Consider the following 144,179-nt stretch of genomic DNA (forward strand, 5'->3'; position numbering starts at 1 on the left):
GACTGGATTAAGAATGGAGAACATTTGCAACTAGAAGCACTCGGAGAGCACAGACCTCCGCCAAGGCTGATCAGTGCCCCCCCCCCGTGGGCCCCCCCACCCCCGATCACCACCAAAATGTAATCATTTCTTCCTTATCCCATTTCCAACAAACCCTGAAAATTTCATCCAAATCTGTCCATAACTTTTCCAAACTGAAATATGTTCTTCCTTATCCCATTTCCAACAAACCCTGAAAATTTCATCCAAATCTGTCCATAACTTTTTGAGTTATGTTGCACACTAACGGACAGACAAACAAACAAACAAACCCTGGCAAAAACATAACCTCCTTGGCGGAGGTAATGAGGGAAGCAGAAGGTAAAAGTCTAAAGGCTGGTTGAATGTCTAACAAGTAGACCTGCAGGCGATAATCTGACCGGAGTGATCAACACGAAGGAGGAAAACAATCTGGCAGCAGGTTAAAGGAAAGCGGAGGGTATGCAGGGAGTGATGAAGCGATTAGAGCAGGTGTATCTGGCAGGTGACTGTGAATACTGAGGGGAAGACTGCAGGTAGGAGGGAGTGGCAGAGGAGGGAGAGGGAGGCCACAGGGGATGGAGTGTGGACGGGAGGGGCAGGAGCAGGAGGAGAACCATGACAGATAACAAGGTCAGAGCACAGGAGGGCAAAGACAAGCACACTGTGGAGAAAACTTCCCAAACCTGCGTCCTGGGCTTCAACCTGAGCATTTTTTTTTTTTTTGTGTGTGTTTTTTTAGTCAAATATTGATTATGATAGTAAACCTTAACCCATACAGACCCAGTGCTATTTCTGTTGCAGTTCTCAAATTCATTTTTCTCTCTATTTAACCTCACTAAAGTCATTTATCACCATTTATCATAATATTATGCTCTCTATTTTGTATTTTTTCAGTGAAAGTCAGGTATTTTCCTTTATTTAACCCTTTCATGCACGAATTATGACAACCATAGTCAAGATTTTTTTTCTTCCTTCTTGTTTTTATCCCCCCTTAGTTATGAAAAAAAAGCAATTGAGTTTTTTTTTTTTTTTTAATGAAGTTACAAAAATGTCCGTGCGTTTAATTTTTGAAGTAAAGAAACGTGTTTAAAACCCAATATCAGAAAGTGAGATAAAAACAAATGATAAGATTTTAGTCCTACCAATCTGATGTTTTCTCACATTTTAACATATTCTACTGCTAGTTATTACTCACTTCATGGAGGTAATATGCAAAAAAAACCAAAAAAAAACAAACAACTTTTTGTCTAACAAATAACAATTGATTTACACTAAAACATGTCACTGCAGATCAGGTTTATCAAGAAAAGCAAAGTTACAGTAATGGGATGAATTGCAGTTTATGGGATGATGTATAAGTGTCCACTGTGTTGGCTGATATGAACTAAAACAACAAAACCCATGAATATACAATAGAACAGCTGTAGAACAGCTGTCCACTGTAGTGACCACTATGCATGAAAGGGTTAATTTACTGATCATGTACTTTAACTCTTTCATGCATAGTGGTCACTATAGTGGAAAGTTACTCTACAACTTTAATCTTGTATATTTATGGGTTTTGTTGTTTTAGTTCCATATCAACCAACACAGTGGACACTTATGCATCATCTCATAAACTGCAATTCATACCATTACTGTAACTTTGCTGTTCTTGGTTGGTTCTTGAGCGGAAATCAATTGTTAATATTTATTTTTTGCATATTATCTCCATGGAGTGAGTAATAACTCGTATTAGAATATGTTAAAATGTGAGAAAACATCAGATTAGCTGCATTAAACATGGTTTCATTTCACTGTTTTCATATCACTTTATGATATTGGGTTTTAAATACATGTTTCTTTGCTTCAAGAATAAAATTCACGGTTTAGCTGAGTGGACATTTTTGTAACTCCATGAAAAACAGGTTGATTTAAAAAAAAATTCAATCACATTGTTTTTTTTTTTTTTTTTTTCATGCCTAAAGAGGAATAAAAACACTCAGGAAAAAAAATCTTGATTAAGGTTCTAATAATTCGTGCACACGTCACTTTTTAAAGCAACAATTTTCTAATAATAAGCATTTTTATAAAGAAATAACAATTCTATATTGTTATTTACTCTTTAGTATGATGATAAACTATACAATAAATAATTCTGATCCTAGTTTTTGCACAGGGATCATTTGTGGAAACGGTGACATGGCTGCCGAGCATCAGTATGATGGGATCTGTAACAACCATGTCACATCCGTCCACTGACACATTTTGTGTTTTTGTGTCAGCTGTTATTGTTTTAGATCCACAATACTAACATTTATGAATAAGAGGAGAATTAGCAATAGTAAGTCTATAAGTTTATTCCTAATAAAGTACTGGTACTGACCAGATCATCATGGGTAATGTCACGTCTGTCCACCAGCAAAAGTTTTCACATACACGTGCTATTCAAAATCCAATATTTCTGAAAATATAGCTTCCACTGTCAAATAATATCAGTAGTCTGTGCACAAATGTATTAGCATTATTTCAACACAGTTCTATGCATTTCTTACAACTTTTTTTTTTTTTTTTTGACAAAAATGGTCACTCATTTGACCCCCTAAGTACATTTTAGCTGAAGTACAGGGTGGGGAAGCAAAATTTACAATGAACGTTTAGTTGTTTTTTCTCAGCAGGCACTACGTCAGTTGTTTTGAAACCAAACATATATTGATGTCATAATCATACCTAACACTATTATCCATACCTTTTCAGAAACTTTTGCCCATATGAGTAATCAGGAAAGCAAACGTCAAAGAGTGTGTGATTTGCTGAATGCACTCATCACACCAAAGGAGATTTCAAAAATAGTTGGAGTGTCCATAAAGACTGTTTAGAATGGAAAGAAGAGAATGACTATGAGCAAAACTATTACGAGAAAGTCTGGAAGTGGAGGAAGCAACAAAAAACGTACCAAAGCTTTTATTAAAGCTCTCAAATCCAAAATCCTAAAGGATCCAACCAAATCCATGAGAAAAATGGCAGTTGAACTTGAGGTAGACAACAAGACCGTTAGAAATGCAGTAAAATATGGAAAATAATCATTAGATATTTCAGATATTTCATGCTGGAGGAACTGCGGAGCCCATAGAGCTAATTACACTCATATATTTTGGGTTTGTCCTAAGTTAAGTGTGTTTTGGAGGGAGGTGTTCAATGCTGTGAAGGAGGTTTTTAAAATGAACATCCCACAAAGCTTCACTGTGGCAGTTTTGGGAGTAATACCTGAAGGTCTGGATAGAAAAGCAGATAAATACCTTTTGAATATATTATTCACCGCTGCCTTAAAGTCTATAACCATCAGCTGGATGAAACCAGAACCTCCCTCATATAATACATGGATTCAAAAAGTTTGGGATATTTACCAGATGGAGCAGATCACACACTTGCTCAGGCTTCAGAAAACCATATTTACTAAAAGATGGGAACCTATGTTACCTTTACTACTGCAATAATATTTACTGGTGATGCAAGAATACTCCATGTTATCAAAGTGCTGTCGATCTACCTCTGACGAAGATTTATATCTACAGCCTTTTTTAATTTTTTTTATTTTTTGAAGTGAACATTGTTTGCTATAATTGTTACTGCTTTCTTAAATTTCATTATATGTGTCTGTGGAGGTGTATGAGAATATACTTGCAGCTGTGTAGGGGGAAAAGAAATTAATTGAACTGTATAATTGAATGTATAATTGTACTGTACTGAAAAAAAAGAGAAAATTTAATAAAAATTAAGTAAAAAAAAAAAAAAAAAGAAATGCAGTAAAATATGATTTGAAGTTAAAATCTTACACAAGAACACCAAAACACTTGTTGACAACAGCAACAAATCCAACTTTAGCAATTTTTGGGAATCATGTTTATGGCCGCCTTCTAGCCCAGATCTAAACCCTCTGGATTCTGCTATTTGAGGCGTTTTAGAACATGCTACCGATAGAATATCACACAGCAATGTCGACGTTCTCAAAGATACTATTAAAGAAGAATGGGAGAAGTTGTCACCTGAATATTTGAGGAACACTTGCGCAAGTTTCAGGAAGCGTGTGAAGGCAGTTATTGAGAAAGAAGGAGGACACATAGAATAAAAACATTTTCTATTATGTCAATTTTCTTGTGGCAAATAAATTCTCATGACTTTCAATAAACTAATTGGTTATACACTGTCTTTCAATCCCTGCCTCAAAATATTGTAAATTTTGCTTCCCCACCCTGTACATACTACAATAGTTGATAGTATGACGCCCACTGTTCGTCTGCACTGCGACTCCACTTCCTGGTTCTTGACCCTCTGCCAACACGACACAGCCTCCAATCTGTTCCTCTCCTAGTGCGTAATCTCCACTGCCCGATTTACCTGTTCACTGACCCCTCGTCTGTCGGTCGTACCTTACCTGGACTCTTTGCCTATCCTTTCAGCTTATTTCCCAGTCATCGCCGATCCATTCTGCTTTGTGTGAGCTCTCTTCCACTTCCAGACGCTCCACAGAGACTGACCCTGGGTTTGATAACCTCTCTACTCTCCAGTTCTTCACCTCTTCCATTGAGACCCCTCCAGGTTCACCCGGTCTCTCTATCTCTCTCTACCACAAGTCACTCTAAAACCATCCTCTGTTTTCCACACTCTCTATTTGAGTCCATAGCGATACCCATTACTTATCATTTCACAAGTGGCAGTGTTTTGTCTATCTGTATGTACACTGATAATGTAGAGTGGATTTGACACACACGAGATTAAAATAATGTGTCATGGAGAAAAAAATTATGGGGTTGTGTGACTGTGTGCGAAAAGAAGTAGAGAATAGTCTAATTTGCCAGAAAATCTGCCTTTGCTTATGCTTACTTGCACACAATATTCCATTATTCTAAATATGACAATACTCTGAATTTGATACGGGTCATGTAAACAGCATATTTCATTTGGGGTTTTATAAATTGGCCTCCTTTCTGAATTGAGCATTTTCCAATTAGTAAAACCTGTGGGATATGATGCTTCTTTTCCACTTCGAGTTGCATTCTTTGGACATGTATAAAGCACTTTGTGAATATGAGTTTCATTTGGGAGTTCTACTACAGATTGCAACACATGGCCCCCTGTTTATGGTCAGCTGAAATAAATAGAGACAAAATCCCCCCTCTGGTAAATATGGATCCCCAAAAGACAGGCCTGCATTTATTGTCAGAAGGAAAAACAGACCTACACTGCAAAAAATGGTGTCTAAAAACAAGATAAAAACATTAAATCTGAGGGTAAAGGTACTCAAAACCCCTTGTAGCAAGATCATTTCACTTCACAAGATTTCTTGAATTAAGATTGTTATAGCTAGACATAAGCATGTCTACAGATGTATGAACACTTAAAATAAGAAATTAACTCTTAAAACAAGATAAATTATCTAACAATTCTAAATGGGTGCTTCTATGAAACTGGGTTCATTTTGGTACCTGGCACTTCACCAGCTTTTTAGGCCAATAATAAAAGAGAAATGTAGACGTATTTCCCCCCAGGATGTACCTAATGATGACCTTAGATAAACGCAAAAAATGTATCTTCTTGCTCTGAGCCATCCCAAAATTAATGCATTTTTATTGAAATATCGGGGCCAAAAATAGGACCAAAATTGGAACATGAAAAGCTACCTGCACTGCAAAAATCAAAATCTAACCAAGTATATATTTTTTTTCATTTTTACTCAAAATATCTCATCACACTGAAAGTAACACATAATCACCTATAGAGTGACTTTTCAGTGAGATATAAAAATGTATTTTTACACAGTAGATCTTGAAAATCTTATTTCAAGAAATCTTACCAAGATAATTTTCACTTGTACCACTGGCAGAAGTTTTGCTTGAATTAAGAAAAAAAAAATAAAAAAATGCTGAATAAAGAAAAATAAATAAATAAAATCTGCCAATGAGTAATGTTTTTTTTTTGTTTGTTTGTTTGTTTGTTTTTTTTTTGCTTAATTCAAGCACACACCCAAAAAATAAATAAATAAATAAAGATAAAAAAAAAAAAAAAAAAAAAAAATTTGCCAATGGAAAAAGTGAAAATGATCTTGGTAAGATTTCTTGAAATAAGATTTGCAAGATCTATTGTCTAAAAATAAGTTCTTACAGCTCACTGAAAAGTTACTCTTTAGGCGATTTTGTCTTATTTTAAATGTGATGAGATATTTTGACTAGAAATGAGAAAAATATACTTGGTAAGATTTTGATTTTTTTCCAAAGTAGGTGTCAGTGCATTTTATCTTGAACACATGGCTGTAAATGGTCTTATATACCACTACAAATAAAGACACTGTGTTAAATTTCATGATCCTAGTGGTTTCTCTAATCCAGACATTCAAGTTTTTCATGAATCTCAGTCTCATTCCATGTTTCGTTGGTAACCCACTGAGTCCACTTGTGTTACATGCGGAACCTGCCCATTTAAACACTTATAAATCGCGAATGATTTTGCAACAGCGGTCATTTTTGTCAAACACTCTGCCTTGCATAATTAGTTCAATTTCTAAAATGCACCTGTGAGAGACTAAAGAGATATTTGACAGAAAATTCATTCATTCTTTTTTTTTTTTTTTCTGAACCCTCTGTATCGTCACTAGGGTCAGGGGGGGTCGCTGGAGCCTATCCCTGCTACTTATGGGTGAAAAAATAGTAGCACGTAATTTTCACATCCTTTTTACTGTGTTACACGCGGATTTTTGTTGAAAAATAACATAAAAATGTGTTTTATCTGAAAAATTGTTTCTCTTTTATCTGTCTAAAATAGATCTAAAGTGCTTCCAAACTTGCTTCATAACATTAGTCTACATCTGGTTCCAATTTTTAGCCCCCATGTTCCTGTTTTTAGGGACCAGTGTCATAGAGACACCCAAATCTAAATGTTTTTTTGTTTTTTTTCAAATTGTGGTAAGAACCAAATTGTTTGCTGTGTACTTTTTAACACTACAATATTATCAGAAAGAAAGAGGGTGAATATCTGCCACTCAAGTTGTATAGTTGGATGCATTTAGTAGCTATTACTATTTTATTTTCAGTATAAGGGCAAAAACAGCACTTTTGTACACGTAAACATAGTCAATAGAGTACCACAGCGATTTAGAAATGTTATAGCCACCTGTGTCTCTTGTGTATATTCAGTTTAAAGGCCAGAAGGATTGGCATGTTGCAAGATGGCGGTAAAACAGAGGCATTTAGAAAGTCACGGCTAAAAAGGACACAAGGGATACAGCCCAGAAAGATTGATTGGTCGTGCTGTGGCACTGCTTGCGATGCTTGCGCTCACTGCAGGTGTATGTCTTTGAATACGGGATAAATCTTACCAACAAATACATGAAAAACACGTTAGAGCTTGTGCAAGTTAAAAGGCAATTTTCACACAGCTGAAATCGTACATCTGCTTTTATGTTTATGACTTTGCTACCATTGAAAACAAGTGAATACATTTGGAATACACTGACAAATATAAAAAAAAATAAACAATAAATAAAAGAACAGAAATTCTGTATAGCAGGGATTTCCAAAGTGGGGTTCATGTACTCCCAGGGGTACTTGGAAGAAGCCTAGGGGGTACATGACATTTTTTGGGAAAAACACTTTAAATAAGTCATCATGTACTGAATACAAAATAAATAATGAGAATTAATGCTGAAATATAAAACACATCAAAAAACACATCATATAATAAAATTGACACTCCTGACTTCATTTCATTTCAATTTTTTTTTTAGATATTATTATTATTATTATTATTATTATTATTATTATTATTATTATTATTATTATTATTATTATTATTTATTTATTTATTTTTTTGGTCTGTTATTGTGTTTAAGCTTTGGTAATGTTTTAAGACGATTTCTATTTTATATTATTCAAGATGAGTTTATTTGAGTAACAAAGTTGATGAAAGGTTCATTTTTTCATTCATGACTATTTAATTTATTTTTCTTATCAATGAAAGAGGACGATTTTCACTTTATATTTTGCACAAAATTTGCATATTAAGATTTTTGTTTTGTTTTGTTTTGAAACTAGTTTTGTTGATCATCAAGGTCAAACACTGATCACATACAATCATGAACACTCCTTGACAACAAAGCTCATTTAATAATGTTAGTTACTTTACCAGTTAGTTTCCAAATAGGAAAGGAAGAAAATGAATTGCACAAGTCAAAGCTAAAGAGGGGAAGAAAAACACAAAACTAAACTAAACAAAACAAAAAAAAACAAAAACAAAACTAGAAAAGCACTCAGAGAGAGCAGACCTCTGACCAGTGAACACCCCCGCCCCCTCCCCCCCCCCCCCCCCGATCACCACCAAAATTTAATAATTTGTTTTTTGTGCCAGTATCAACATTTCTTGAAATTTTCATCCAAATCTGTCCTTAACTTTTTCAGTTATCTTGCACACGGACAGACAGACAAACCAACGCTGGCAAAAGCATAACCTCCTTGGCAGAGGAAACAAAACCAAAATTACAGGACCCCCCCCCGCCCAAAAAAAAAAAAAAAAAAATTGTATCTAGACATTCCTCTGTTTCATCGCGATGCAGATGTCCACCTATGCACAAAAATATCCTTTCTCAGTTGCAATTGTGACATCATTTCTTCTATTATGTACATCTTATTTACATTTAGTCTTTAAGATTTGTTATTTTTAATATATTACAGTTAAATATATCAGGGTTTTTTGTGGTTTTTTTTGTTTTGTTTTTTTTTTACAAATTTCTAAAAATAAAACAGACACCTTTGGCACAGGAACAAACTTGGCCTCATTTTTCAATCAAAATCGCTGGAGTGAGAATTGGGGGTACTTGGTTAAAAATATAAATTTCAGGGAGTACTCCACTGTAAAAAAAAAAAAAATTGAGAACCACTGCTGTATAGTATTGAACATTACATTGAACATCCCAGCAACATTTGTATAATTGTAGCCTCGACATCTACTTAACACAGGGGTCTCAAACTCATTTTCTTTCAGGGGTCTCCAGTGGGCCGGACCAGTAAAATAATAACATAATAACCTATAAATAATGACAACTCCAAATTTTTGTGTTTGTTTTAGTGCTGAAAAAAAAACCAAAACATTAAATTATGAAAATACTTACTTTTTATAAACTATCCAAACAAAAACGATGCGAATACCCTGAAAAAAACTGAAATTTCTTAAGGAAAATAAGTGCAATTTTAACAGTATTCTGCCTCAAATTGTCATTTCTACATGTGCATTATGGATCAGATCTTCAAAGACACTAAACACTTAGTAACAGGCAGAAAAAAAGAAAAAAAAATTGTGCTTAATTTTCTTTAGACATTTCAGGTTGTTCATTTTAGTTCATTTTATTGTTACAGGATAGTTTGTAAATGTTAATATTTTCATAATTTAATGTTATTTTTCACACTAAAACAAAGAAAAATTTGAAGTTGTCATTATTTATAAGCATAGTGTAATAGGATTTTTTTCACATCAAACCAACAAGAAAATATGGAGTCATTATTTTTTTGTAGGTTTCTATGCTGTTGTTATTTGACTGTAGATCATATTGGCCTGTATGTGGAACCTGAACTAAAATGAGTTCCGCAGCCTAGACTCTGGAATTTTTGCACTTTGCAAATTCATCCCACATTGGAACATTTGGCAGGCCGAATTTGGCCCCCGGGCCGCATGTTTGAGACCCCTGACTTAACAACTAAAGACATTTTTAATAAACTGAAACAACCAAATAGGACACATTCACCATTAATACTCATCCACCTGCAAACATCTGTAGACTTTCCTCCTCTTCGACTTGCCCTGACAGGATGAATCCCTGCTGTTAAATGCACTAAATAGAACAAGGAGACAAATAATTTAGCTCCACTGAATCTGGGCCTCTCCTGTAAAAAAAAAAAAACAAAAAACAAACAAACATGAAATTCCTATTGCTGTGTATCTCAGTAGTCTGGTGCTGTCCATGGTGCTGAACAACATAGCCATTATGTGCATGTGCTTTGACTCTGAATGGCCGGCGCTGTCCATGGTGCTGGAATAAAAGAATAAGAGAGCACACATAAGACGCCTGCGATACTGCAACCATGTCTACAATCTGTGCATCCTCACATCACACCGTCTGCTGGTGAAGTCAAACACGCTCAGCTGAAAAGAACACTGGCTCAAGCTGCTGTTTTTTTATATGTCGCTGAAAGAGAACACGATGTACAGCAGACCATGCCATATTTTCTGTTATGGAAGATGTAATTTTTTTTATTTCTTAGGATGTCCAGAATCTATGCAGCAGATTATTACATTTTCCTGTTTTGGTCTGAGAAGTTTGGCTCATTTCCTGTCTTATCAAGAGCAATCAAAATCCTGTGCTGAGGACAGAAAATGGCATAGGGTAGTGGCTGGGCTGCTGTCAAACCAAGGGGCAAATTACTATATGTAGACCTTAAAAATTGAATCTGACATTTTCCAAAGCTTCTCTGATAAGAAACCAGACTCAAAGAGGGGGAGAGAACTCAGAAACCAGTCTGAATATTTGGCTCATATATCAACCTGTATATCAGCTCTCCTTTATGGTCTGTCTGGTCCTCACGTATTTATGAAACCAAAAAATGATCAACTACTGTAGAACATCTAATTCTTGCAGTACTTGGACTACAATACTGGGATGTACTGTCTGATGTAAATAAATAAATAAATAAATAAATATGTCAGTATAACCTAACAGCTAGCATGTTTTCTGGTCCTACTCCTCTATCCAGACTTACTAGAAGGAAGTATGTAAAATCATTTCTAAAGTTTTGGGTTTTAACCCTTTCATGCATAGTGGTCACTACAGTGGACAGTTACTCTACACCTTTAATCTTGTATATTCATGGGTTTTGTTGTTTTAGTTCCATATCAACCAACACAGTGGACACTTATGCATCATCTCATAAACTACAATTCATACCATTATTGTAACTTTGCTGTTCTTGATTGGTTCTTGAGTGGAAATCAATTGTTAATATTTATTTTTTGCATATTATCTCCATAAAGTGAGTAATAACTCATATTAGAATATGTTAAAATGTGAGAAAACATCAGATTAGCTGCATTAAACATGGTTTCATTTCACTGTTTTCATATCACTTTATGATATTGGGTTTTAAATACATGTTTCTTTGCTTCAAGAATAAAATTCATGGTGTAGCTGAGTGGACATTTTTCTAACTCCATGAAAAACAGGTTCATTTAAAAAAAAAAAAAAAAAAAAAAAATCAATCACATTATTTTTTTTCATGCCTAAAGAGGAATAAAAACACTCAGGAAAAAAAATATTGATTAATGTTCTCATAATTCATGCATGAAAGGGTTAAAATCAACACATCATTCACTTCCCTCTGTCTTGGCCATGAACCTGATGGTCTTAGTAAGAATGACTCTTACCTCCTCAAGGGTAAAAAGACGAGTTAAAAGACCATTACAAAATACTGGCTTAAAAGAAAATGTCCACCGATGACTGTCTTTACCGGTATTGTAAAACATGTCCACGCTGTAAGACCGGATAAGGTGAGTTTACTTAAAAAGGTAATTCGTTACCTTAAAAAATTTAAGTAATGAGTAATGAAAACTTGACTGTATTAAACTTAAATGCTTGATTTGAATGGAATTGCTATTTTAAGTACAACACACCAAATGCCAAATTAATTTAACTTACAGTTAGTTGCGATGTCAATTGCTTTGTATAATCATTAGACTTAATATCATCAGTCAAGCCCGGATTAACCATATGGGCAACTGGGCAATTGCCCAGGGGCCCACGACCTCTGAAGGGCCCTGGGTAGCTCGGGCATAACGAAAATATCTGGTTATCTTTTGCTTATAAATGAAACTGTCCGCAAAAAGTGTTCTTAAATAAATACTGGGGACTTTGGAAATGGTTTCTTATTTATTTTTTTGTGAAAATGGAGGACACTTCCCTCTCTTTCTAATGTAGTGGATCAATTTTAGATTATACTGATGCTAATGTGTTTTGTTTTCATATCATCATATGCAAGTGAGTGGCCTTGACAAGAGGCTATAGTGGTGCACTTGTAGTTCTACGAGCATTTACACATTTGTACATCAAAATGCATTTGATGATAGTTAGATATTGAAGTATGGGGTATATTTACATATATTCCTGGAACTTATTCTGTATTTTGCCAGATTATAGGGATCCTGAGATTGTGATGATGGGGCCCTTGAATGTTGTTGCCCAGGGTACAATGAACTGATGATCAGTTCATTGTACTCAATTCCAAGTTGACTTAAATTAAAATCTTTAGCCATATAAATGGCTTTGTATAATTATTCAGTTTAATATATTGTAGAGTAGATGTAAATCCAACAGGAAATTAGCTCAAAGTAATGTGCCAGCACAGGAAGTGCTTAGAATTTGGCACAGTATGGAATTTTCCAGTATACAAAACTGTGTTTGGATGAACAGTAAAGCCATTGTTCTTCCTATGGCTCTAACTCATGGTGCAGCTTTACAAAAATACAAAAACAAACACAAAAAGGCCAATAAACACTGCCATACACACATTAAGTCAAAATTAACACTAACACCACAACCCCGCTGAACCCCTGCACAGAAAAAGAACACATTTTCAACAACATGCCCAATACCCATGATGCAATGAGGAGATAAAAAAGTGTGGTCATGACTAAAACTTGGTGATTTAAATCCATTCAACTTAAACTTTTTCATACTTTCAACTATGTCTACAAATTAGTAAAATATACTGAACATTTTATAGTAATGTCATAAAACTTAAATCATTTAAGTACATTGTAATTAAAGCATTTTAGTAAATACAAATTCTGGGCTTACAGTGCATTTACTAGAACAGATGACCTACACTATACGACTGCAGAAAGAACTGGGTGAAGAACGTTGGGGAAAATGGCACGTTTACAAAAAACCTGTGACACAAATTTGTAAAGCATTAAGTGTAAAAAACAAAAATGTACTGTTTGTCTTTGCAATGCGATCTTTGTTACCCCTTGACCTCATGACCTGTTTGTTCTGTTTTTAGTTTTTGAATCATAAATAAAGATTCAAAATATATACAGGGTGTCCCAAAAAATGTATAAACACACTTTAAATAATGGTAAAGTATTTGTTTATTAAAAATCATTTAATTTTCAAAATTTAATAGAATTTACAATTAACATTTTATTGTCTTGTCACCGCATTTTCTCAAACTGACATCTGTTCCGGTCCAGACGCTGCTGACGATGCAAAGCAATGGAATCGCACACATCACAAAACAATTCCCTCAGTATTTGAGTGCATTCACGTTCAATGGCTGCTTTCAATTCAGTTCACCTTTCCTCAAATAATATAACTTTGCAGCTTCAAGTCAAATCCATAGCTATTTGGTCACATTTCATTGCAGAAGATTTCTCAGTTTTTCACTTTTTATTTAAAATAGGGCAGGGGTGTCAAACTCCTTTTAGTTCAGGGGCCACATTCAGCCTAATATGATCTAAAGTGGGTCGAACCAGTAAAATAATACAAATAATGGGACAAGAACTTATAAATAATGTCAACACAAAAGTTTTCTCATTTTTTGAGTGAAAAAAGTAAAATTCCATAATGAAAATGTTTACATCTATGAACTGTACTTGAACATAACATGAACAAATATGAACAACCTGAAAATTCTTAAGAAAAATAAGTGTAATTTTAACAATATTACACCTAAGTTTATCATTTATTCATGTGCATCACAACATACAGATCACAGTGGATTTGCAAATACACAAAATATTTGTTAACAGGCAGAATATTGTTAAAATTCTACATACTTCTCCTGAAGACATTTCATATTGTTCATATTTTTTCAGGTTATTCACATTTTTTGTAAAAGGAAAGTCTGTAAATATAAACATTTTTTGTGTAATTTTACTTTTTTTACACTAAAACAAAGACAAAAATTAGCGTTTTTCAGTATTTACATGTTTTTATGATAGTATTTTACTGGTCTGACCCACTTCAGATTGAATTGACCTAAAATGATTTTCACATCATTGATTTTTCATATCTTCATTATAATATTTGCATTTCACAAATTCATCCCAGGAGCCAGATTGGACCCTTTGGCGAGCCGATTTTGGCCCCCGGGCCACATGTTTGACACCTGTGAAATAGGGAAAGAAAACCATTCTGACACCCCAGAATTTAATCTGGCAAAGCAAGGAAATTTATTAAGGTGGAATATCTTCTCTCATGCAGACACACTTTATATTTCGGACTGAAAAATGTGTTTCTCACTATGCAAAACTTACTATAGTTATATTATAATCCTGTTGCGACTTATATGTTTCAATATGAATAGGATCGATGCACAGGAAATGACGATACTTATCAATACACTTGCGAGAACGACAGATTTGCAGGTTAGTATGCGACATCACCTCACCTCCTGAAGTAAAGAGGAAATGATTAATCACAACAAGCAAATGACTATTTTATCATCTCATCACGGAACCATTTATCTTTTAGAGTCGAGACTGCCCATGTGACAGACACCCCTCACACCCTGTATAACAAAAGATTAAGGACAAGCGTGCGTGCCAGCGGGGGAAGAACACAGCAGAGCAAATGAATTATTGATGGGGTACTTTCAAAGGCTGTGCCGTCATAGGTATCCATTGTTACCTCTGTTGTTGTTTGCAGCTCTTAGACGGTGAGAGAGGATGGAGACGAGGCAGGCGCAGAGACCATGAACTTAGCTTCTCTGATCCCTCCCATGAAGAGGATCCTGTCACCGCTAATTCTCTGTTTTTTAATCTCATTCTCTTTGGGTCTCAATTATTCAGCAACTTTCTAGACACTTTTGACCGGTATTACTAATTTGAAGCTCATGGTTATTTTCGACTAATAATGCATTACAGAATACGGTGAATCACTGCCTTTAACCCTTTAATGCCAAATGTATCATATTTGATACATGAGTTTTGAAGCCCTCTATATGATCAGTGTGATTTTTTTTTTTTTTTTTTTAAATTGAAAAACCTGATGTATACAATTAGATACATGCAATACATGGATAATCCACCAGGGGGGAGGCATTCATTCACCAGAGGCCTTTCCGGTGACACTACAAGACTGCCATTAATGAGGAAGGAGGCAGAACTTTGCCAATTTTGAAAAGGAATTACCATTTTGTTAGACATGTTTGTGTTTGTTCAAAAATAATATTTGAGCATTGAGACCCGATGTATCAAATATGATACAAAACTGAAACTCATACATGGAAATTGATATTAAAAAAAAAAAAAAAAAAAAAAAAATGGGGGTTGTTCAGAAGGACCAATAAAGGCTCCAGTTTCAAAGAACTGGATTTTGAAGCTCATGGTTATTTTCTACTAATAATGCATTACATAACATGGTGAATCATTGCCTTTAACCCTTTAACGCCAAACGTATCATATTTGATACATGAGTTTTGAAACCCTCTACATGATCGGTGTGATTTTTTTATATTGAAAAACCTGATCTTTACAATTAGATACATGCAATACACAGATAATCCACCAGGGGGGAGGAGTTTGTTTGCCAAAGGCCTTTCCAGTGACACTACAAGACTGTCGTTAATGAGGAAGGAGGCAGAACTTTGCCAATTTTGAAAAGGAATTAGCAAGTTGTTAGACATGTTTGTGTTATATTATGTTTTTGTTTGTTCAAAAAGAATTTTATTTGAGCATTGAGACCCAATGTATCAAATATGATACAAAACTGAAACTCCTACATGGAAATTGATATAAAAAAAAAAAAATTGGGTGTTGTTCAGAAGGACCAATAAAGGCTCCAGTTTCAAAGAACTGGATTTTGAAGCTCATGGTTATTTTCTACTAATAATGCATTACAGAACACGGTGAATCACTGCCTTTAACCTTATAATGCCAAATGTATCATATCTGATGCATGAGTTTTGAAGCCCTCTAGATGATCAGTGTGACTTTTTTTTAAATTGAAAAACCTGATGTACACAATGAGATACATGCAATACACAGATAGTCCACCAGGGGGGAGGAGTTCATTTGCCAGAAGCGTTTCCAGTGGCACTACAAGATTAAATTAATGAGGAAGGAGGCAGAAGTTTGACAATTTTGAAAAGGAATTACCAATTTGTTAGACATGTTTGTGTTATATTATGTTTTTGTTTGTTCAAAAATATTAAGATTTGAGCATTGAGACCTGATGTATCAAATATGATACAAAATCGAAACTCATACATGGAAATTGATATTTAAAAAAAAATGGGGGTTGTTCAGAAGGACCAATAAAGGCTCCAGTTTCAAAGAACTGGATTTTGGAGCTCATGGTTATTTTCTACTAATAATGCATTACAGAACACGGTGAATCACTGCCTTTAACCCTATAATGCCAAATGTTTCATATTTGATACATGAGTTTTGAAGCCCTCTACATGATCAGTGTGATATTTATTTTTTTTAAATTGAAAAACCTGATGTATACAATTAGATACATGCAATACACAGATAATCCACTAGGGAGAAGGAATTCTTTCTCCAGAGGTCTTTCCAGTGACACTACAAGACTGTCTTAAATGAGGAAGGAGGAAGAAGTTTGCCAATTTTGAAAAGGAATTACCAATTTGTTAGACATGTTTGTGTTATATTATGTTTTTGTTTGTTCAAAAATAATTGTATTTGAGCATTGAGACCCAATGTATCAAATATGATACAAAATTGAAACTAATACATGGAAACTGATATTTGAAAAAAAAAAAAAAAAAAAGGGGTGGGGTGGTGTTGTTGTTCAGAAGGACCAATAAAGGCTCAAAGAACTGGATTTTTCTGTTAATGATTTAATGGTTCAGGCTTTACAGGGTTAAAGTTGATGTTTAAGAAAAAAAAAAAAAATCCAAGCATCCATTACCAAACTAATTGCCTGCTGTAATATCTATAGGGGAAGTATTATGTCAACTGTTTTTAAAGCCAGTGGTTCTCAAACTTTTTACAGTGGAGTACCCCCTGAAATATACTTTTTAGTCAAGTACCCCCGACTCTTGCTTCACCATTTCTGATTGAAAATTGGCAAAATTTGCTCCTGTGCCAAAGGTGTCTGTTTATATTTTCAAAACTTTGTAAACAAACAAAACATATTTAACTGTAATATATGAAAAATAACAAATTTGAGCATTGAGACCCGATGTATCAAATATGATACAAAATTGAAACTCATACATGGAAATTGATATATGGAAAAAAAAAAAAATGTCCAGAAGGACCAATAAAGGCTCCAGTTTCAAAGAACTGAAGAAGAACTTTGTAAATAAACAACATATATTAAACTGTAATATATAAAACATAACACATTTTTTAAAGTAAATTTTGTGTGCAAAATATAAGCTAAAAAGTAACCTCTATTATTGATAAGAAAAATAAATAAATTGATCATTAATTAATAAATTAACCTATTTGTCAACAAAAAATTACTTAGCAACTCAAATAAACTCATTTTGAATAATATAAAATACAAATGTTCTTAAAATCTTAATTAAAGCTTAAACAAGATGATTGACAATAAAACTATTATATTGTGTTTTTTTTGTTTTTTTATTTCAGCATTAATTCTCATTGTTTATTTTGTACTCAGTACATGATGACTTCTTTAATGTATTTTTCCAAATAAATTCAAGTACCCCCTGGGCCTCTTCCAAGTACCTCTATACTTTGGGAACCCCTGCTTTAAGCCAAAGTGTCTGTTGAAGTACATCTGCAGAGCCTAACTCTGGTCCAGTGTATGTACTGATCTGGAAAGACGAAGCCCACGTCCCCCCTAAAGGAATGGTGTCACAGTTAAAACGAAGGGGGAAAAAATATCCTGTACCCACACGAGGGTGCCTTGGCCATGCGTGAACTGATGCTGATGACATTCACATGTAGCTGTGATGCCTGAGTGGCTTAAGTTGCTTGGAGGGTCTGTGCAGAGAGGCTTGAGGATGCAAGAACACAGACACATTTTAGCGCTGACAGACAAATGCTTTGGTGACATATTCTCTGTTGTAAGCTATAAGTGAAAGCTAAACTAAAATACACACATGATGAGACGCTATAGAGTAGACTTTAAGTTTTAATACCTGCTACTTGTCTAACCCACCATTTACTTTCAGCTTTCAGACAAAAACAGATGTCAAATTGTAAAAAAATAAAAAAAATAAATAAATAAATAAATAACTTTCTGTGCTTATCTGTTTTATATCAATTTGTGTATTTAGTATATTGTACATCGGGGTTGTCAAACTCATTTTAGTTCAGGGGCCACATTTCAGCCCAATTTGATCTCAAGTGGGCCGAACTAGTAAAATGATAACAGTGAAAAAAGTAAAATTATATTATGATCAGGTTTACATCTACAAAGTTTCCTTAAAAATGTGAATAACATGAACAACTTGAATTGTCTTAAGAAAAACAAGTGTAATTTTAACAATATTCTGCCTCATTTTATCAGTTTATCATTTACACATGTGCATTACAATCGCACAAAACATTTAGTAACAGGCAGAATATTGGTAAAATTGCATTTACTTTTCTTAAGACATTTCCATTTTTTCATATTTGTTCAGGTTATTCACATTTTTTGTATAAATATAGTTTGGTAATGTAAACATTTTCATGTAATTTTACTTTTTTACACCAAAAAAATAAAGAGAAAATTTGGGGTTGTCATTATTTATAGATTATTATTTTATCACGAGATAACAACAGTCAAATAATATGTAAATTCACGTCCGTTCTCAGCTTCTGTACATATGTAATAACACACAATCATAGAAAACATGAGCTAACCAGCTCTTCTGTAATTAGTTGTCTAATTCATCTTATTAAAGTAAGTCAGATTTAGCACATTTAATGTCTGAAGCAGATATTTTCTAAGAAATTGTAGAGCAGTATAATTAAACCCTAAATTGGACTGAAATTCACATATTTAGGATAAACAGAAAGTTCTATGGGTAAATCGTACCTTTATTTAGAGCAATAGAAAGTATATTGTGTAATGACATGTAGCAATTACCGACAAGTGAACTGAAATTTAAACTATTATGTATTTACCGCAACATAAATGAAATGAAATGCATTTGCTGCAAAGCGCGCTGTTGGAGTTCCTGCTTAATTATACCATTTGGCCCAGTGCAGTGCAGAGGTTATTACAGTAGTCTCTAACTAACAGTCCTGAACATTTATTATAATTATACCAAAAAAAAAAAAAAAAAAACATCCACCAATTTAATGATGGATTTGTGATGTTCAAATGCTACCACACCTCATCAATACTGGAGCAATATTTTATGCAAAAAAGAAAACAAAAACTGCCTGGAACTCTCTTCTTGCTTCTTTCTAAACAGCTTCCGTTCATATAAAACACTCTGCAGTTTAATTTGTATTTTTTTTGTAGTAGATGAGGGATAATCCTCCATCTTAACCCCCTACAACTCAGCAGCAGACTAATGATGAAGAACCGAGGATTCTCATGGTTGAGCAAACGCCGGAGTTAAAAAACATCGAAGGGATCCATGTGATTTGTTGCTCTCCCACAAACCTTAGCCAATCAATGGACACCGTGGGCAGTGATTACACATTAGCCCCGGTCATTCAGCGACTAAAATAGACTCTCATATCAAACTAACTTCCCTGAGCAGGAACCGATACCCGGAAAGAATATTTCCATTCTACACTGTAAAAAAAAATCCTGTTGTTTTTACGGGAAAAAAAAAAACTGGCAGCTGTGGTTTCCAAAACAATACTGTCAAAAACACATCCAACTGTAAACATATTTATGGAGTAACATGTAGATTTAACATTTTAAACATGTAGATTTAGCATTTTAAACATGTAGATTTAACATTTTAAACATGTAGATTTAACATTTTAAACATGTAGATTTAGCATTTTAAACATGTAGATTTAACATTTTAAACATGTAGATTTAACATTTTAAACATGTAGATTTAGCATTTTAAACATGTAGATTTAACATTTTAAACATGTAGATTTAGCATTTTAAACATGTAAATCATTTTAAACATGTAGATTAAACATTTTAAACATGTAAATCATTTTAAACATGTAGATTTAACATTTTAAACATGTAAATCATTTTAAACATGTAGATTTAACATTTTAAACATGTAGCTTTAACATTTTAAACATGTAAATCATTTTAAACATGTAGATTTAACATTTTAAACATGTAGATTTAGCATTTTAAACATGTAAATCATTTTAAACATGTAGATTAAACATTTTAAACATGTAAATCATTTTAAACATGTAGATTTAACATTTTAAACATGTAGATTTAGCATTTTAAACATGTAGATTTAACATTTTAAACATGTAGATTTAACATTTTAAACATGTAGATTTAGCATTTTAAACATGTAGATTTAACATTTTAAACATGTAAATCATTTTAAACATGTAGATTAAACATTTTAAACATGTAAATCATTTTAAACATGTAGATTTAACATTTTAAACATGTAAATAATTTTAAACATGTAGATTTAGCATTTTAATCATGTAGATTTAACATTTTAAACATGTAGATTTAACATTTTAAACATGTAGATTTAGCATTTTAAACATGTAGATTTAACATTTTAAACATGTAAATGATTTTAAACATGTAGATTGAACATTTTAAACATGTAAATCATTTTAAACATGTAGATTTAGCATTTTAATCATGTAGATTTAACATTTTAAACATGTAGATTTAACATTTTAAACATGTAGATTTAGCATTTTAAACATGTAGATTTAACATTTTAAACATGTAAATCCTTTTAAACATGTAGATTTAACATTTTAAACATGTAGATTTAGCATTTTAAACGTAGATTTAACATTTTAAACATGTAGATTTAACATTTTAAACATGTAGATTTAGCATTTTAAACATGTAAATCATTTTAAACATGTAGATTTAACATTTTAAACATGTAAATCATTTTACACATGTAGATTTAACATTTTAAACATGTAGCTTTAACATTTTAAACATGTAAATCATTTTAAACATGTAGATTTAGCATTTTAAACATGTAGATTTAACATTTTAAACATGTAGATTTAGCATTTTAAACATGTAGATTTAACATTTTAAACATGTAGATTTAACATTTTAAACATGTAAATCATTTTAAACATGTAGATTTAACATTTTAAACATGTAGATTTAGCATTTTAAACATGTAGATTTAACATTTTAAACATGTAGATTTAACATTTTAAACATGTAAATCATTTTAAACATGTAGATTTAGCATTTTAAACATGCAGATTTAACATTTTAAACATGTAGATTTAGCATTTTAAACATGTAGATTTAACATTTTAAACATGTAGATTTAACATTTTAAACATGTAGATTTAGTATTTTAAACATGTAAATCATTTTAAACATGTAGATTTAGCATTTTAAACATGTAGATTTAACATTTTAAACATGTAGATTTACCATTTTAAACATGTAGATTTAACATTTTAAACATGTAGATTTAGCATTTTAAACATGTAGATTTAACATTTTAAACATGTAGATTTAGCATTTTAAACATGTAAATCATTTTAAACATGCAGATTTAACATTTTAAACATGTAAATCATTTTTTAAACATGTAAATTTAACATTTTAAACATGTAGATTTAACATTTTAAACATGTAGATTTAACATTTTAAACATGTAGATTTAACATTTTAAACATGTAAATCATTTTAAACATGTAGATTTAACATTTTAAACATGTAGATTTAGCATTTTAAACATGTAGATTTAACATTTTAAACATGTAGATTTAACATTTTAAACATGTAAATCATTTTAAACATGTAGATTTAGCATTTTAAACATGCAGATTTAACATTTTAAACATGTAGATTTAACATTTTAAACATGTAGATTTAACATTTTAAACATGTAGATTTAGCATTTTAAACATGTAGATTTAACATTTTAAACATGTAAATCATTTTAAACATGTAGATTTAACATTTTAAACATGTAAATCATTTTACACATGTAGATTTAACATTTTAAACATGTAGCTTTAACATTTTAAACATGTAAATCATTTTAAACATGTAGATTTAACATTTTAAACATGTAAATAATTTTAAACATGTAGATTTAACATTTTAAACATGTAGATTTAGCATTTTAAACGTAGATTTAACATTTTAAACATGTAGATTTAACATTTTAAACATGTAGATTTAGCATTTTAAACATGTAAATCATTTTAAACATGTAGATTTAACATTTTAAACATGTAAATCATTTTACACATGTAGATTTAACATTTTAAACATGTAGCTTTAACATTTTAAACATGTAGATTTAACATTTTAAACATGTAGATTTAGCATTTTAAACATGTAGATTTAACATTTTAAACATGTAAATCCTTTTAAACATGTAGATTTAACATTTTAAACATGTAAATCAGTTTTTAAACATGTAGATTTAACATTTTAAACATGTAGATTTAGCATTTTAAACGTAGATTTAACATTTTAAACATGTAGATTTAACATTTTAAACATGTAGATTTAGCATTTTAAACATGTAAATCATTTTAAACATGTAGATTTAACATTTTAAACATGTAAATCATTTTACACATGTAGATTTAACATTTTAAACATGTAGCTTTAACATTTTAAACATGTAGATTTAACATTTTAAACATGTAAATCATTTTAAACATGTAGATTTAACATTTTAAACATGTAAATCATTTTTTAAACATGTAAATTTAACATTTTAAACATGTAGATTTAACATTTTAAACATGTAGATTTAACATTTTAAACATGTAGATTTAGCATTTTAAACATGTAGATTTAACATTTTAAACATGTAAATGATTTTAAACATGTAGATTGAACATTTTAAACATGTAAATCATTTTAAACATGTAGATTTAGCATTTTAATCATGTAGATTTAACATTTTAAACATGTAGATTTAACATTTTAAACATGTAGATTTAGCATTTTAAACATGTAGATTTAATATTTTAAACATGTAAATCCTTTTAAACATGTAGATTTAACATTTTAAACATGTAAATCAGTTTTTAAACATGTAGATTTAACATTTTAAACATGTAGATTTAGCATTTTAAACGTAGATTTAACATTTTAAACATGTAGATTTAACATTTTAAACATGTAGATTTAGCATTTTAAACATGTAAATCATTTTAAACATGTAGATTTAACATTTTAAACATGTAAATCATTTTACACATGTAGATTTAACATTTTAAACATGTAGCTTTAACATTTTAAACATGTAAATCATTTTAAACATGTAGATTTAACATTTTAAACATGTAGATTTAACATTTTAAACATGTAGATTTAACATTTTAAACATGTAGATTTAGCATTTTAAACATGTAGATTTAACATTTTAAACATGTAAATCATTTTAAACATGTAGATTAAACATTTTAAACATGTAAATCATTTTAAACATGTAGATTTAACATTTTAAACATGTAAATAATTTTAAACATGTAGATTTAGCATTTTAATCATGTAGATTTAACATTTTAAACATGTAGATTTAACATTTTAAACATGTAGATTTAGCATTTTAAACATGTAGATTTAACATTTTAAACATGTAAATGATTTTAAACATGTAGATTGAACATTTTAAACATGTAAATCATTTTAAACATGTAGATTTAGCATTTTAATCATGTAGATTTAACATTTTAAACATGTAGATTTAACATTTTAAACATGTAGATTTAGCATTTTAAACATGTAGATTTAACATTTTAAACATGTAAATCCTTTTAAACATGTAGATTTAACATTTTAAACATGTAAATCAGTTTTTAAACATGTAGATTTAACATTTTAAACATGTAGATTTAGCATTTTAAACGTAGATTTAACATTTTAAACATGTAGATTTAACATTTTAAACATGTAGATTTAGCATTTTAAACATGTAAATCATTTTAAACATGTAGATTTAACATTTTAAACATGTAAATCATTTTACACATGTAGATTTAACATTTTAAACATGTAGCTTTAACATTTTAAACATGTAAATCATTTTAAACATGTAGATTTAACATTTTAAACATGTAGATTTAGCATTTTAAACATGTAGATTTAACATTTTAAACATGTAGATTTAGCATTTTAAACATGTAGATTTAACATTTTAAACATGTAGATTTAACATTTTAAACATGTAAATCATTTTAAACATGTAGATTTAACATTTTAAACATGTAGATTTAGCATTTTAAACATGTAGATTTAACATTTTAAACATGTAGATTTAACATTTTAAACATGTAAATCATTTTAAACATGTAGATTTAGCATTTTAAACATGCAGATTTAACATTTTAAACATGTAGATTTAACATTTTAAACATGTAGATTTAACATTTTAAACATGTAGATTTAACATTTTAAACATGTAGATTTAGTATTTTAAACATGTAAATCATTTTAAACATGTAGATTTAGCATTTTAAACATGTAGATTTAACATTTTAAACATGTAGATTTACCATTTTAAACATGTAGATTTAACATTTTAAACATGTAGATTTAACATTTTAAACATGTAGATTTAGCATTTTAAACATGTAGATTTAACATTTTAAACATGTAGATTTAGCATTTTAAACATGTAAATCATTTTAAACATGCAGATTTAACATTTTAAACATGTAAATCATTTTTTAAACATGTAAATTTAACATTTTAAACATGTAGATTTAACATTTTAAACATGTAGATTTAACATTTTAAACATGTAGATTTAACATTTTAAACATGTAAATCATTTTAAACATGTAGATTTAACATTTTAAACATGTAGATTTAGCATTTTAAACATGTAGATTTAACATTTTAAACATGTAGATTTAACATTTTAAACATGTAAATCATTTTAAACATGTAGATTTAGCATTTTAAACATGCAGATTTAACATTTTAAACATGTAGATTTAGCATTTTAAACATGTAGATTTAACATTTTAAACATGTAGATTTAACATTTTAAACATGTAGATTTAGTATTTTAAACATGTAAATCATTTTAAACATGTAGATTTAGCATTTTAAACATGTAGATTTAACATTTTAAACATGTAGATTTACCATTTTAAACATGTAGATTTAACATTTTAAACATGTAGATTTAACATTTTAAACATGTAGATTTAGCATTTTAAACATGTAGATTTAACATTTTAAACATGTAGATTTAGCATTTTAAACATGTAAATCATTTTAAACATGCAGATTTAACATTTTAAACATGTAAATCATTTTTTAAACATGTAAATTTAACATTTTAAACATGTAGATTTAACATTTTAAACATGTAGATTTAGCATTTACACATGTAAATCATTTTAAACATGTAGATTTAACATTTTAAACATGTAAATCATTTTAAACATGTAGATTTAACATGTTAAACATGTAAATCATTTTAAACATGTAGATTTAACATTTTAAACATGTAAATCATTTTAAACATGTAGATTTAACATGTTAAACATGCAGATTTAGTATTTTAAACATGTAGATTTAACATTTTAAACATGTAGATTTAACATGTTAAACATGTAGATTTAACATTTTAAACATGTAGATTTAACATTTTAAACATGTAGATTTAACATTTTAAACATGTAAATCATTTTTTAAACATGTAAATTTAACATTTTAAACATGTAGATTTAACATTTTAAACATTTAAGTCATTTTAAACATGTAGGTTTAACATTTTAAACATGTAAATCATTTTAAACATGTAGATTTAACATTTTAAACATGTAAATCATTTTTTAAATATGTAGATTTAACATTTTAAACATGTAGCTTTAACATTTTAAACATGTAAATCATTTTAAACATGTAGATTGAACATTTTAAACATGTAGATTTAACACTGGATTTAAATGGTCTGCACTTATTTGGCACATTTTCTTCACCTTCATGGTGTCCAAAGCTCTTTCCAAATCCACCAGGTCCAACTGGGAACAATTGGGTTCAGTGTCTTCCATGGACATATGGACAGTCGGAGCCAGGATTCGAACCACCAACCCTTTGGTTATTGGACAAGCTGCTCTACCAACTCTACCAACCCATTCATTTCCAAATTTAACCCTTTCATACATGAATTATAAGCACTTTAATTAAAATTTTCTTCCTTAGTATTTTATTCTCCTTTAGACATGAAAAACAACAATGCTATTTATTTATTTATGTATTTACGTATTTATTTATTTATTTTTATGAACCTATTTTTCTTGGAGTTACAAAACTGTCCGCTCAGCTGAACATCATACGTTTAATTTTAGAAGCAAAGAAACATATATTTACTGATATACTGTGTGAAAACTATGAAATAAAGACATTTTTAATGCCGCTAAGCTGATGTTTTCTCACATTTTAACATACTCAAATATTAGTTATTACTCACTTCAAGGACATAATATGCAAAAAAAAAAAAAAAAAAAATGTTCAAAAAAACAAAAAAACTGTTAATTAAAGTCTAATAACAATTAACTTTTTTTTACACTCAGATCAGGTTTATCAAGAACAGCAAAGTTACATTAATGGTATGAATTGCAGTGTTTGGGATGATGCATAAGTCCCCACTCTGTTGGTGATATGCAACGAAAACAACAAAATCCGTGAATTTACAAGAGAACAGCTGTCCACTGGAGTGACCACTATGCATGAAAGGATTAAAATGTTACACTGTAAATTTTTACTTTTTTATAACTTATAATTTTTTTATAACTAATACGCCATTATTTCAACATTATGGTCTTGCAGTTTAAACAGCATCACATTGTTTTTCAATTTACAGTTTTATTTTCTAAAAACAATAGAAATACATCATTTCTACATACACATCTGGATTTCTTAACATACTCTTCCTGTAAAAACTAAAGCTATATTTGATTTAATCGCTAACACAAAAAATCTTTTCAAATAAACAACTTTGCATTGTATTGTCACTTACAGTTTTTTTATGTTGCAATTTTACAAACTTTTTGGTGTTAATTCTACAGTCATTTTTTACAGTGTAGTGTTAAAATCCCCTTGTTATAATTCATCGAAGAGCTCAAGTTTGAGCCTTTGACCCCTTTCCTACTTTAGCGACACGTTAAAGAGACTACAGGATTGATGTTTACGAAGCGGGTTGATGCTTATCGGCGCGGCGCACACCTGCAAGAGTGACAGGCTTTTAGGATAGTATGCAAAACAAGTGCATAAACTGAAATGAGAACAGTGGTTTTGACAAGATAAGAGTTTGCAACCTATGAAATATTTATCCTGGCTGCTCTTAAAGGCCTTTGCAATCGGAGTGATTTTTTTCTTTTTTTTTTTTTTTATGCTGAGACCCCTTTTAACCCTTTCATGCATAGTGGTCACTCCAGTGGACAGTTATTCTCCTGCTGTTCTCTTGTATATTCATGGATTTTGTTGTTTTAGTTCCATATCAGCCGACACATTGGATGCTTAAGCATAATCCCATACACTGCAATTGATAACATTACTGTAACTTTATTTGCTGTTCTTGATAAACCTGATCTAACATGTTTGAGCATAAATCAAGTCCTTGTTATGGTTATTAGACTGTAAATAACCAAAATGTGTTTTTTTTTTTTTTTTTTTTTTTTTGCATGTTATCTCTATGAAATGAGTAATGACTGGAATTAGAGTATGTTAAAATGTGAGAAAACATCAGATTAACAGTTTTAAAATGTTTTTGTTTCATAGTTTTCACACAGTATATCTGTAAATACATGTTTCTTTGCCTCAAATATTAAATGCATGGTGTCCAGCCTTTTTTTTTTTTGTTTTTTTCTTTTTTCATTTTTGCTTTTTACCTCCGCCAAGGAGGTTATGTTTTTGCCAGGGTTTGTTTGTCTGTCTGTCTGTTTGTCTGTCCGTTAGTGTGCAACATAACTCAAAAAGTTATGGACAGATTTTGATGAAATTTTCAGGGTTTGTTGGAAATGGGATAAGGAAGAAATGATTAACTTTTGGGGGTGATCCGGAAGAAATCCTGGATTCTGGATCACTTTGAAATTTTCGTTAACATTGTGGTAAATGGGGCCAAAATTTTCGTTTCCCAATATCTCGCTTAATTATTGACCAAAACTCATGAAATTTAACTCAGGAATTGACAATGGGGTCCTCTATCACATTTCAAAGGCTGATCCAGATCTGATCCAGAAGGCGGATTTTATTTTTAAAAATAAATGTAGGATCTGTATCACCGATTATGTGGGGAATTTTTGCGCTTGGCGGAGGTCTGCGCTCTCCGAGTGCTTTTCTAGTTTCCATTTTTGCCAATCCATGAAAAATATCTTAATAAAAAAATCAATCCCATTGTTTTTTTAAATGCCTAAAGAGGAATAAAATCTTGATTAACCCTTTCATGCATGAATTATGAATGAACCTTAGTCAAGATGTTTTTCCGAAGTGTTTTTATTCCTCTGTTGATATAAAAACAAATATGCGATTGATTTTTTTTTTTTTTTTTTTTTTACAAATATTTACAAAAATGTCCACTCAGCTGGACACCACGCATTTAATTTTTGAAGCAAAGAAACATGTTTAAAACCTAATATCAGAAAATGATATGGAAAACTATGCAATAAAAACATTTTTAATGCTGCTAATCAGATGTTTTCACACATTCGAACATACTCTAATATTAGTTATTATTCACTTCAGGGAGATAATATGCAAAAACAAAACCAAACAAAAAAAACAACTGTTAATTACAGCCTCATAACAATTAGCAACTGATTTACACTAAAACATGTCACTGCAGATCATGAACAGCAAAGTTACAGTAATGGTATGAATTGCATTGTATGAGATGATGCCTAAGTGTTCACTGTGTTGGCTGATATGGAACTAAAACAACAAAACCCATGAATATACAAGAGAACAGTAGGGCGTCTCAAAAATCACTTTTCTCTTCAGATCATGGTGTTATTTAAACCAGTTAATCTCCAACATGATAATAGCCCCCCCAAAAAATTTCAGCAAAATCTGTCAACGTTTGACCCCACCCCCTCCACCGCAAAGTATGAAGGGCCTGTCAAAAAATGTCAAAAAACACCAAAAAGTGCTGTTTTTAAATGCATTGCCATACTTAATGGATACTAAAGTGCCTAAAGTAAAGACCCTAGTGAGGATAAAGCGGGTTCAGAAAATGAATGAATGAATGTCTCGGAGATATCTGTTGTTAACGATGCTGCAGAAAGAGGTGTTAAGGACATCCAAGATGATGCCTTTGAGGATTGAAGTATGGCTGGAAAATGGTTGTTTGCCATGAAAACTGAGTGAACACAATTTCCTCAGGTACTCCAGGTGTCCTAACACGTTTCTTCACCATTCTACCTTTAATGAAAAAGGACAGATGTGTTCATTTTAGTTGTTAACCTTAAATACATGTGGATTGGAAAACACCAGCGAAGGATGGTTTTTACTGTTGCATTTTGTGACATCAGTATAAAATACATGTAATCACTGACTAAAACGTTCTTAGTTTGTTCATAACTTTTTAAAAACAACTCTGGTGGACATAGAACTTCCTGGTTTGGATCATAAGTGACACCTGTAAAGGCACCAGCTCCTCTGTTGGACATAGAACATGTTGACCAGGGCCAACTTCCAGACCTTGGAATCAGAAAGTTCTATGTCCATTTTTGACTTCTTCTATCTCTAAGCCTATGGAGATTTAGAACATGTTAATAATATGTTTAGGGTTCCTTCCACAGTCAACACTACTCCACACAAAAGATGATGGATAACTCTCCAAATACCAGAGATCAGACAGGTGAAATTTTCAAACTCTGCACAGCAAAAATTGGAGAGTTGAAATTTCAGGGTTAAACATTTGAGAGTCAATTTTCACTCTCACAGTGTAGTTTTAACTCACTGTGAGTTAAATGTCACTCAGAGTTGGGGTTAATGAAAAGAGTTAGTCAAGCCTGTGGAAACTAACTCAGGAGAAGTGTTGTTTTGCGTCTCTCCATAGTTAATTTGCCTGGCCCCTGCATTTCAAACCAGGTGAACCTGTGCAATTTCTATCAGACTGTCACTGTCAGAGAGAAAAAAGAGGAAAAATACATTTTCTAAAAAAAAAAATGCATCAGCTTTCTTTGAATCATCCTGTTCAATTTTAAGTCATTTTTAATGGATTCACTTTTTTTTATGATTAAAATTAACACTACTTTCAGAGTGAAAATTAAGTAAAGTGAGTGTTATTTTTGTTACTTTCATGGTCTTAATTTAACTCTGTTTGAGTTAAAGGAGAAACTCTGACAGTGTAAATAATAAATCCATATGGGTTAATTTAACCCAGGTCGGTGAGATTATGAAGGGCGGCTGTGACTCAGTTGGTAGAGCGGGTCGTACAATGACCAAAGGGTCAGCGGTTCAAATCCTGGCTCCGACTATCCATGTGTTGAAGTGTCCTTGGGCAAGACACTGATGTCACTGTATGAGTGTGTGTGAATGTGAGGAATTGTGAAGCACTTTAGGCACCATGAAGATGTAGAAAATGCACTATATAAGTTCAGTCCATTTACCATTTATGAACTCTTGTGAGTGTTGGTAGTTAACTCAGTCAGTGTTAAGTTAAAAAGGCAACTCTGGCATAGTGTTAAATAATTAACTCCAATGAAAATGTTAATTTAACTCTGTAAAGTGTGGACCAGTGGCGGCTGCTCGTCTTTCAGACAGGGGAAGCTCATTGTCGGCTTACATCAAAAAAAAAAAAAAGTCAAGTTCTTTAAACATACATTCGGCCCTCTGTTCCTTTTTAAGAAAATGCTCAGTGACCTTATCGTACCAAGTTGGCGTCTTTTCCAGGGACTGGACCAGTGTCCTCTGAATGTCCAGCAGAGCTGGGCTGCTTAGATTGCGTTGGCCCATTGTGTTGTGGGTGTAAGACTTCAGCCTTTTTAAACAACAGATGCTCCTTTCACTCCGACCTAGCCGACAGTTTGATTGATTTAACTATCTACAAAACGATATTAAACTCAAACAGGAAATGATTAAATTATGGAACTGAAACCAGAAAACGCTGAAATTATGTTAAATTGAAACAAGGAAGTACAATGAGTGTGTTTTATTTACGGTGCAAGAAATGAACGAGTAATTTCGTCGTGGTTTCTCTCTTGATTTCACAGCAGAATGTGCGACGGTATTAAACTGAACTGTGTCAGTGAAGAAGTAGATCTGAAAACAGCTGTCAATCAAACGGGATTCAGCCTTTTGACTGATCCTCCAATCAGCACGTGGGATTCTGGCGTCCAGCCCGGCCGAGCTCCGCCCACAGCTCCATTCACCCCCAGAGATGCCTGGCGTCTGGGGGCGGGACAACATCGTGGCATTTATCCAATTACCGTCCAGCTTTGAGGCAATGAAAAAAACTGTTCCACTCAGTCCCATTGAAGCCCAGAGACACCTGCAGTCTATGGACAAATGCACTGAGCAGAGATAGAATGAGAAAACAGCGCAACGGGAATGTATGAGAAGTGAACAACATCGAGTCTGTTGGTTTGTGATAAAGCTGATTCTGAATGAACTCGTCTGTGAGATGAACGTGTTCTAACACATTTGTAGTCAATGAAATGTCAACACAACTGAACATATTTAACCATTTAATTTTTATAATTTTAGGGGACGCCAGGCCTCCCTTGCAGTCTGTGAGAAATCGCCACTGGTGTGGACCTATATAAACTCTGAAAAAGAGTTAAAATCAACTCTGCGGGAGTTGATTCAACACTCTAATTTTTGCTGTGTGTTTTCTCAAAATGAGGAAAAGTGGACATAGAACCAGTTGATTCTCAAGGGATGACATGTCACTGCAGATCATCAACAGCAAAGTTACAGTAATGGTATGAATTGCATTGTATGAGATGATGCCTAAGTGTTCACTGTGTCGGCTGATATGGAACTAAAACAACAAAACCCATGAATATACAGAGTGGGGAAGCAAAATTTACAATGAACATTTAGTTGTTTTTTCTCAGCAGGCACTACGTCAATTGTTTTAAAACCAAACATATATTGATGTCATAATCATACCTAACACTATTATCCATACCTTTTCAGAAACTTTTGCACATATGAGTAATCAGGAAAGCAAACGTCAAAGAGTGTGTGATTTGCTGAATGCACTCGTCACACCAAAGGAGATTTCAAAAATAGTTGGAGTGTCCATAAAGACTGTTTATAATGGAAAGAAGAGAATGACTATGAGCAAAACTATTACGAGAAAGTCTGGAAGATACTATTAAAGAAGAATGGGAGAAGTTGTCAGCCGAATATTTGAGGAACACTTGTGCAAGTTTCAGGAAGTGTGTGAAGGCAGTTATTGAGAAAGAAGGAGGACACAGAATAAAAACATTTTCTATTATGTCAATTTTCTTGTGGCAAATAAATTCTCATGACTTTCAATAAACGAATTGGTCATACACTGTCTTTCAATCCCTACCTCAAAATATTGTAAATTTTGCTTCCCCACCCTGTATAAGAGAACAGCTGTGGAATAGCTGCAAACTGTAGTGACCAGTATGCATGAGAAGGTTAAAGTTCTCATAATTCATGCATGAAAGGGTTAAAATCACAGGAGATAAGACAATGGATCGGATATGTATTAGAGAATAATATACTCCAGGGCTCACCTTCTGGAAGAGGCTTGTATGAGTGTGTATGAGTCTGCAGTATATGAAGCCCACAGTGCCATCAGGCCTTCAAAAGAGGAACTGCTGCTACTTTCTCACCCCCTCCCTCCATCCCTCCCTCCTTCCCTCCTTCATTCCCACCCCTCCCTTCCTCTGTCTCCACTCCAGTCTAGGAGACTTACATCTGATTTTCTTTCTTTATTCTGCCACTAGATTGTCAGAAATATGTTTGCATGGAGCGAAAGTAATGGGAGTTACATTTATTGTGCGCAAATGTGCATGCGCAACCGGGGTGGAGTGTGCGTGTAAGAGAACGAGAGAGTGTGTGAGTGTGTGTGTGTGTATCCTGGACATACAGATCTGGACAGATAGTGATGCTTGACGAAACGAGCCGGATAAATAAAGCAGACAGTGAAGAAACACACACTGTCTGAGTGCGCACTGGGATTAAATACATATACAGTAGACAAGACGCGCGCGCATAGACGCTCATGGACTTTTTTTTTTTTTTTTTTTAACCACACGTACACATTTACACGTACGCGCACGTGAGTAGGACACCGGGCAGGGTGCGTTCCGCCGATCATCTCTCCCTGTTCCCTCCCTCCCTCCTCTGCAAAAAGCGGATTGCCTTTGCCACTGACGACAGCCCGTCGCGCAGAACTGCGAGTGTGTGAGGTTGTGAAGAGACTGCATCAAGGAAAGGAGCGAGAACAGCGCGTTTGCATCGGGAACGTGCGTGGGAGTCTTTCTCTCTTCTATACCTGCCATTTGCATTCCTTCTTTTTATTTCTATAACACTCATTTTTTCGAAGCGCACAGGGAGTCCCATCTCCGACGGTGTGCGTAAATTGGAGGGATTTTTTATTATTATTATCATTATTAACATTATTGGGCTTTTTTTTGCGCGCTGGTGTCGTCCCAGCAACTGCGGTGCGACCGTTTGGGAAGAAAACTAACTGGGGATTTGGAAGAAACGACCGATTGTGTGTGTCTTTTTTTTTTTTTTTTTCCTTTTCTCTTACCCGGTTTTGTTCAAGGAGAGTGACTTGAGATAGTGCGTCTCCATTGAAGTGTTGGTGACTGGGAGTTGCCGTCGCGGAGAAATGCGAAAGGATGCTTGGAAGCAGTGAGGGCTACAGCAGGTGAGTATCCGATCAAGAAGAAACAAGAAGAAAAAATCGCCTACTTTCAAAAAAATACACTCTTTTTTTTTGTTGTTGTTTTTTTAAGGTCTTTTGCTGTGTATACTGTGCGTAAATGGATGCAGTTAGGCTGTGGTTCAAATATCCAGGAGGTTGGAATGCAGCTGTACACCTTGGGTTACTTTGGAGAAAACCTCTAGATATGTACATTAGACTGTGTTCCGGTGTCAAAAAAAGAAAAAAAAAAATCAATTTAGGTGATTCTTTCCTGAAAGTCATTGGAGCTTATTGTGATCTGAAATCAGCTTAAAAAAAAAAAAAAATCTTCCTGTAAGTCTGCGGTGAATATGGTAGATTGGGTTTACAGGACAGAAAAGCAAAGCAAACGGGGACTTGTGTGTGTGTGTGTGTGTGTGTGTGTGTGTGTGTGGTTAGGCGCGTCCTCTGCAGGTAAAATGCATTTAATCCAAACAGATTCGAAATTAATTTACAGATTTGTTATCAATGCACATTTTTTAAGAGTGTAATCGCCTTTTCCTGGCCATTTCTCTCTCTCTCTCTCTATGTGTGTGTGTGTGTGTGTGTGTGTGTGTGAGAGAGAGGACTAGGGTTTAAGCCATTAATCAAATTTAATTGTCCCGCGAATGTGAGTGTGTTTGGACTGAGTGGAGTGTATGTGTGTGTTTGTGCTTGTGTGTGTGTGTGTGTGTGTGTGTGTGTGTGTGTCAGGGGGTGGTGGTGGTGGTGGTGGGGGGGGGGGGGGGGGTGAATTGCTAAATGTTATCTTAATCTAGCCCTTATTTTGCCACATATAGGCAGTGCTGTGATAACATTTCTTATTGTGCAGGAGCAGTCGTGATCCTCCCCATATGCCATTTTATTCATCTGCAAAGATGGCTATCTGTTAAATGGGCAACACAACCCGGGCTTTCTGCTGCAACGGACTATAGTTATAGTGCATTTTTATTGATAATGACTTCAAATATTTGAAGGTTTTAAGGACAACAGTCATGGGGTTTTACATACAGGAACAGCACTGCCTGGGACTGTACAAGGGGGAACTTATTTGTTTATGGTGCCACATGTCGCCTATTGTTTGTTATTCAAGGCAGCATTTGCAGAAGATATAGCCTACGTATAGTGATTTTTTTTTTTTTTTCCCCCCCTTTTTATTGCTCAGCACTGCTTCTTATAATAGCACACACCAAAACAGTTGCGGCAGAGTATCAGAAGACTGTGTGATGCTGTGCCTGCGGATATTCATTAAGTGCTGTAGCTCTATTGGTTATAAATAGCCAGGGGGGGGGGGAGAAGAAGCGGACAGCCAGATAGAACAGAACAGGAGCAACCTCCCGTAGCTGAAACAGCAGAAGAAGATGAAGAAGAAGGAGGAGAAGAAGAAGCACTGTAGTTCTCTTTATCTGGGTTTTGCGACCTAAGATGATAGATAGCTGATACACCTTGAGATAACGCACAGATACATGGTCTAGGGTGTGGCACAAGGGCCCACATAGGTGCATCATGGGATGTTAGGACTTCTTTTGTGACTGTATAGGAATACAGTCGTAGAAAAAAAAAATTATTAGACCATCAAAAGTCATCAAAAGTAACGGTTATGCAATGAAGTATTAACTCCTTTGTGTGTCACGTGATTAAAACCGACAGAAAAAAGAACACGGAATGTCTAAAAGCATTGTTTTTGACAGTACAATGCCATAGAAGGACTTAAAAATTTTGGTTATAATCAAGAAAACATGGAAAACAACTAGATATCAGCTCTGAAATTAAACTCTTATGAGCTATTTGTTATTTGTTGTTATTATATTTGTCTTTAGTTGTACCAGGTATTAAAATGATCAAGAAATTGAAGAAAACAAAGAAAGGGGGTGGTCTAATAATTTTTTCCACGACTGCACATCAGCTGATCGTCTTCTCCTTGATCTCCAAGTGTGTTTGTAACATGATTCAAGAATGGCTTCAAGACACTGGATAGATGATTCCATCTGTTCTCTTACAAATGGATTCTGATTGATGAGTTTATTATTATTATTATTATTATTATTATTATTATTATTATTATTATTATTATTATTATTATTATTATTTAATACCAGCATGCAGTCCTGTTTTCGGCACATTTTCGGCAATTATTAGACCATCAAAAGTAACGGTTATGCAATGAAGTATTAACTCCTGTGTGTGTCATGTGACTAAAACAGACAGAAAAAAGAACATGGAATGTCTAAAAGTATTGTTTTTGTCAGTACAATGTCATAGAAGGAGTTAAAAATTTTGGTTATAATCAAGAAAACATGGAAAACGACAAAATATCAGCTTTGAAATTAAACTCTTATGAGCTATTTTTGCTGTTATTATATGTCTTTAGTTGTACCAGGTATTAATATGAACAAGAAACTGAAGAAAACAAAGAAAGGGGGTGGTCTAATAATTTTTTCCACGACTGCACATCAGCTGATCGTCTTCTCCTTGATCTCCAAGTGTGTTTGTAACATGACTCAAGAATGGCTTCAAGACACTGGATAGATGATTCCATCTGTTCTCTTACAAATGGATTCTGATTGATGAGTTTCATATTGTTATTATTACTTTTTTTTTTTTTTTTTAATACCAGCATGCAGTCCTGTTTTCGGCACATTTTCGGCAATTATTAGACCATCAAAAGTCATCAAAAGTAACGGTTATGCAATGAAGTATTAACTCCTGTGTGTGTCATGTGATTAAAACCGACAGAAAATAGAACACACAATGTCTAAAAGCACTGTTTTTGTCAGTACAATGTCATAGAAGGAGTTAAAAATTTTGATTATAATCAAGAAAACGACTAGATATCAGCTCTGAAATGAAACTCTTATGAGCTATTTTTGTTGTTATTATATGTCTTTAGTTGTACCAGGTATTAAAATGATCAAGAAATTGAAGAAAACAAAGAAAGGGGGTGGTCTAATAATTTTTTCCACGACTGCACATCAGCTGATCGTCTTCTCCTTGATCTCCAAGTGTGTTTGTAACATGATTCAAGAATGGCTTCAAGACACTGGATAGATGATTCCATCTGTTCTCTTAGAAATGGATTCTGATTGATGAGTTTATTATTATTATTATTATTATTATTATTATTATTATTATTATTATTATTATTTAATACCAGCATGCAGTCCTGTTTTCGGCACATTTTCGGCAGTTATTAGACCATCAAAAGTCATCAAAAGTAACGGTTATGCAATGAAGTATTAACTCCTGTGTGTGTCATGTGACTAAAACCGACAGAAAAAAAGAACACGGAATGTCTAAAAGCACTGTTTTTGACAGGACAATGCCATAGAAGGACTTAAAAATTTTGGTTATAATCAAGAAAACATGGAAAACAACTAAATATCAGCTTTGAAATTAAACTCTTATGAGCTATCTTTGCTGTTATTATATGTCTTTAGTTGTACTAGGTATTAAAATGAACAAGAAATTGAAGAAAACAAAGAAAGGGGGTGGTCTAATAAGGGCTGTTTCGTGCTTTCGGCAAATTAGGTGAATGCTTAGGGCCCCCAAGCTACTAGGGGGTCCCAAACCTGCATGTTCAGCCTCATCTGAAGGGAATTAAAATGTCCCGTCTTTATTTGTAGCTATGTCATGTGTTTATTACACCTCTTTTATACTTAAAAATAAAATAAACATAGGATATAAATTAAATAAACTGAAATGATAAGCTGTGGCTGATGGTTTTGTGGCATTATCAGGTCATATTCACTGTCACACAGTTAGTGACGTAGCGGGCCGCCGACAGGTATGATGGGAATGATTGACAGCTACCCACCTACCATTCCTGTTAGCGAGAGTATTAAACAAAACAAACACTGTAATGGCGTCAAAAAGAAGTTATCTCAGTGGTTGTATTTTCTTATGTGAAGTAAACATTTTTTTATAAACACTCAAAATCTGTTTTATTTATTGCTATATATATATATATATATATATATACATATATATATATATATATATAGGGAGAGAGAGAGAGAGAGAGAGAGAGAGAGAGAGAGAGAAAGTTGTTGTTTTCTACATGTTGTATGATAGTTTTCTTATCGGTTTAACTTGCCTGAGATGTTTAATTTCAACTGTAGCCTGTTTTGCTCATGAAGTGTATTAGATTATGGCATCTTAGTAGACCATCTAAAGCAGGGGTGTCAAACTCATTTTGGTTCAGGGGCCATATTTAGCCCAATTTGATCTCAAGTGGGCCAGACCAGTAAAATAATGACTTAATAACCTATAAATAATGACAACTCCAAGTTTTTCTTTTTGTTTTAGTACAAAAAAAACAATTAAATTATGAAAATATTTACGTTTTACAAAAAAGATGTGAATAACCTGAAAAAACTGAAATTTAATTTGAAAAATTAGTGCCGTTTTAACAATATTATGCCTCCACTTATTATTTATACATGTGAATTTACACACAAGGTTACATAAACATTTGGTAACAGGCAGAATATTGTTAAAATTTAGTTTGGAAGTAAAATTTGAACAATTTCTATAATATTCCATCTCTTATTATTAACACAAGTACAGATCATAGTGGATCCATAAATGCACAAAATATTTAGTAACAGGCAGAATATTGTCCAAATTGCACATTTCAGGTTGTTCATCTTTGATTTAATTTATGTATTTATTTTGATTTTATTGTAAAAAAAAAAAAAATAGTTTTGTAAATGTAAATATTTTCACAGTGTAATCTTATTTTTTTCACTTAAGTTTTTTCCACGCAATTTTTCACAAAGTAAATTTGAAGTTGTCATTATTTATGGGTTATTGTTGTTATTTTTACTGTAGATCACATTGGTCTGTATGTGGAACCTGAACCAAAATGATTTGGACAACTTGGACTGTTCAGGTTCATTTTTGCACTTTCATCCTGCGGGCCGGAATGGACCCTTTGGCGGGCCAGATTTGGCCTCTGGGCCGCATGTTTGACACCTGTGATCTAAAGGGTTAGAGATCTCTTCATCATAGTTTGACAAACTAGGAGCCCCCAAACAGCATGTTGCTAAGGGCCCCCATAAAGCTAGAAACAGCCCTGGGTCTATAATAATTTTTTTTCCACGACTATATCAGCTGATCGTCTTCTCCTTGATCTCCAAGTGTGTTTGTAACATGATTCAAGAATGGCCTCAAGACACTGGGTAGATCTGGATCGTCCGTCTGTTCTCTTACAAATGGATTCTGATTGATGAGTTTATTATTATTATTTATTTATTTATTTTTTTTAATACCAGAGTGTGGTCCTGTTTTCGGCACATTTTCCAGTTGACTGGGATCGCTGCTGATGTAATCATGGTTGCCTTGCAGCAGAGGCAGCTGGAACATATGATCCGCTTTGTCCAGACACCCAGTCTTCATTAAACAAATGTGTGGCCACTGACCTTGGCTATCTTCACGTTGTCGATACTAGTTTACCTCTCTGCCCTCTAGAAGGCTGTAGAACAGATTAACTAAAGACAGTCGTGGAAACAATTATTAGACCACCTTTGTTTTTTTTTTTTCAATTTTTGTTCATTTTAACCCTTTCATGCATAGTGGTCACTACAGTGGACAGTTCTTCTCCTTCTGTTCTCTTGTATATTCATGGATTTTGTTGTTTTAGTTCCATATCAGCCAACACAGTGGACACTTATGCATCATCTCATATACTGCAATTCATACCATTACTGTTACTTTGCTGTTCTTGATAAACCTGATCTGCGCTAACATGTTTGAGAGTAAATCAAGTGCTTGTTCTTGTTATTAGACTGTAATTAACAGTTTTTTGTTTTGTTTTTTTTTAAACAAAATGGTTTCTTTTTTGCATATTATCTGCATGAAGTGAATAATGACCTGTATTAGTGTATGTTAAAATGTAAGAAAACATCAAATTAGCTGCATTAAAAATGTTTTTATTTCAACACTGCAATTTATACCATTACTGTAACTTTCCTGTTCTTTGATCTAAATCAATTGCTAATTGTTATTAGACTGTAATTAACAGAGTTTTTTTTTTTTTTGCATATTATCTGAGTGAGTACTAACTAGTATTATAGTATGTTAAAATATGAGGAAACATCAGATTAGCAGCATTAACCTCCTGAGACCCAGGAAAGAGAAAATTTTAGCTTTTGTCTTGATTGGAAACCGCATTTTTTTGTTTCTTTTTCAGATACATTTTTTAAAATTATTTTTATTTATTTATTTATTTTTATGGAATGTCCTTTGCAATGGACAGCATTTTTTTAAGTGAAACTGTCACACTTTTGTCCCCTGCACAGGACAAAAATGTATTGCTGGGTCTCAGGAGGATAAAAATGTTTTTATTTCATAGTTCTTACACAGTATGTCAGTGAATGCATGTTTCTTTACTTTAAAAATTAAATGCATGGTGTTTAGTTCAGTGGACATTTTTGTAGTGCCATGAAAAATAGGTTCATATAAAAAATAATAATAAAAAAAAATAAATAAATCAATCACACTGTTTTTTTAAGCCTAAAGAAACAAAAACACTCAGAAAAAAAATCTTGATTAAGGTTTTCATAATTCATGCATGAAAGGGTTAATAATTATGATAAAATGACAACAACCCAAAAGGCTCATAACATTTTCCATGTTTTCTTGCTAATAACCAAAATCTCTTCAGTTCTTACATTAATATCTATGGCCTTGTACTGCCAAAAACACTGCTTTTAGGCATTCCATGTTTTCTTTTCTCTGTTTTAGTCACATGATACACACAGGAGTTAATAGCTGATTACATAACTATTGTTTTTGATGACTTTTGATGCTCTAATATTTTTTTTCCGTGACTATACGTACACTGCTTTTTTTTTTTTTGCTACTTCTGACATTCTATATTGAATTACATCACCGTTGATCAATGTTTGCAATAAGCATACATAGTGGAAGATATATTACAGTGTTATCAGATGTCACAGGAAATCATGCTCCTCATAACAGCATTATATTTCAGTGAAGTATGGTTACGTCTCAGTACGTTTGAAATTTAATCACTTGTCGAGATAAAGCCGGGTAACCAGTGTGTGTAGCGTTTGAATAATTTGTTAAAGAAAGCTGCTTTTACAAGAGCTCTGTCAGTAGATCTGTGCACAGAGGCTGTAGAGCAGGGGTGTCGAACTCATTTTAGTTCAGGGGCCACATTCAGCCCAATATGATCTCAAGCAGGCCAGACCAGTAAAATAATGACTTAATAACCTATAAATAATGACAACTCCAAGTTTTTCTTTTTGTTTTAGTACAAAAAAAACCCCAAATAAATTATGAAAATATTTACATTTTACAAAAAAGGTGTGAAAAACCTGAAAAAACTGACATTTCATTTGAAAAATTAGTGCAATTTTAATAATATTATGCTTTGACTTATTTATACATGTACATTACACACAATGCTACATAAACATTTGGTAACAGGCAGAATATTGTTAAAATTTTGGAGTTTGGAACTAAAATTTGAACAATTTCTACAATATTACATCTGTTATGATTACACTGGGTTACAAAAAAATGTTTTTTGCAAATTGTCTATGTTTTTTCAAATGAATTAGGACCATTTTGCACCACTAAATCCAAAAATGACATCTGTTTTTCTCAATCAGGTCAGGTTTTTTTGCTAATTTGATTTTGAAAAATTTGATCTTCTCACAAAATTGATTCCATTTTTGTGACTTTATCAGTTGATTTTTTAAATATAGTTCTCACCCAAAATAGGTTTTAAGAGAAAAAAAATCATTTGATCACTTGATTCCTGTTAGGTACAATGGTGTATTCACCGCAGATGTAGCAGAATACGTCAGGCTTATTTTTGCAAGATCTTCTAGTCGAAGCCATTTCATTCACCTGTAATATAAAAAAAAAAACATTAATCATAAATTGGCAAAAGTAAAATCTTCAGAACTTGTTTATTGCAAGAAATATGAAAGAATTTTGCAACATATGATGTGAAAATGCCCATAAATGTAAGCAAAAATGTTAAAAAGCCAATATGTAGCATAGTTCAGAAAGTTGACCTGATTGAGCAAAATTAATGTGATTTTGGGATTCAGCACACCAAAATTATCCTAAATCAGCTCCAAAAACTTAATAAATTTGTTGTTGACCAGTGTTATTATTAACACAACTCCAGATCACAGTGGATCCATAAATGCACCAAACATTTAGTAACAGGCAGAATATTGTTAAAAGTGCACATTTCGGGTTCATCTTTGTTTTTATTTACGCATTTATTCATATTTTATTGTGAAAGAATAGTTTTGTAAATGTTAATATTTTCACAGTGCAATGTTATTTTTTCCCTGAATTTTTTTCCACATAATTTTTCACAAAGAAAATTTGGAGTTGTCATTATTTATGGGTTATTGTTGTTATTTTTGCTGTAGATCACGTTGGTCTGTATGTGGAACCTGAACTAAAATGATTTGGACAACCTGGACTGTTCAGGTTCATTTTTGCGCTTTCATCCTGCAGGGCCGGAATGAAAGATTTGGCGGGCCAGATTTGGCCCCCGGGCCACATGTTTGACACCTGCGCTGTAGAGATTTGAGTGGGTGATAATGTTACGAACTGTGATGTTAGTGCATGGTGACTGATCACTAGCGTGCCTTCTCACAACACATGAAATGACCAATACTGTTAGTGACCGGGCTAATGTTGGGCTTTTGACGCGTTAGCATATCTCCTGGAGACACTCATCCTGGGTGTAAAGCTGACACCTACTGCACTGACAAGGTGTTTATTAGCTCCCAGTTGTAAGGCCATGATGCCTGCATAATTCTACGGTGACACAGCGCTGAGAGTTTTCATCAGGGACAGCAATTATGTTGTTTTTATAAGACCCAGCTGCCATTGTACTTGATGCCACTACCTTGATATGTTGCTGCCCGAGGCTGGATAGGCATGTTTATTAAAAAAAAAAAAAAAAAAAAAAAAAAAAGGCCTTCGGTGGGATCATAGTAGCTGTTTGATATGAGGGGGGAGGGAGGTTCTTGTTCACAAGTCGCTGTTGTCCTTGGTAGGTACGTCGATCAGAAGAAGGAGCAGATGCAAGAGCTGTTGAAATATCATCAGCATTTGTTGGTATTTCTTTTTAAAGTTTCAGCAGTGCAATCCCTTGGAGTGTATAATCTCACTTGTGAATTTTTTCCCTAAAAATATCACCTCATTATAATTTTATAGACCGTGGCCTCCTTTTGACCACTATTCTGAATGTCAGTTTAGGAAATACAGTATAACAGGCCACCAGTTGGTTTACAAGTTTACTCATCAGTACAATATATACGATACAATGGGTCACATTTTGCATATATCGGTGCATTATACCTTATTTATTTATTTATTTATTTATTTAAACTCTTTCATGCATAGTGGTCACTCCAGTGGACAGCTATTCTACAATGTAATTTAACCTCAACTTCTATGAGACTACCTGCATAATATCTGCATGAGAGAATATACAGGCTAGGACATCAAATATTATTAATATTTAACCCATAAAGACCCAGCGCTTCTTTGATGGCAGTTCCCGAATGATTTTTTTTCTCTCTATTTACCCTTTTTTTAAGTATTTATCACCACTTATTATTATATTATCCTCCTCATTTAGCTTTTTTTTTTTTTTTTGTGTACAGGGTGGGGAAGCAAAATTTACAATGAACATTTAGTTGTTTTTTTCTCAACAGGCACTATGTCAATTGTTTTGAAACCAAACATATATTGATGTCATAATCATACCTAACACTATTATCCATACCTTTTCAGAAACTTTTGCCCATATGAGTAATCAGGAAAGCAAACGTCAAAGAGTGTGTGATTTGCTGAATGCACTCGTCACACCAAAGGAGATTTCAAAAATAGTTGGAGTGTCCATAAAGACTGTTTATAATGGAAAGAAGAGAATGACTATGAGCAAAACTATTACGAGAAAGTCTGGAAGATACTATTAAAGAAGAATGGGAGAAGTTGTCACCCCAATATTTGAGGAACACTTGCACAAGTTTCAGGAAGCATGTGAAGGCAGTTATTGAGAAAGAAGGAGGACACATAGAATAAAAACATTTTCTATGATGTAAATTTTCTTGTGGCAAATAAATTCTCATGACTTTCAATAAACTAATTGGTCATACACTGTCTTTCAATCCCTGCCTCAAAATATTGTAAATTTTGCTTCCCCACCCTGTAGAGTAGGTATTTTCCTATATTTAGCCCTTTCACACATACTGGTCACTACAGTGGACAGCTATTCTACAGCTGTTCTCTTGTATATTCATGGGTTTTGTTGTTTTAGTTCCATATCAGCCAACACAGTGGACGCTTATACATCATCCTATACACTGCAATTCATCCCATTACTGTAACTTTGCTGTTCTTGATAAACCTGATCTGCAGTGACATGTTTTAGTGTAAATCACTTATTATTTGTTAGACAAAAAGTTTGTCTGTTTGGTTTTTTTTTTGCATATTACCTCCATGAAGTGAGTAATAACTAGCAGTAGAATATGTTAAAATGTGAGAAAACATCAGATTAGTAGGACTAAAATCTTTTCATTTATTTTTATCTCACTTTCTGATATTGGGTTTTAAACACGTTTCTTTACTTCAAAAATTAAATGCATTGGACATTTTTGTAACTTCATTAAAAAAAAAAAAAAAATCAGTTGCTTTTTTTTCATGCCTAAAGGGGGATAAAAACAAGAAGAAAGAAAAAAATCTTGACTATGGTTGTCATAATTCGTGTATGAAAGGGTTAATCTGTCGATCATGTTGATGTTCATTGAAGCTCAGAGTAAATTCTAAGGTTATTAAATCACAAACAGCAAAAACAGGAAAAAAAAAGAGTGACTTTTTCAGCAAATTTATCAGTAATTAAGTGTGTCCATCCACTGTCATTGATCCAACTCCATGGGTTTTACTGGTGAATCAATGTTGTAGAAGATGGCGGTGTTTCCATGGTAACTACGGAGCCTCTGAACGTCCAAATATGGTCATATCTGATGACCATGAAAAGATGAAAAACTGTATTTTACACCAATTATTGACATTTCCATGCAGTTAAAAAACTGTCCAGCTGAGTGGACATTTTTTAACTACATGAAAAATAGGTTCATCAAAAAATTTCAATCGCATCGAGAAAAAAAAAAAAAAAAAGACTAACGTTCTCATAATTCATGCATGAAAGGGTTAAACAATGTAAATTCTATCTCCGACACCTAGTTAAGGATCTTAGATGTTCAGTACTAGGGTTGTGTATCGGCAAGAATCTACTGATATGATACAAATCACAATACTATGATCACGATACAATATATCATGTAACTGTTAAAAAGGCAATTTTTTCGCTTGTTGCTTTTTTTTTTTTTTTTTTTTTTTTTTTGGTTATTTCTTGAAGAATTGAATTACACCAGAAATCTGCACAAATACTAAACACATTTTTATTCGATCACAACAGGATCTATATCACAAAATGTTCCTGTGTTCAAACTGAAATGATGTTTTACAGACATTACAGTTTAAGATCCTGTTCAAATGTTCATATTCTGTTAGTTCACAACTAACATCAGAACATTATTTTTAGTTCAATCCCAAAAAAGGAACTAACGTTATTTGATAAAAGAGTGTTAAATAATAAGAAATAAAAAAACAAAAACAAAAAAAAAAAAAACAAAAATGAACCTCCACAATATCTGCATTTGAATAAATACCTAAAAATATCGATACAGTACTTTTTAATATCGACACAGTATTGTCAAATGTTCATATTCTATTAGTTCAGAACTAACATCAGAACATTATTTTTAGTTCAATCCCAACAAAGGAACTAACGTTATTTGATAAAAGAATGTTAAATAATAAGAAATAAAAAAAGAAAAACAAAAAAACATAAATGAACCTCCACAATATCTGCATTTGAATAAATACCTAAAAATATCGATACAGTACTTTTTAATATCGATACAGTATTGTGAAATGAAATATTGCGATATATTGCAGAACTGATATTTTCTTACACCCCTACTCAGTGCATGTGTGTTCACTAGGGGTGTTAGAAAAATATCGGTTCTGCAATATATCGCGATATTAAAAATTACTGTGTCAATATTTTTAGGTATTTATTCAAATACAGATATGACGGAGGTTCATTTTTGTTTTTTTTGTTTTTCTTTATTGTTTATATCTTATTTATTATTACTTAACACTCTTTTATTAAATAATGTTAGTTCCTTTGTTGGGATTGCACAAAAATAATGTCATGAACTAATAGAATATGAACATTTGAACAGGATCTTAAACCGTAATGTCTGTAAAACATAATTTAAGTTTTAACACAGGAAAATTTTGTGATATAGCCTTAGATATTGTTCTGATCAAATAAAAATGTGTTTAGTATTTGTGCAGATTTCTGATGTAATTCAATTCTTCCAGGAAATAATCATTAAAAAAAAAAAAGAAACAAACAAAAAATTGCCTTTTTAACAGTATCATGATATATCGTATCGTGATCCAAGTATTGTGATTTGTATTGTATCGCCACATTCTTGCCAATACACACCTCAGTTATTCACATATAGATTCCTGAGAAAATATGACGTGAAAATATCTTTTGTTGTGTGAGTCTAAGTGCTCAGTTTTAACCATTCTTGCATGTCATGTATGTAATGTAATGCCCTCCACTTTACTTTCAACAAGGCGATAGTGGCTATTCATTGAAACAAATTACAAAATTAATGACATTAGCCTTCATCTCATAATGTTATATGCATTAACATAATTATTACATACACTAATCCAGAATTTACACAAAAAAATGCAACGTGGTATTTATTATCAGTGATACTGTTTCTAGAGCAACAAATATCACATTATTATTATGCAAAAACAGTCACATAATACGCAGTCTGGCGAGGGCTCATTCTAATCAGAAAGAGCTATACGAGAGGGCTAATTACTGTTATATCTATGTTAGTCGTTGAATTACTGCTCTATGTGAAATGTCATTGCACAGTAGAGCCTTGTCAGAGCCATGTCAGAAGCATGTCTAAATGCCATGTATCCACATTAGCCTGTAGGGTCTATTCACCTTTAAAGGATTAATATTAGAAAAAAAGCACATGAATTCTAATTGCAATGTCATGAAAAAAATGTCTTGAGGGAAGCTCTGCAAAGGTGCGGGGTGAGAATGACGTTATTGTCTCTGCATGGAAATAGGAAAGTGACAGCAAAGGCAAAGAAAAGAAGTTCTTTTAACCCTTTTATGCATAGTGGTCACTGCGGTGGACAGTTCTTCTCCAGCTGTTCTCTTGTATTTTCATGGATTTTTGTTGTTTTAGTTCCATATCAGCCAACACAGTGGACACTTATCCATCATCCCATAATACACTGCAATTCATACCATTACTATAACTTTGCTGTTCTAGATAAACATGATCTGCACTAACATGTTTGAGTGTAAAAAAAAAAAAAAAAAATTGGTCATTGTGATTAGAGCAGGGGTGTCAAACTCATTTTCTTCCAGGGGTCACATTCAGTCCAATTTAATCTGAAGTGGGCCAAACCAGTAAAGTAATAGCATGACAACCAGTAAATAATGACAACTCCAAATTGTTTTAGTGCAAAAAATTACATTCAATTATGTCAATATTTACATTTACAAACTATCCAAACAAAAAAGAATGTGAATAACCTGAAAAAAATGAAATTTGTTAAGAAAGATAAGTACAATTTTATCAATTTTCTGCCTCGATTTAATCATTTATACATATGCATTACAGATCAGATCTACAAAGGAACAAAACATTCAGTAACAGGCAGAATATTGTTAAAATTGCACTTAATTTTCTTCAAATATTTTCAGTTATTCACATTTTATTATTAAAGGATAGTTTGTTAATGTAAACATTTTCATAATTTCATGTTTTTTGCACTAAATCAAAGAGAAAAAAATGGTGTTGTCATGTATTTATGTGTTATTATGATATTATTTTTTAGTTTGATGCCCTAACTTGCACTTTGCAAATTCATCCCGTGGACCGGATTGGACCCTTTGGTGGAATAAAAGGCAGAATATTGTTAAAATTACACATTTTTTCAGATTTTTCATATTTTTTTTGGAAATTTACATTTTCTGTGAAATGATAGTTTGTTTTATACAGGAAAATTACATGAAAATATTTACATTTACAAAGAGAAACATTTGGAGTTGTATGTATTTATAGGTTATTATGATAATATTTTTCCTGGTCTGTATGTGGAACCTGAACCAAAATTTTTGTGAATATTTTCAGCGTAATTTTTGCATTTCATAAATTCATCCTGCGGGCCAGATTAGAACCTTTGGTGGGCCACATTTGGCCCCCGGGCCGCATGTTTGACACCTGTGCACTAAACATTTAATAAAAGTCAGAATATTGTTAAAATTACACATTTTTTCAGGTTTTTCTTTTTTTTTTTTTTGGATATTTACATTTTCTGTGAAATGACAGTTTGTTTTAGTGTAAATACAGGAAAATTACATGAAAAAGATTTACATTTACAAAGAGAAACATTTGGAGTTGTATGTATTTATAGGTTATTATGATAATATTTTTCCTGGTCTGTATGTGGAACCTGAACCAAAATTTTTGTGAATATCTTCAGTGTAATTTTTGCATTTCAAAAATTCATCCCACGGACCGGATTGGAACCTTTGGCGGGCCGGTTTTGGCCCCCGGGCCACATGGTTGACACCTGTGCACTAAACATTTAATAACAGGCAGAATATTGTTTAAATTACACATTTTTTTTAGGTTTTTCATATTTTTTCAGGATATTTACATTTTCTCTGAAATGGTACTTTGTTTTAGTGTAAATACAGGAAAATTACATGAAAAAGATTAACATTTACAAAGAGAAACATTTGGAGTTGTATGTATTTATAGGTTATTATGATAATATTTTTCCTGGTCTGTATGTGGAACCTGAACCAAAATTTTTGTGAATATCTTCAGTGTAATTTTTGCATTTCATAAATTCATCCCACGGACCGGATTGGAACCTTTGGCGGGCCACATTTGGCCCCCGGGCCGCATGTTTGACACCCCTGAATTAGACTGTAATTAATAGGGTGTTTTATTTATTTTTTTATTTTTTTTTAAAGTTTTTGGGTTTTTTTTCATATCATCTCCATGAAGTGAGTAATACCTAGTATTAGAGTATGTTAAAATGTGCGAAAACATCAGATTAGCTGCATTAAAAATGTTTTTATTTCATAGTTCTCACACAGTTTATCAGTAAATACATGTTTCTTTGCTTCAAAAATTAAAAGCATGGTGTCCAGCTCAGTGGACATATTTGTCACTCCATGAAAAATAAGTTTATAAAAAATGCAATCACTTTTATTTTTTCATCCCCAAAGAGGAATAAAAACACTCAGGACAAAAAAAAAATCTTGATTGTGATTCTCATAACTCATGCACGAAAGGGTTAAAATGCAAAGTGTTAAAAAAGGAGCTGCTTATTGTTTGCAGTGTTTTTTAAGTAACTATAGACTCTGGAAGCCCTGACCCTACATGTCAATATCATCCACAGTACTCAGAATTCCATTTAAAGTATGTTACAATATACACACTCACATTGTAATAACTTCACCTAGAGCTACTTGGAGGACACACCATTAAAAAAAAAAGGCATTGATGATTGTAAGGTTATGAGGTCAAGGGTTGGGGAGGTATTATTGTGCTTACTAAAGCTCCTCTCCAACCCCCCTGGAGATGACATTTGTATTCATCGCATAGGGACTAATCAATGCCGCCTCTGTTGCCAGGCAGGATTAAACTTAGACACCCGTCTTTCAGATGATCATATGAAATCATCTGTCTCTGCTGAGCTGCTCATGAGCCATAAATTGTAGGCGCTCTGACTTTCAGCTCAGGATTGAAGCTAGAGATAAAACAACCAAACTGACGTTATTGAATTAATGCCAGAGTCTGTCAGGCCACAAACACTACAAGTTTTATTCGTTTATTTCCTGTTACAGCTAGGGATGTAATGATTACCGGTATAACGATAAACTGTGGTAAAATTGCAAACTGTTAGTATAACTGTTTAAATTCTAATTATCATGATTACTGTGTTTGATTACCGCACTTTTAAGGAAAAAAATAAAAAAAACCTATGTAAAGATCTGCTTTTATGTCAAATATTTGAGTATAGTTTTAATTTATTACAATTTTAATTTTCTATACCTAATATTTGGAACCAATATTCACTTTTAAAGTCTTTGAAAAGGTTTGTTAAGCATCTTTGTGTTATTTATGCAATAAAGTATATACATTTTTCAACTCGGATTTTATATATTTTGTGTGTTTTCTGGCCTTTTACGTTTATATAGTAGGTTAAAGTGGAAAAAATAATAGGCAGATGATATAAATGAAGTTGTGCTGAAATAAAAGATCCCAAACATGGGTATAGTAAACATTTGTTTATATAGTATATTAGGGATGTAACGATTACCAGTATAACAATAAACCGCGGTAAAAATGCAGACGGTAAGTATTACTGTTTAAATTCTAATTATCATGATAACCGTGTTTGATTACCGCACTTTTAGGGAACAAAACCCTATGTAAAGATCTGCTTTTATGTCAAATATTTGAGTATATTTTTAATTTATTACAATTTTAATTTTTTATACCTACTATTTGGAACCAATATTCATTTTTAAAGTCTTTGAAAAGGTTTGTTAAGCATCTTTGTGTTATTTATACAATAAAGTATATACATTTTTCAAATCGGAATTTTTTTTTTGTGCGTGTATTTTCTGGGCTTTTATGTTTATATAGTAGGTTAAAGTGGAAAAAAATAATAGGCAGATGATATAAATGAAGTTGTGCTGGAGAAAAAAAGATACCAAGCATGGGTATAGTAAACATTTGTTTATATAGTATATTAGGGATGTAACGATTACCAGTATAACAATAAACCGCAGTAAAATTGCAGATGGTTAGTATTACTGTTTAAATTCTAATTATCATGATAACCATGTTTGATTACCGCACTTTTAGGGAAAAAAAACAAACTATGTAAAGCTATGCTTTTATGTCAAATATTTGAGAATAGTTTTAATTTATTACAATTTTAATTGTCTATACCTACTATTTGGAACCAATATTCATTTTTAAAGTCTCTGAAAAGGTTCGTTAAGCATCTTTGTGTTATTTATACAATAAATTATATAAATTTTTCAAATCTGATTTTTTTTTTTTTGTGTGTGTGTGTGTATTTTCTGGGCTTTTATGTTTATATAGTAGGTTAAAGTGAAAAAAAAAATAAAAAAAAAAATAGGCAGATGATATAAATGAAGTTGTGCTGAAAAAAACAGATACCAAACATGGGTATAGTAAACATTTGTTTATATAGTATATAAAGGCAAAATCAAAAGTACTGAAAAACAGACAAAATAGGCTCAGACCACTAAAGGTTAAAACATTTGAATCTTTCTGCCAACAGAAGGTACATTGTGCCAATTATTATTATTATTATTATTATTATTATTATTATTATTATTATTATTGTATTTATTTTTATACAACTTGGTTTAATTATTTCAGTGTGTATATAAATACTTTTTGAACATTTTGAGCACAATTTCAATAATAAGGCGATAATAATGATAACTGTGATCATTTTGGTCATAATCACCATGATGTGAAATTTTCATATCGTTACATCCCTAATTACTGCATATACTGTAATTAATTTCAGGGTGCGCATGGTTATTTTGGTGATATTTCAGTAAAAATGCACCTGCAAACTGACATAAATTTTATATCCGTTCTTATTTATAATGCTTTCCCTTTCCATCTGGAGACAATGCGTATTATTTTCTCATTTGATACCCCTACATGCATTCATAACAAGACTCTGAATGAATTGTTTTGCAGTGTTGATGATTAGTATTGTGGTATTGTGTGGCAAAATTATATGTTGCATCTTTTTTAGAGAAAGCTTTCATTCAGTTCTGTGCCGCTGAGGAAACACAATAGTGGAATAACAATAAACCAGTAGCTCCACTTACACAGCCGCACTTGAATGAAAACTATGATATGTTCCATAAGTGGGAACAAGATTTGTTTTTGTGCCTCACCTCCCTGATATAATGGCTGTTACATGGTGTTTAGTCCAGTACTAGTGCTCTCCACTCTCTTTTTCCGCTGTCTAGTAGGTTGACCGAGCAAATACTTAAGATCTGAAGTTGTCATTATGGAAGTATTTCAGACGTTACAACAGACAGTACACAGGCGTCATTCAATTTTTTGCATCTTTAACCCTGTAAAGCCTGAACCATTAAATCACTGACGGAAAATTCCAGTTCTTTGAAACTGGAGCCTTTTTTTTATTGGTCCTACTGAACAACAAATACATTTTTTTTTTTCAAATATCAGTTTCCATGTATGAGTTTCAATTTTGTATCATATTTGATACGTTGGGTCTCAATGGTCAAATTTGTTATTTTTCATATATTACAGTTTAATATGTGTTGTTTGCTTACGAAGTTTGAAAATATAAACAGACACCTTTGGCACAGCAGCAAATTTTGCCCAATTCTTTTCAATCAAAAATGCTGAAGTGAGGGTGGGGGGTACATTTCAGGGGGTACTCCACTGTAAAAAGTTTGAGAACCACTGGCTTAAAGACAGCTGGAATTATATTTCCCCTATAAATATTACAGCAGGCAATTGCTTTGTTAATCTATGCTTGTCTTTTTTTTTTTTTTTTTTAACATGAACTTTAACCCTGTAAAGCCTGAACCATTAAATCACTGACAGAACATTCCAGTTCTTTGAAATTGGAGCCTTTTTTATTGGTCCTTCTAAACATCAATTTTTTTTTTTTTTTTTTTTTTTCAAATATCAATTTCCATGTATGAGTTGCACTTTTGTATCATATTTGAGACATTGGGTCTCAATGCTCAAATTTGTTATTTTTCATATATTACAGTTAAATATGTGTTGTTTGTTTACGAAGTTTTGAAAATATAAACAGACACCTTTGGCACAGGAGCAAATTTTGCCAAATTTTCAATCAAAAATGCTGAAGTGAGGGTGGGGGGTACTCAGTTAAAAAAGTGTATTTCAGGGGGTGCTCCACTGTAAAAAGTTAGAGAACCACTGGCTTAAAAGACAGCTGGCATTATATTTCTCCTATAAATATTACAGCAGGCAATTGCTTTGTAAATCCATGCTTGTAATTTTTCTTTTTTTTTTTTTTTTAACGTGAACTTTAACCCTGTAAAGCCTGAACCATTAAATCATTGACAGAAAATTCCAGTTCTTTGAAACTGGAGCCTTTTTTATTGGTCCTACTGAACAGCACATACTTTTTTTTTTCAAATATTGATTGCCATGTATGAGTTTCAATTTTGTATCATATTTGATACATCGGGTTTCAATGCTCAAATTTGTTATTTTTCATATATTAAAGTTAAATATGTGTTGTTTGTTTACAAAGTTTTGAAAATATAAACAGACACCTTTGGCACAGGAGCAAATTTTGTCTAAATATCAATTTCCATGTAAGAGTTTCAGTATTGTATCATATTTGATACATTGCATCTCAGTGCTCAAATTTTTTTTTTTTTTTACAAACAAAAACATAATGTTAACACAAATATGTCTAATAAATTGGTAATTCCTTTTCAAAATTGGCAAAGTTCTTCCTCCTTCCTCATTAATGACAGTCTTGTAGTGTCACTGGAAAGACCTCTGGTGAACGGATTCCTCCCCCCTGGTGGATTATTTGTGTATTGCATGTATCTAATTGTATACATTAGGTTTTTCAAGAAAAAAAATACCACACTGATCATGTAGAGGGCTTCAAAACTCATGTACCAAATATGATACGTTTGGCATTATAGGGTTAACCCTTTTTAAGGCACTCCTTGAATTAAAAAAATTAACCTTAGTATGTCATGGGACATTGTTGTCTACCTCATCTTGCCATAAAATGTCCAAGCACCACTTGCGAAAAACTAAACACATGCAATAAAGCAACTGTTATACGGTCGTAAACTGGCAAAAATCACTCATATTCACTATTTACAGCTAAAAATTTTCTATAAAATCTCTCTGAATCACTGTATAATGTTCTACATACCCTATATGGTTCTATATTTAAAGTTTGTGGAAATTACCAAAAATAGTCACTTGCCCAATAAAGGAGTAAGTAGCATTTCTGAGATGCACATGCTCAGGGTCCAACCCATCAGCATCTTGAAAATTATTGTGAAACCCAGAATGTGTCACTAAAACCCACAAATCCTTTTAGATTTAATGGAAAACACAGATAATTGTGTTTAGGTTTGGAAAGGCCGCTCCATGATATTTGGATTGACATAATAACTCACATATTCTAATGTTTTTTAGATCCATTACCCTCCTCTGTTGGCGGACCGTCGACAGCCTGATTCAAGACAACAGGGTCCATGCGTTTTGATATAAAGGGCAGATGCTTTTAGTTCCCTAAAAGCTCACTTTCACTATCTCTTCGGAGCTCTTTTTTTGCTTAACTCCCCTAAAAGCTCTCTCTAGTCTTCTGTCTCTCTGTCCTCCTCCACCTTCCCTCACTGTCAGAGTATAGAGGAAGAAAGACGGGAATGACTGAGCATTGTAAAAAGAACTGCTAATACTGTTGATGGAGGAGAGCAAAAGTGCATGGAGGAAACAAGAGGTCAGATTTCAGGTTATCGACCAGACGGAGTGCCATGAAGAGATGTTAGTTTGCTTGACATGAACAAGCAACAGCAATACTAGCAACAGCCAGACCAAAAAAAAAGCAAAGAAAAAGAATCTCATGTGTTGGAGAAATTCTGTGACTGCATTATCATTATACCAGTATACACCATAACACTGAAATAATATACACATCATTATAAGTGCTGTTGCAAAATGACAAGTAGAATTAAATATAGTCATCAGTGCAGGGCCTGTTTCCATGACAGCACATCTATAATGTTCGCTGCAAATTATTTGGTTCTTACCAAGATAAAAAAAACAAACAAACTTAGACATAGAAGTGTTAGATCATTTATTTTGTTTTAACCCTTTATAGGACACTCATTGAAATACTCTGAAATTCAAAATTTTAGCCTTAGTGTGTTCTTGGACATCATCATCTACCTCCTTTTGTCATAAAACACCCAAGCATCACTGACTACAAACAAAACACATGCAATAAAACAACTATTATAAGGTCATAAACCGGCAAAAATCACTCATATTCACTATTTACAGCTTAAAAATTTCTATAAAATATCTCTGAATCACTGTATAATGTTTTAAAAACCAACATCCTTGAATTAGGGCTGAACGATATGGACAAAATTTCATATCTCGATATTCATGCCAGATATCTCGATACGATATGACAACGGCTTCGGTGGAAAACCAAGCGTTTTTCAGAAAAATACAAACATCATTTTACAAAAGAATGTGGAAAGTGCAGTTTTATTTATAAGAACTCACTGCCAGTCATCAACATTAACATAAAGTACGAATAAATAAATTACAAATCAAACATTTTACATACACATTTTACACTGTACATGCAGGGCGAGCACGCGGGAAATCTATATTGTTTATATTGTTGCTTTTTCTATATTAATATCTTGAATGTTCATATCTAGATATAGATACGATAACGATATATCTTTCATCCCTAGCTTGAATAAATGATAAAATTCCAGTTCTTTGAAACTGGAGCCTTTATCGGTCCTTCTGAACAAACAAAAAATGTTTTTTATCAAAATATCAATTTCCATGTCTGAGTTTCAATTTTGTATCATATTTGATACATCGGGTCTCAATGCTCAAATATTATTATTTTTGAACAAACAAAAACATAATATAACACAAATGTCTAACAAATTGGTAATTCCTTTTCAAAACTGACAAACTTCTTCCTACTTCCTCATTAATTTAATCTTGTAATGTCACTGGAAAGACCTTTGGTGAACAAATTCCTCCCCCCTGGTGGATTATCTGTGTATTGCATGTATCTAATTGTATACATCAGGTTTTTCAAGAAAAAAAATATCGTACTGATCATGTAGAGGACTTCAAATCTCAAGTATCAAATATGATACATTTGGTGTTAGAGAGTTAAGAAGGAGAAGTATAAAAAACATTACTGTGGCCATCACTATCTTCTTACAATAGGCAAAAACAGTGCTAATAGTACTGCAAAAGTAATTGGAATCCAAAATAACAATTGAAAACTACTGGACTTCTGCTCTGACAATGTTCCCAAACTCTGAGGACTGGTTTTTCTATCTATACATCAGGTTTTTCAAGAAAAAATACCACACTGATCATGTAGAGGGCTTCAAAACTCATGTATCAAATATGATATGTTTGGTATTAGAGGGTTAACCCTTTATAGGGCACTCATTGAAATACTCTGAAATTCCACATTTTGCCTTAGTGTGGTATTGGACATCATCATCTACCTCTTGCCATAAAACATCCAAGCACCACTTGCTAAAAATTAAACATATGCAATAAAACAACTGGTATAAGGTCATAAACCGGCAAAAATCACTCACATTCACTATTTAGAGCGAAAAAATGTCTGTAAATTCTCCCTGAATCACTGTATAATGTTATAAAAACCAACATGCTTCTTGACCTCACTGAGGCACGGGACTGGCCCTATATTTAATGTTTGAGGAAATTACCAAAAATATTCATTTGCCCAATAAAGGGGTAAGTAGCATTTCTGAGACGCACATGATCAGGGTCCAACCAATCAACATCTTGAAAATTATCATGAAACCCAAAATGCGTCACTAAAACCCACAAACCCTATTAGAGTCAATGGAAAACATGGATAATTGTGTTTATCATGATATTTGGATTGACATAATAAGTCACATTCATATTGGCCCCGTATTTAATGTTTGTGGAAATTACCGAAAATAGTCACTCGCCCAGTAAAGGGTTAAGAGTTAATTTCTTATTTTAAGTGTTCATACATCTGCTTATTTCTTGATTTGATAATCTTAATTCAAGAAATCTTGTCAAGTGAAATGATCTTGCTGCATGAACAGATATTTCACTTGTTTTGAGTACATTTTTCCTCAGATTTAGTGTTTTTTATCTTGTTTTTAGACAGCCCTTTTTTCAGCGTTGAGCTACATTATGATGAATATGAATGCAACAAATAAATATTTAATTCAATTCAGTTTTATTCATAGAGCCCAATATCACAACAAAGTCGCCTCACAACGCTTTACAGAAATTGTTGAATTAATAAAAAAAATAAGTGTTTAAGTGGTGCTTTTGACCAAAACTACTAATTTAGAAGAAGAAGAAGAAGCAAAAGCAGCAGTTTCGTCTTTTTAATGCCTATATGTAGAAAATAGGACTGGATGAGTTTTTCCACTTTTGTTAAAATACAGAGTTGTTGTGACTTTAATAGTAAACCTAAGAGGACTGCTAGTGATTTGGATTACACTGGTCAACAACAAATTTATTAAGTTTTTTGAGCTGGTTTAGGATAATTTTGGTGTGCTGAATCCCAAAATCACATTAGTTTTGCTCAATCAGGTCAACTTTCTGAACTATGCTACATATTGGCTTTTTAACATTTTTGCTTACATTTATGGGCATTTTCACATCATATGATACAAAATTCTTTCATATTTCTTGCAATAAACGAGTTCTGAAGATTTTACTTTTGCCAATTTATGATTAATGTTTTTTTTTTTTAATATTACAGGTGAATGAAATGGCTTCGACTAGAAGATCTTGCAAAAATAAGCCTGACATATTCTGCTACATCTGCGGTGAATACACTATTGTACCTAACAGGAATCAAGTCACAAGTTTCATAAAGTGTGCTTACCAATCTTATTTTGGTATTAATTATTATATTTTGTGAGAAGATCAAATTTTTCAAAATCAAATTAGCAAAAAAAAAACCTGACCTGATTGAGAAAAACAGATGTCATTTTTTGGAATTAGCGGTGCAAAATGGTCCTAATTCAGTTGAAAAAACCTAGACAACTTGCAAAAAAACATTTTTTTGTAACCCAGTGTTAGCGTTGTTGGGTTGAACTTTGCTAATTTAGCATAAAATATAACCTCAGCCCTGAGCTGAGCTGCAGAGTAAGGTTAAATTAAGCAAAGAAAAATGGAGGTTGTCATTTAATCATTTTAACTTTCATTTCAGGAATGAAGAATGTAGACAATTTAATTTAGGGGAAATAGAACCAGAATTACTTTTTTAAGTCTTGAGGATTATGTATGCAAAACCTAAACGTGTCTGGAAGTAGTCGTGGATAATTTCTTCTAGCCTGTTCTCTGACTTTACAAGTTTGACAAGTTCAAGTTGATCGATTGCCTATGTATCACCTCTGGACAGACATGTTTTAAATTCAGCTTCTGCCATTCCTATTCTCTAAACCTATGGGGATGAGTGAGGGCAGATTAACCGGCAAAATGGTGGTGGGAGCGCGTGGGTGGAAAAGGGGGCAGAGTGAGACTGATGAAACAGCCAGGCGGCGATCAAAGGCGAGAAAATGAAATGGCATTTGACCTTGTTGGATGCTGGCGAGTGACGTGCCGCCACAGAAGTGCAAAGTAGCTGGGAACCTGTGGGAATCGTGAGGAGAGAGGGATCAGGTCTGCAGAGCGCTGATGTGGGGTGAGGGGACGGTCCGAGCAATTTAACCCTTCCTTTTTTTTTTATAACGGATTCAGCATGGGACTCTCTTCAAACATATGAGATTGGGGTATAGTTATCGCAGTCCCGGAATAAATCATTTTCAGGTGGAATCAAATATTTTGCATCTTGTGAACCTTGAAATACGATAAAAGTCTTACTATATATTAAATTTATGCTTATGATGAGATTTAATAGGCTCTGTAATTTGGTCAAACGTGGCTCGCATACCCTAAAAAGAAACCTCAGAAGAAATCTCCCTCTATAATACAATCTTGCTTGAACCTGTGGTAGATATGCAAATTTAAGATAAATAATTCAGCTCTTTTGCATTTCTTTGCACTTGCTCCTGCCATGTTGGCTATAATGACTAAAAGAGCTTTAACGAAAATATGTATTGTCTCCTCCATTTGCATAGGCGTCTCACAGATACACAGTGGTTTGGACAGATATTGGCCCAAGCAGTTGTGTCATGTTCAATTTAATATCACCACTGGAAGCACTGAATAGCTCTCTATCCGTCTTAAATGTCTCAAAAGTCGCCAAAAATAATGTGCCTGGGGCTGAAACGTACTATTTTTTATTTTATTTTTTTTATAATGCTGCTTTTGAATACATGACTGGGGAATCTGTCAAATACATCTCTGGAAAAAATTAAGAGACCACTGCAGTTTCCTCTGAAATCAGCATGTGTGTTGAATTCCAACACAAACACACTTTATTCTACTCAATAAACACTAGGGCTGTGTATTGGCAAGAATCGGGCGATACGATACAAATCACAATGCTAGGATCACGATACGATATATCACGATATATCATGATACTGTTAAAAAGGCAATTTTTGTTTGTTTCTTTTTCGTAAAATGATTATTTCCTTGAAGAACTGAATTATACCAGAAATATGCACAAATACTAAACAGATTTTTATTGGATCAGAACAGGATCTAAGGCTAAAACTAAGCGTTAAAACTAAAATTATATTTTACAGATTTAAGCATAAGTTTAAGCAGTGGAAGATCCTGTTCAAATGTTCATATTCTATTTGTTCATAACTAACACCCTAACATTATTTTAGTTCAGTCCCAACAAAGGAACTAACATTGTTTAATAACAGAGTGTTAAATAATAATGGATAAAATATCAACAAAAAATAATAACAAAAAACAAAAATGAACCTCCACAAAATCTGAATTTGAATAAATACTTAAAAATATCGATACAGTATTGTGAAAGGAAATATCGCAATATATTGCAGAACCGATATTTTCTTACAGCCCTAATAAACACCTGATCCGTGTCTGATTTAACCCTGTAAAGCCTGAACCATTAAATCACTGACAGAAAATTCCAGTTCTTTGAAACTGGAGCCTTTATTGGTCCTTGTGAACAACCCAATTTTTTTTTTTCCAAATATAAATTTCTGTGTATGAGTTTCATTTGGTATCATATTTGGCACATCGGGTCTCAATGTTCAAATATTATTTTTGAACAAACAAAAACATAATATATATGCTAAAAAAATCTATGAAATATCTCTGAATCACTGTATACTGTTATAAAAACCAACATGCTTGAATAAATAATAAAATTCTAGTTCTTTGAAACTGGAGCCTTTATTGGTCCTTCTGAACATCCCAATTTTTTCTTTATTTTTTTCAAATATAAATTTCTGTGTATGACTTTCAATTTGGTATCAAATTTGACACATCGGGTCTCAATGTTCAAATATTATTTTTTTTGAACAAACAAAAACATAATATGACACAAATATCTGTTACGTGCCAGGAGGTCTAGGGTGCTGACACATAACAAAAACTAAAAGAAGGAAAAAGATGGTCCGGGAGACAGTAAAGGAAAACGTGGAGAGCAGGTCGCTTGTAGCAAAATAACTGAAAATTTATAATAAAAAAAATAAATTGTACATAGCCAAAATTACTTATAAATAACAAAAGTTACGACAAACAAAAAGTGAACTGCAGCGATGGACCCAGTCTCGTCTTCATGGTCGGAGCTCCAGGCTTTTATAGGCAGGTGGCGAATTGAATTCAGGTGTTCCCAGTTGGCCCCGGATTGAAGGCGGGGACAAGGAAAAAAACAAAAAAAACAGAACAACCAATGGCCCCAGCCGTAACACATGTCTAACAAATTGGTAATTCCTTCACAAAACTGGCAAAGTTCTTCCTCCTTCCTCCTTAATGACAGTCTTGTGGTGTCACTGGAAAGGCCTCTGGTGTACGAATTCCTCCCCCCTGGTGGATTATCTGTGTATTGCATGTATCTAATTGTATACATCAGGTTTTTCAAGAAAAAAAAAAATCACTCAGATCATGTAAAGGGCTTTAAAACTGTGGGTGGTTATGTATGTTAAAACCTTCCCGTTACATTCTCCCCGTGAAGCCTTTACAAATACAGCAGATGAAAAAGACAGCAAAAAGAAAAAAAAAAAAAAAAAAAAAGGTTTTATAACTGAGATGAATCAGGAAATATATTCCAGTAGAGTTACTGTGCTTCAACACTGCCAGCTTATGTCTACTCAGTAAATGTCATGCAAGTTACATCACAAGGTTAACATGACAAGACTACAAAAGACAAAATTCAGAAAAAAAATAAAATAAAATGTGTCCACGGGCATATCATGTGCCTGTCAGCATCCTTCCTACAAAAGGCCCTGCTCTTTACATGGAAACAAAGGCAAAAAAAAAAAAAAAAAAAAAAAACAGACTACTTCTCATTAATTAAAGCATGAGTGGCAGAATGGATCACACTTCTTCCTCTGCAGATTCAGGTTGGATGTCTTTGATATGAGGTGCGCTCGGAATCTAATTACGTTTTCTTAGTGTTAAAAGATAATCCGAGCGTAATGCAGTGTACCGAGGATGTCCTATTTTAAATCTGTTTTAACAGAATTACAGATCCACTTTTTTTTTTTTGTAACTTCTTTTAAGGGGTGCACGAGTGTTGACATGGGATTTGCTGTGTCTCTGTAAAGCCATCTGGTATTACAATACAGGGTCACCTTGTCATTGATCCATGTGTAACATGTGAAATACCTAGATTGTCTTTCTAAAAGTGAGATTTTTCTCCCTCTGGTACCCGTAGGATTAGGCAGGCTAGTGAGATGTGATTTTTTTTTTTTTTTTTCACTATCTTTATGACCTCTTCTCATACTACAGGGAACCAAAGATAGGCAAAGGGAGGATACAAGGACAGCTTAGACAAGTAATTTTGCCTTTAATTGCTCTCACCTCCCATGAGTGCTATTGCTTAAGTACTCCAAAAACTGTTGTTGTTTTCCTCCACATAATCTTTGATTATATGAAGGTCAGCATTTTTTCCTCTAAGCTTCTTATAAGAGAATTTGGGGCAGGTGGATTGCTCAGAGATGAGACAATGCTCCCCTGGTTTGAGCCCAGAACGAAAGTGAACGTCCTTTTTTTTTTTTTTTTCTTTCGTCCACTTCTGTTACTTTACAGTCTCCCGAACCCATCCCCATCTCAGACATCTTCTACGCAGCCGCCTTTTGTTTTTTTTTGTTCTATTCATTCCTCATTTCCCAGTCTATATCAATAGTGTTATTATGTGGGGTTTTATCTGGCTAATTAAGGCTTCATCTTTCTGGGCGATCTCTCAAAGGACATGGATTAAGCTCCCCTATCTCTGCACTGGTGCCACGGTGGGGTCGGCCAGCCCCGCTCCTCTCTCTGATGATCGTAGAGGCGAAATGCATTGACATGTTAGGATTGACTTAGCGAAATGATACTTAGAAAAGCAGGGAAATGTAAATATTAGATGCTGAATGCGGGAAACAAAGTAATGAGCTGTGGTAGGGATGTAACGATAAACCGCGGCAAAATTGCAGACGGTGAGTATTACCGTTTAAATTCGAATTATCATGATAACCGTGTTTGATTACCGCACTTTTAGGGGAAAAAAACCTACGTAAAGATCTGCTTTAATGACAAATATTTGAGTATAGTTTTAATTTACAGTGATCCCTTGCCAATTCGCGCTTTAAGTTCCGCGGTTTTAGTTATTCGCGGATTTTTCAGAAATATTCATCAAAAAATAAAAAATCAAGAAAAAAATCGCGGAAATTCCGCGAAAATCCACCCCACAGCAGACGAGAGGCCGCAGCTGCCAGCGAAACGTCAAACGATGACTCACAGCCTCCTGTAAGCAACACGAGAAACGCAGACGGCCCAGCAACCGCTTACCCCGAGCGAGAGAGAGAGAGAGAAAATGTAGAAATGTCAGTTCATGCATGCCCATGTACGTGTGTTTGTGTGTGTTGATGCTCGAGACCAAAGAGAGAGAGAGAGAGAGAGAGAACTGATTTGTTTCTTGTGCGTATGAGAGGAAAAGAGAGCTGGGAGTAGATGTGCGTGTGTTGGTGTGTACGTACACGATGGATAAGCGTTACGAATGAAGAGAGGAGAGAGTACGTATCAGCTGTTAGTACGTATGCACGTGTGTGTGTTTTGTTTACTTTCTACATTCTTTTCTTTCAGATGTTTTCCAGTACGTACATGTACATGTATCCGATCTATATATATGCATGTATACATGTACTAATCATTGTTTTCTTTTATATATATCTCATTTATTTCATAATTATTACATTTGCAGTACTTATATACTATTTATAGATACATACATACATGTACCTAGGTCTAGGATAGGCTCGGGGGACTCCGGCTCCAGTTCGCGGATTTTCGATTTTCGCGGGGGGCGCCGGTCCCCATTAACCGCGAAAAATAAGGGATCACTGTATTACAATTTAGATTTTTTATAGCTAATATTTGGAACCAATATTCACTGTTAGGGTTTATTCACACCTACCACGTTTGGTCCGTTTAAAACAGACCAGAGTTCATTTCCCCAGAAAGTCTGGACTTTTTTTTAGGTGTGAATACAAACATGCGAACTCTGATTCGAATCAAACAAGCTTCCAAACGGACTCTGGGCCGGTTCACTTCTGGTGTGAATAGAACCGACCTCGAACCGAACCAAACCAAGGAATCTTGAGCTTTTTTGTGCTTGACGAGCCACCGTAGCCGCTGGAAGTAGCCGAGGTTTACGGGTGGTCAGAGCTAACAGCAGCAACCGTGAGCTGTGGACAGATGTGGAGAAATGAGGAAATTGAATGTGCCCGTATTATGAAACTGGCTCTGACTGAGCTTTTCTTGAGTGTTAACATTATTTTCGTAAATTTGTGTCTGTAAAAATACAATTTATATTCCAAAAATGATAACTGTATGTAGGAGCACCACGTCTATTGTCATCAACACCGTCCGTCTCTGGTTCACCCCGCCCCCGACTTTTCTGTCCAATGCTAGCGCAGTGCGTCACATGCGTGCTTCTGTTCACGCATTTTGGTCCTCTAGCAAAAAGTGCAATGTGAATGCGATCCGACCCAAATGAAAAAAATAAAGTCCGCATTTGATCCGAATCAAATAAGCGGACCAAAGGACTTTTCAGGTGTGAATACACCCTTGAAAAGGTTTGTTAAGCATCTGTGTGTTATTTATGCAACATTTTTCAAATCGGATTTTTTTTTTGTTTTTGTTTTTTGTTTTTTGTCCTTTTGTGTTGCTATAGTAGGTTGAAGTGAAAAAAATAATAGACAGATGAGATAGATGAAGCTGTGCTGAAAAAAAAAAAAAAAAAGATACTAAATGTGGGTATAGTAAACATTTCTGTATATAATATATAATGGCAAAATCAAAAGGACTGAAAAACGGCCAAAATAGGCTCAGACCACTAAGGGTTAATATTTGAATGTTTCTGCCAACAGAAGGTACATTATGCCTGTTATTTTATTTTATTTATTTATTTTTTTAAATACAACTTGGTTAACCCTTTCAAGCATAGTGGTCACTACAGTGGACAGTTATTCTCCAGCTGTTCTCTTGTATATTCATGGATTTTGTTGTTTTAGTTCCATATCAGCCAACACAGTGGACACTTATGCATCATCTCATACACTGCAATTCATACCATTACTGTTACTTTGCTGTTCTTGATAAACCTGATCCGCACTAACATGTTTGAGAGTAAATCAAGTGCTTGTTCTTGTTATTAGACTGTAATTAACAGTTTTTTGTTTTGTTTTTTTTTAAACAAAATGGTTTCTTTTTTGCATATTATCTGCATGAAGTGAATAATGACCTGTATTAGTGTATGTTAAAATGTAAGAAAACATCAAATTAGCTGCATTAAAAATGTTTTTATTTCATAGTTTTCAACAGTTTAACAGTAAATATGTTTCTTCGCTTCAAAAATTAAATGCATGGTGTCCAGCTGAATGGATATTTTTGCAACTCCATGAAAAATAGGTTCATAAAAAATGTCAATCGCATTGTTTTTTTTTAAATGCCTAGAGCAGGGGTGTCAAAGTCATTTTAGTTCAGGGGCCACATTCAGCCCAATTCGATCTCAAGTGGGCCACACCATTAAAATAATAGCATAAAAACCTATAAATAATGACAACTCCAAGTTTTTCTCTTCATTTTTTGTGCAATAAAAAAAAAAACATGAGATTGTGAAAATATGTACATTTACAAACTATCTTAAAAAAAAAAAAAAAAAAAAAGATGTGAATAATCAGAACAAAATTTAATTTCTTAAGAAAAATAAGCCAAATTTTAACAGTAATATGCTTCAACTAATCACTTGTACATGTGCATTACACACAATGTTGCACAAACATAATATTGTTGAAATTTTGAAGTTTGGAATGTGTAACTAAAATAAGAATGTCTACAATATTATGTATCAGCTAATTAACACAACTTACAAATTGGATCTGCAAATCCACAAAACATTTAGTAACAGACAGAATATTGTTAAAATTGTACTTAATTGTCAGGTTGGTCACGTTTTATTGTAATGGTTATCAGACTATTATTTTACTTTAGATCACATTGGGCTAAAACCAGTTCAACACCTTTGACTGTTAATATCTTCAGTGTAATTTTTGCACTCCATAAAATCATGCCGCAGGCCAGATTGGACCCTTTGGTGGGCCGGTTTTGGCCCCCGGGCCGCATGTTTGACACCTATGGCCTAGAGGAAGAAAAACACTAAACACTTAAACACACACTAAAACACTAAAAACTTAACCCAAAAAGACCCAGTGCTACATATGCGGTAGTCCCCAGTTTAATTTTTCTCTGCATTTAACCTTTCTTAACTGATTTATCACCATTTATCATAACATTATCCTCTGTATTTTGCTTTTTTTTTTCAGTGAAAATCAGTTATTTTACAATATTCAATTTACTGATCATGTACTTAAATCATCATAGTGTGATTACATATTAGGGTTATCATACCAAAAACAGAGAAAAGTGAAGAAAAACTGGCTTTTTCAGTAAAGTATATCATTAACTGAACATAAACTTAGTGTGTCCATTCACTGCCATTTATCAAACTCCATGGGTTTTATTGGTGAATCAATGTTGTAGAAGAAGACGGTGTTTCCACGGTAACTACAGAGCCTCTGAACATTCAAATGGGTCATCTCTGATGACCATGAAAAGATGACAAACTGTATTTTACACTAAATATTTACATGTATTGATAGGATTAGTGGATCGGAAGTAATTAAATATTTTAGATCGGTAGATAACTTTGGTTGCCAACGGCTGTTTGGGTCTTTATGGGTTAATTAAGGCTCTCATAATTCATGCATGAAAGGGTTAAATTATTTCAATGTGTGTATAAGTACTTTTTGAACATTTTGAGCACAATTTCAATAATACCGTGATAATAATGATAACCATGATAATTTTGGTCACAATATGAAATTTTCATATTGTTACATCCAAGGTTATAATAGTTTTGGATTTTTAATTATAGTTTAGTTTTAATTAGTTTTGACTTTTTTTTTCTCTTATTCAGTTAGTTTTAATTAGTTTTTAGAGCAGGTTTGTTAGTTTTTATTAGTTATCGTTTTTTTCTGAATGCTTAGTTTTAGTTTAGTTTAGTTTAGTTTTAGTATTAGTTTTAGTTATTTCATATATTTTATCTTCCTCATCATCCTATTCAAAGAAATTAGTGAGGCGTGGATATGGGTTACCCTGGACACTTTATTTGGGGGTCGGGTTAGGGCGGCTCATGGCCTGAGCAGAGACACAATGTACCGTACAATGTATAAATTCCCTATAACAGGTTGAGGTGGGGTGCAATCCATACACAACGTCACTTACGTGAAACAATGCGAAGATGTGCAAAGCATGAGAGGAGATGCACAAAGCAGCCAGCAGTTAAAGCAGATACAAACATATATAAACCAGCTAACCAGCAGTTAAAGCAGATAGGAACCTATTATAAACCAGCTAACCAGCAGTTAAACCAGATAGGAACCTATATAAACCACTTATAAACAAATATAACCCAGTTCCTCAGCAGTAAACCACACCTTAGCAGATCTCTCATCTCTTAATCATCTCCAGTTCCATTATTAGCCAACTTTGCTTCAGTTCAGTTCAGCTAGCTGTAGCTAGTAACATCAAACGTTTTTGAACATTCTAACAGGTTCCATACCTCTGTAATTGGATTAGTTTTCATCCTCCTCTTTTCTCCTCTTCTAAACTGTGCAGTTCAGGGCTTGGAAGGTCTTTTCATGGTGATAAACTCTCCAGTTTTAACCTGGATGCTAGTTCAACACTGACTCTGTCCTTTAGCTCAGCTCTGTCTCTGTCACTCACGCGCACACACACGGTACGCCAAAAAAAAAAAAAAAAAAAAACCCGACCCATGTATCACTACAGTAAACCCCAGACAGGACTGTGCTGCTGTGTCCCAGCTTTAGTCTGTATGTTCCAGGTAGAGTGGGGACCAGAAGACGACTGGAAACCACAAATGACCAGACATGACAGACTGTGAAGTGTCGTATGGTGTCACCAGCTCAAACTGCTGAAGTGAAATAAATTAATTTCATATCAATCCGACATTGACAAAGACGAAAACGAAGGGAATTGTATCCATAATTTTTATATGTTTTAGTTAGTTTTGTAAGCTCACAATACAGTTTCAGTTAGTTATCGTTTTTTTCTTTTAATTAGAGTTTTTATTTATTTCAGTTAACGAAAATGTTTTTTCAATTTTAGTTTTCGTCATTTTGTTCGTTTTCGTTAACGATAATAACCTTGGTTACATCCCTAAGCTGTGGTATAGATTTTTTATTTTTTTTCTTTGTGGGGGGGGTCTATAGTACACTCAGTTTAGTCAAACGTCTCTGAGCTGTTTCACATTTCAGGTTTTGATATAATACATACGTTGTAGGTGTATAGCCAATAAGAAATCCCACTCTAACCTAAATACTGTGAATTATGTCCACCATTGGCATTTTTTCATCCAAGTCCAGCCTATTTTATCAGAAGAAAACCCATTGGAATCGATAACCCAGCAGACCGTAGCCTTTGGTCAATTCAATCACTTTGCATGCCTCAATAGGCGCCATTTCGTTTGCATATGCAATCAGGTGATTCATTTTAGAGGAAGGGAGGGATCTTAAGTCACTGTTTGCCAGTCCAAGAGCAGCACTGTATGAATATCAAATACCTTGTTGTTCTGGGTCTACTCTCATTATATTTTAGAGCTGAAAGTCAAAAGATGAAAGTCTGGGTCAACACTCATTAAAATAACAGCCAGTATACCCTCGCCGTATAAAGGGAAGGTGAACTGGAAGACCTCGGTGATACTCAAGAGACCTGTCACTAATTGTGTGGGAGGTTAAATCTACCTTTTGACTTTTCTCACATTGCAACAGAAGGGGGAAAAAAAAAAAAAAAACAACACTTTTTTGTTTTGTTACGCCACAGGAGCACAATCTGCCTCACAGCTTTGGCTGCCTCATGTACAGTTTGAACAATGCACCTCCGGTTTTTGATAAAGCACTTAGGAGATGATGTTTTTTGTCAGAGCCTACTCTATTGGAGGAGATAAAACCTAAATGAATAACCTGAGAAAACTCAGGCGGCCTTATACAAAAGTCTCTACGTTTCATAGCCATAAATCAAGGACTGTGCGTCAGTAAATCAAAAGCCTTTATTTAATATATTATTTAAATAGTGTGTTGAATCTTACCGTGTCACCTTGCTGAAGAGGTAGTTACACTGCCACTCATTTTAAATCCATGAAATACTGTCCTCTGCACTTCTGAATGAGGTTCACCTTCATAGCTACGCTGCAAAAACAAAAGAAAAGACGACGCCATTCAAAAAAAAAAATAGGAGAAACATGACCTGAGGTTGTGGCTAGGAGGTTGTTCTCTTGCTTATTTCCTTTTCTGTGATTCATGGTGTGAATGCGTTAGTGGCAAGATGTGAAATGGTACATATAGACGTGGGAGGAAGGCCTTGAGAAGCAGAAAGTGGTATTGTTGGTCTAATCCATTCAGAAGAACTATTGTGGTTCAGGACTACATCACATGTCCTTGTGAGTGATATTGAACTCTTGCTCTCACAGGATGTTAAATTAAAAAGAAGAAAATCAGCTAAAATAAATTCTGGTTGCTTGCAGCCTTTTAAATATAATGATTAATAGCAGTTTTTTTAGGGGTTTTCACAGTTTGAACCATTGAAAAATGCAATATTTATAGACTGATTCATGGCCCTGAAATCAACAAATGATGTTATAAGTTTGATACCGTGGACAAATACAGCAGGATGAATTAGTGAAATGCAAAAATTACACTGAAGATATTAACAATCAAGGATGTTAGAATAATTTCAGGTCAATTCCATCTAAAGTGAATCAGACCAGTAAAATACTATCATAATAACCTATAAATAATGAAAACTACATTTTTTTCTTTTTGTTTTAGTGTAAAAAAAAAAAAAAGTAAAATTACACAAAAATATTCACTTTTACAGACTAGCCTTTTATAAAAAATGTAAAAAAAAACCTAAACAAATATGAACCTGAAATGTCTAAATTGAATTAAGAGTAATTGTACCAATATTCTGTCTGTTATTAAATGTTTTGTGTATTTGTAGATCCACTGTGATCTGTACGTTGTAATGAACGTGTAGAAATGAGAAGCTGAGGCCAAATAATGGCATAAATTGTTAAAAATTGCACTTTTTTTCTTAATAAATTTCATTTTGGTCATGGTTGTTTATGTTTTTCCACATTTTTTAAAGGATAGTTTGTAGGTGTAAAAATTTTGATAGTATACAGTAATTTTACTTTTTTCACTCTAAAACATAGAAATTAGACATACAAATTTTGGAATTGATATTATTTCTGTATTATTATGTTATTATTTCAATCATCCGGCCCACTGCAGGTCATATTGGGCTGTATGTGGCCCCTGAACTAACATGAGTTTGACACCCCTGGTCTAATCCATTCAGAAGAACTATTGTGGTTCAGGACTACATCACATGTCCTTGTGAGTGATATTGAACTCTTGCTTTCACAGGATGTTAAATTAAAAAGAAGAAAATCAGCTAAAATAAATTCTGGGTGCTTACAGCCTTTTAAATATAATGATTAATAGCAGTTTTTTAAGGGGTTTTCACAGTTTGAACCATTGAAAAATGCAATATTTATAGACTGATTCATGGCCCTGAAATCAACAAATGATGTTATAAGTTTGATACCGTGGACAAATACAGCGGGATGAATTAGTGAAATGCAAAAATTACACTGAAGATATTAACAATCAAGGATGTTAGAATAATTTCAGGTCAATTCCATCTAAAGTGAATCAGACCAGTAAAATACTATCATAATAACCCAGGGGTGTCAAACTCATTTTAGCTCAGGGGCCACATTCAGCCCAAATTGATCTCAAGTGGGCTGGACCAGTAAAACAATAGCATAATAACTTGTAAACAATGACGACTCCAAATTTTTCTCTTTGTTTTAGTGCAATCAAAATTAAATTATGAAAATGTGTACATTTACAAACTATCCAAACAAAAATGATGTGAATAACCTGAAAAAAAACTGAGATTTCTTGAGAAAAATAAGTGCAATTTTAATAATATTACACCTCAACTTACCATTTATACATGCATATTATGGATTGGATCTACAAAAGGCACAAAATATTTAATAACAGGAAGTATATTGTTAAAATTTTACTTACAAAATTTCAGGTTTTTCACATTTTATTGTTAAAGGATAGTTTGTAAATGTTAATATTTTCATCATTTAATGTAAGTTTTTACACTGAAACAAAGAGAAAAATATGGAGTTGTCATTATTTATAGGTGTAATGTAATATTATGTTTTTCGCAATAAACTAAGAAAATTTGGAGTCATTATTTATAGGTTATTATGCTATTATTTTAGTTGAGATCACATTGTCCTGTATGTGGAACCTGAACTAAAACGAGTTCGACATTCTTGATTGTTAATATCTGAAGTGTAATTTTTACAAATTCATCCCGCGGGCCGGATTGGAACCTGTGGCGGGCCGGTTTTGGCCCCCGGACCGCATGTTTGACACCCCTGTAATAACCTATAAATAATGAAAACTACAAATTTTTCTTTTTGTTTTAGTGTAAAAAACAAAAGTAAAATTACACAAAAATGTTAACATTTACAGACTAGCCTTTTACAAAAAATGTGAAAAACCTCAACAAATATGAACAACCTGAAATGTCTAAATACAATTAAGAGTAATTGTACCAATATTCTGTCTGTTATTAAATTTTTTTGTGTATTTGTAGATCCACTGTGATCTGTAAGTTGTAATGAACGTGTAAAAATGAGAAGCTGAGGACAAATAACGGTATAAATTGTTAAAATTGCACTTTTTTTTTATTAATAAGTTTCATTTTGGTCATGGTTGTTCATGTTTTTCCACATTTTTTTCAAGGATGTAAAAACTTTGATACTATAATTTTACTTTTTTCATTCCAAAACATAGAAATTAGACATACAAATTTTGGAATTGATATTATTTATGTATTATTGTGTTATTATTTTAATCACTGCAGGTCATATTGGGCTGTATGTGGCCCCTGAACTAACATGAGTTTGACACCCCTGGTCTAAATATTATAATAATGACAAGGTTGATTATGTTACCATAACTGTTTGTCTGATATAAAATTGTGTCTTTTAGCAAGCAGTTCACTGGAAATGAAGGCAAATAAAATCGATTATGCACCTCAAGGTAGCAGAACATAAATCAATACATTTCAGAGGAAATCCTGACAATTAGCAGGTTTTTAAGACTGATGTCAATATGACATTTGAGAATTTAAAAATACATACATATATTGTATATCAGTTAGTAATATTATCTGACATAAATCCCTTTGAGGTGGATTTTCAGCTGATATGGAAAAAGTGATGAAGAAATGACAGGAAAGATACCCTCAGAATTATATTGGAAGGGGAGCTCGAACATAAACATTTTTCATAAGAGCTGTCGTTAAGGCGTGTTTGAAAATGTGAAGTTGTCAGTGCTTTTTTTCCTCAAATACAGGGGTTGGACAAAATAATGGAAACACCTTTAAAAAATCAACAAAATATAATTTAATATGGTGTAGGTCCGCCTTTTGCGGCAATTACAGCCTCAATTCTCCGAGGTATTGATTCATACAACTTGTGAATTGTTTCCAAAGTAATTTTAAGCCATTCTTCAGTTAGAATACCCTCCAACTCTTTTAGAGACGATGGCGGTGGAAATCGACGTCTTACTTGAATCTCTAAAACTGACCATAAATGCTCAATAATGTTGAGGTCTGGGGACTGTGCCGGCCATACGAGATGCTCAACTTCATTAGAATGTTCCTCATGCCATTCTTTAACAATTCTAGCTGTATGGATTGGGGCATTATCATCTTGAGGTGAAGGTGTTTCCATTATTTTGTCCAACCCCTGTACATCATCAACAATTACTGTCATGTCTTTTTTTGCCAAACCAAGGGGCAGTGGCTCCAAAATGAAGCCAATGTAGGAGCATTTTTTTTTTTTTTTTTTTTATAAGAATATATTTATTAAATTTTCATTTTTCAAAATAACACAAAACAAAACAGCTCAGCGCTACAGTCAAAACAAAAATAGAGATTCACAGTCAGCATAGACACAGATTGTTATCACATTCATATCTATACAATACAACAAAAAGTCCATTCAAGAGCAGATGAAAGCTCGAGATAGAATTGAGGACACATTTCCTTCAGTATAGTCCAGGAAGGGTTTCCAAATGTGATTGAATATGTCAATCCTAGAATGAATGAATGAATGAATGAATGAATGAAATCTTTATTTCAATCATGTAGGCAGTGAAATAAAAACAAAAATCAACCAGCAAAATATAAGTACTGGTACATAAATGATTGATAAGCAAACAAACCACAAAAAAAATACATAAATAATAATAGTAATAGTAAATAATTAATAATAACAATAATTCATTCATTCATTCTTTTTCTGAACCCGCTTTATCCTCACTAGGGTCACGGGGGTCATTTGGAGCCTATCCCAGCTACATAGGGGCGAAGGCGGGGTATACCTGGACATTTTGCCAGTTCATCACAGGGCATAATAATAATAATAATAATAATAATAATAATCATCATCATCATAATCATAATCATAATCATATTATTTTTCACAATTTAAATAAGGTTAGAATTCAAAAGTTGTTCATTTTTGCATGATCTTTAAAATTGTGACCACCAACTAAATTGTGCACATTGTAAACAGAAGAAAATTATAAGACTAGCATCTGTCTCCCAGGTGTGCCTAAAATGCACTATTTCTTCCATTTGATATGTATGATTAGAGCTGACCTTGATTTACAAAAATAAAATCAAATTAGAGCAGAAAAATAAATCAATATATAACACTGGGTAACAAAAAAATGTTTTTTGCAAGTTGTCTAGGTTTTTTCAACTGAATTCGGACCATTTTGTGCCGCTAAATCCATAAATGACATCTGTTTTTCTCAATCAGGTCAGGTTTTTTTGCTAATTTGATTTTGAAAAATTGGATCTTCTCACAAAATATAATAATTAATACCAAAATAAGATTGGTAAGCACACTTTATGAAACTTGTGACTTGATTCCTGTTAGGTACAATGGTGTATTCACCGCAGATGTAGCAGAATACGTCAGGCTTATTTTTGCAAGATCTTCTAGTCGAAGCCATTTCATTCACCTGTAATATTAAAAAAAAAACATTAATCATAAATTGGCAAAAGTAAAATCTTCAGAACTCGTTTATTGCAAGAAATATGAAAGAATTTTGTATCATATGATGTGAAAATGCCCATAAATGTAAGCAAAAATGTTAAAAAGCCAATATGTAGCATAGTTCAGAAAGTTGACCTGATTGAGCAAAATTAACATGATTTTGGGATTCAGCACACCAAAATTATCCTAAATCAGCTCAAAAAAGTTAAACAGTAAATTTGTTGTTGACCAGTGTTATAATAATAATAATAACAATAATAATAATAATAATAATATAAAGAAAAACAAATGAAATGGAATTATACATGCTCAAAAAGGAGTAGGAAGAAGTAAAAACTTACATACTCCTACCCCCAAAATGCGCCAAACATGTCAAAAAGTCAAGTGGAATGAGCTCCAGTATTAGCTTCCTCCATCCAGAAATAGTAGGAGCATCTTAAAGTTGTAATACCACTAATGGCCACTAGGGTTGGCTCCTAACTCCTACTTTGAGTTTTTATTTAAACATATTAAGACATTTTTTCTTCCATGAGTCATAACGGTGTCATTCATTTTTAGTGGATGTTTAATTTTTCATTTGATTAATTAGCTCTGAGGTTAAATAAACCTGTTTATTTGTCAGGTTTTGATTGACAGGTGCTTTCAGAATTTCTGTTTCTGTATTTTTAAAGAAAATGCATTTTTCGTGATTTACTGTTGTTGTAGTTATTTTGCCTCACACCTTTGATGATGCTGACAGTTTTACAAGAGTCAGTAAAGTAGCATTTAGCATTAATTCACTTATGACCTCTTGTGCTTCGGTAGCTCTGCCCATTTTGTCCAAATATGGTCATTTCTGGCTGAATTTAACCGACATGGCGATGGTATCAAAACAGTGCTTCGGAAACAAACGGGTGACGCCCTGCTTCTTCTGACAGCTAATTACAGACGGTGTATGGTGCTAACTCATGCAGTGATAATTGTTTAGTTGAGTCAATCTGTTTGTTAAGCCGTGACGTCATTTACGGTTTTTCTTTTCCACTTATGTTCGCTGGTCTTTAGTCAGTCTTCTGCAGTTCATAAAACACATCCGCATCCCTTTACTTGTAATAATGAGTGGATGGAATGCATAAAGCTAATAAGCAAAGTTAAAATTCTTGAACAAACAATAATAATGAGAAAAGTTTGGTGGTAGCTAATGATAATTCCCACCACTTGATTTTTCATGGATTTATTTATGGGTTTCCATGACATAGAGCACAGGTGTCAAACATGAGGCCCGGGGGCCAAATCCGGCCCACCAAAGGGTCCAGTCCGGCCCTTGGGATGAATTTGTAAAATGCAAAAATTATATTAAGATATTAATAATCCTTTTAGTTCAGGTTCCACATTCAGACTAATTCGATCACATAACCTATAAATACTGAAAACTCCAATTTTTTCTTTTTGTAAATGTAAATATTTTCACGTATTTAGACTAAAACAAAGTATAATTTAGCAAAAAATTTGAATAACCTGAATAAATAAGAACGACCTGAAACGTCTTAAAAGAAGTGCAATTTTAATAATATTCCACCTGTTACTAAATATTTTGTGTATGTGTAGATCACAGGGGTCAAACATGTGGCCCGGGGGCCAAATCCGGCCCACCTAAGGGTCCAGTCCGGCCCTTGGGATGAATTTGTAAAATGCAAAAATTATATTAAGATATTAATAATCCTTTTAGTTCAGGTTCCACATTCAGACTAATTCGATCACATAACCTATAAATACTGAAAACTCCAAATTTTTCTTTTTGTAAATGTAAATATTTTCACGTATTTAGACTAAAACAAAGCATAATTTCGCAAAAAATTTGAATAACCTGAATAAATATGAATGACCTGAAACGTATTAAAAGAAGTGCAGTTTTAATAATATTCCACCTGTTACTAAATATTTTGTGTATCTGTAGATCACAGGGGTCAAACATGCGGCCCGGGGGCCAAATCCGGCCCGCCAAAGGTTCTGTTCCGGCCCTGCAGGATGAAAGAACAAAAATGAACCTGAACACCCCTGTTGTCCAAATCGTTTTGGTTCAGGTTCCACATACAGACCAATGTGATCTACAGTAAAAATAACAACACAATAACCCATAAATAATGACAACGACAAATTTACTTTGTGAAAAATTATGTGGAAAAAATTTAAGTGAAAAAAATATTACACTGTGAAAATATTTACATCCACAAAACTATTCTTTAACAACAAAATGCAAATAAATACATAAATAAAAACAAAGATGAACAACCCGAAATGTGCAATTTGAACAATATTCTGTCTGTTACTAAATATTTGATGCATTTATGGATCCACTGTGATCTGTAGTTGTGTTAATAATAACAGATGTAATATTGTAAAAATTGTTCAAGTTTTAATTCTAAACTCCAAAATTTTAACAATATTCTGCCTGTTACCAAATGTTTATGTAACATTGTGTGTAATGTATATGTATAAATAATAAGTCCAGGCATAATATTGTTAAAATTGCACAAATTTGTCAAATGAAATTTCTGTTTTTTCAGGTTATTTGCATCTTATTTATTAAGTATAAATATTTTCATAATTTAATTGGGGTTTTTTTGTATTAAAACAAAAAGAAAAACTGGAGTTGTCATTATTTATAGGTTATTAAGTCATTATTTTATTGGTCTGGCCCGCTTGAGATCAAATTGGGCTAAATATGGCCCCTGAACCAAAATGAGTTTGACACCCCTGATGTAGATCCACTGTGATCTGTAAGTTATAATGTACATACGGACATGATAAACTAAAGCATAATATTGTTAAAATTACATTAAAATATGTTATTCACATTGTTTGAAAGGATAGTTTGTAGATGTAAACATTTTCATAATATAATTTTACTTTTTTTTTTTAACTGTAAAACATAGAGAAAAGTTTGGAGTTGACATTATTTCTATATTATTATGTTATTATTTTACTGGTCCGGCTCACTTCAGATCAAATTTAGCTGAATGTGGCCCCTGAACTAAAATGAGTTTGACACCCCTGACGTAAAATAAGACTTTTATGATGTGTTTCACAACGTCACGTTTCATATTTGGTTTGTCAGTCTCTATGTAACAGGAAAATAAATGAACCATTCACACAGATAAGCATGCAGTGAACTGATAATCCTGAATTTAAGACACTTAAAATGATGATGTACTGCAGATAAAACACTGCCCATGGAAAACTGCATTAATGTCAATAATGAATTTAACCCTTTCATGCATACTGGTCACTACAGTGGACAGTTATTCTACAGCTGTTCTATTGTTTATTCACGTGTTTTGTTGTTTTAATTCCATATCAGCCAACACAGTGGACACTTATGCATTATCCCATACACTGTAATTCACACCATTACTGTAAATGTGCTGTTCTAGATAAACCTGATCTGCAGAAACATGTTTGAGAGTAAAAAAAATTTAATTGTTATTAGACTGTATTTAACTTTTTTTTTTTTTTTTTTTTTAACAAAAAGGTTGTTTTTTTTTTTTTTTTTGGCAAATTATCTCCATGCAGGTATGTTAAAATGTGAGAAAACATCAGATTAGCACTATTAATGTTTTTATTTCATAGTTTTTATGCAGTATATCAGTAAATACATGTTTCTTTACTTCTAAAATTAAACGCATGGTGTCCAGCTGAGTGGATATTTTTGTAACGCCATGAAAAATAGGTTCATGAAAAAATTCAGTCACATTCTTTGTTTGTTTTTTCATGCCTAAAGAGGAATTAAAAACACTAAGGAAAAAAAAAATCTTGATTAAGCTTCTCATAATTAATGCATGAAAGGGTTAAGTTAAATAAATGAATTTAGCCCTTTGTGACCCCTTACAGACAGAGGTTGAAGTAAATAACCATGCAGACTCCACTGCTGTTGACTGGATCCACAGAACAAATACTTTTTATTGGATGAACCCGAATAATGTTGGATTTGGAAACGACAATATGATTGAACAGTGCTTCATTTGTGAAGTGGGAGATGCCGGAGCGCAGGGGGAGGGTGGATCTGGTGACTCAAAACGGGGGGTGGAGGTAATGGGGACAGCCTAAAATACTTAATGTAAAAAAGCTTAACGTAGCTTAATGTCTGAAAACTGCGATCAGTCATCAAATTTATTTAATAAATTGTCTCTCTCCCTCTCTCTCTCTCTCTCTCATATGCAAATTGTCAAGATGGAGTGAATGACTGGACTCAAACATGCGGTGCTGAATTTTTCATACAGTTTGTTTTTTATTCTTTTACACTTTTTTCTATTTCATCAACTTGAGCCGTAAATAAAAATACCAAATATTCAATAATTGTCACATTTTTTAACCCTTTAAACGCCGTGTGTGTAATGTAAACAAACCATTTTTTTGGATGCAAAAAAACACACAAAAATATTTTTTTTCAATATACTACATAAAAAGTGGATCGCATATTATTTGATTTTTTCATCCTGCCATATGTCAATGATTAACCCCAACATCGGTTAATTTGCATTATTATTTTTGGCGTTAGGTCAAATGTTCAAAAATACTAGCATCTGTCACCAAGTGTGCCAAAAAAGCACACCTTTAAATCAAACTATTAAATATTATGTATTGATTTATTTTTCCGTTGTAATTTGATTTTATTTTTGTAAATCCAGGTCAGCCCTAATCATACATATCAAATGGAAGAAATAGTGCGTTTTAGGCACACTTAGGAGACAGATGCTAGTCTTGTAATTTTCTTTTGTTTACAATGTGCACATTTCAGTTGGTGGCCAGAATTTTAAAGATCATGCAAAAATGAACAACTTTTGAATTCTAACCTTATTTAAATTGTGAAAAATAATATGAAGTTTTTTAACACGAAGTGCAAAGTGTTCCTTAATAGGCGGACCTGGATACTGGGGGGTTAAGTGCAATGTTAACAGTATTACACCTTAGTTTATCATTTATACATGTGAATCACAACTTAGAGATCACAGTGGATCTACAAATACACAAAACATTAAATAACAGAGAGAATTTTATTAAAATTCCACAAACTTCTCTTATGACATTTCAGATATTCACATTTTTTTGTTAAAGGCTAGTCTGTAAATGTAAACATTTTTGTGTAATTTTACTTTTTTTACACTAAAACTAAGAGACAAATATGCAGTTTTCATAATTTATAGGTTATTATGATAGTATTTTACTGGTCTCATCATTTTTAGATTGAAATGACCTAAAATGATTTGAACACACTTGATCGGAGAAGCACACCTATAAATCAAACTATTAAATATTATACATGGATTTATTTTTCTGCTGTAATTTGATTTTATTTTTGTAAATCCAGGTCAGCCCTAATCATACATATCAAATGGAAGAAATAGTGCGTTTTAGGCACACTTAGGAGACAGATGCTAGTCTTGTAATTTTCTTTTGTTTACAATGTGCACATTTCAGTTGGCGGCCAGAATTTTAAAGATCATGCAAAAATGAACAACTTTTGAATTCTAACCTTATTTAAATTGTGAAAAATAATATGAAGTTTTTTAAAACGAAGTGCAAAGTGTTCCTTAATAGGCGGACGTGGATACTGGGGGGTTAAGTGCAATGTTAACAGTATTACACCTTAGTTTATCATTTATACATGTGAATCACAACTTAGAGATCACAGTGGATCTACAAATACACAAAACATTAAAAAACAGAGAGAATATTATTAAAATTCCACAAACTTCTCTTAAGACATTTCAGATATTCACATTTTTTTGTTAAAGGCTAGTCTGTAAATGTAAACATTTTCGTGTAATTTTACTTTTTTCACGCTAAAACTAAGAGACAAATTTGCAGTTTTCATAATTTATAGGTTATTATGACAGTAACCTTATTTAAATTGTGAAAAAGAATATGAAGTTTTTTAAAACAAAGTGCAAAGTGTGTCTAAAAGGTGCACCCGGATACCAGAGGGTTGAAAAAAACAAAACAAAACAAAAAAAAAAAAACACTCCTGCATTGTTACAGCCCATGTAGACAGTGTTTTCTCCATAATGTATTAGCTTCTCCGCTGCGACGTGCAACAGCTGTATCCTCCGGTGTCTTATCCTAGTGTATTAGTGTGGCGTTTTCTGCATCGGGGTCACCTCTCTATCAACTAATTACAGCTCATTTCCCTTTAGAAGCCTCGCTGTGAGCTGCTGCAGGGCCAGCTAAGCAGTAGGAACATTTCCTTTACTGGGAGAAAAGCCTTGATGCCAGTCACAATTAAAGTCAGTATGGCCCACAGCTGCTCCTTTCTGTAAGATATTATTCATTATGAAATAAAGGGATATTTCTTATGTTGACTTCCTCGATTGGGGGAGTCGTAGCTATTAAAACTATATCCTACAGATGTCGGAGCTGATATAATGGCTGGGCTATATAAGCTAATACAAGAGTCTGCCTAAATACAAACACCCCCAAACCCCCCCCCTCCACCACAGTCACTCAAGGCAACTGCCAAATCCACTCACTTCATCTAAGGGAAAAATTTATTCACTCACAAATTGAGTTGAGAAGAGTAATATGTTGTGCGGCCCCCTCGCAAAACGTTCATTTATCCTCTTTCCACCCCTGAATTAATTTGCGGAGATATTCAGTAGAGTTCTTATGTTGAATTTTTTTTTACAAATTTAACGTCTTCACCTTACCAAAATGATTGGTCCCCCCCACAGCACTACTTGAGGACTGTTTTGATTTGCATAAGTACTGTCATTCTTAAATTAAATCTGACACTATGTCTCGCAAATGCTCATGTGGAATACAAGAGGTACGGCCTTGATTTAGCTGCATAAAATTAACTCCTCACTCATGAATGATTAATTCTAAGCAAAAAAAAAAAATAAAAAATGGGGATTATTTAAATAACTTTGGGTGTTCTGGTGAAATATGTGTGAGCGAGTTGACAGGGACTTTGTTTGTTTTGAATGTTTCGTGTTTTTTACAGTTAAGAGGCGTGAACTTAAATTCTGGATTTTTTTTATTTATTTTTTTTTTTCCCCCATGATTAGATCGTACTTTTCAGATAAAAACCTTTAGTATGTGCATTGTAAATCAGCGGGGGAAAAAAATGCGTCAGTAAAGAATAGATTGATGATTGCATAAATGGGGGTTTTCACGGCTGCTCATAAAAGTGACAGCGGAAGAACCTGTTTATTTGCCTAAGCTCGTTTGCATTTTGCACAATAGACTGAATTCATTACAGTGATAATAGTGAGATGTAAATGTGTTTTTTTTTTTTTTTTCATTATCAGGAGTGCAGGAGTGCTGTGCTATAAAAAGAAATATGTTTCTGTTCGGTTTTTGAAGTAAGTCATTTTTGAGCAATTAATTTATCTGGTAATAAACATGTGCCTCCTCTAAAGTTTCTTAAACCTTTATTCTAAATAGAACGTGTGAATTAGGACTAACACATTTTTTCTTCTATTTATGAAAGATATTCTCTTTGTCACAACTGTTGCAAAAGCTAAATATGCAGAATATGAAAGAACTCCCATAATAAGGGTCAGGCATTGTGAACATTATAAATTACCTATAGTGTAAAAATGATTGTTAATTCACCTGTCATACAACCCCCATTTTCAGAAAAGTACAAAAGCTTTGTCTAACAACTAAAATCTGTAATGGGCTAATTTACATTTACGTTTATTTGCAAAAATACAAAAGAATAGATTTCCGGTGTTTTCACTGAATCATATTTTGTTAATATAGACACATTTTTAGATTTTAGTCACCTGCAACACACTCAGATTGAGACAGAAGTTGTTGTTTTTTGTTTTTTTTTAACATATTTATCGTAGAAATAAACAAACACAAATAAATAAATAAATAAATAAATAAATAAATAAATAAATAAAATAATGATAATATATATAAGGCAAAATAAAAAAATTCAATGAAAATAAATAAGATTAACCTCAAAAAGATGTCACAGTTATTGTGCTGAGAGTATTGAACAGAAACAACAAATTAAATTACGTAAGAAATAAAACTTTGGGACGACAGAGGCATATTTAGTACCATTATTACTTGTGTAATAATATTAGCGGTGTGTATTGGCAAGAATCTGGTGATACGATACAAATGCCAATACTAAGATCACATTACGATATATCATGATATAACATGATACTGTTAAAAGGGCAATTTTTTGTTTGTTTCTTTTTTTTTTTTAAAGATTATTTCCTTAAAGAATTGAATTACACCAGAAATCTGCACAAATACTAAAGACATTTTTATTTGATCACAACAGGATCTAATGCTATATCACAAAATTTTCCAGTGTTAAAACTTAAATTATATTTTACAGACATTACAGTTTAAGATTCTGTTCCAATGTTCATATTCTATTAGTTCAGAACTAACATCATAACATTATTTTTTGTGCAATCCCAACAAAGGAACTAACAATATTTAACCCTTTCATGCACAGTGGTCACTCCAGTGGACAGCTCTTCTACAGCTGTTCTCTAGTATATTCATGGATTTTGTTGTTCTTTTCGTTGTTTTTTTTTTTTTTTTTTTTTTTTACACATATCTTTATTAAAGTTTTAAGACACTACATATCTTTTCTGACATGACTAGGTAACATTATGTAGATCTCTCCTGAGCATAAACCACCAGAATCACAAGCCCTCTCCATAGTTTTCACACAATTTATCAGTAAATAGATGTTTCTGTGCATCAAAAATTAAACGTGTGGTGTCCAGCTGAGTGGACATTTTTGCAACTTCATGAAAAATAGGTTCATAAGATTTTTTTTTTTCATTATTATTTTTTTTTATGTATTTTTATTTATTTATTTTTAATTATTATTGTTATTTTTTTTAATTATTATTTATTTTTCAGAAGAAAATTTTTAATCGCATTGTGTTTTTTCATGCCTAAAGAGGAATAAAAACACTCAGGAAAAAATTTTGATTAAGGTTCTCATAATTCGTGCATGAAAGGGTTCATAAAAGAGTGTTAAATAATAATAAAAAACAAAACAAAAAAAAAGAACCTCTGTCATATCTGCATTTGAAAAAATACCTAAAAATATCGATATAGTACTTTTTAATATCAATACAGTATTGTGAAATGAAGTATCACGATATACTGCAGAACCGATATTTTCTCACACCCCTATTTAGCGCACCTTTTAATTATTTGGAAACTACAAATATATTTATTACAGATTTCTAGCTAGAATTTTTCGATTCAGATTTTCTCACATATCGCCATCTTGCCAAAAACACCCCCTGCACATTGTTCCTGAAAAACAATGAATAATGTGTCTACCTGGGTATTAGTGTGTCATCGTAAAAGGGTGAAAACTAGTGAATACCGATACTGATCAGAGCTGGATCTGATAAATACCCTTGACCACTATAGAGTCATTTGACCTTAGAAGGATAGTTGCCGATTGTAGCCTTTAACACTAAAAAAGCTGATGCTAGTGGGATTTTATCCAGTGTGAAAAGGGCATTAGTGATGGTTTCACTAAGTAGAAAAAAAAAAAATAGGTCAGGTCAGGTTGAGCACAATAGTCATCAGTATCCGAGTATGAAAACATAAAGCTCTGTGATCCTCAGTCGTTAATGTTTCTCCTCCATTTACTGCTATGGCTGCACTGGTTTCAATTTTTGCAACCGTAGAGGCAAGTGGTGCTTCAGAGCACTAAAGGTTGGCATCTCCTGCTGTGCTCAGAGAGGAGTCCGCGTGTAACCGTGTGTCCTCATGACATAATCGCCTCAAGTCTTGAAGGCTTTGTCAGCAACTTGTCCCCACAACTCCAAAGATCAGGCCTCGGAGTGGGGGGCATAGCATTATAGCACAAAGCAATACACAGCACAGACAACCAGGCAACTTTAAAGCATCACTGTATGTGTATGTGTGTGTATGTGTGTGTGTATGTGTGTGTTAGAAGTAACCCTACTGCCTGTGAAACATTTTCTCTCAGCCTTAGGGAAAAAAAACAACCAAAAACCACCCCGATATGGCTATTACGACATCTCGCTCCTCTGCTTCCCGTCGAACTAAATGCACTACAGCGGTTACATTACATTTTTTACCCATATTCCCACTATGGTTCGACTAATGCGGGGGTGTCAAACTCATTTTAGTTCAGGGGCCACATTCAGCCTAATATGATCTAAAGTGGGCCGGACCAGTAAAATAATATAAACTAGAAAAGCACTCTGAGAGCGCAGACCTCCGCCAAGGCAGATCAGTGCCTCCCCCCCCACCCCCACCCCCACCCCGATCACCACCAAAATTTAATCATTTGTTCCTTGTGCCAGTATCAATATTTCCTGAAATTTTCATCCAAATCTGTCCATAACTTTTTGAAAGATCCAGATCAGTCTTTGCCATTTGATAGAACACCCCATTGTAAATCCCTGAGTCAAACTGCATGAGGTTTGCACAATTCCCCCATATTGTGATTTCCACCATAAATATTAGTCCCATATTTATTTTACCTAGATTTTAAGATTCCTTGACCATGAAAACATACCATTAGCAACTGGATTCATAATTATATCCTTATTAGTTCAGTAGTTATTCACGAAAATCACATTTCTTGTAATGGCGGTTTTCTTCTGGATCTAGCTCCTTAAGTATTAAAGCTACATGAAATCCGGTGGCATACTCCCGATGCGGAACTGACTGAGCTACACGATGGCGCTTGTCAGAAATTTCTACCTTTAATATTAAAGGCACAGTAGGCCAAAAAGTAAGGGCACCCCCATTTTTTATATAAATTGAGATAAAATCCGCCTTCTGGATCAGAGCCGGATCAGCCTTTGAATTGTGATAGAGGACCCCATTGTCAATTCCTGAGTTAAATTTCATTTTTTTGCAGTTTTCATAATTTATAGATTATTAGGATAGTATTTTACTGGTCTCATCATTTTTAGATTGAAATGACCTAAAATGATTTGAACACACTTGATTGTTAATATCTTAAGTGTAATTTTTGCTTTTCACAAATTGATCCTAGGGGCCAGACTGAACTCTTTGGCGGGCTGGATTTGGCCCCCGGGCCGCATGTTTGACACCTGTGAACTAATGCATTAAAAGGAACAAGCAGAGTCTCGTGACGATGATGGTAAATACAGAAAATACAGTGTAAAATCAGTTTGGGGTTATTTTGCAGTAAACCTGCTCTGCTTTATAAATCATCATTTAACTGATGAATACAGTAGTTAATCTACTTGCAAGGTGGGCGCTGAAGCAAGTATTTTTAATAAGCTTATGCTTCTACCTAGGGATGTAACGATTACCGGTATAACGATAAACTGTGGTAAAATTGCAGACGGTTAGTATTACAGTTTAAATTCTAATTATCATGATAACCGTGTTTGATTACCGCACTTTTCTGGAGAAAACGCCTATGTAAAGATCGCTTTTATGTCAAATATTTGAGTATAGTTTAATTTATTACAATTTTGATTATCTATACATAATATTTGGAACCAATATTCACTTTTAAAGTCTTTGAAAAGGTTTATTAAGTATCTTTGTGTTATTTATGCAATAAATTATATACATTTTTCAAATTGAATTTTATATATCTTTTGTGTGTTTTTTGTCCTTTTGTGTTGATATAGTAGGTTAAAGTGAAAAAATAATAGATGATACAGATTAAGTTGGGCTGATAAAAAAAAAAGATACCAAACATGAGTAAAGTAAACATTTGTTTATATAGTATATAAAGGCAAAATTAAAAGTACTGAAAAATGGACAAAATAGACTCAGACCACTAAGGGTTAATATTTGAATGTTTCTACCAAGAGAAAGTACATTGTGCCAATTATTTTATTTGGTTTTTTTTGTTGTTTTTTCAAAATATAACTTGGTTAAATTATTTCAGTGTGTATATAAGTGCTTTCTGAACATTTTGAGCACAATTTCAATAATACCGCGATAACAATGATAACCGTGATAATTTTAGTCACAATAACTGTGATATGAAATTTTCATATCGTTACATCCCTAGCTGTTACATTACATTTTTTTTCCCATATTTCCACTATGGTTTAACTAATGCATTAAATGAACAAACAGAGTCTCGTGATGATAATGGTAAATACAGAAAATACAGTGTAAAATCAGTTTGGGGCTAGGTTAATCTAATAAACCTGCTCTGCTTTATAAATCATCATTTAACTGATGAATACAGTAGTTAATCTACTTGCAAGGTGGGCGCTGAAGCAAGTATTTTTAATAAGTTTAGGCTTCTACCTTAAACTCTTTGAAATTGTAATGGCCTTGTTTCATAATTAATTGTTTGGCATATTAATGATAAACCATGCAGAGTGACTCAGAAGAAAAAAAAAAAGCTGGTAGATTGTAATTTAATGAAGATTTGTTTGATTTTTTTTTTTCTTTTTCTTTTTCTGAATGGAATTGCTTTTGTTGAATTACACTGGGTTACAAAAAAATGTTTTTTTGCAAGTTGTCTAGGTTTTTTTCAACTGAATTAGGACCATTTTGCATCGCTAAATCCAAAAATGACATCTGTTTTTCTCAATCAGGTCAGGTTTTTTTGCCAATTTGATTTAGAAAAAATTGATCTTCTCACAAAATATAATAATTTATACCAAAATAAGATTGGTAAGCACACTTTATGAAACTTGTGACTTGATTCCTGTAAGGCAGGGGTGTCAAACTCATTTTAGTTCAGGGGCCACATTCAGCTAAATTTGTTCTGAAGTGGGCCGGACCATTGAAATAACATAACATAATAATATATAAATAATGACAACTCCAAACTTTTCTCTGTTTTAGAGCGAAAAAAGTAAATTTACATTATGAACAGGTTTACATCTACAAAGTATCCTTTTAAAAGATGTGAATAACATGAACAAACTGAAAAATAAGTGTAATTTTAACAATATTCTGCCTCAGTTTATCATTTACACATGTACATTATAACTTACAGATCACAGTGAATCTACAAACACACAAAACATTTAAAATAACAGACAGAATATTGTTAAAATTGTACTTACTTCTCTTAAGACATTTCAGGTTGTTCATGTTTGTTCAGGTTATTCACATTTTTTGCGAAATTGTACTTTGTTTTAGTGTAAATACATGAAAATATTTACATTTACAAAGAGAAAAATTTGGAGTTGTCATTATTTATATGTTATTATGATAGTATTTTACTGGTCCTGCCCATTTGAGATTGAATTGGTCTGAATGTGGAACCTGAACTAAAAGGATTGTTCATATCTTCAGTGTAATTTTTGCATTTCACAAATTCATCCCAAGGGCCAGACTGGACCCTTTGGCGGGCCGGATTTGGCCCCTGGGCCGCATGTTTGACACCTGTGCTGTAAGGTATAATGGTGTATTCACCGCAGATGTAGCAGAATACGTCAGGCTTATTTTTGCAAGATCTCCTAGTCGAAGCCATTTCATTCACCTGTAATATTAAAAAAAAAAAATTAATCATAAATTGGCTAAAGCAAAATCTTCAGAACTTGTTTATTGCAAGAAATATGAAAGAATTTTGTATCATATGATGTGAAAATGCCCATAAATGTAAGCAAAAATGTTAAAAGCCAATATGTAGTTCAGAAAGTTGACCTGATTGAGCAAAATTAATGTGATTTTTGGATTCAGCACACCAAAATTATCCTAAATCACCTCAAAAAACTTAAACAATAAATTTGTTGTTGACCAGTGTTATAAATACATTGACCGGTCTGTAAATGTGCAGCTCACATATTGTTTTGTCTTGGCCACACATTGCAGTTGCAGTTAAGCTGAATTACAATGAGCTATCCTTACTGATTATGACTGAGGTTCACAAAAGTCTAATGGGTTTTCTCAGAAACCATTACTGCCCACTCCGTTTTTAAGTGTGTACTTCATGTATATACAACAAAAGGGCTATAAAACAGGTTAATTAAATGTGGATTATCTTTATTTGAAGTCAGGAGACTCATAAAATAGTCTGAACCTTAATGTCAATCTAACCTGCCGCTGATTAAAAAAAAAAAAAAAAAACACGGTCGGATCTAAACAGAAATTGGCAGACCCTTTTTATTTTATTTATTTATTTATTTTTTTGTGGTTCCTCATTAGTGAGCGGCGATCCAAGAATTTGCTAAATCCTGGACGCATTTAGTTCAAGTCAGCCCTGCTGCAGCATGTCTCTCTTTGAAAACACAGCTCTTTAAGAAACAAACGTTAATGGTGATTCTATAGCGAACCGGGCAGACGAGGCTAATGAGCTTAATAATGATGGAACATCACACATCCCTCTTTCGCACTTAAGAGTCAACCACATCTGTAAAGAACCGGCCCAATTAGAAGTCTGGGTTAACTTTGGTTGGAATGAAACATGACTCTCAGACTTGAAAAATTTCTTATCATTAAACTATTGATCTCTGCTCACAATGTCACCATTATAAAACTGTTTTTTTTTTTTTTTCCATTAGTATCCCTTCACGACACGTGTCATCTAACATGCATCTAATTAAATATTCTTCATCAGCTTAAATGTCTAATCTGTTTAATATTGCATTTTGGAATGTGAAATTAATTTAAAAAACATCCCAGTAAACGATTTCATGGTGATCACTGTCACAATAACTTATTACTTTTATTGACTATCGCCCATGTCTATCAATAAGGTCAAATCCAAAGGTCAACAGCCAATTGAAATTCACGATTCAAGCCAAAAGGTTGAAATGAATAAGAGCCGGTGTTTTCTACAAACGCTTTACTATGACTAAGAAATGTAGAGATCGCAACTATTCAATAAATATTTAAGCTTGCTACATATTCATTCGATCACAGGTGTCAAACATGCGGCCCGGGGACCAAATCCGGCCCGTCAAAGGGTCCAATCTGGCCCTCGGGATGAATTTGTGAAATGCAAAAATAGATATTAAGAAATTACCTGGGTCACATGATTACAGATCAGCTGTCAGATGACGAGGACATGTATCGTCAGTGTCGGATGTTATATGCATATAAGCTAAAGTACTGTCGCGGAAATTCTCGTCGTGTTCTGTACAGGTGAAACTGACTCTGTTTAGAGGGTACTGCACCCCTCTGTACACAGCACATCTGTGGGTGAGCTATAAAAAGGCCAGCTTCCACAGACTGACAGTGGCATACAATGATGCTCTAAGACAGGGGTGTCAAACATGCGGCCCGGGGGCCAAATGCGGCCCGCCAAAGGGTCCAGTTTGACCCCTGGGATGTTTTTGCCCAGTGCAAAAATTCCACAGGCTTGAATTGAATTAAGCAAAAAAAAAAAAAAAATTAGCTTGAATTAAGGAAAAAATCTTGAATTAAGCCAAAAAAAAAAAATCTTGAATTAAGTAAAAAAAAAATCTTGAATTAAGTCAAAAAAACATATCTTCAGTTAAGTTAAAAAAAATCTTCATTTAAGTAAAAAAAAATCTTCAACTAGAAGCACTCGGAGAGCGCAGACCTCCGCCAAGGCTGATCAGTGCCCCCCCCCCCCCCCCAAGTTAATCATTTCTTCCTTATCCCATTTCTAACAAACCCTGAAAATTTCATCAAAATCTGTCCATAACTTTTTGAGTTATGTTTCACACTAACGGACAGACAAACAAACAGACAGACAGACAAACAAACCCTGGCAAAAACATAACCTCCTTGGCGGAGGTAATTAAACCAAAAAAATCTCAAATTTAGCAAAAAATCTTGAAATAAGCCAAAAAAATTCTTGAAGTAAGCCAAAAAAAAAATCGTCAGTTAAGTAAAAAAAAACTTCACTTAAGTAAAAAAAAAAAATCTTCAATTAAGCCAAAAAAATTTCAAATTTAGCAAAAAATCTTGAAGTAAGCCAAAAAAAAATCTTCAATTAAGTTAAAAAAAAATCTTGAAGTATTCATATCACTTTATGATATTGGGTTTTAAATACATTGGGTTTTAAACTAACTAACTGTATTGTGTGCTTACAAAACTAACTAAAACGTAGAAAAATTATGGATAAAATTCCCTTCGTTTTCGTCTTTGTCAATATCGGATTGATATGAAATTGATTTATTTCACTCCATCAATTTTAGCTAGGGGCACCATACGACACTTCACGGTCCGTCACTTGGTTTAGAGTCGGAAACATGGAGACTTAGGGTGAAAAGTCCTTTGGTCCACTTATTTGATTTGGATCAAATGCAGACTTTATTTTTTTCATTTGGGTCGGATCGCATTCACATTGCACTTTTTGCTAAAATGCGTGAACACAAGCATGCATGTGACGAACTGCGCTAGCATTGGACAGAAAAGTCAGGGGTGGGGTGAATCAGAGACGGCCAGTGTTGATGAAAATAATCGTGGTGGTCCGACATACAGTTATCATTTTCGGAATATAAATTGTATTTTTACAGACGCAAATTTACGAAAATAATGTTAACATTCAAGAAAAGCTCAGTCGGAGCCAGTTTCATAATACGGGCACATTCAATTTCCTCATTGCTCCACGTCTGTCCACAGCTCATGGTTGCTGCTGTTAGCTCTGACCACCCGTAAACCTCGGCTACTTCCAGCGGCTACGGTGGCTCGTAAAGCACAAAAAGGTGCAAGATTCCTTGGTTTGGTTCGGTTCGAGGTCGGTTCTATTCACACCAGAAGTGAACCGGCCCAGAGTCCGTTTGGAAGCGGACCGAGACCACATCTTCTAGGTGGTCTCGGTCCGCTTGTTTGGTTCGAATCAGAGTTCGCATGTTTGTATTCACACCTAAAAAAAAGTCCGGACTTTCTGGGGAAACGAACTCTGGTCTGTTTTAAACGGACCAAACGTGGTAGGTGTGTGTTACCCATCATTCCCCACACACAAAAGACAAAACTGCCAAGAAGAAAAGAGACGACGAAAACTACTTATCAAAAATCTGAAAATGGAAAAAACAAACGGACGAGCCCCCAATTCATGTTACGCTCAGTCTAGGGGTTGCCGAGACGCAACATGACATGAGACTCCCCTCCCTCCGTGTCCCTTAACAAACAGGAGCAAATTAACAAAACGACCAGCAACCACGGAACTGCGGTATGAGATATTTATTTACAAAAAAAAGAAAAATTAAATCAGGTAAGGGAATCATAATGTTCTACAAAAACAAACGAAGGAAACCAAAATACATCCATCTTGCCAAACAAAACTTAAAGAAAAAGATTCTCTCCTTGTATCACTGGTTTTTACAGAGTTCTAACAAAAAATTACAAAAGGCTGGTCTGCACAGAGGGGGAGATGAAATGAGAGGAGTCTCTGGAGGAATGAAGATCTGGCCTTTAAATTCCCCAGTTCTTCTGTGAGGCACCAATCAGAAGCAGCCAGCACACCAATACCACTCCTGCAGCTCATCCTCAATCAGCTGCTATCTGTTGGAGGGAAAAAAAACAGAACACACCCACACACAAGGAAGAGAACACAAAAATACAACAATTACAAATGGCACAGCACATTACAGAATCAACAAAAAATACTAACCCTTAACAGTGTGAAGATACCCTAAAGCAGTAGAGTCCTGTCTGGGATTTATGTGAGTACAATGGTGAAGAAGAGAAAAGGTATGAAAAAAACTAAAATTAATACTAAAACTAAACTAAAACATTGCAAACTCACTGATAAATTATGTACAAATTAGAATACTGAGGTCATCAAACACAGGGTTACTAGCGACTCCCAGGAATATTACAAAGAAAATGGGGGACGCAGCCTTTACTAACTATGCACCAAAGTTATGGAATACAGTTCCAAAAGACATTAGAGAAGCCAGTTCACTGAATATATTTAAAACCAAATGAAAAACATTTTTATTCTCATCAGCCTTTGAAAGGAGATAAAAATGGGGTCACAATTCAGGAACCAGGAATGTGCGGTTTTTATTTTTATTTTATTTTATTGTATTTCTGTTTTTATTTTTTATTTTATTGTATTCCAAATTTCATCTTATTTCTTGCACTTCAAATCAAACATTTTAATGTGCGCTGCTTTTATTTTTATTTTATTGTATTTCTCTCAAATTTCATCTTATTTCTTGCACTTCAAAAATTCTATGCCTAATCAAATATTTTAATGTGCGCTGTTTTTATATTTATTTTTATTTTATTGTATTTCTAATCAAATCTTAATGTATTTTAATATTGTATTTTTTCAATCAATGTGAAGCATTTTGGGTTACAATTTCTGTATGAAAGGTGCTATACAAATAAAGTTTATTATTATTATTATTATTATTATTATTATTATTATTATTATTATTATTATTATTATTATTATTATTATTATTATTGTTATTATTATTATTATTAAAACTAAGCATTTAGAAAAACAAAAACTAGTAAACCTGCTCTAAAAATGAATTAAAACTAACTGAATGAGAGAAAAAAAAGAAGTCAAAACAAAATAAAACTAAACTATAATGAAAAATCCAAAACTATTAGAACCTTGGATGAATAGACCACCTGCAGAGAGAACAATAAGTGACCCCTTTCAGAGGTGAAGTTCAGAAGGGACGTGTCAACAGGTTTCATGGCAGAGTTTGGTCAAGACAGCAGCTGGTCACTGTTGGAATTCTGCACCTTGTTGCAGAGACCGTCTTCTTCTCCTGGATTAGGGCTCTGCTGTCCATCTGTTGGGCGTCGGCTTACGTTTAAGCCCTGCCATTTCACAGGCCCGGCTCCATCCAGCAATCCCACCAGGCAGCTTAGCTTCTCAATGACAGAAGGGTAACCTTTCTCTTGAAATTCAGCTTGGCAACATTATAGCAGTGTGAAAGTGATCTTACTCAGAGAGGTAAAGGTCAGACACTCACGGTTTAGATGGATTTATCCGAAGCATTTCTTTCAGTGTGTGTCTGGAGAAGTGAAGTAATAAGCATATTAAGAATTCATTTAGCTGATATTTAGCTCATCTTTGCAACAGGTAGTGTGGATCAACTGTAAATGGATTAATTCAGATGGAAAATTGAATATCACTGGCTGAAAAACATTGTATTATTATGATAATACTGGGTTACAAAAAAATGTTTTTTCAAGTTGTCTCGGTTTTTTCAACTGAATCAGGACCATTTTGCACCGCTAAATCCAAAAATGACATCTGTTTTTCTCAATCAGGTCAGTTTTTTTTTTTTTTTTTTGCTAATTTGATTTGGAAAAATTTGATCTTCTCACAAAATATAATAATTAATACCAAAATAAGATTGGTAAGCACACTTTATGAAACTTGTGACTTGATTCCTGTTAGGTACAATGGTGTATTCACCGCAGATGTAGCAGAATAGGTCAGGTTTATTTTTGCAAGATCTTCTAATCGAAGCCATTTCATTCACCTGTAATATTAAAAAAAAAACATTAATCATAAATTGGCAAAAGTAAAATCTTCAGAACTCGTTTATTGCAAGAAATATGAAAGAATTTTGTATCATATGATGTGAAAATGCCCATAAATGTAATCAAAAATGTTAAAAAGCCAATATGTAGCATAGTTCAGAAAGTTGACCTGATTGAGCAAAATTAATGTGATTTTTGGATTCAGCACACCAAAATTATCCTAAATCAGCTCAAAAAACTTAAACAGTAAATTTGTTGTTTACCAGTGTAACAACAACAACAATAATAATAATAATAATAATAATAATAATAATAATAATAATAATAATAATAATAATATAAAGAAAACAAATGAAATGGAATTATAAAAGGAGTAGGAAGAAGTAAAAACGTATATACTCCTACCCCCAGAATGTGCCAAACATGTCAAAAAGTCAAGTGGAATGAGCTCCAGTATTAACTTCCTCCATCCAGAAATAGTAGGAGCATCTTAAAGTTGTAATACCACTAATGGCCACTAGGGTTGGCTCCCACTTTGAGCTTTTATTTAAACTTATTAAGACCATTTTTTCTTCCGTGAGTCATAACAGTGTCATTCATTTTTAGTGGATATTTAAATACATCAGGCTTATTTTTCAAGATCTTCTAGTCGAAGCCATTTCATTCACCTGTAATATTAAAAAAAAAACATTAATCATAAATTGGCAAAAGTAAAATCTTCAGAACTCGTTTATTGCAAGAAATATGAAAGAATTTTTGTTATCATATGATGTGAAAATGCCCATAAATGTAAGCAAAAATGTTAAAAAGCCAATATGTAGCATAGTTCAGAAAGTTGTGATTTGACGCTATATAAATAAAAATTGATTGACTGAGTGATTTGATTGGTTTTCCCCTGTAAGTCACTTTGGAAAAAAGCGTTTGTCAAATGCATAAATATAAATATAAATATAAATATAATATGGTTTGTCTTCTTTTTGTTTTTTGTTTTTTTTGTTTTTTACTTTTTATAACCTTTATTGAAGCAACACCAAGTGACAAAGAGATTTATGTACAATATTATACAATATTTACATTACCTCATCATAGTGTGAGTGTGTGTGTGTGTGTGTGTGTGGGGGGGGGGGGGTTAAGATATATGGCATGCAATATACAAAAGAAACACATATCAGTCAGTAATAAAACTTAATGTCCTGTCCTGGTTGTGCAAATGTTCTGTATGTGGTGTGAGTAGTCGCTTTTCCATTGGACATCTGCGCAAAACTTTACCGATATTTACTAAATGTCGAAAAAAACAGAAGTGCGTAATGTCAGTTTTTCCATTAAATCACAAATGCGATCATTTGTTTATTTATCATCGTGAGATGACACGAGAAGTCATTCCATAAACATGGCGACGAACGTAAATATGGTGTTGATTTACAGATATATTCATTATTATTATATATTACAACTCTATCTCGTACTAAATTAAATAATGATTGGGTTTCCTGGTGTGTCCACACATACCGTGACATGTTTCTTCTTTTTCTTCTTTGCTTGTTGTAACTTACGTCAACATCCGCTTTTTTAATTCACCTGACTAGTTGCGAAAAAAGGTCTTTCCATTGTAGTTTTGCGTGATATACCATTTGCGCTACACCTGAAAAACCACCTCTTGCCAGCACGAAAAAAGAGACTTTTGGTGGAATTGTCGTTTTTCCATTAGGTAAATTTTTACGCGCAGGTTATATTTACACAGTTTGTGGGTCAATAGAAAAGCAACTGGTCACTGGACTCTTTCAACCTTTATTTATTTGGAGTTCTGCAGAAAATGGGCAATAAAAACTTCATATCACATGTGTCAAATCAGTTGAAAATGAATTGTTGCGCAATTTCCTTTTTTTTTTTTTTTTTTTTTTACATGTACACAAAAAGAAAACAAACAAACCCAAGAACAACTACCCCAACCTTCTCCATTACCAAAAAAAAAAAAAAAAAAGGCTTGAAAGGTTCACATTTAGAATATTGATGTGTTATGTGTTACATGAGGTAAATTACTGGACAGAAAAACAAAGAAGAGGACCAGGCGGAAAAATTATCATAAAGGTTAAATCTGGAACAAAAGGGGAAATTAAAAAAAAAAAGTCACTGGACTCTTTCAAAAAGGGACTGAAGACATTCCTGTTTAGACCATGATGCTTTGTTTTACTTGTTTAGTCTTTTATTCCTGATATAGTATTTTATTTTTTATTGGACTGTCTTGAGATTGAATGAAAAATGCTTTACAAATGCAATTTATTATTATTATTATTATTATTATTGTTGTTGTTGTTGTTGTTGTTGTTGTTGTTGTTGTTGTTGTTGCTGGTGGTGGTGGTGGTGGTGGTATTATTATTATTATTATTATTATTATTATTATTATTATTATTATTATTATTATTATTATTGAGATTGAATGAAAAATGCTTTATAAATCCAAATTATTATTATTATTATTATTATTATTATTATTATTATTATTATTATTATTATTACTGCTATTATTATTATTGTTGCTGTTGTTGTTGTTGTTGTTGGTATTATTATTATTATTATTATTATTATTATTATTATTATTATTATTATTATTGTTGTTGTTGTTGTTGTTGTTATTATTATTGAGATTGAATGAAAAATGCTTTATAAATCCAATTTATTATTATTATTATTATCATTATTATTGTTGTTGTTGTTATTATTATTATTATTATTATTATTATTATTATTATTATTATTATTATTATTATTATTATTATTATTATTATGACTTTACAACAAGAACTACTATGTATGCTGCTGCTCCTCCAACTACTGCTACTGCTACTTATAATAACAGTGATATAATAGCCAAACATCATGTATATATATTTGTTTTCCGTACTTTAGGGGGTGTATGAGGATAGGACGTCCCTCATAATGTGAAAGTCATGTAAATAAAATCAGCAGCTGGTTCTGTCCATTCAGGATTAGTCATCCAGCTGACTAAGGACTTTGTAGGGGAATGGGCTTTACCGGCTTTTAACACTTTGTATCACAGATAATGTCAGCATCATCTCAGGGATTTTCCAGAAGCTTACAGGTATTTAACCGTGGTATTTAACAAGGAGCTCAGAGTAATGTCTTGTGACAGGTAAACTAAAGCTTCGGGCGATTGTTAGGCGTTAACAATGCCTCTCTTCAATTACACGTGATTGTTCTTATTGTGGAGAACGTAATGATGACTGACAGCCTCATTTAGATGGATTTCAGGGCACCATGTTGTGTGTGTACAAGCCACAAGTTGCAGAAAACCTTAAGAAAAAAAACAAAAAAACACTGAATTAATATCAAGTTAGTGTAAATAAAAAAAATAAAAAAAGTTGAAAAGTTCATAAAGGAATCTGATCCGACTCAAAGAAACTAGATACTGAAAGTTGTGGCTTTGGAAAAGGATTGTGTGTCGAACAAATGAACTGTTGTCGGAACTGTCAGGATCAAACAGTGATCAGATGTAAAAATCCCTCCATCGCTAAAGACTTTTTAGACCTATTATAGTTTCAGCCTTGAAATGTGAAGAGTTGCAGTTTATTCTTTGTGAATAATTTATTTAAAAATAATCTGTTGTAGTCGGTTTAACCTAAATGTGTGACTCATACGCCTATTATGTTCCACAAATACAGAATACTATTGATTTATACAAAGGGAAATTTGAATTTATTTTCACTTTTCATTTGATCATGGTCATAAATTATAGTTTCAACCTTGAAATTTGAGGAGTTGCGGTTTATTCTTTTGGATAATTTCTTTAAAGAGAATCTGTTCAACAGTTGGAAATAGTTGGTTTAACCTAAATGTGTGACACATACACCTACACTACAAACAAAAAGTTAAGCATATTGTTAATTTTTGAGTTTTTTTTTTTTTGTTTTGTTTTTTTCAGTTGGGATTCTTGCACAGCGCTTTTTACTTTTTTGTGTGTGAATTGAATTGAAACACATTTTTTTAATGACCAGACAGTTTTATTTACAAATGTTAAAAAAGACAAAAAAAAAAATCCTTAATTTTTTTGTTTGTAGTGTATTAGCTCTCCACAAATACACAAAATACAAAATACTATTAATTTATACAAAGGTAAAATAGATTTTTTTTTTCACTTTTCATTTGATCATGGTCATAAATCCCCTGAGATTAGGAACTGTCAGGATCAAATGATCAGATGCAAAAATTCCTAAATCGCTGAAGATTTTTCGAACTATTATAGTTTCAATCTTGAAATTTGAAGAGTTGCAGTTTATTCTTTTGAATAATTTCTTTAAAGAGAATCTGTTCAACAGTTGGAAATAGTTGGTTTAACCTAAATGTGTAACATATACACCTACAGTGCAAACAAAAAGTTAAGGATATTGTTAATTTTTTGAGCTTTTTTTTTTTTTTAGTAGAGATTCTTGCACAGCACTTTTTACATTTTTTGTGTGTGAATTGAATTGAAACACATTTTTTTAATGACCAGACAAAGTTTTATTTACAAATGTTAAAAATGACAAAAAAAGACAAAAAAAAGACAAAAAAAAAGACCAAAAAAAAAAAAAATTAATTAAAAAAAAAAAAAAATAAAAAAAAAAAATATATATATATATATATATATATATATATATATATATATATACTTAACTTTTTGCTTGTAGTGTATTAGCTCTCTGTAGTGTAAAGTTAAGGATATTATTAATTTCTTTGAGTTTTTTTGTTTGTTTGTTTTTTCAGTTGGGATTCTTACTTTTTACTTTTTTTGTGTGTGAATTGAATTGAAACACATTTTTTAATGACCAGACATAGTGTTATTTACAAATGTTAAAAATGACAAAAAAAGACAAAAAAAGACCAAAAAAAAAAAAAAAAAAAATTATATATATATATATATATATATATATATATATATATATATATATATATATATATAATCTATCTATCTATCTATCTATCTATCTAGATAGATAGATAGATAGATAGATACTTAACTTTTTGTTTGTAGTGCATTAGCTCTTGTAGTGTAAAGTTAAGGATATTATTAATTTCTTTGAGTTTTTTTTTTTTTTTTTTTTTTCAGTTGGGATTCTTTCACAGCACTTACTACTTTTTTGGTGTGAATTGAATTGAAACACTTTTTTTAATGACCAGACATAGTTTTATTTACAAAAGGCAAAAATGACAACAAAAAAAAGACCAAAAAAAAAGAATCCTTCACTTTTTGTTTGTAGTGTATTACCCCTCCACAAATACACAGAATACAGAATACCATTAATTTATACAAAGGGAAAATTGAATTTATTTTCGCTTTTCATTTGATCATGATCATAAATCCACTGAGATTACATTTTTCCACTAATTGAGAACACAAAACACCATCCTTTTCTAATATAAAGCCTCAACAGCAGCATCCCTGTGGACGCTCTCACAGAGACATTCATCTCACCATTCATTGATCTATGTATCACTGGACTTGGACCAGTGGGTCATCATTTATTGAGTACTGTTGTTTTACCTTCCCTCAACCACATTTATTCCTTTAAGAAGCACGCCCCCTCTCACTTCACCTCAATTAATGTAATTCTCTGGAAGCTCACTGGAGTGCTGATTGGAATGAAGAACTGCATTCAAGCTATACGCCTGCAAGGGAATGATAACGGCAGATGATTAACAAAACCGAGCGGCAAATGTTTATCCGTGGATGGCATTCTTCATGTTAATGTGTCCCTGTCTTTACTTGCGTCCCTGTATATTCAGTGCTCAAGTCATGTGCAATAAATGTTGAAGGAGATCTTTGATGAAAATTGATCCACAACGGCATGAATTAAAAAGAAACAACTGTGCTGGCTTTAGGAACAAGCATGTTATCTATATTATAAAAGCCACGTGGCCTCTGTGTGTGTGTGTGTGTGTGTGTGTGTGTGAGTCCGGGGATTCACACAAAATCCAGAAAGAGCTGACTGCTGCAGTTTGGCTTTTATTTGTAGTTTTGGTCAAGGAACAGACTAGCGAAAACGGCAAGTTGATAGGACCAATATTTTGGGAGATATTAGTCATTTTGGAATACCTTACAATCACATTGCTATGGCCAGAATGCTGTGGCGGTGACTGCTGGACAAATGCGGTACAGCATGTACAAATACACAACAGCGGATAAATTAGAACGCATTAGTAATGTAATCATTAGGGTGCAGCGGAAAAACTATGTACTGTTCAGTCCACCCTGCACAGGACAGTCCACCTTTAAGCACTGCAGGTTTTCGGTTTTGGAATTGATTTCGTGTTGGCGGCGAAGTCTTTGAGACAGCAGACAGAGAAGCGGTTTTAGACTTCCTGCACAGGTCCACCACTGTTCCACATTAGAGCCGCAACCCGACCTGACCCGTGATTAAACACATTGTCTAGACAGTAACTCACTTTAAAGTACTACAACACGTTATTACAAGGAAATGCGTACAGTAGATAACTGTGGTGTTTTTATACGGCTATTTTCTTTTACATCCCTAGGCAGAACACGTATTTATTTATTTAAAAAAAAAAAAACCTTTGGGCCTTTTGTGTGCACATGTCTGTTTTATATGACTGTATACAAGTGGTGGCTGCTCTTCTTTCAGACAGGGGAAGCTCATTGTCGGGTTACATCAAAAAAATTATCAAGTTATTTAAACATGAATTCAGCCCTCCGTTCCTTTTTAAGAAAATGTTTAGTGACCTTATCGCACCAAGTTGGCGTCTTTTCCAGGGACTTGATAGCTAGTTCACTCCGACCTAGCCAACAGTATGATTGATTTAACTATCTACAAAACAAAATTAAACTCGAACAAGAAATGATTAAATTATGGAACTGAAACCAGAAAATGTTGAAATTATGTTAAATTGAAACAAGGAAGTCCAATGAGTGTGTTTTATTTACAGTGCAAGAAATGAACGAGTAATTTCGTAGTGGTTTCTCTCTCGATTTCACAGCAGAATGTGCGACGGTATTAAACTGAACTGTGTCAGTGAAGGAGTAGATCTGAAAATAGCTGTCAATCAAACGGGATTCAGCCTTTCAACTGATCCTCCAATCAGCACGTGGAAGCCCAGCGTCCAGCCCAGCCGAGCTCCGCCCACAGCTCCATTCACCCCCAGAGACGCCGAGCGTCCAGGGGCGGGACAACATGGTGGCATTTATCCAATTACCGTCCAGTTTTGAGGCAATGAAAAAAACTGTTCCACTCAGTCCCATTGAAGTGCATGGACGCTGAGCGTCTACGGACAAATGCACTGAGCAGAGATCGAATGAGAAAACAGCGCAACGAGAATGTATGAGAAGTGAACAACATCGAGTCTGTTGGTTTGTGATAAAGCTGATTCTGAACGAACTCGTCTGTGAGATGAACGTGTTCTAACACATTTGTAGTCAATGAAATGTCAACACAACCGAACATATTTAACCATTTAATTTTCATAATTCCAGGGGTAGCCGAGCTTCCCTTGCAGTCTATGAGAAATCACCTCTGCTGTATGCGAGTAGTCAAAGATAAGGAAGGGTTCTATTGTTCAGGACAGGAAGTGTTATTTTATTCAGTACAATGATATTATTTGTTTCTACTGTGAAATTCAGTTTTTGCCAACAAACAAAAATATAATTTTGGGAGACAAAAGAAGTTCTCTTTATGCACAAAACAAAGCCGAGGCCCAAAAACCGAGGTACAGGGCCAACTGTGGCCTACCTGTACTGTTGCACCACTAATAATCCTGATTTTGATTCTCTAATAAAGCCCAGTGTTATTCTCTGATGATGTCCAGATGACTGCAAGGGCATATAACCTGCTGAAGTTGCAGACGGAAAGCTTTACCAACAAGGGATTGTGATTTGATCACTTTCCCGATGGACTTAAGTGTCACTGTTAATAGAATTAGACATAATAGCATCTCATCAAGTGATATCCAATATGCAATAGCCACATGATAGAGGGTGACAGATGGAACTGTAAGCTTCTGATCAGGTCACTGCTTCTTCTTAGTGTCTTAATATGCCATACAAAGCATTTCAGTGTGTGCTTAGGGTTTACTGGATTATTGGGCTGTGTATTGACAAGAATCTGGCGATGCAATACAAATCACAATACTAGGCTCACAATATGATATATCACGATATATCAAGATACTGTTAACAAGGTGATATTTTTTGTTTTGTTTCTTTTTTTAAAAGATTATTTCCTGGAAAAACTTATAGTGCAGCGTTTGGATGAATTAAAGATTTAACATGTTGCTTTACCGGTACCAAAAAAACACTCAAATAAATACATAAATAAAAAATATTTGACAGACATTACAGTTTAAGATCCTGTGTAAATGTTCGTATTCTATTGCAAAAAGAATACATAGTGTTCAGTCCCTGAATCCTCCGACATCAGAACATTATTTTTTTGCATTCCCAATAAAAAAAAACAAAACATTTGCCTGTTTCAGACAATAAAAAGTGATTTTAGGATGCTTGAATTATCCATTATTTAACCCTTTCATGCACACTGCTCATTACAGTGGACAGTGGATTCCACAGCTGTTCTCTTGTATATTAATGGATTTTGTTTTTCTTTTCGTTGTTGTTTTTTACACATATCTTTATTAAAGTTTTAAGACACTACATATCTTTTCTGGCATGAATTGGTAACATTATGTAGATCTCTCCTGAGCATAAAGCCTCAGAATCACAAGCCCTCCCCATAGTTTTCACACAGTTTATCAGTAAATACATGTTTCTGTGTGTCAAAAATTAAACATGTGGTGTCCAGCTGAGTGGACATTTTTGCAACTTCATGAAAAATAGTTGTTGTTTTTTTTTCAATATTATATTTTTTATGTATTTTTATTTATTTTTTTTTTAATTATTATTGTTATTTTTTAAATTATTATTATTTATTTTTCAGAAGAAAATTTTTGATTGCATTGTTTTCTTGTTTTGTTTTTTTTTCATGCCTAAAGAGGAATAAAAACACTCAGGAAAAAATTTTGATTAAGGTTCTCAATTCGTGCATGAAAGGGTTAACAAAACAGCATTATCAATAAAAAATAAAAATAAAAAAAAAACTTTATGACCTGCAGAATCACAATAGTACTTTTGTTGTGTACAAAAAACAAAACAAAATACCCATGAATATAGATTTAAAAGAGCTGGAAAAACAGAAAACAAAAGTGAACCTCTGCCATGTCATGTGAATAAATACCTAAAAATATCGATATGGTGCTTTTTGATATCGATACAGTATGAAGTGAAATATCGCGATATATTGTGATATTTTCTTACACCCCTGCTGGATTAGTATGCTTTAAACCAAGGGTCTCAAACTCATTTTCTTTCAGGGGTCACATTCAACCTGATTTGATATCCAGTGGGCCGCACCAGTAAAATAATAACATAATAACCTATAAATAATGACAACTCCAATTTTTTGTTTTTGTTTTAGTGCAAAAAAAAAAACCATTAAATTATGAAAATACTTACTTTTATGAACTGTCCAAACAAAACAAATATGAATAACCTGAAAAAGCTGAAATTTCTTGAGAAACATAAGCGCAATTTTAACAATATTATGCCTCAATTTATCATTTCTACATGTGCAGTATGGATTGGATCTACAAAGATACTAAACACTGAGTAACAGGCAGAAAACTGTTAAAATTGTGCTTAATTTTCTTTAGACATTTCAGGTTGTTCATATTTGTTCAGGTTATTCACATTTTATTGTTACAGGATAGTTTGTAAATGTTAATATTTTCATAATTTAATGTTATTTTTTGCACTAAAAAAAGGACAAAAAATTGAAGTTGTCATTATTTATAAGTGTAGTGTAAAAAATTTTTCACATCAAACCAAGAAGAAAATATGGAGTGATTATTTTTTGTAGGTTATTATGTTATTATTTTACTGTAGATCATATTGGTTTGTATGTGGAACCTGAACTAAAATGATTTCCACAGCCTTGACTGTGGAATTTTTACGCTTTGCAAATCCATCCCAGGGGCCGCATTGGAACCTTTGGCGGGCCGCATTTGGCTCCCGGGCCGCATGTTTGAGACCCCTGCTTTAAACTATACTGAACAAAAATATAAATGCACGACTTTTGTTTTTGCTCCCATTTTTCATGAGCTGAACTCAAAGATCTAAAACTTTTTCTGTGTACACACAAGGTTTATTTCTCTCAAATATTCTTCACAAATCTGTCTAAATTTGTGTTAGTGAACACTTCTTCTTTGCTGAGATAATCCATCCACCTCACAGGTGTGGCATATCAAGATGCTGATTAGACAGCATGATTTTTGCACAGGTGTGCCTTAGGCTGGCCACAATAAAAAGCCACTCCAAAATGTGCAGTTTTATCACACAGCACAATACCACAGATGTCACAAGTTTTGAGGGAATATGCAATGGTCATGCTGACTTCAGGAATCTCCACCAGAGCTTTTGCCTGTGAATTGAATGTTCATTTCTCTACCATAAGCCATCTCCAAAGCTGTTTCAGAGAATTCATGAAGAAGACTGTGCGAGGAAAATGGTGGTCACACCAAATACTGACTGGTTTTCTGACCCCCCTGGACCACCCAATACAGTAAAAGTGCACATTTTAGAGTGGCCTTTTATTGTGGCCAGCCTAAGTCACACCTGTGCAATAATCCTGCTGTGTAATCAGCATCTTGATATGCCACACCTGTGAGGTGGATGGATTATCTCAGCAAAGGACAAAGGAGAAGTGCTCACTAACACAGATTTAGACAAATTTATGAACAATATTTGAGAGAAATAGGCCTTTTATGTACATAGAAAAAGTTTTAGATCTTTGAGTTCAGCTCATGAAAAATGGGAGCAAAAACAAAAGTCGTGCATTTATATTTTTGTTCAGTGTATATAGAAAGAACAAGTATGGCTGCAAACTGCATTTTTCAGTGCATCTCAGACACACAATAACCTGAGCAGTAGTGACATAATTTAGTTTACCTTTATTACAGCGGGTATCATCCAATTCCCAGTTTGAACTTTGACCTTAATAGAAATAAAATGAAATTGAGCGAATCAATCCTATCCGTCCCCCCCTCCCCCCCACCCCCCTATATTTCGATCAGTCCGATGTCCAGTCGTCTATTGGTTCAATGACTAGTTGTGACCGAAACAGCAGTAACGTGTCACTCCGCCATTAATGTCAGATACTGTCTTAATCTGTCACATGTAATAAGGCTCGTGGAATCTGCTGAAGCACAAGAACCGTGAATTACCCCTCTCCGTGAACCCTCTTAAAATGAGGACAAGGCGTCACGTGAGCGCTCGGCGATTGACTTTAAAGCAAATTTAGAGCAGAGACGAAACTGCGTAGCGCCGACAAAACGTTATGTATTGTGACAACAGCCATCACACATAGACAGAAATCCCCCAGAGAAGTATTTTAGGATGAGTGTGAAATTAGTTGTGAAGGATTTTGTTTGTGTTTTTTTTTTTTTTTTTTTTTTCCTTACACATTTCATTTTGGTCTGTGAAGTGCATTTTAACCGCGCGCATGAATGTTGCAAATAAGGTCTTTAAGTTCTGTTAAATAATTCATAGGTCATTACACTTTAAGTTTATTTGCATTTGCCTACGGAGCACCTTATACCTTTAAAATATTAACAATCAGTGTAATCATTGTATGCAAATCATAGCATAAAAGGATCCCATGTTCTCTACACACTACATCCCTTGTGCCATTTGGTTCTTTGCATATAAATAGCATTTCTGTAATTATCAAATTAATGGGTAATTGCTTCATTATTGGAGGGTTGGAGGCTTTCTAACAGATGGCATTGAAATTAAATATGGTTTGTTATTTTGCTCTTAAAACCCTGTATTTATCTCTCTGTATCCAATCCCCTGGTGGTATACGGTCTATATTTTATCATAAAAGATGGCAGGAGCTGAGTGTCAACCACAGAACATGCATCACACTTGACACCATCAGTCTTTGATTGCATCCTCCTCCTACCCCCTACCATTTTTTTTTTTTTTTTTTAGAAAACTCACACAGACAATTCAGAGAGTAGAAAAAGGAAGACTAAACTGTGGTACCGGTACAAAGTGCAGATGTGGACAGCATATGTGTATGTGACACAGCATGAATTGGATTACCATGTGAAAAATGCTCTTAATTCCACTTGAAGCTGCACCCATTCAGTTCATATCAGGATGGTAGGACTGAATGGATTGATCCTGTGCAAAGTGTGCGACGGAAATAGCGTAGAGGATGCCACAGCATGTACAATGAATGTGCAAAGCAAGATGTACACTGTAAAAAAAAAAAAAAAAATCCTGTTGCTGGCAGCTGTGGTTGTCAGAACAATACTATTAAAAAAAACACATCAAATCGTAACACATTTACAGAGTAACATGTAGATTTTAAATGTGTATAATTTGAATGGTCTGCACTTACACTGTAAAAAATAAATAAAAAATTGTAATTTAACAGAATTTTCACTGTTTATTTTAGATTTTTCTTGATTTTTAAGATATAGGAAAATATCAATGAAATGACAAAAATAGACTGTGATTTTACACGTCAAATATAAAATAACATGAAAAAACTGTAACTGTTTATAACCAAAAAATTTCAATTTTTTAAAAGAAATGTTTTTCTTTTTTCACAGAAAAATACAGTTAAAATACATTTGCAAATGTATCATAATTTCACAAATATCTCTTTTCTATTTATGAGATTAACCCTTTCATGCATGAATTATGAGAGCCTTTTTTTTTTTTTTTAAGTGTTTTTATTCCTCTAGGCATTGAAAAAACTACGCGATTAACATTTTTTTAACCTATTTTTCATGGAGTTGCAAAAATGTCCTTTCAGCTGGACACCATGTATTTCATTTACGAAATGAAGAAATGTATTTATTGATATACTGTGTGAAAACTATGAAATAAAAACATTTTTAATGCAGCTAATCTGATGTTACAGATTTTTCCTGTATTTTAAAGATACAGAAAAATATCAATGAAATGACAAAAACAGACTGTGATTTTACACGTCAAATATAAAATAACACAAAAAAACTGTAACTGTTTATAACCAAAAAATTTCATTTTTTTTTAAAGAATTTTTTTTTTCTTTTTTCACAGAAAAATACAGTTAAAATACATTTGCAAATGTATCATAATTTCACAAATATCTCTTTTCTATTTATGAGATTAACCCTTTCATGCATGAATTATGAGAGCCTTTTTTTTTTTTTAAGTGTTTTTATTCCTCTAGGCATTGAAAAAACTACGCGATTTAACCTATTTTTCATGGAGTTGCAAAAATGTCCTTTCAGCTGGACACCATGTATTTAATTTTCAAAATGAAGAAACGTATTTATTGATATACTGTGTGAAAACTATGAAATAAAAACATTTTTAATGCAGCTAATCTGATGTTACAGATTTTTCCTGTATTTTAAAGATACAGAAAAATATCAATGAAATGACAAAAACAGACTGTGATTTTACACGTCAAATATAAAATAACACAAAAAAACTGTAACTGTTCATAACCAAAAAATTTCATTTTTTTTTAAAGAATTTTTTTTCTTTTTTCACAGAAAAATACAGTTAAAATACATTGCAAATGTATCATAATTTCACAAATATCTCTTTTCTATTTATGAGATTAACCCTTTCATGCATGAATTATGAGAGCCTTAACTTTTTTTTTTTTTTCTTAAGTGTTTTTATTCCTCTAGGCATTGAAAAAACTATGCGATTAACATTTTTTTTAACCTATTTTTCATGGAGTTGCAAAAATGTCCTTTCAGCTGGACACCATGTATTTAATTTTCAAAATGAAGAAACGTATTTATTGATATACTGTGTGAAAACTATGAAATAAAAACATTTTTAATGCAACTAATCTGATGTTACAGATTTTTCCTGTATTTTTAAGAGACAGAAAAATATCAATGAAATGACAAAAATAGACTGTGATTTAACACGTCAAATGTAACATAACACGAAAAAACTGATTGTGAATAACCAAAAATTGTAATTTTTTTAAAAGAATTTTTTCTCTTTTTTCAGAGATATATACAGTTAAAATACATTTGCAAATGTATCGTAATTTCACAAATATTTCTTTTCTATTTATGAGATTAAACTGTTATTTTAAAGTTTAATACTGTAAAAAAAATAAATAAATAAAATGAGATAAAATTACTGACAATTACCCATAAAAGAAGTATTTGTTCTGTAAGTTCAACAAGACTTGTTTGTTAATTGACAAATATTTTGTGTAATTACAGGAGGTTTCACAACAAAAATGTTGAATAAATGTATTTTTGTGAATGTATAACATGTATAAGCACTGATAAACTGTCCAAATGCAGTTTTTATCAGTAGATTGTACAACTTAGTCTCATTGAAAATTATATATATATATGTATATATATATAGGTAATTAGATTGTTTTAATACATGTAAATATTCTTTATTAAACATTAAAAAGTAAAAAAAAAAAACAAAAAAGCAAAATCTCATGTAAAGTTAAGGCAAAAAACTGTATTTTAATTATGGAAAATTACCGCATTTTTATGAGATGGTTATTTTTTTGTTATTTTACAGTCTTTTTTCGGCACCCAGCTGCCGGAATAACATCGTTTTATTACTGTTTTTCTTCTTTTTTTTTTTTTTTTAACAGTGTATATAGTGCATTTTATACACCTTCATGGTGCTCAAAGCACTTTACAAAGCCACCAGGCCCTACTGCACTGCAAAAAATCCTAATCTTACCAAGTGTATTTTTCTCATTTCTAGTCAAAATATCTCATCACACTTAAAATAAGACATAATCACCTAAAGAGTAACTTGTAAGTGAGATATAAGAACTTATTTTTAGACAACAGATCTTGAAAATCTTATTTCAAGAAATTTTACCACGATAATTTCACTTGTTCTGTTGGCAGATTTTTTTTTTTTTTTTTGCTTGTATTAAGCAAAAAAAAATCTTGAATTAAGCAAAAAAAAAAAAAAAAAAAAATCTGCCAAAAAATCTTTTTTTTTTCAATTTACAGTTTAATTTTCTCAAAACAATAGAAAAACATAATGTCTACATATAAATCTGGTTTTGTTCACACACTCTTCCTGTAAAAACTACAGCTATATTTGATTTAATCGTTAACATAAAAATCTATTCATGTTTTGTTCGTGTTGTGTTTTATGTGTTAGGTAGAACACACATTTTGTCTTTTTAATTGTACTTTTCTTTTTAATTTAACTCATTTTTAGCTATTTATACTGTGAATTTATTTATTTATTGTTGCTGTGGTTGTGACTGTTTCTGTGGAGCAGTGACCATATTTTGAATTTCTAATTAATAAAGTAAATCTATCTATCTATCTATCTATCTATCTATCTATCTATCTATCTATCTATCTATCTATCTATCTATCTATCTATCTATCTATCTATGTTGCAATTTTACAACGTTTTGGTGTTAATTCTACGGTCATTTTTTACAGTGTGTGTAGATTACCAATATTATAGGGTAATAATAATAATAATAATAATAATAATAATAATAATAATAATAATAATAATAATAATAATAATAATAATAATATCTTCAGCTAAAGACATTGTCCTTTTTTTTGGCACATTTCTGTACCTTTTGTATATTCCTATTTTAACTTTATTTACTATCTATATATTTGTAGTTTTATACTTTAAATCTATTTTGTTTGTATTTATGCTTTTATCTGCCATGGCAGGGGTTGCTGTTAAATTAAATTTCATTGTATAATCATGTGTGATGACAATAAAGAATCTATCTATCTATCTATCTATCTATCTATCTATCTATCTATCTATCTATCTATCTATCTATCTATCTATCTATCTATCTATCTATCTATCTATCTATGTTGCAATTTTACAACGTTTCGGTGTTAATTTTACGGTTATTTTTTACAGTGTATGTAGATTACCAATATTATAGGGTCTTCGATTTTGCCATTTTTTTCAAATAGGTCTGCATTAATGCGTTACATTCACAGACGCTCCTTGCATTTGAAATACCTTTGGAGGTTTTGTGTATAAAAGTGAACAATGCAAAATGCAAAGCTGTCAGCGTTCTCAATTATGCAAGCACATACCTTATTCCCTGTGACCTCCCACCACTATTCATCTCGCCTATGTGGCATGAATATTGCAGCAGGACTCATACTTACCGTTCACTGTAAAACTGTGTCACATGGAAATAGCATCTATTTCGTCACATTTAACAGAACAAGCGTACAGAAAAAAAAAAAAAAAAAAAAAAAACAGCTTCAAAGGCGACAATAAAGTGTTTAAATGAACTGAATAGTGGAGTTTCCCTTGTCAGTGATTAGGGTTTTTATCAGAATGATGCACGTTTAAAATAACTCTATCGCTGTCATATAAAAGTGACACATCGTACAACTTTATTTGATGTTTTTGTCAGCGTTCATGTACATTTATTTCATTTTTATGCATGAATTATGAGAACCTTAATGGGTCAAAACACAATAATGTCCCATCAAAGAGTGAATTTTAATTGATTGCCATTCCAATGTTTATTTCATTATAAAGTAGCTCCTTGTTTTGGATAATCCCTTATGGTCAAACTCAGGGGTGTCAAACACGCAGCCCGCTAAAGGGTCCAGTTCGGCCCCTGGGATGTTTTTGCCAAGTGCAAAAATCCCACAGTCTTAAATTGAATTAAGAAAAAAAAAAAAAAAAAAAAAAACAGCTTGAATTAAGGAAAAAATCTTAAATTAAGCCACAAAAAATATATATATCTTCAATTAAGTAAAAATAAATTTCAATTATGCCAAAAAAAATCTTCAATTAAGTAAAAACATCTTCAATTAAGCTTAAAAAAAAAAAAAAAAAGGTCAAATTTAGCAAAAAATCTTGAATTAAGCCACAAAAAAAATCTTCAATTAAGTTAAAAAAAAAATCTTGAATTAAGCAAAAAAAAAAAAAAAACAGCTTGAATTAAGGAAAAAATCTTAAATTAAGCCAAAAAAAAAAAAAAAAAACTTCAATTAAGTAAAAAAAAAAAAATCAATTAAGCCAAAAAAAAAAAAACTTCAATTAAGTAAAAACATCTTCAATTAAGCTAAAAAAAAAAAAAAAAAACGGTCAAATTTAGCAAAAAATCTTGAATTAAGCCACACAAAAAAAATCTTCAATTAAGTTAAAAAAAATCTTGAATTAAGCAAAAAAATAAAAAATAAAAAATCTTCAATTAAGTAAAAAAATCTTGAATTAAGCCAAAAAAAATCTAGAATCAACAACTTATTTTTTTCCCTTTGTTTTAGTGCAAAAAATAACATTAAATTATGAAAATATTTACATTTACAAACTATCCTGTAACACTAAAATGTCAACAACCTGAACAAATATGAACAACCTGAAATGTGTAAAGAAAATTCAGCACAGTTTTAACAATTTTTCTGCCTGTTCCTCAGTGTTTAGTGTCTTTGTAGATCTGATCCATAATGCACATGTAGAAATGATAAGTTGAGGAATAATAGTTACAATTGCACTAAATTTTCTTACATTTCAAATTACAATTACAATTACATTTCAATTCAAATTTCATTTTTTTCATTTATTTATTTATTTGGATAGTTTATAAAAGTAAGTATTTTCATAATTTAACTTTTTTTTTTCTTTTTTTTTTTTTACACTAAAACAAAGACAAACATTTCTTCATTTTGTTCATTATTTTCTTCCTTTTTCTTCATTTAGTTTTATATTTTCTTCATTTTTGTTCATTTTGTTCATTATTTTCTTCATTTTGGTTTTATATTTTCATTTTTCTTCATTTTGTTCATCGTTTTCTTAATTTTTCTTCATTTTGTTTTATATTCATTTTTGTTCATTTTGTTCAATATTCTCTTCATTTTTCTTCATTTTGTTCATATTTTCTTCAGTTTTGTTCATTTTGTTTTTATATTTTCTTCATTTTTCTTCATTTTTCTCCATTGTGTTTTTCTATTCATTTTTCTTAATTTTGTTCAATATTTATATTTTCTTCATTTTTGTGCATTTTGTTCATTATTTTCTTCATTTGTGTTCATTTAATTTTGATATTTTCTTAATTTTTGTGCATTTTGTTCATTATTTTCTTCATTTGTGTTCATTTAATTTTGATATTTTCTTCATTTTTGTGCATTTTGTTCATTATTTTCTTCATTTGTGTTCATTTAATTTTGATATTTTCTTCATTTTTATGCATTTTGTTCATTATTTTCTTCATTTGTGTTCATTTAATTTTGATATTTTCTTCATTTTTGTGCATTTTGTTCATTATTTTCTTCATTTGTGTTCATTTAATTTTGATATTTTCTTCATTTTTATGCATTTTGTTCATTTTTTCCTTCATTTGTGTTCATGATGCGAGTCCACTCCTCCCTCTGATTGGACCAAACTGCCCCCCCCCCCCCCCCCCCCCGTTCACCACCAAAATTTAATCATTTCTTCCTTGTGCCAGTATCAACATTTCCTGAAAATCTGTCCATAACTTTTTGAGTTATCTTGCTGACAAACAAACAAACATGCATGCACGAACACAAAGCAAAGCGATCACAATACCTCTTGGCGGAGGTAACAAGAGAACAGCTGTAGAATAACTGTCCACTGTAGTGACCACTATGCATGAAAGGGTTAATATTAGCAAATCAAAGCGATTATTGTTGCAGTCAAAGTTCTTTTTGTCTCAATGTTATGTTTTATATCCCTGTGTTTCCCCAGGTAACCGATAAGATGGCGGCCAGGGAAGCGACTGGGCACAGCTACCTGGTGGCTTGCTGGCAGCCCATCCTAATCCTGATGCTGGGCACTGTGTTGTCTGGATCCACCACAGGCTGCCCATCCCGCTGCGAGTGCAATGTTCAAGAGCGATCCGTGATGTGCCACCGCAAGAAGCTCATGACAGTCCCAGAGGGCATTCCTGCAGAAACACGACTGCTGGATCTCAGCAAGAACCGCATTAGAACCATAAACCCAGATGAGTTTGCCATCTTTCCCAACCTTGAACACCTGGAGCTGAGTGAAAACACAATCTCTACCATCGAACCCGGGGCATTTAACAACTTGTACGGCTTGCGGACACTGGGACTCCGGAGCAACAAGCTGAAGCTGATCCAGCTTGGTGTATTTACAGGCCTAAGCAATCTCACTCAACTGGACATAAGTGAGAACAAGATTGTCATCCTGTTGGACTACATGTTCCAGGATTTGTACAACCTTCGGTCCTTAGAGGTTGGTGATAATGATCTGGTTTTCATCTCCCACCGGGCTTTCCATGGTCTAAGTAGCCTTGAGCACCTGAGTCTTGAAAAGTGCAACTTGTCCTCCGTTCCGACAGAGGCTTTTACCCACCTCCACAGTTTGATCACTCTCAGGCTGCGCCACCTTAATATCAACGTCATACGGGATTACTCCTTCAAACGCCTCTATCGGCTCAAAGTCTTGGAAATAGCAAATTGGCCATATCTGGATACGATGACTCCAAATTGTTTGTATGGATTAAATCTCACCTCCTTGACCATCGCAAATGCAAACCTGACCACGATTCCTTACGTAGCCCTGCGACACTTGGTCTACCTGCGCTTTCTTAACCTTTCTTATAACCCAATACATACCATTGAGGGAAATAAACTCCACGATCTTCTGCGTCTGCAGGAATTACACCTGGTAGGAGGCAGACTGGCGATGATTGAGCCCTACTCGTTCCGAGGTCTGAACTACCTGAAGATTTTAAATGTGTCTGGGAACTCCCTTAGTACATTAGAGGAATCTGCTTTCCATTCCGTTGGCAACCTGGAAACCCTCGCTCTGTATGATAATCCTTTGGCCTGCGACTGCCGACTGTTATGGGTTTTCCGAAGACGCTGGAGACTTAACTTCAACAGGCAGCAGCCCACTTGTGCCTCTCCAGAGTTTGTTCAAGGCAAAGAATTCAAGGACTTCCCAGACGTCCTACAGCCTAACTACTTTACGTGTCGCAAGTCCAGAATTAGGGATCGCAAGCCCCAGCAGAAATTTGTCGACGAGGGAGCCATTGTTCATTTCGCTTGCCAAGCAGATGGCGATCCTGCTCCAGTGATAATGTGGCTATCCCCACAGAAAAGTTTATCACCACTAAGACAATTGGAAGGCTCTCTGTGTTGCCAGATGGTACCCTCGAAGTGCGATATGCCCAGATTCAAGACAATGGTACATACGTGTGCATAGCTAGCAACGCAGGTGGAAATGACACTTCTCTCGCTCACCTGCACATCCATAGCTATTCGCCTGATTGGCCACACCAGCCCAACAAGACATTTGCCTTTATCTCAAACCAGCCCACAGAAACTGGCGCTAATGGTACGCGAGCCAACGTCCCTTTCCCCTTTGATATAAAGACGCTGATCATTGCAACCACGATGGGCTTCATCTCTTTTCTCGGTGTCGTCTTGTTTTGCTTGGTACTGCTCTTCCTGTGGAGCAGAGGTAAAGGCAACACTAAACACAACATTGAAATTGAGTATGTGCCACGGAAATCAGACGCTGGCATTAGCAGCAGCACAGTGGATGCTCCTCGCAAGTTTAACATGAAAATGATTTAATGGATCTGTGGAATATATGAATTTTTGAACTAAAAAATAAGACTAAGGGAAAAGAAGACATTTTCTTTCCTCTCTTACAAACCTGTGGATCCTGGTCTGTTAACATAGAGTAATATGTTTTTTTTGTTTTTTTTTCCCTGACTGAATCACTTGAGAGGACTTGACTTTCTAACGTGAGAGGGAACGAAAGCACACCGAGTGCTGCAGAGCGTCATTGGTTTCTCTAAGGCCTGGGAGGGCATTATCGAAAGGCAGATTTGTCATAATCAGTTCAATTCAATGTATCAGAAAAGAAAAAAAAAAAAAACATCTTTAAACCGCCAGAATGTGAGGGGCAGATCATATTTTGGCCATTGCTGGTTTGTGTCTGTATTTTTTTTTAATTTAGTGTTAGTGTTTTTTTTGTCTTTTTTTCCGAAGTTAGTTGTCAAGTTATATATGAGATTTATATGGGTTGATGAGCACATTTAAACAATGTTAACCCATTTCAAGCACATCATTATCACAACACATCAGTGTCACAAATGCTCTGTGCTACATATGGTCTTTTTTTTTTTCATTTCCTTTAGTGTTGACTGTTCTGTATTTCATCAGATGTATGAGTCTGTGCCACGTTAAATGAAAGAAAGAGTATGCCCCAGAAATTGACAGAAATATATATATATATAGATATATATATAATTGTACAATTACAATTAGTTTAATATCAGGAATACAAAATTGTAATGAGTTGAATTGAATGTCACAACAACTGTATTGTGTTTACATGTGTCATTCTGCAACACTAATTTTCCAAATTGTACACAAATATAAGTGCTCCGGAAACACATAGATTGAGTAAATATAGGAATGCGTTAGTACAGTTACAGTTTTCATTACTAATAACAGTTTTCAGTACTGCAGTGTAAAAAAAAAAAAAATCCACAAAAAGGTATGTAAGAATAATTTTTACAAATGTATTGTTTAATGTTGAAAAGTAGCAGAAAATGAAGTTGTTACATGTGGCTTTTAATGAGATTTTTTTTTTAATCCCTGGAAACATTCCCTGATATACATGGTCTTTTTCAGCCTGGTATCTGATATCAGTGTCTGCATCACTCATCCCTGATTTTCCTAATATAACCTCGACAGTGTATCCACATGAACTGAGGGAAGGATACAGAGGGAAATGTGAGATGTTGTTGGTAATTAGCTGATGACTACCAGCAATAGCGGCGGCATCTTTCCTGAGGTTCTACTGTTTAACTGAATTGCTGGCATGGGTACCTTGATACTATAAATGCTAAATCCCTGACCTTTTTAAATTGCATTTCAAAAACTATTATGTAATAGTATTATTTTGTGCTCAACATGATTGTGACAAAATTAAAGTTGTGGTGCTCATGTTTCCTGATAAAATGTGCTCCTCAAGCTGTAGAATATTTTCTTTTTTTTGTGTTTTTTTTTTTTTTTTTTTAATTTAGATTGCTTTTTAAAAAATTATTATTTATTTATGCAGATGCTCCCCCCCTACCACCACCACCACCACCACCATCATTAAAGCCATGGAAATAATACCTTCCAGGATCATTTACAGGTTTGATACTCCCCAGAAATGTGCAGTGAAATGTTCGTCAGAGGGGGAAAAAAAGAACTGCCACATGTTATGCTCCCAGTTGGTCCTGCATATAAAATATGAGGTTTGCAGCCTTACCTTTTCAAATACACACTGTGGACATCTGGGCTTTGCAAACGTGTGTGAGGATAAAGGCTAAATTATTTATGATGGATGACATTACAGACAACGACACAGTAATGGGCTGGAAGTATGGACTGAATATGCAGATGGTTGGAGTTACACAGATGGTTTCACCCATGGAGCAATCTGAAGCAGCTTTGGTGTAATCCGTTTTGCATAAAGGAAAAAAAAAAAAAAAAACACTGGATATGGCTCATGGTTCTCCCTCTTGCTGATTATGAATGCTCTCTACGTTCAAAGTGTGGCTACTGTACCTAGCCTTTTTTTTTTTTTTTTTTTTTTTTTTTTTTTTTTTTTTTTTTTTTTTGGCCCTGAGTGATCTCGGGATTCTGTTTTCTGTTTCTGTTCCTGTTTTTTTTTTTTTTTATTTGAACCCTGGACTATACTGATCATGTAGTCCAAGCCAACTTTTTACAAAAAAAAAAGATACTAAAAAGAAATCTATGGAAAATACATTCAAATTGTTCTGTGCAATAAAGGTAATATGCAGATTTTTTTTTTAATTAACAAAATTTTGTTGATGTTGAATTGTTCAGAATATGGTATGTTGTATTAAACAATCTATGGACTTTTTTAAACACATGATGGTCCTATCTTGATTTAAACAGTGCAGTTATAATACAACCAGCCCAGAATGACAGTTGTGTATTTGTGAGGTATTTGACAATGTAGGTTCCCTTTAATTTTTTTTTTTTTTTTTTTTTTTTTTTTTTGCTACTGGAGCAAAACCTACATTCAAGGTGAACATTTGAGTGTAGTTTTGTGTATAAATGATCACATTTTAATGTTTGATTTCTTTGATTGAAAAACTCATTAAAAAAATGATGCGGCCTGTAAGGTAATTTAATCATATGTTTCAGCGCTAATTATTTGTTTACAGGGGAATTGGTAGTTCACTTGTATGTTCACTTTGCTCAGTTGTCTGGCCTCTAAAGATTAATTAACCGCCATTAGGAAAGGATCACAGACAATTTGAAAGCTACAGGAACTGTTATTCATTTATGTTGCACATTTGGAATCGGTAAAAGACAATGTTTCTGGGTAATTAGGTAGTTTAAAATGAAAAGAGAAGAAAAAAAAAAAAAAACAGCGGCTGCTTCACACTGAATAACAGTTTCTTTGTGGAAACAGGAGTAAATTAGGTTACCTTTTGAAGGTTATTGGAAATGACCAGGGATACGACTAGGACAGCCTAGTTTCATAAAGCACGCTGCTCCTCTGCATTAAGTTTGGATCTTTGTCTCATTCCTTTTTATTCTACTTTCTTGTTGCCTTGGTTTAGAATCCATTGGGACTTTTGACGTTCTTTTTATCCTCAAGCTGTATCAAAGCATGCACATTTATCATCTGACTTGAAAACAGACAAGCAGAATAGAAGAGGAGAGCTATTCTTGAGGCTTTAGAGCCCCAGGGAGTAATGGAGACATCCATTGTTTTCTTTTCCCAGATATTAGATCTGTGCTTAAAATTCTAGGTCAGGAACAGGCTGATGGATTCTGACACTGTGCGACAAGTCGCCTCTCCTCAACCGAGCATGAAAATAGAGACACACCTCTGGGTGTTCCTTGCGCTCATCCAAATCCATGTGCTTAGCGACATCTGGGAAGTAATTCATGTGAGCAAACAAAGTGTTGAATTGGCTGTCGGCAACGTCTTTGTATCACAACAGAAATTTTTAAAGCCTAAGATAAAATACAAGTCATCTGTGTTAGTGTCGAAATGTCACGGCAGGTGAAGTGTTTCCCCACGTATCCATGTCAAAGAAACAAACAGAAGGTGCTGTTTAATACTATACCGTGTGAGTTACTGGAAAAACTATTTAACCCCAAACATGCGGCCCGGGGGCCAAAACTGGCCCGCCAAAGGGTCCAATCCGGCCTGCAGGATGAATTAGTGAAATACAAAAATTACACTGAAGATATTAACAATCAAGGATGTCAAAATAAGTTTAGTTGAATTCCATCTAAAGTGGGTCAGACCAGTAAAATACTATCATAATAAAGTATAAATAACGAAAACCACATATTTTTCTCTTTGTTTTAGTGTAAAAAAAAAAAGTTAAATTACGCAAAAATGTTAAGATTTACAGACAAGCCTTTTACAAAAAATGTGAAAAACCTGACCAAATATGAACAACCTGAAATGTTTTAAGAGATTTAAGAGTAATCTTACCACCATTCTGTCTGTTATTAAATGTTTTGCGCATTTGTAGATCCACCGTGATCTGTAAGTTGTAATGAACATGTAAAACTGAGAAGCTGAGGCCAAATAATGGTATTAATTGTTAAAAATTGCACTTTTTTTCTTATTAACTTACACTTTGGTCATGGTTCCTGTAGTTCCATATCATAGCGTACATGGAAGTTTGGCAGGGACGTAGCTTTAGGTCAGGATGAGCATAAGTTGTGCTTTTATTTTGATAAGCAGGAAGGTAAATCCTGAATCAGTCACAACAGGATAGCCATTGCTCTGCCTATGGCTCTCACTCAGGGTGCAACTTTACAAATTACAAATATACAGAAAAAATAAACAAAAAGTCCAATAAACATTGCCATACACATATTAAGTCAAAACTAGTACGAATAAAAAAACCCCGCTGAATTCTTGAGCATAAAAATAACACATTTACAACATAATACCCACTACCCATAATGCACTGCGGCAAACACGCCACAATATTTTTTTAAAACATACTTTGTAGATGTAGAAGTTTTGATAATATAATCTTACTTTTTTCACTCTAAAACATAGAAATTAGACATACAAATTTTGGAATTGATATTATTTATGTATTATTATGTTATTATTTTAATGATCCGGCCCACTGCAGGTCATATTGGGCTGTATGTGGCCCCTGAACTAACATGAATTTGACATCCCTGATTTAACCCATAAAGACCCAAACAGCCATTGGCGACCAAAACTATCTACTGATCTAAAATGTCCAAAAATTGTTGACATGCTAATCCTATCAATACATGTAAATAATTGGTGTAAAATACACTTTATCATCTTTTCATGGTCATCGGATATGACCCATTTGGACGTTCAGAGGCTCCGTAGTTACCATGGAAACACCGTCATCTTCTACAACCGGGGTCTCAAACATGCGGCCCGGGGGCTAAAACCGGCCCGCCCAAGGGTCCAATCCGGCCTGCAGGATGAATTAGTGAAACACAAAAATTACACTGAAGATATTAACAATCAAGGATGTCAAAATAAATTTAGTTCAATTCCATCTAAAGTGGGTCAGACCAGTAAAATACTATCATAATAAAGTATAAATAATGAAAACCACATATTTTTGTCTTGTTTTAGTGTAAAAAAAGTAAAATTACGCAAAAATGTTAAGATTTACAGACTAGCCTTTTACAAAAAATGTGAAAAACCTGAACAAATATGAACAACCTGAAATGTCTTAAGAGATTTAAGAGTAATTTTACCAATATTCTGTCTGTTATTAAATGTTTTGTGCATTTATAGATCCACTGTGATCTGTAAGCTGTAATGAACATGTAAAAATGAGAAGCTGAGGCCAAATAATGGCATAATTGATTAAAATTGCACTTTTTTTCTTAATAAATTTCATTTTGCTCATTGGTTATTCATGTTTTTCCATATTTTTTTAAAAGATAGTTTGTAGATGTAGAAGTTTTGATAATATAATCTTACTTTTTTCACTCTAAAACATAGAAATTAAACATACAAATTTTGGAATTGATATTATTTATGTATTATTATGTTATTATTTTAATGATCCGGCCCACTGCAGGTCATATTGGGCTGTATGTGGCCCCTGAACTAACATGAATTTGACACCCCTGATTTAACCCATAAAGACCCAAACAGCCATTGGCGACCAAAACTATCTACTAATCTAAAATGTCCAAAAATTGTTGACATGCTAATCTTATCAATACATGTAAATAATTGGTGCAAAATACAGTTTATCATGTTTTCATGGTCATCAGATATGACCCATTTGGACGTTCAGAGGCTTTATAGTTACCGTGGAAACACTGTCATCGCCTACAACCGGGGTCTCAAACATGCGGCCCGGGGGCCAAATGCGGCCCACCAAAGGCTCCAATCCGGCCCATGGCATGAATTAGCAAAGTGCAAAAATTCCACAGTCAAGGTTGTCAAACTCATTTTAGTTCAGGTTCCACATACAGACCAATATGACCTCATGTAAAATAATAGCATAAAAACCTACCAAAAATAATGACTATTCTCTTCTCGTTTTGATGTGAAAAAAATATTACACTATGCCTGTAAATAATGACAACTTCAAATTTTTGTCTTTGTTTTAGTGCAAAAAATAACATAAAATTATGAAAATACTTACATTTACAAACTATCCTAAACCAATAAAATGTGAATAATCTGAACAAATATGAACAACCTGAAATGTCTAAAGAAAATGAAGCACAGTTTTAACAATTTTCTGCCTTAAGGGCTAAAATAGGACTGACAAGCCACTCCAGGACCCACAAAAACTGAAGTTAAGGTCATCATTGAGACTAATGGACGAACAGTGTCTTTGTAGATCTGATCCATAATGCACACGTATAAATGATAAGTATGAGGCATAATATTGTTAAAATTGCACTTGTTTTTCTTAAGAAATTTCAGTTTTTTGAAATTATTCACATCTTTTTTGTTTGGATAGTTTATAAAAGTAAGTATTTTCATAATTTAATGGGGGTTTTTTTGCACTAAAACAAAGACAAAAATTTGGAGTTGTCGTTATTTATAGGTTATTATGCAGTTATTTTACTGGTCTGGCCTACTTGAGATCAACTTGGGCTGAATGTGGCCCCTGAAAGAAAATGAGTTTGAGACCCCTGATCTAGAACATTGATTCACCAGTAAAACCCAAGGAGTTGGATCAATGACAGTGGATGGAAACACTTGTTTTCACTTTCAGTTATTGATATCATTGCTGAAAAAGTAACTTTTTCTTCAGTTTTCTTTGTTTTGATATAAGAACCTTTGACTTTACCATGAGTTTCCATGAACATCTACATCACAGGTGTCAAACATGCGGCCCGGGGGCCAAAGCCAGCCCGCCAAAGGGTCCAGAGGGTCCTTGGGATGAATTTGTGAAATGCAAAAATTACACTAAGATATTAACAATCCTTTTAGTTCAGGTTCCACATTCAGAACAATTCAATCTCAAATGGGCAGGACCAGTCAAATACTATCATAATAACATATAAAAAATAATGTCAACTCAAAAGTTTTCTCTTTGTAAATGTAAATATTTTCATGTATTTACACTAAAACAAAGTATAATTTTGCAAAAAATGGGAATAACTTGAACAAATATAAACAATCTGAAATGTCTTAAGAGAAGTAAGTACAATTTTAACAATATTCTGCCTGTTATTAAATGTTTTGTGTGTTTGTAGATCCACTGTGATCTGTAAGTTATAATGTACATGTGTAAATGATAAACTGAGGCTGAATATTGTGAAAATTACACTTATTTTTTTCAGTTTGTTCATGTTACTCACACCTTTTGAAAGGATAGTTTGTAGATGTAAACCTTTTCATAATGTAAATTTACTTTTTTCACTTTAAAACAGAGAAAAGTTTGGAGTTGACATTATTTATATATTATTATGTTATTATTTACTGGTTTGGCCCACTGCAAATCAAATTTAGCTGAATGTGGCCCCTGAACTAAAATGAGTTTGACACCCCTGATCTACATTTAGTAGAAAATACATGATTTACAGTGAAAAATGCAAAATACAGAGAGGATAATATAATAAATGGTGGACAGAGACACTTGGTTTATGTTCAGTTATTGATATATTTGCTGATAAAGTGACTTTTTCTTCAGTTTTTTTCTATTTCTAACATAACCCTCAACTTTATTCTCAGCTTTTATCAACATCTACATGATCAGTGAATTACATATAGAAAAGTGCCTGATTTTCACATGAACATCTTCTCATGAAAACCATTTCCCAGAACGTAATATGACAACTTTTTGGGTTTATTAAATCATAGTCATTATCATGTTATCACATACTACATATAAAACTGTAAAAAAATAAAACAAAAATCTTGAACATGTAATTCAGCAGGTTTCAGAGTTTTGCTCTCTTTAAATACTGACTAAATCTTTTACCTTTTTCATGTGTTTCCTGTACATTTGGAAAAAAAGATGACAGAGAGAGGGATTAAGTCAATAGATTTAAAACTGTCAGATGCTTCCAGACTTAGTGTCAAAAAGCAATATTTATTTCATACTTAGGGCTTTACGAGCAAATATATGCTATAACTTTGCCCCCTAAACATTCTGAAGCATCCTGGTTATTATATATATTATTTTGAATTTAACCTTTATTTAACCCGGTTGGTCCCATTGAGATGGGGGATGTCTGTGTCAAACCTGTGACACCTGTCCAAGATGGCAGCGATAGAGTCATATCATTACACTTTACAATAAAAGCATTTGCAAACACACACATATACAGCAATCAATCGAATCACCCACAGACCAAAAGCTGTGACTCCCAAGGATTTCACTCTGTCTTTAACCCTCCGGTATCCGGGTGCACCTTTTAGGCACACTTTGCACTTTGTTTTAAAAAACTTCATATTATTTTTCACAATTTAAATAAGGTTAGAATTCAAAAGTTGTTCATTTTTGCATCATCTTTAAAATTCTGGCCACCAACTAAAATTTTCACATTGTAAACAAAAGAAAACTAGAAGCACTCGGAGAGCGCAGACCTCCGCCAAGGCTGATCAGTGGGCCCCCCCGTGGGCCCCCCCGCCCCCGAATACCACCAAAATTTAATCATTTCTTCCTTATCCCATTTCCAACAAACCCTGAAAATTTCATCCAAAGCTGTCCATAACTTTTTGAGTTATGTTGCACACTAACGGACAGACAAACAAACAAACAGACAGACAAACAAACAAACAAACAAACCCTGGCAAAAACATAACCTCCTTGGCGGAGGTAATTACGAGACTAGCATCTGTCTCCCAAGTGTGCCTAAAACGCACTATTTCTTCCATTTGATATGTATGATTAGGGCTGACCTTGATTTACAAAAATAAAATAAATTAGAGCAGAAAAATGAATCAGTATATAATATATGATAGTTTGATTTATAGGTGTGCATTTTACGCACACTTGGTGACAGATGCTAGTATTTTTGAACATTTGACCTAGCGCCAAAAATAATAATGCAAATTAACCAATGTTGGAGTTAATCACTGACATATGCCAGGCTGCAAAAATCAAATAATATGTGATCCACTTTTTATGTAGTATATTGAAAAAAAATATTTTTTTGTGTTTTTTGCATCCAAAAAAAATGGTTTGTTTACATTACAAACACAGCATTTAAAGGGTTAAAAAAAATGTGACAGTTATTAAGTATTTGGTATTTTTGTTTACGGCTCAAGTTGATGAAATAGAAAAAAAGTGTAAAAGAATTAAAAACAAACTGAATGAAATTTTTTTTCACATTATTCCACAAGTGTGCGAAAATGGCACACTTGGTGCTTAGTCAGGGCCTTGTTGGACGGGATACCAGAGGGTTAAAGCCATTGAAAGGAATCAGTGTTTGTAGATGGAGCTCAGTCTGAAGCTTGTTTCAGGTTCGTTTAAGGAGCTGAAAACCTAAAAGATTTATTTTCTAATTAACCCATAAAGACCCAAAAAACCACTAGTAACACTGGTCTACTATTTTTTAGAAATGATTTGCTTCAGAGATTAAATGTGCTAAATGTTTCGTATTTTAATAAGATTAATTGGAAAATAAACGACAAAAGTGCCGGTTTGCTGATGTTTTCAAGGTATATGATTAAATGTTATTACACATATATATTGGTTTATGTACATTTATATAATAGTTTTATAAATCTTCCACTAAATAGAACCTGTAAAGTGAATGTATTCTAATGTGCAGACAGTGTTTTGAAGTAGATCTTGTAGCTCTGAGACAAATATTCCTTTTGAGTCAAACCCATTCTCTCGTTAATTCTTGAATTTCACATTTTGACCCAAGGTTGTATCTTGGAAAGTTCAGCCAACCAACATTTTTGACTTGATTTTTCTTTATAAGTGACTCTCATGTGGTAAAATTTCATTACTTTTATTCTGGAAGCATTTTCCTTGTAGACCAGTGTAACCAAAAGTTTCTACTGATATAACAATGTTTAATAACTACTGATCCACTAATCCTTTCAATACATGTAAATAATTGGTGTAAAATGCAGTTTTTAATCTTTTCATGGTCATCAGATATGACCCATTTGGACATTCAGAGGCTCCGTAGTTACCGTGGAAACACCGTCATCTTTTACAACATTGATTCACCAGTAAAACCCATGGAGTTGGATCAATGACAGTGGATGGAGACATTTGTTTTATGTTCAGTTAATGATATATTTTGATGAAAAAGTCACTTTTTCTTCAGTTTTCTCTGTTTCTGATATCCTCCTGAGACCCAGTAAGTAAACATTTTTGCCATTTTATATTATATAATTGCCTTAATTGGAAACAGCATGATGCAACAGTTTTGTCAGATACACTTTTTATTATTATTATTATTATTATTATTATTATTATTATTATTACTATTATTATATAATGTCCTTTTCAGTGGACATTTTTGCATTTCTTTTATTTTAAAGTAAAGCTGTGGAATCCTGTCCACTACAGAGTACAAAAATGCATTGCTGGGTCTAAGGACGAGATAATAACCCTCAGCTTTTATAAACATCTACATCACAGGTGTCAAACATGTGGCCCGGAGGCCAAATCCGGCCCACCAAAGGGTCCAGTCTGGCCTTTGGGATGAATTTGAGAAATGCAAAAATTACACTGAAGATATGAACAATCCTTTTAGTTCAGGTTCCACATTCAGAACAATTCAATCTCAAATGGGCAGGACCAGTAAAATACTATCATAATAACATATAAATAATAAGTAAATGTAAATATTTTCATGTATTTACACTAAAACAAAGTATAATTTTGCAAAAAAAAAAAAGTGAATAACCTGAAGAAATATGAACTTGAAATGTCTTAAGAGAAGTAAGTACAATTTTAACAATATTCTGTCTGTTATTTTAAATGTTTTGTTTGTTTGTAGATCCACTGTGATCTGTAAGTTATAATGTACATGTGTAAATGATAAACTGAAGCAGAATATTGTTAAAATTAAAATTATTTTTCAGTTTGCTCATGTTATTCACATCTTTTGAAAGGATAGTTTGTAGATGTAAACCTGTTCATAATGTATATTTACTTTTTTCGCTCTAAAACAGAGAAAAGTTTGGAGTTGTCATTATCTATATCTTATTATGTTATTATTTCGATGATCCGGCCCACTTCAGATCAAATTTAGCTGAATGTGGCCCCGAACTAAAATGAGTTTGACACCCCTGATTTACATGATCAGTGAATTAAATAAAGGAAATTACCTGATTTTCACTGAAAAAAACACAAAATATACAGTGTAATATTATGACAAATGGTGATAAATCACTTCAAGAAAGGTTAAATAGAAAGGAAAAATCATTTGGGAACTGACACAAAAATAACACTGGGTCTTAATGGGTTAATTCTTATCTTTGGAACAAACAGTTTTAACCCATAAAGACCCAGTGCTATTTTTGTGGCACTTCCCAAATAAAATTTTCTCTATATTTAACCTTTCTTAAGTGATTTTTCAACATTTATTGCAATAGTATCCTCTTTATTTTGAGTTTTTTCAGTGTAAATCATGTTTTTTCCTATATTTAATGCACTGATTATGTAGATGTTTATTAAAGTTCAGAGTAAATTCAAAGGATATTCTATCAGAAACAGGGAAAAAAGAAGAAAAAGTGACTTTTTCAGTAAAATCTATCATTAATTGAACATAAACCAAGTGTCTCCATCCACTGTCATTGATCAAACTCCATGGATTTTCCTGGTGAATAAATATTGTAAAATATGATGGTGTTTCAACTATAACTACGGAGCCTCTGAACATCCAAATGGGTCGTATCTGATGACCATGAAAAGATGACTAAATGCATTTTACACCAAATATTTGCATGTACTGATAGAATTAATAGATCAACATGTATTAAACAGCTTAGATCAGCAGATGCTTTAGGTCGCCAGTGGCTGCTTGGATCTTTATGGGTTAAAGTGTCCATTGAGCGGAGGTTGGAACATTCCATGATTCCAGGTTAACAGCGAACATAAATAAAAAGGAATTATGTGAGTAAACTTAATGATATTGTATTAAAAAATAAATATTCACCACATAATATCTCACTTCCGTCAGCATTTCTGTCTTTTATTTTTGTATTTGCACGTACATAGGAATTCACCTGATGGCTACTTCCTACTATGGGGGGAAATATTGAAGAGAGTGGACACACACAATACGCTCTGGGATTGTCTGGTTTTGTTTCTGTGGAAGTCAAAATCAAAGCAGCAACAAACCTTTGTTCAAGAGTGAGAAGTGATGTGTCAGTTTCTGGAGGCTGTTGACGGAATTCTTCTTTTCAGGACTGTTGCAAAACCAGACATGACAGTTTATTTTGTTACCAACACAGACTGAGTGAAGGATGAAGTTAAAACGCTGCCGTACAAGCCAAACAGCACCAGGTCTGGCATTATATGTAGAGAAAGAAAAAAAGAAAATTAAAAGAACAGCGTTAAAGAGCATGACAGAACTGTACCTACCTTGGTTTCAGTGGGACATATACAGGGGTTGGACAAAATAATGGAAACACCTTCACCTCAAGATGATAATGCCCCAATCCATACAGCTAGAATTGTTCAAGAATGGCATGAGGAACATTCTAATGAAGTTGAGCATCTCGTATGGCCGGCACAGTCCCCAGACCTCAACATTATTGAGCATTTATGGTCAGTTTTAGAGATTCAAGTAAGACGTCCATTTCCACCGCCATCGTCTCTAAAAGAGTTGGAGGGTATTCTAACTGAAGAATGGCTTAAAATTCCTTTGGAAACAATTCACAAGTTGTATGAATCAATACCTCGGAGAATTGAGGCTGTAATTGCCGCAAAAGGCGGACCTACACCATATTAAATTATATTTTGTTGATGTTTTAAGGTGTTTCCATTATTTTGTCCAACCCCTGTAGAAATACTTCAGAACCTGTAAAAATATTTCATACAACTGTAATGAAAATATCTAATCCAACTTTATTTATAAAGCACTTTAAAACAACCGCAGTGGACCAAAGTGATGTACAGAAGAATAAAAGCACAATACAAATTAACCCTTTCATGCATACTGGTCACTACAGTGGACAGATATTCTACAGCTGTTCTATATTTTATTCATGGGTTTTGTTGTTTTAGTTCCATATCAGGACTCTTATGCATCATCCAAAACACTGCAATACATACAATTACAGTAACTTTGCTGTTCTTGATAAACCTGATCTGCACTAACATGTTTTAGTGTAAATCAATTGCTAATTCTTATAAGACTGTAATTAACATTTTTTTTTTTTTTCTTTTTTTCTTTTTGCATATCCTCCTGAGACCCAGGAATGCATTTTGTCCTCTGTAGGGGAAAAAGTTTGACAGTTTTACTTTAAAAATGCTGTCCATTGCAAAAGACATTCCATTAAAAAAAAATCAATAAATAAACATTGTTTTAAAAATGTATCTGAAAAATCTGTTGCATGATGCAGTTTCCAATCAAGACAATTTTTCAACGTAAAAAAGCTAAACCTGTCCATTTCCTGGATCTCAGGAGGATTTTATCTCCATGAAATGAGTAATAACTAATATTAGAGTATGATAAAATGTGAAAAAACATTAGCAATTTAGCAATTAGCGGCATTAAAAATGCTTTTATTTTATAGTTTTCACACAGTATAACACTTTCTGATGCTGATTTTTAAATAAATGTTTCTTTGCTTCAAAACTTAAATGCATTTGTCCAGCTGAGTGGACATTTTTGTAACTCCATGAAAAATACTTTCTTAAAAAAAAAAAAAAAATCAATTGCATTGTTTTTTCATGTCTAAAACAGAACAAAAACACTCAAGAAAAAAATATTGACTAAGGTTCTCAAAATTCGTGCATGAAAGGGTTAATAAAAGCATTAAAAAAAACATCAAAATTAAATAAATAAATAAGTTAAAATATGAATGAATGAATGAATTTATTTTTGGTTTTACATCAATCATTATTCTCAGTACATTAATCGTAATAAACATAAAAACCAAAAAAATGAATAGGCTAGAAGCAAAAGCTTATTTTTTGGCCTATCCTTTTCAACTAATACAGTGCTTACATCAACTTAAATGTGTACAGAATCGAACATTCATACCATAATAACTAATAAAAAAAATTTAAAAAAATCAACACCAAAAACACATCTACCATCTCAATTCAATATTTCTGAATAATTTAAACTTAAAGTACTCTTAAAGAACAACATATGCATAAAATATGCATCATTTAACCTTTTTTTTGTGACTTCCAACAAATATTGTCTCTATATTTACCCTTTCACAAGTGATTTGTCAATGCTTATTATAATATTACCCTCTGCATTTTCTATTTTTCTGTAAAAATCATGTATTTTCCTGTATTTAATTTACTCACCGTGAAGATATTCATAAAAGCTCAGAGTAAATTCAAAGGTTATTATATCAAAACAGAGAAAACTGAAGAAAAAGTGAGTTTTTTTTTTTTTTTTTTTTTAACAAAACATGCCATTAACTGAATATAAAAACAATGGTCTACAACCGCTGTCATTCATCAAACAACATGGGTTTTACTAGTAAATGAATGTTGCAGAAGATGATGTTGTTTCCGTGTTCACGTCCAAATGGGTCACGTCTAACGCCATGTGAAAAGCAGAAAAACTGCATTTTATATGAATTATTTAAATGCATTGATAGGATTAGTGGCTCAGACGTTATTAAATGTTTTAGATCAGCAGATGCTTTTGGATGTTTAGACCTTTGAGGGTTAAGGAAAAAATAAGAGCATCAGTTCCATAGATAGATAGATAGATAGATAGATAGATAGATAGATAGATAGATAGATAGATAGATAGATAGATAGATAGATAGATAGATAGATAGATAGATAGATAGATAGATAGATAGATAGATAGATAGATAGATAGATAGATAGATAGATAGATAGATAGATAGATAGATAGATAGATAGATAGATAGATAGATAGATACTTTATTGTCATTGCACATGATTATACAATGAAATTTAGTTTAACAGCAACCCCTGTCATGGCAGATAAAAGTATAAATACAAACAAAATAGATTTAAAGTTTAAAAATATAAATATATAGATAGTAAGTAAAGTTAAAATAGGAATATACAAAAGGTACTGAAATCAGCCAAAAAAAGGACAATGTCTTTAGTTGAAGGTGTACCTAGGTATTATTATTATTATTATTATTATTATTATTATTATTATTATTATTATTATTATTATTACTACTACACTGGGTTACAAAAAAATGTTTTGGGAAATTGTCTAGGTTTTTTCAACTGAATTTGGACCATTTTGCACCGCTAAATCCAAAAATGACATCTGTTTTTCTCAATCAGGTCAGGTTTTTTTGCTAATTTGATTTTGAAAAATTTGATCTTCTCACAAAATTGATTACATTTTTGTGACTTTATCAGTTGTTTTTTTTTATATAGTTCTCACCCAAAATAGGTTTTAAGCACACTTTATGAAACTTGTGACTTGATTCCTGTTAGGTACAATGGTGTATTCACCGCAGATGTAGCAGAATATGTCAGGCTTATTTTTGCAAGATCTTCTAGTCGAAGCCATTTCATTCCCCTGTAATATTAAAAAAAACACATTAAACATAAATTGGCAAAAGTAAAATCTTCAGAACTTGTTTATTGCAAGAAATATGAAAGAATTTTGTATCATATGATGTGAAAATGCCCATAAATGTAAGCAAAAATGTTAAAAAGCCAATATGTAGCATAGTTCAGAAAGTTGACCTGATTGAGCAAAATTAATGTGATTTTTGGATTCAGCACACCAAAATTATCCTAAATCAGCTCAAAAAACTTAAACAATAAATTTGTTGTTGACCAGTGTTGTTGTTGTTGTTATTATTATTATTATTATTATTATTATTATTATTATTATTATTATTATTATTATTATTATTATTATTATTATTAGCTGAAGGTGTGACATTTTCATTATCTCAAAAATACTGACAGTATTGGACTAGTTCATATGTCCTATGCCAGGGGTGTCAAACTCATTTTAGTTCAGTTCCACATTCAGCCCAATTTGATCTCAAGTGGGCCAGACCAGTAAAATAATAACGGTGAAAAAAGTTAAATTATATTATGATCAGGTTTACATCTACAAAGTTTCCTTAAAAATCTGAATAATATGAACAACTTGAATTGTCTTAAGAAAAACAAATGTAATTTTACCAATGTTCTACCTCGGTTTATCAGTTTATCATTTACACATGTGTGTTACAATCGCACAAAACATTTAGTAACAGGCAGAATATTGGTAAAATTGCATTTATTTTTCTTAAGACATTTTAGTTTGTTCATATTTGTCAAGTTATTCACATTTTTTGTAAAATATAGTTTGGTAATGTAAAAATTTTCATGTAATTTTACTTTTTTACACCAAAAAAACAAAGGGAAAATTTGGGGTTGTTATTATTTATAGATTACTATGATAATATTTTACTGGTTCTGACCCACTTCAAATCTAATTGCACTGCATGTGGAGCCTCAGTTAAAATGATTTTGACACCACTGATTGTTAATATCTTCAGTGTAATTTTTGCATTTCAGAAATTCATCCCGCGGGTCAGATTTGGCCCCTGGGCCACATGTTTGACAGCTGTGTCTTATGCTGATGTAGATTTTTTTATTTATTTATTTTATTTTACGTTTAGTGAACCAGGAAGTCCCATTTAGATTAATATTCTCTTTTGTATTTGAGACCTGGCCAAGGTCGCAGCTGTAAAATGCCCAAACAACATAAAACACATACATGATACACAATGAACAATAAAACACAACAACTATTCAACCATAATGGCATCAAGAAAAACAGTGCACTGCAAAAAAAACAAACAAACAAACAAACAAACAAAAAAACTACAAAAAAAACTGTATTATTCCGGTAGCAGGGGTGCCGTAAAAATACTGTAAAATAACAGAAAATAACCATCTCATAAAAATATGTTAATTTTCCATAATTAAAATACAGTTTTTTGCCTTAACTTTACATGAGATTTTACTTTTTTTTCTTTTTTTTTTACTTTTTAATGTTTAATAAAGAATATTTACATGTATTAAAAAAATCAAATTACCCATAAATAAATAAATAAATAAATAAATAAATAAATAAATATATATATATATATATATATATATATATATATATATATATATATATATATATATATATATACATATATATATATATATGTATGTATATATAATTTTCAATGAGACTAAGTTGTACAATCCACTGATAAAAACTGTATTTGGACAGTTTATCAGTGCTTATACATGTTATACATTCACAAAAATACATTTATTCAACATTTTTGTTGTGAAACCTCCCATAATTACACAAGATATTTGTCAATTAACAAATAAGTCTTGTTAAACTTACAGAACAAAAACTTATTTTACGGTTAATTGTCAGTAATTTTATCTGGTTTTAATATATATACATATATATATATATATATATATATATATATATATATATATATATATTTTTTTTTTTTTTTTTTTTTTTTTTTTTTTTTTTTTACAGTATTAAACTTTAAATTTACAGTTTAATCTCATAAATAGAAAAGAAATGTTTGTGAAATTACGATACATTTGCAAGTGTATTTGAACTGTATATTTCTGTGAAAAAAGCTAAAATTTCTTTTAAAAAATTGAAATTTTTTGGTTATTCAAGTTACAGTGTTTTCGTGTAATTTTACATTTGATGTGTAAAATCACAGTCTATTTTTGTCATTTCATTGATATTTTCCTGTATCTTAAAAATACAGGAAACATCTGTAAAATAAACAGTGAAAATTCTGTTAAATTACAGATTTTTTTTACAGTGTGACATTCCTCCTTCACTGCATTCTCCATGATACTTATGCTTATTTGACAACTGAAAAATAAATATTTAAAAAATATATACATTGACAGTAATTTTCATGGATGGGTTTCCGGTTTATATTTGCGTAATAACGTTAATAAAATTACCACTTGTTTAACCCTTCGGTATCCTGTCCAGCAAGGCTCTTTCTAAGCACCAAGTGTGCCTTTTTGACACACTTGTGGAATAATGTCAAAAAAAATTTTCATCCAGTTTGTTTTTAATTCTTTTACACTTTTTTTAATTTCGTCAACTTGAGCTGTAAATAAAAATACCAAATACTCAATAATTGTCACAATGTTTTTAACCCTTTAAATGCTGTGTTTGTAATATAAACAAACCATTTTTTGGATGCAAAAAACACAAAAAATATATATATTTTTTCAATATACTACATAAAAAGTGGATCACATATTATTTGATTTTTGCAGCCTGGCATATGTCAATGATTAACTCCAACATTGGTTAATTTGCATTATTATTTTTGGCGCAAGGTCAAATGTTCAAAAATACGCGCATCTGTCACCAAGTGTGCGTAAAATGCACACTATAAATCAAATTATTAAATATTGTTTAAGTTTTTGGAGCTGATTTAGGATAATTTTGGTGTGCTGAATCCAAAAATCACATTAATTTTGCTCAATCAGGTCAACTTTCTGAACTATGCTACATATTGGCTTTTTAACATTTTTGCTTACATTTATGGGCATTTTCACATCATATGATACAGAATTCTTTCATATTTCTTGCAATAAACGAGTTCTGAAGATTTTACTTTTGCCAATTTATGATTAATGTTTTTTTTAATATTACAGGTGAATGAAATGGCTTCGACTAGAAGATCTTGCAAAAATAAGCCTGACATATTTTGCTACATCTGCGGTGAATACACCATTGTACCTAACAGGAATCAAGTCACAAGTTTCATAAAGTGTGCTTACCAATCTTATTTTGGTATTAATTATTATATTTTGTGAGAAGATCAAATTTTTCAAAATCAAATTAGTAAAAAAACCTGACCTGATTGAGAAAAACAGATGTCATTTTTGGATTTAGCGGTGCAAAATGGTCCTAATTCAGTTGAAAAAACCTAGACAACTTGCAAAAAACATTTTTTTGTAACCCAGTGTTAAATATTGATTTATTTTTCTGCTCTAATTTGATTTTATTTTTGTAAATCCAGGTCAGCCCTAATCATACATATCAAATGGAAGAAATAGTGCATTTTAGGCACACTTGGGAGACAGATGCTAGTCTTGTAATTTTCTTTTGTTTACAATGTGCACATTTTAGTTGGTGGCCAGAATTTTAAAGATCATGCAAAAATGAACAACTTTTGAATTCTAACCTTATTTAAATTGTGAAAAATAATATGAAGTTTTTAACACGAAGTGCAAAGTGTGCCTAAAAGGCGTACCCGGATACTGGAGGGTTAATAGGAGCTTTAAGTTGATAGTGGCTGAGACCTGGCTCCTTCTGGGTTCAGGGTTTATGTCTGGTGTGTCTCCCATGAGGAGACTTAGCTGTTGCTTTGATGTCGAACACACGGCTGTGCATAGTCAATAAACACCTCCCAGAGCCCTGCTTCTACAAAAACAAAAAAACACCCAACACCTGACTCCCCTCTGTTACTCTCTTCTCATTGCTTCTCCATTGTTTTAGTGTCTTGGCCAGCCCGTGGCTATCAAAAATGTACCAGGATGGCATCCAAAAAGGCGATCCGTCAACGCCAATTTTTGCCTGGGACATATGCCACAGCCCGTGTCTCTGTAGGCGACTCAATCTCCCCTCCTTATTCATTTAACGACCCCATGAAAGAGTCATAAGTTCCCAATCTGAAAATTGCAGCAGCCAAAACAGGGCATCTGTCTGCCATTAAAACCATCTTTTTGGCAACCTGCTAAAGCCGACTCACTGCAATACCCAACCTTGTCTTTGCGTTTAATTTAGGGGATAGCAGATTGTTTGCAAGTAGATGAAATACCAAGGTGATCTGGTGAGGAGGTAAACAGGGGAAGGGGTAGAGCATTCTGATAATTATATCCCCAAAATGGAGTTTTGACGATATAATGGTTTTACCCCAAATGCCGCTGGATATCCTTCATGTGAACGCAATAACAAGGATAGATTTGGTTGGATTTCTTCTCCCTTGATAACACTGGTCTACATTTTTTTTAGAAATGATTTGCTTCAGAGATTAAATGTGCTAAATGTGCTAAATGTTACGTATTTTAATAAGATTAATTGGAAAATAAATGACAAAAGTGCCGGTTTGCTGATGTTTTCAAGGTATATGATTAAGTGTTATTACACATATATTGGTTTATGTACATTTATATAATAGATTTATAAATCTTACACTAAATAGAACCTGTAAAGTGAATGTATTCTAATGTGCAGATAGTGTTTTGAAGTAGATCTTGTAGCTCTGAGACAAATGTTCCTTTGGAGTCAAACCCATTCTCTCGTTAATTCTTGAATTTCACATTTTGACCCAAGGCTGTATCTTGGAAAGTTCAGCCAACCAGCATTTTTGACTTGATTTTTCTTTATCAGTGACTCTCATGTGGTAAAATTTCATTACTTTTATTCTGGAAGCATTTTCCTTGTAGACCAGTGTAACCAATAGTGATGTGACGTTCACGAACGAATCAGATCTTTTGAACGGCTCTTTGAAATGAACGATGGGAACCGAGTCTTTGTAGAGAGCCGTTCTCTCTTTTTTTTTTAAAGAAGTAGTGTCCGATTGCCTGTCAAATTAGCGTCACTGGGGAGGTATTGGGCAGGAGGAGAATGTTCGGGCAGAAAAAAAAAGAGTGCTTGTGCACTGCGGATGGCTCATGGTGAGAAGTTAGCAAAAAAACAACAGCTTGAAGCGTGAGGTGAGCATACTGGAGGAGGCGGAGCTGGAAGACTGGTCGAAACTGGAGAAAAGTTTGAGACTGAGTGAGTGACCACCTGAGAGTAATGAGCCAAAGAAAAAGGAGTAGCATTTGGATGCACTTTTCAGAAAAAAAAAAATGGGCATGCAACTTGCAATAAAATAAAAATAAAATAAAATTAAAAAAAAAAAAAAAAAAAAAAAAAATCTTTCAAGTCTGGGTCAACGAATAATTTGCACCACCATTTGAAAACTCAGCACCCGATTGAACTTGTAGAACAGCTCAAGCGAAATGTCACAGTCTTCTTCATTTTTAGGCTACAGACTAGTCCACATAATGTACCGTGATGTTTTTTTGTCAGATTCCAGCATTTCTCTAATGTCACCTCTCATGTCATGTATTTAGCCACACATTTGAACTAACTATTCTTTTTTACGATAAAATAATATTTACTGCCGCGCCAATTAAACACCTTTAAAATGTAATGTCAATCATCACATGTAGCTTATTTAGTCATTAAAACATTGGTGTTTCAAAATAATGTCAAAAATATAAAAGAGCCAGTGTTTTGAACGGCTCTTTTCAGTGAACGGCTCCCTTCAAAGAGACAAAAGTCCCATCACTAATAACCAACATAGTGGACCCTTAGTGGAAGAACCATGTGGATTCCAGCTTCTCTATAGTCGCTTTTCCACTGGACGTCTGCGCAAAACTTTACCAATATTTACTAAATGTCAAAAAAACAGAAGTCTGTAATATCGTTTTTTCCATTAACTCCCAAATGCGATGATTTGTTATTTATTATGGTGAGATTGACAAAAGAAGTCATTCCATAAACATGGCAATGAGTGTAAATATGGTGTTGGTTTACAGATATATTCATTATTATTATATATTACCCCTCTATCTCGTACTAAATTAAAAAATGATCGGGTTTCCTGGTGTGTCCACACATACCGTGACATGTTTCTTCTTCTTCGCATGTTGTAACGTACGTCAACATCCTGTTTTTTAATTCGCCATTTCCATTGCAGTTTTGCGTGATGTACCATTTGTGCTACGCCTGAAAAACCACCTCTTGCCAGCACAAAAAATTTTAATCGAAAAATGAGACTTTTGGCGAAATTGTTGTTTTTCCATTAGGTAAATTTATATGCGCAAGTTATATTTGCGCAATTCAATTAACTTCTGAGTATTATAAGTCATCTAAATGGCGGCACATCAGTTTTTTGGATATAAATCAAGCAATAAGACGTCGATTGAGATTAAATTTGGTTTTACATTGATCGTCTTACAAATGTCCGTTTTCTTGCTACCATGCAGAGTTCATATGGGGTCATTTTCATTCACTAGGTGGAGTTTTGTGAGGAAAAAAAATGGTTCTCTGACCATATGATGTAGCTCAAATTGAGTTCATAACAACTGTCTAACAATTCTCTTTCTTCATGCCACTACCTTGAGTTTACATGATGTCGTATTTTGACACCAGGTGATGGGTTTTTTTCAGCTTCTGGTTTTTTGGACACTATTAACCCTTTCTAGGGCACTAATAGAAATACTCTGAAATTCACTATTTCAACCTTAGTGTGTTATTGGAGGACCTAAGAAGACTTTAATACTTTTGTAAAATAAAAAAATATATATATATATTATGTCGAAAATCATGGGGAATGAAGTTACCATATTTGGTTCCTTACCTGTAAGTGGCAAAAATATAAACATAAAAAATACAAGAAAAACACCTGTAAAGTGAAAGGAACATGTATTTTAGAACATTAGAACATCACTTTTGGAACATTAGACCAACATAAGCCTTTGAACATCATTCCTTACATTAGTACCATTACTTCATGGTACCTAACAAAGCAGGTACACTCACTGTTCATGCAGAGGTGGACCTTACAGACCCTGTAGACCACACTGGACCCGAAGTTGTTGACTCACTGTCTTCATGGGAACTGTTGCTATCACTGCCTTGTAATGTATGTGGAGATTACCAAAAATAGTCACTTGCCCAGTTGAGCACAGGTGTCAAACATGCGGCCTGGGGGCAAAAACCGGCCCACCAAAGGTTCCAATCCGACCCACGGGATGACTTTGCAAAGTGTAGAAGATATGAACAGTCAAGGGCGTCGAACTGGAAAATAACAACATAATAACCTAGAAATAATGACTCCAAATGTTCTTCTTGGCTTAATGTGAAAAAAATAATATGATGTCATGCCTTTAAAAAATGGCAACTCCAGTTTTTTTTGTTTGATTTATTGCAAAGAACATTAAAATCTGATATCTTTTAATAAAAAAAACATCAATAACCTGAACAATTATGAACAACCTGAAATGTCTAAAGAAAAATATGTGCAATTTTAACAATATTCCGCCTGTTTTGTGTCTCGGTAGATCTGATCTGTCATGCACATGCAGAAATCATAAGTTGAGGCATAATATTGATTCAATTTTTCTTATTATTTCTTTTGATTTTTCTTCAGAAATTTCAGTTTTTTCAGGTTATTCACATCTGTTTTGTTTGGATAGTTTGTAAAATGTAAATGATTTTATAATTTAATGTTTTGTTTTTTTGCATATAAAAATTTGGAGTTGCCATTATTTATAGGTTATTCTGTTATTATTTGACTGGTCCGGCCCACTGGAGGTCAAATTGGACTGACTGTGGCCCCTGAAAGAAAATGAGTTATGGGTTATGGAAATAGTCGGCCAATCAAGATCAAACTCAGTTCATTTTGATCGTCCAACAAATATCTAATATCTTTTTTGACATTATTCAGCAAATAATTTTCTGACATTATTCAGGTTGGATATCCTTTGTGTGAATGTGATAACTATTCCGTCTTACTTTAATATATAGCAGGGAATTGGGGGGATTTTTGGGGGATATACCCTTGCTGTCAGCTCCCGACAGCATAAGCCTCGTTCTGTTCTACTTCCAATTCCCTTGTGCGAGGCCTGAATATGCCACTGTGAAATAATTGAGAACTGAGTTGTTGTTTCACCTTGAAGTAGCTAACCAGCCTCCAAATAATTTGGCATCTACCGATCGCCTCAAGGACAACAGGCGGCTGAAATTTGATGGGGCAGCTGAGACAGGTGCCACTGCGAGATAGAAGATGTGAACTGATGAAAACAGCACAGCCAGGCTCCTGCTCCCATTTGTCAGCATTGTTCCAAGATATCTGCAGGTGAGTATGGGTTTCATTTTTCATTATTTTCTCCATCTGCCTTGTGATATTATGTTTTCGTCTGTCTGGGTGGTTTTTCAGAGGCTCTGCCATCATGTTATCTCAAGGGTTCATCTTATTGCAGGGGATAACCACAGCAGAACACAGAAAATGTTTGTATCAAATTCATAAATGTTGAGGCAGTTGGTGTTATTTATCATAGCTTTGCACTTTGTTCTGCCTAAGTATTTCATGCAGCGGTAGTCGCTTTTCCGTTGGACACATGCGCAAAACTTTACAGATATTTACTAAATGTGGAAAAAACCGAAGTGCGTAATGTCGGTTTTTCCATTAAATCGCAAATGTGGTGATTTGTTTATTTATTATCGCGAAATGACACGAGAAGTCATTCCATAAACATGGCGACGAAGGAAAATATGGTGTTGATTTACAGATATATTCATTATTATTATACAGGGTGACACAAAAAAACGGGAACTTTTTAACAATCCAATAAAACCAAGAGTGTTGGAAGAAAAATATTTTATTCATAGTAATTGAAACCTTAAAACATGCCATTTAAGAAACAACTAGAAGCACTCGGAGAGCGCAGACCTCCACCAAGGCTGATCAGTGGCCCCCTGTGGGTCCCCCCACCCCCAATCACCACCAAAATGTAATCATTTCTTCCTTATCCCATTTCCAACAAACCCTGAAAATTTCATCCAAATCTGTCCATAACTTTTTGAGTTATGTTGCACACTAACGGACAGACAAACAAACAAACAAACAAACCCTGGCAAAAACATAACCTCCTTGGCGGAGGTAATGATGGAATTTTCATTTTTTAAAAATTAAAACGGGAATTTTTGAACGCCGTGGGCTCCGTAAGACAGACTTGCGTACAACATCAATGTTCTGTGGAGTACGAGCACTCCTTGGTCGTCCTGTTGGTTTCTTCTTTAGGGCAGATCCAGTCTCTTCAAAGTTATTAATCCAACATTTTATTGCGTGTTTTGATGGAACAGCACCATGACGTCCTAAGTTGTAAAAACGTCGGAACTCCCTCTGCGCAGCTGTCAAACTATCACTGTTTTTATAAAACATTTTTATGGCTAACGCACGCTGTTGCCCGTTCCACTAATCCATGCTTACTAAAATGGGGGTGTGTTTACTTGCTCAAGGTCACTGTCTCGCAGTGCTGCCACTTACTCATGTCTGCCAATACGCACTTCAAAAATTCCCGTTTTTTTGGGTCACCCTGTATATTACCCCTCTATCTTGTACTAAATTAAAAAATGATTGGGTTTCCTGGTACGGCCACACATACCGCAACATGTTTCTTCTTCTTCTTCTTCTTCTTCCTCTTCACTTGTTGTAACGTCCATCAACATGCAGTTTTTTAATTCACCTTGCTAGTTGCGAAAAAAGGTCTTTCCATTGCAGTTTTACCTGATAGACCATTTGTGCTACGCCCGAAAAACCACCTCTTGCCAGCGCAAAAACTTTTAATTGAAAAATAAGACTTTTTAGTGAAATTGTCGTTTTTCCATCACCTAAATTTGTATGCGCAAGTTATATTTGCGCAATTTGAGGGTCAATGGAAAAGCGACTACTGATTGTTTCTGTATACCAAAACTGAAAGAATTCAAACCTTAGCACTGATGGGCCTGTGTGTAGCACAGCAGTTAATAAGCTGTGCATCTGTTTGCGACTTTCTAATTGAGTTTCACGTATGAAGTCAGTGGCTTTAGTGTAATGTGTAACATATTTAACCTTTTCTAGGACACTAATAGAAATACTATGAAATGTAATATTTCAACCTCGGCGTGTTACTGGAGGATCTAAGGACACTTTATTACTGTGGTTCCCAACCTTTTTTGGCTCATGACCCCATTTTAACATCACACAATAGAGACATTTTTTTTGCTAAAATTAATTTGTTTTTGATCATGTAATAGTTTGCTATACTCCGTTGCAAATAAATGTTAATCTTAGGCAAGATTAGACTATATAAGTGATTTTCAACCTTGGGGTCAGGACCCCACGTGGGGTCGCCTGGAATTCAAATGGGGTCGCCTGACATTTCTAGTAATTGATAAAAAAAAATTAAAACTTACTAATAAAAATTACATTATATAGCCTAAATGTTGCCTAAAATTAACGTTTATTTGCAACATATTATAGCAAGCTATTACATGATCAAAAACAAATTAATTTTAGCTCAATAAAATGTGTCAGTTTTGAATGTTTGGGGTCGCCAGAAATTTATGATTTTAAAATGGGGTCATGAGCCCAAAAAGGTTGAGAACCACTGCTATAGAATGTATATTTTTATTAGTAAGTTTGAATTTTTAATCAATTACTAGAAATTTCAGGTGACCCCATTTGAATTCCAGACGACCCCACATGGGGTCCCGACCCCAAGGTTGAAAAACACTGCTTTATTACTTTTGTAAAATTTTGAATTTTTTAAACTACGTAGAAAATCAAGATCAATGAAGTTACCATATTTGGTTCCTTACCCCTAAGTGGAAAAAAAACAAGAATTGAATATAAAAAATACAAGAAAAACTCATTCAAGGTGAAAGAAACATATATTTTAGAACATTAGACCAACATAAGTGCTGATCCAGACACCTGCCCACATCCACATTATCCCTTTGAACATCAGTCCTTACATTAGTATAATAGTTTTGTGGGAAAACTGGTTCTCTGACCATTATTCTGCCACTATCAGGTCAATGTAGCTCAAATTGAGTTCACATCGATTGTCTAACAATTCTCTTTCTTCATGCTTGCGTTTACATGATGTCATACTTTGACACCAGGTGGTGGGTTTTTTCCAAATGGTTGGGGGAGCTGTTTTTTTGGACATTATTAACCCTTTCTAGGGCACTAATAGAAATACTCTGAAACTCACTATTTCAACCTTAGAGTGTTATTGGAGGACCTAAGAAGACTTTATTACCTCCGCCAAGGAGGTTTTGTTTTTGTCGGTGTTGGTTTGTCTGTTTGTGTGCAAGATAACTCAAAAAGTTTTGGCTGGATTTGAATGAAAATTTCTGGGAAATGTTGATACTGGCACAAGGAACAAATGATTAAATTTCAAATTTTAAATTTAATAATTTGTTCCTTTTGCCAGTATCAACATTTCCTGAAATTTTCATCCAAATCCGGGACACTGATCTGCCATAGCAGAGGTCTGCGCTCTCCAAGTGCTTCTAGTTACTTTTGTAAAATAAAAAATATATATTATGTAGAGAATCAAGGTCAATGAAGTTACCATATTTGGTTCCTTACCTGTAAGTGGCAAAAAAAAACATAAAAAAATACAAGAAAAACACATATAAAGTGAAAAGAACATGTATTTTAGAACATAAGAACATCACTTTTAGAACATTAGACCAACATAAGCCTTTGAACATCATTCCTTACATTAGTACCATTACTTCATGGTACCTAACAAAGCAGGTCCACTCACTGCTCATGCAGAGGTGGACCTTACAGACCCTTTATAGACCACATTGGACCTGAAGTTGTTGACTCACTGTCTTCACGAGAACTGTTGCTATCACTGTCTTGTAATGTATGTGGAGATTACCAAAAATAGTCACTTGCCCAATAAAGCACAGGTGTCAAACATGCAGCCCGGGGGCCAAAATCGGCCCACCAAAGGTTCCAATCTGGCCCGCGGGATGAATTTGCAAAGTGTAGAAGATATGAACAGTCAAGGGCGTCGAACTTGAAAATAGCAGCATAATAACCTAGAAATAATGACTCCAAATGTTCTTCTTGGTTTAATGTGAAAAAAATAATATGACGTTATGCCTATAAATAATGGCAACTCCAATTTTTTCTCTTTGATTTATTGCAAAGAACATTAAAATCTGATATCCTTTAATAAAAAAAAAAAAAACGTCAATAACTTGAACAAATATGAACAACCTGAAATGTCTAAAGAAAAATACATGTAATTTTAACAATATTCTGCCTGTTTTGTGTCTTAGTAGATCTGATCTGTCATGCACATGTAGAAATCATAAGTTGAGGCATAATATTGATCATTTTTTCCAAATGGTTGGGGGAGCTTCTGGTTTTTTGGACATTATTAACCCTTTCTAGGTCACTAATAGAAATACTCTGAAATTCAATATGTCAACCTTAGTGTGTTATTGGAGGACCTAAGAAGACGATATTACTTTTGTAAAATAAAATAAAACAAAAGATTATGTAGAAAATCAAGGTCAATGAAGTTACCATATTTGGTTTCTTACTTGTAAGTGGCAAAAAAAACCATAATAATTACAAGAAAAACACATATAAAGTGAAAAGAACATGTATTTTAGAACATCAGAACATCACTTTTAGAACATTAGATCAACATAAACCATTGAACATCACTCATTACATTAGTACCATTACTTCATGGTACCTAACAAAGCAGGTCCACTCACTGTTCATGCAGAGGTGGACCTTACAGACCCTTTATAGACCACATTGGACCTGAGATTGTTGACTCACTGTCCTCACTGGAACTGTTGCTGTCACTGTCTTGTAATGTTAGTGGAAATGACCAAAAATAGTCACTTGCCTAATAAAGGGTTAATGTGGATCATGGTCAGGGTAGGACGGTGAATAAACCTCCTTATACATTGTTTTTATCTTTGATGATTTCTGTTAAGAGGATCTGTTTCATATGTGACCTTCAGCAATGTCACAACACACAATACAAATCTGTAATGAATGGAGAGTGTAAGGTGGTCTGAATATCTGATAGTTTTTCAGTGTATAATAAAATAATAAAACTACAAGAGCCAGTGGAACTATAATTGCTTTGGTTGTATAAAGGGATAGGACTAAATATTTAACCCATAAAGACCCAAACAGCCACTGATGACCAAAACCATCTACTAATGTAAACTGTTTAATCCTGTCCACGAATTCTATCAATCCATGTAAATAATTGGTGTAAAATACAGTTTGTCATCTTTTCATGGTCATCAGATATGACCCATTTGGACGTTCAGAGGCTCCGTAGTGAACGTGGAAACACCGTCGTCTTCTACAACATTGAATCACTGGGAAAACCCATGGAGCTGGATTAATAACAATGGATGGAGACATTAAGTTAATGATATATTTTGCTAGAAAAGTCACTTTTTCTTCAGTTTTCTCAGTTTTGATATAATAACCTTTGAATTTACTCTGAGCTTTTATGAACATCTACACAATCAGTAAGTTAAATATAGGAAAATACATAGTTTATACTGAAAAAAAAAAATCAAAATAAAGAGGATAATATTAAAATAAATGGTGATAAATCACTTAAGAAAGGTTAAATATAGAGAAAAATCCTAGATGTAACCAGGAACCAGGAAATCTTTCACACATGTTCTACCTTTGCACCAAATTGAGCAGTTTTTGAAAACCAATATTTAGCTTCTTTTTTGGAGATCTTTGAAACCCCAGTAGAATGTTGTGTACTCACTGTGATATTCGGAGTGATTCCACAGCATACACACCTCAACAAAAATGATAAGAACATCATGGCCTTCACAATTTTAAAAGCTCTTTGGCTTATTCGACTTAAATGGAAAGACTGAAATCCACTGACATTCAACCTTTGGATCAAAGACCTTATGAATTATCTGACATTAGAGAAAATAAGATACACCACAAGAGGAAATGCAGCTAAATTCTATACAATGTGGCAGCCTGTCTTATATGTTAACCCTTTCATGCAATTATGAGAACCTTGGTCACAATATTTGTGTGTTTTTATTGCTCTTTAGGCATGAAACACAACATGCAATTTTTTTTATTTCTTTTTTAAGGGGTTACAGAACTGTCCACTCAGCCGGACCCCATGCATTTAATTTTTCAAGCAAAGAAACATGTATTTAAAACCTAATATCAGAAAGTGATATGGAAAAGTATGCAATAAAAACATTTTTAATGCTGCTAATCACATGTTTTCCCACATTTTAACATACTCTATTACTAGCTATTATTCATTTCATGGAGATAATATGCAAAAAAAAAAAAAAAAAAAAAAAAAAACTGTTTTGTTTGTTGATTTACAATAAAACATGTCACTGCAGATCAGGTTTATCAAGAACAGCATAGTTATAGTAACGGTATGAAATGCACTGTATGGGATGATGCATAAGTGTCCACTGTGTTGGCTGATATGGAACTAAAACAATAAAACCCATGAATATACAAGAGAACAGCTGGAGAAGAACTGTCCACTGGAGTGACCACTATGCATGAAAGGGTTAAAAGATGGACACAAACAATTTGTCACTGTAACTAAGGATATATATATATATATATATATATATATATATATATATATA

At 33.1% G+C, this 144,179-nt stretch overlaps 1 protein-coding gene across 1 annotated transcript; it reads left to right on the forward strand.

The window, feature by feature from the left end:
- The first annotated feature begins 33,670 nt into the window (after positions 1–33,670).
- Positions 33,671–115,815, forward strand: lingo1a (leucine rich repeat and Ig domain containing 1a). Its single transcript, XM_030136349.1, is given in 3 exon segments — positions 33,671–33,971; positions 112,006–113,377; positions 113,380–115,815. Coding segments are annotated over 2 exon segments (1,845 nt in total). The 5' UTR covers positions 33,671–33,971; positions 112,006–112,017; the 3' UTR covers positions 113,865–115,815.
- The last annotated feature ends 28,364 nt before the right edge of the window (positions 115,816–144,179 follow it).

Source organism: Sphaeramia orbicularis, chromosome 6, assembly GCF_902148855.1.
Source record: "Sphaeramia orbicularis chromosome 6, fSphaOr1.1, whole genome shotgun sequence".
In the NCBI taxonomy this organism is placed as follows: Eukaryota; Metazoa; Chordata; class Actinopteri; order Kurtiformes; family Apogonidae; genus Sphaeramia; species Sphaeramia orbicularis.